Raw genomic sequence first — 144,179 nt, 5'->3', positions numbered from 1 at the left:
TGACTTCACTGAATTCATGTATTAGTTCTAGCTCATACTTTTTTTTTAATGGCGAATAATATTCCACTGTCTGGATGTATCACTGTTTATTTATCCGCTTACCTACTGAAGGATATTTTGGTTGCCTCCAAGCTTTGGCAAGTATGAAGCTGCTATAAACATCTGTGCACAGTATTCTGTGCAGACATATTTTCAACTCATTCAGGTTAATACCAGCAAATGTGGTTGCCAGATCATTTGGTAAGAGTATGTTCAGTTTTGTAAAAACTGACAAACTGCTTTCCAGAGTGGCTGAACCATTTGCATTCCTTCCAAGCAATGAATGAGAGTTCCAGTTGCTCCACATCCTTGTCAGCATTCTGTGTTGTCAGCGTTCTTTAATTTGGCCATTCTAATAGGGGTGTAGTGGTATCTCATGACTGGTTTAGCTTGTATTTCCCTAATGGCATATGACGTGGAGCATCTTTTTATATGCTTATTTTCCCCTTTGGTGAGGTGTCTGTTCAGATCTTTTGCCCGTTTTGAAATTGACCTGTTCATTTTCTTGTTCAGTTTTAAGAGTTCTTTGTGTATTTTGCACACAAGTCCTTTATCAGATATGGCTTTTGCAAATATTCTCTCCCATTCACTAACATTTAAAATAGAAATTATCTGTGGCTCTCTTGGTGGGAGAAGGAATGTGCATTTTACTGTATTTAAATATCAGATGAGAGAATTGACTCCACGATGGTAAAACATTGAGAGATGAAATGTTTTTGTTAGGGTTGTAGGCTTATGTGGGTTTATGTGTGCTTTGAAAAGTTTGAATTAATGATCAGTGTAGTGGTTAAGAAATAATCATGGTTTCTGAAGTAAGCAGAAATTATAAGGCAGTATTTTTCTGGGAAAGCCCTTTTGGAACCGACAGGGCCAGCTTCATGGGTCTACAATCTTTGCTATTGCACAGGGCTGCACACTTGTTTTAATGCTTTGCTGGTACTCTTATAATTGTTAACAGTTTTTTTTCAAGGTGCCCTACATTTTCATTTTGCACAGAACTCCATGGATTATTGCCTAGAGTGAATGTTAGCACTCATCTCTAAGGCAGGAAATTTGCTGCCAAACACAGATCTCTTTTGGCACATTTTAGCATTCCAGAGGAGGTTAAAGAGGCAGTGTCCGTATGCTGGTGACTGTGTTTAGAAACAGGAGCCCCCGCTGTGCATGGTGGAGAAGTTTAGTGTTTCTGGGTATTGCCCTTCTCATAGATTATCTTAAAATAAATGTCATTAGTGTCATAATTAAAAGAAAAAACACGAAAAGTACAGATACTTCTCAATATTATTCAGCCTTAAAAAGGGAATTTCTACATATGCTGCAATATGGGTGACCCTTGAGAACATGAGTGAAATAAGCCAGTCACGAAAAGACAAACACGATATGATTCCACTTACATGAAGTTATCTAACATGGTCAGATTCACAGAGACAGAAAGTGAAATGGTGGTGCCCAGGGGCTGGGGAGGATGGAGAAATGAGGAGTTATTATGTCTGTGTTATTTTACCACAACTAGATTTTTTTTAATTTAGAAAAATGAATAGATATTCCTGAAAACTCATATACAGGGGTGCTTAGGTAGAACATACCAGATGTTTTCCTCCATGGGAGAAGAGATAGGAAGTAGATGCGTAGGTAGTAAATGAGAGGTGTTTTATCAGAAAAGATGAGCTTTAAAGGTTTGGTGCACTATTTCATCTTTTTGCCTGCAAAGAACTCTATCATGTGGATTACATTATGTTGTTCTGACTTCCCATAAGTGTGTCTTTCCATTATCCTGATACCATTTTCACCCTTTTCTCTGAACAAACATCGAGAGCCTACAGTGCATGAGGCAGTGGGAATACAGTAGCGACTCTAACAGATTCACCTCATTCCCTGGCTCGCTGGCCTTGAGATGCTGGTGAGGAGACCACTCCTCACGTAACTAAGTGTCGTGAAACTCAGGAGGCAAGGAGAGACCGTACCAGGGTCCCAGGCTTGAACAAAAGGCCTGGCAAGGCTGCCCTGATTGCGGTAGGTTCAGGAGGGCTATAGGGCCTTTTCCCTGCCCCCCACGGAGAGCTGGGGTCTGTTTCCCCTCCCTCTGAATCACCCCGGGCACTGTGCCTCCTCTGATGGCTTGGGTGCCGGGGAAGCAAGCTGTGAAACTCCTGAGCCTGAGCCCCAAGAGATCTGCAGCCCTGCGGTTGTTGCTCGGCATGTCATCCCTGGGAGCCAGCCGTCCTATACAAAGGCTGACTACCCTAAGACCACCGCGTTGTGAGGAAGCGTCATTAGGGGACAGAGAGGGGCCATGTGGAGGAGCCCCCAGGCCTCAGCAGGTGAAGGAAGCCTTCCAGCCCAGCACAGCCACCAGGGGGATGCGTCTGAGTCGGTGGCCCCAGATGACCCCACACAGAGCACAAGTACCCAGCCCGAGAATCACCATCAAATAAAACCCACACTGTTGAGAGCCACTGTGTTTTAGGTAGTTCGGTAGGTCGGTTAGCTATAGCGAAGCAAACGTCGAAGAAGTCACCTTTGATAGAAGTTATTCCTGGCATTGTACCATAGTGGTGGTTTTCAAATTGTGCCTTATAGAACCATTTTTGGACCCCTAAGCAAGAATGGGGAAAGGAGAAGAGGCCTGACAATTCACAGCAGGGTAAGTTGAAAGGCAACAGAAACAGTATTCACTCAAGCAGTGGAGATCCGATCCCTCCGCGCCTCATGGGGACGGTGGGCCTGGGAAGAATCTGTGACCCCTGCAAGCAAAAAGGTTGGAGAGTTGCTCATAAGGGAATAAACATTCCCCAGGGCTTTCCCTGATTTGGGGTCTGCTCAAAACGACTCCGTAAGAAAGGCCTGCATTCTGCAGCCTCTCTGTGGTGGGAACACATATTCTTCCAGATGAGGTCTTTGTTGAGGGAGTGGGAGGAAGATAAGTTAGTACTTGAAATTCTGCTGTCTTGGCACAAGCATTAATGGAATTCATCCATTTATAAATAGCACATGTTTTGTATTAGCGCAGAGCACAGAGGTCTTCATTATGACTCAGAAGACGTAAGTTCCACTTTCCCTATGAGCTGGAACCCTGTGACTGATTGCTTCAGTATTCAAACGTTTCAGACCTCCATTCCTCTTTCCTTCACTGGACTGAGAATAATTCAAGGGCAGGGAATGTTCTAGTCTTTATATCTCTAACATCCAGTGCAGGGCCCCAGAATGTTTGAGGGTAGAAAGAAAGAGGAAAGCAGAGAAGGGATTTATCGTGTAACACCAGTCATGGGGCCTGTCATCTGATTGAAAACAATTCGCAGGGCTTGTTCAAAGGAGGCATGAGATCGACCCAGATGGCAAGCTTTTTAGGAGGAAATGGGAGCTGTAACAGGGCCTCTTCCGCACAACGGGCACAGGAGATGGAACCGAGGTGCACATACGACCCAATGCCATGGCGACTGCCCCTTTCCCGTGTTCCTCCCGACGCAGCTGCTACCGCAGAACGACAAAGTGGCAGGGAACCAGTGGGCGGCCGGCCGTGACAGCTCTGCCTGGCTGCTTCCTCTCCAGGGACCTTTCTGGGGAGCAGCAAGAACGGGGAGATCAGAGGAGTCCGTGACACGAATACGGGGCTGCAACTCAGTTTTGTGCTACCAAACCCACCTGATATATGGTTCTTTGGTGTCCGTTATTCTTTTGACCTTTGCAGAGCCAAACCCCATTTTAGGATTAAGCCAGGATTTAAACTGGGAGCATCCACGGTGGAGGGCAAAGGAGTCAAGCTAATAAGTGCTGCAATTCTGCTTCTTGCAGACTGCCGTTTGGAAGGAGACGGCATTATCTTTAGAATTCCTTCTTGCTGCTGTCCTGTCCCCTGAATGATGAACTCCTAGTGGCTCCCCTAACATAACCCATGTTTTCCTCTCCAGTTGCTCCTGTGGAAACTAGTGCACTTTCAACCCATACAGACACCAACGTTTTTTTTTGTATCATTAATCTACAATTACATGAAGAACATTGTAATTACTAGGCTCCCCCCTTCACCAAGTCCCCCCCACATACCCCTGCACAGTCACTGTCCATCAGTGTAGTTAAGATGCTATAAAATCACTACTTGTCTTCTCTGCAGACACCAACATTTTTTAAGAATCATTTTCAACCTGCAACCCGCAACCCCACCGACCTTTCCATCTTCTGCCTTCACTCCTCACTCCTATAAAATCCTATATAGAGAATATGCAAAATTCTCTACATAAATATAAAAAATCATCTCCATTCTGTCTCCAGGACAATGGCTTGCTCCAGAGGTGGTAACTTTGTGAAATAAATCTTTAATAATCTTTCAAGTCCAGTTTAACCCTTCTGATGTCTAGAAAGGGTGATTTTATTAGATCCTCAAATAGATGCTAGCATTACTGAACTCATGTTATTAAAATAGAGGCTGCAGGAAAGGGGTAAGAGAAACCCACATTTCAGCATTTGGGGAATTTATTTAAAGGTTCCCTGGTCTTTCATGGAGTAGGCAGATGAAGTCATTGTTTCCTCTTAAATCTGCAAAATACTCTAAAAATGTTACTTCATCCTGTGGTTCGTTTTTGCTAAATTACCCTTTAGTATTCTTAAAAAAGAAATCTCAAAGACAAAATTAGTACTTTCTTTCACTGAATTCAAAACCTATGGGCATCTTTCAGATCAATTTTCTTCAGAGGAAAACACACACAGGTAGTTACATATCAGGAATGTTTGTGCCTGAAACAAAAGAACATACTGTGTGTGAGTGGTGAGTGGCCCCCGATACTGACTTACCTGGTTACATGTATTCTTTCTTTTTTAAAAAGATGTGACTGCACCCAGTGTATACGCAGCCATGGATGCTCTGGAGCGAGTTGTAAAACCCAAAACAAAAAGAGTTTAAAGATTTCTTAGAAGAGAGAACCAAAATTCAATGAAAATATTAAAAATGCTATGCTGATTAAAGTGGGAAATGCAAATTCAACAATGACACAAGTACTTAGAGATGTGTATGCACTGAGAAAACCATATGGAGTTCTGTATAAAAATAAAAATATTACAAGACCATTTGAGGATCAGACATCATTGGAATTCTTTTCAAAGAAGTCAGATTGTTTTTTATTCATGTTTTGGCTCCCATAATAAGAAGCAGGCAAATAATCTAGTAATAGGTCATGTGTATGACTACCATGTGCTGGATATGACTGAATTAGGTATTGAGAAATGGGTCTCTCTAAAAGATATTAAAGATTAGTAAGTGTCCTGAAGGAACAAAACCCATGTTAATATTTGCCGGTGATGATGTCACTGAAACAGAGAACTACAGAAGGCTGCAGAGTCTCCTCACTGATTTCTTCCGAGGCCCCACAAACACCCACCTGGCTGGTTTAGAGAGCGTCCTGTACTTCACTGCACCGAACAGGGAAGTTTTCCTTTTGATGCTATAAGCTGCTACTGAAGAAGTCAGGCTGCAGAACACCACGGATTGAATTGGAAGAGCAGGGCCCTCACTGGATCTAGTTCTGAGGTCGCATCTGGCTTCCAATGACCTTCATAGTTTATCTATGAAGACGTAAAGCCCTCCAGCCAAAGAAGAAAAATATCTCCAATGATACTTTTGGTACAATTTATGGATGGATTCATATGCAGAAACAAGACCTGAGAAAACTACAAACCAGGAAAATGAAGGGGTTGAAGAGGCAGCCTGAAGAAAGGAGAACAGAAGACCAGGAGAAAAAAGCCAAAGAGAATTAAAAGAAACGGATGGAACTCAAATAAATTAAAAAAAAAATGTGACTTTGGTGACCAGGAAAGGTGCCCCAAAAGATGTTTGAAATTAAATGCAAAGTCTTCAGTGGATTTGAATTTGCCATGACAAATGGATGTATTGGGTGACCCTGTCCGAACCGGGTGATGTGTTTTTAAGTTTTAACGAGTCTGGTTCTGGTAGCTCTTGAGGCGGAATGATTACAATTTTATTTTATTTTAAATATAGTTGACATAACATTGTAAGAGTTTTGGGAACACAACACAGTGATTCAACATATCTGTACATGATAAAACACTCACCATGCTAAGTGTCACCACACAAAGTTATGACAATATAGTGACTCTATGCGCCAAGCTGTACCTTTTCTTCTCTGTGATTTATTTATTTTATAACTACATAATTAAAAGCGGAAGTTGGTACCACTTTTAAAATTTTTAATCAACATAATTTGTCTTTTAATTCTCTAGAGTGGGTTTTTAAATAAAGCCTGAATCTGACAGGAAATCTTACTATTCATTGTTTACAGGGTTGCAAATAGTCAAGTCACAGAAGGAATTTCTCAGGTTCTTTGGTATGCCTCATACAAATAAAAACAGACATCTGAGATCTAAAGAATACAGTGCAAACTTTGAAATACAAATCACTTTAGGCAGAAGCACAGATGGTTGGGGAAGGGGAGACAAAGGGAGAGATTTCTCTTCCCAAAACATGTCTCATAAAGGTGCCTTGTGTACAGTTTTTCTCCCCCACTATGCCTACAGTTTTTAGGGTCACATGTTGACATGGTTGTTAAAACTTTAATGATAAAGTTTGAGGAAGTCAGTGTGAAATATTGGGATGGAGCACAGCCGTGAGATCTTGGGACATATAAGGAAAAGTAGGTCATGGAAGCTTGGCTCTTCTTTCACTTGCTCTCTGTCCCACCAAACAACATCTCTGCTCACATACTAAAGGAGAAGGAAAAATCCTTGAGAATACATTCACCCTAACGTGCTATGCGACTGAAGAGGATGCTGCAATAGCATGGCAGAATGCATTGGCTCTCTGCATCTTAAGTACCTGCTATTGTCCTTTACTAAGCTTAACGCCTGTCCAAACAAGGTTGATCACATACGCACACACACAGAAACGTCAACCTCTCTACGTCTCCTGTAAACCCCGAATAAATCTGATCTGCGTGAAATGGTGCCTTTAGTAGCTCCCGCTGCTCTCAGGACTTAGTCTGAGATGCAACCCACATGAGGTGGCCCGTGGGGCCTCTGCGTCCATCCAGCTCTCCTCTCTCCTGACACCTGCACCGTATTGGCACTGATGTCCCTGAAACTGCTCTGCTCTCTTCTTGTACCTTCAAGTCCTTGTTTTTCCTGCCCCCCTTACCTCCATGTCTGCCCAACGCTGGCTGGTCCCTTCCACATTTAGCTCAGATGTCACTTCCTCCTGAAAAACCTTCCCAAACTATGTCCTTGCTCAAATCAGGATTGGTATGTCATCAGTGTGTACCCACACACACTGTCCAGGCCTCTATCACAGTATTACACTGAATTAAAACCCCTCGTCTTTTCCTATTTGCAGTTCCTTTTGTAGTAGCACAAAACCTGTCCCGTAACAAGTGTAGGCTGTGCATTTGATGAATGAATTGTTTAATCAGAGCTTGTTTCTAATTGTGTTTCCAGCCCGAGTTAGCTTACTCTCTTGGGTGCTTAAGTGGGTGAGGACAAAAATCTTAAATAGCTTGCTTGACTAAGAATTTTTTCTTGAGAGTGATTCGGCAACATGAAAATTAGTGGGGGAAGTAATGATAGTTACTGAGCAGACTGCCTTTGACTATCTTCTGTGAATCATTTGCTTTAAATCGTTTTTTTCTGGCGATAACAATAATAAGTAAAAATAATGAAGACTACATTTATTATGAATATATGCTAAACAGCCTTTCTTTGTTTCAAGTGCCACAATTGCCAACTCCAAAATTCAGTCTTCTTCCTGCCAACACACACACACACGAACACACACACTCCTCTAGAGCCACCTTACCAGATCTCATCATTATTAATCCTTTAAGATAAATGTCGCCACATTTTCAATATCATAATGTATCTTGTAAAGGAAAGCTATAGAAAATGCTGATAGAGGGACCTGCTCAGTTGGCATATGAGACTCCCTTTGACCTCTTCAAACAAACCCAGAAACCAAGGGTAAAAACATCTAAGAAGGCAAAACTTGGTCTATTCTCCCAACACTATTGAGCCCACCACACCCAGTCAACATGTGCTGAGAACTGTCAGTTCTGCAAGTCAGTCAGCTGAAAGAAGAATTATTTTAGAAAGATCATCTCCAGAAGATACTTTAGACTCTCTTTGGAGTAATGAGTCTAGTGAACCCTTGAACTGGAGACTTGAAATCTCTAATTCAAGCTGTTACTTGGAAAAGAATTACTCTTGATAATTTTCTATATAATTTATTGGAGAGCCATCAATGTGGCTGACAATATTCTTAGCTAGACTTTTGACCTGTGATGGTAAACGCCACATAAAACATTTTAAGGGTGGAACTTGGTAGGTTAATTAGACAACATTAAAAATAAATGTCTTGATATCAAGCACAGTTCGTATTTTCTAATGGACATGAAGGACTGTTAGAACATTTTACCCAGCAATTCTGTGTTTCAGAAAAATGGGGTGTTAGATCTGGCATAGAATTTGGCATAGAATACTTTCCCACATGGTGTAATTAGAAAGAGCACTGAGGCAAGAGACTTAAGACTCCATTTGGTTCCAGTTTAGCCTCTGTGACCCCAGCCAAGTCACTTCAGCAGGAACTCGGATTTCCACAGCTACCAAATAAATGAAGGAGCTGGACTTCTAGTGTCTTTACATCTCTGATGATCCGTGTTGGATCATTCGGTATGCAGATAAAAGAGGCCACATATTTTAGTCCATACCAACTACCATCTACACAAATTGCCTTCACCTTAATGGAGGAGGTCATACACATGTGCCCTGCCTTCCAGCTTGGGGAATCCAGATGAAAGCCAACCAGCAGCCACCAGCTGACCCATGTGTCCACAGCCTGTTCTGGCTCCACTGGTTAAGAGGCTTTTGGAGCCAGTGGATCATGTCCCCCACCCAAACTGGCAAAGTGGGAGAGCAGCCAGATGGGCCAGCTGTTACGTAACCTGTCCTCGGGAGGGAGAATGGGGTGAGGGAATAGCAGTTCTTGGGGAAACTCTACTCAGGCTATTTGTTCTGTGTGTAGAGTCCAAGGCCCTTCCACTGGCCTGGACCCACGGACCCCTGACGCTCCTGCTTTCCCCCCCACCTTCTCTGGGTCTTCTCGCTAGGGCAGCTGGCTCCTTGCTGGCTGATACAGAAGACAATGTACCTGAGTCATTCGCCACCACCCCAACCCTTCTGCATTTGTCCTCTCTTTGCTAGAACCCCGATTTTGTTCAAGAGTACCGCATGCCCACGTGGTTAAGTGAAGGGTGCCAAAGCCACACCCCCAGGGGAACACCCTGATTGGTGGGAGCCAGTCACCACGCGCCTATTCTCCTATTGCCCCACTTGTGATTGGCTTAGGTAGGGACATGTTCTGCAGTCTTGGACAGTGGGGGGTGTCAACTGAGAGACTTCTGGGCAAGCACTTATCATCGTATCCGCATGCAAGGCCTTGAATGCCATAGTCATCTTCTAAAAATGAGAAAGATAAGCTGACAGGCTGCGTGAGCCTGGCTGGATGGATAAATGGAGAGAATCAGAGGGTCCTAGGTGATATAACTGAGTTGCTTGTCAACCCTTGAACCTTTTACCTCTTCTTGCTTTGTAAGATAATTTCTTGTCTTACTGCTGGAGTCAGAAGCCAAAAGCAACTTAATACAGCTCCTGCTGGCCCACTGGAGAGCCAACGAGGGAACCCTGGGCTTCAGAACTCCATGGGCCTGGTTTCAAATCTCGGTTCCTCCACTTGCAAGCTGTTACTGAGACACAAATTAGTTTCAAACTTAGACTTAAAAAAACTCTAAGGGTGTTTAGCTTTCAGATTTTGTGGGCTGCAAATTTGGGAGTGCACAGATGGGCAGTTCTGGCTCAGATTTTCTGCTCTGGTGAGATGTAGGCAGGCGTGGGCTGGGGTCGCAGTACTCTGAGGGCTGACGGGGCTGCGGGATCTGCTTCTTGCAGGGCTCACTCACATGGCTGCTGGGAGGCCTCCGCTCCTCTCCGCAGGGGAGCCTGAGGGTCCTTGGTTTTAAATAAAAGATTTGAAATTTAGATATGGCAAGGCCAACGGATCAGGAGGTAACTGCTGATGAAAAGACAGTTTGTTATAGTCACACATCCCAAAGGAGGGGGCACTTCCACTGCATGAGAAGGCGCTGGGGTCAGTTAGGAGGCAGAGAGAGGGAGGGGAAATTGTGGGCTAGAGCCTTCATTGCCACTTCCACAGGAAGGAATGCGTGAAGTAGAGTAAGCAAGCTCAGGATTGGTGAGTTTGAATTGTTTCAGCTGTTCTGGGGCACAGTGGCTGACCGGGCTGGCTAGTACCTGGCCATGGGGTGATTACAGCAGGTAGAGAGGGGCCCAGTGTGGGAGCTGATAAAGGAGGTGGATGGGGGCGTGGGTTCTAGATCAGTTGGTTTGCATTTGAAAAGTGTGCTCACTGACAAATTGTTTATTAGCTCTAAGAAATGGCTAACCGTGGGAGGGGCAGTTCCTCCAGGGTCAAGAAGGACATTTTGACCTTGAGATCAAAGCATCAAAATGTACACACACCAAAGACATGCTTAATACATCCTCATGGCATGGTGGTGGGCTTTGCTCAGAGTAAGCAATCCGAGAGAACAAGGCAGAGGTGCATTGCTCTGTATGTCTAGACTCAGAAGTCACACATCACCCCTCTGCCATGCTCGGTACAGACCAGTCCTGATTCAATGTGGGAGAAGACTACACAGATGTGAGCCCCAAGGGGCGAGGACCTCTGGGGGCCATCTTGGATGCTAGGTACCACACATTTGAGAAGCTCCTTAATCTCCAAGTCTTAGCTTCTTCATCTGAAAAAGCTAGTAATAATATTGGGTTAGTCAGATTTCTTGACTGCAAGCAACAGAAAGGGACTCTGGCTTACTTAGGCAAAAGTGGAATGTAGTGGGTGAACTTGTGGTGACTCACACAGTACAGGGAGGCCTGGGAGCAAGAAACATGATGTGAGGTTAAAGTTCTGGGATTAGTCTGGTTGGGAAACAGGTGTTGGCATCACCTCCACTGGACAAGGGCCAAAGAAAGGCAATGGAAAAATGATTTGCGCTAGTATCACTTGCTGCGTGCTAGTGTGTTACAGGAAAGGGTAAACCCTAGGTGAGACCTTGTTTCTTTGTTCAAGGACTTCCGAGAAGCTTTGTTATGCTTAGGTACGTTAAGATTTTCCAAGACAGGAATAAACATACTACATTTCCCAAACTTATTTGACTGCAGAAGCTTTCTAAACATTTTCCTGGAGCATCTCCCTGTACTAGTTCTGGGGGCCTTTTGCCAGGATAACCTGATCTGTACAGTGGGTGACTGGATGCTGGCGCCGGGCTGCTTTGTATAGTCCTTATATTCTCCTCATTCACTGCCTTTCATAAAGACAGCCAACACAACACACAGCCAAACTCCATGACACTCAAAAACAAATACTGAAACATGATTTCAGTCAGAAAGATGTTTGCATGGAACAGAAACTTGACTAGAGAAGCTTAACCGGAGAGCAGTTTGGTGTTTTCCTCACATTCACAAGAAGACCAGAAGCTGTCCAAAGCTAGTGAAATGACCTCTCACGATCACGGGCTCAAGCTCACTAACTTCTCCGCCTGCCTCGGCGAACGGCTATTGACCTCATGGTCACAAGGCTGCTGCGGGTCCAGCTATTGCCTCTGTGCTCTAAGCAGGAAGAAGACAAAAGATGAAGAGGAAATGCATGAGCTTTTCTGGAAGTTCCTCTACAGACTGCTGTTCCCATCTCATTGGCCAGAACTATGTCACATTACTTAGCTTCACAGGAGCCGGAGAAATCAAGCGACTTGAGTTTTTTGACACTCATTTACCCAAATGAAAGGGGGTTCTGTTAATAAGGGTGAAAGGCTGAATGGGCGGTAATCTGCAGGCTCTGCCTCAGCATTCATCTGCTCCATTCCCAAAGGATCCCATGCAGTCAGGCCAAGGTCACCTACAGTGCTAAACCAACAGATGACAGGTCAAGGGCCAAAGAAAGGCAATGGAAAAATGATCTGCGCTAGTATCGCTTGCTGCGTGCTAGTGTGTTACAGGAAAGGGTAAACCCTGGGCGAGACCTTGTTTCTTTGTTCAAGGACTTCCGAGAAGCTTTATTGTGCTTAGGTATGTTAAGATTTTCCGAGACAGGGATAAATATACTGCATTTCCCAAATGTATTTGACTGCAGAAGCTTTCTAAACATTTTCCTGGAGTATCTATCTCCCTGTATTAGTTCCATGGGACTTTTGCCAGGATACTCTGATCTGTACAGTATCAACTATCATATATTTTCAGATTCCCCCATATGCAGAGAAAGAAAGTAGGTGCTTCTTGCATCAGTGGGAGAGTCCTATTTTTTAAGGAGATGACAGTGAAAATAGGAGCAGCAGGTGAGTTAGGACATGGCGTGTGGTGCAGTGGGCTGTGTGGTAACTGCATGAACTTAACAAGCCCCTTGCCCTCACTGTAGACCCATATTCTTACTTGCAAAATGAGATCTGTAGACCACCAGGCTGCATTCCAACAAACTAAAATCCTGCAATTCCGCAGCTCTTAGAAACATCAAGAAGTGATGTCTGGATAAGCCTTTGCATATAGAAGACAGAAGAAATAAAGAAAAAGGTTTAAGATTAAAAAGATTTTTAGAAATCAAGCATAGTTGGGGGGGAATTCCTTAATGAATATGAAAGATGGAAAATGGGAATTGCCTCAGAGTCTCTACAGTTGCTTTAACAAATTATCATAAACTTGGAAGCTTAGAAAAACAACAAACTTATCTTATAGCTCTTGAGGTCAGAGGTCCAACATGAGTCTCACTGGGGTCAACCAAGGTGTCAACAGGCAGCATTCCTTTCTGACACCCTAGGGGAGAACCCACTTCTGGGCATTTTCCAGTTTCTAAAGGCTTCCTACATTCCTTGGCTTATGGTTCCCTACGTCCCTCTTCAAAACCAGTAACACTGCATCTCAGTGACCAGGCTCCTTCTGACCTCTCTGACAACTGCCTCCAGGACCACACCTGGGCAAGCTTCTCCCCTTTATGGAACCATGGGATTAGCTTGGGCTCATCCAAATAATTCAGGATTACTCCCCTCCTCGGCTACATCTGCTGAGTCCCCCTTTGCGACGTAAAGCGTATTACAAGTTTTAGGGATTAAGGTGTGAGCATCTTTGGGATTGAGTGGGGTGTGGCATTATTCTGCCTACTATGTGGATGGAACACATAAACTGTGGGAATCAGAAACAACACTGGGACGTCCTAAAAGTGACACGTCCTAAACTTTCCTACCAGCAGAGTTCGAATTTTCATAAACCACATGGTCAGAAACAAAGGCAACTTTAAACACAGGCCATGTTTAAAGAAGCACAGGTGCTGAGGGATTTAAGGATGGCATGAAAACCTGAAATTAGGCTTAATGGTTTGTGGTAGAGAAGGACTGATACCAAAAAAATAAAAACCCAAGAAAGGAAATAAGTTAAAACACGAATGGAAGCAGTACACCAGGTGAACAGTGTTGAAGCATATTAACCCTGTGTGAAAAGCCAGGGCAGAGAGTGGAGGCTTAGCATGGGACTGTTTTCTTCTGTTATAGGTCATACCTTCACAAAACAGAACTAAAAATCTAAGACCCATAGCATTTCAAAAGCAAAACTTTCTTAGCATTAACCAAGTTGGTCCTGCAGGGCCTTGCTTGTGTTTCAAGGGTGGCAGGTGGTGGGGGAGCCCCAGGAAATCCTCTCAATGCCCCAGTGTTTGAAAGGATTTACAGGAACCTGGTGAAGTGAGGGCAGAGGCCCTCCCTTTGTTTAGTGGCTTCAGGAAGTGGAACAGAAAGGAATATGGCGCTTACATCCAACGTGAGAGTGCGCCTGGGGCCAAGCGTGGCCAAAACACCAGTCCAAGGGGCAATAAGACTGCAAGAACCAAATTAAAGTACTGGGGTCCTAGAGAAGGGTGTACAATGAGGCTTTCTCAACCTTGGATGGGCATTTTGGACAAGATAGGGCCTGTAGGAAGGTTAGAAGCACCCTGGATTCTACCCATCTGATGTCAGTAGCACCCCATCCCCACTGGGACCATCAACAGTGTCCCCAGGCATTGCCAAAAGTACCGTGTGGGGCAAAATTAGCGCCGCTGAGACCCACTGGTAAGACTGAGAACAGGTGAGAGGAAGCAGCCAGCCGGTAGGTGGAGCCCGAGAGCCTGGGAGAGGCTCACGCTGCAAGGACCAACAGGAGGGAGCCTTTATGGGACCTTTATGGGACCTTTTGCGGGAGCTCGTGGGAGGGTGGGAACCACCTGGGGTGTCCCGTTGGTTTCTAATTCGGCACCGGCAGGCTCCAGGTCAGGCGAGCTCAGGTATAATTTGTTCAGGGCTTGCATTCTGGCTGTGGTCCGTTCATTATGCAAGCTCAGTGTTTAAAAGGCAATTAACCTGGGCCGGTGATAAGCTTATTTACAATATAAACAGCTTGGAGCCCAGTATCTTGTTTCACTTCATCTAGGTTAATCTCCAGTCCTCCAGACCCCTGATTTGTGAAGAAGGAAGAAAAGAAAAACTGTGGCCAGAGTCAGATGCAAGCAGGGTCACCTCAAGCCTAGACAGGTGAATTTACGCAAATTAGAAAAGTGCACCCCTGGTGGGTGAACTAGAAAAGGGTGTCCCTCTGGGTCAGGAGCTGGCTAGGAGAGGAGATGGTACCTCATCTGCAGCCCTGGCCCCACTTAGCATGGTGCCCTGCCACCCCCTGGGGGGCGGTGTCAAGCCATGACTCCCACATTGCATTTTATGTTTCACAGAGACACGTACACCAAGGGAATCAGACACAACATTGGGACGTCCTAGAAGTGACAGGTCCTAAACTTTCTTATCCGCAGAGTTAGAATTTTCAGACACCGCATGGTCAGAAACAAAGGCAACAGGTTCTGTAGGAGTAAGTGGAAGGCAGATAAGGAATATTCTAAGGGAGGGAAAAGCAGAACGGCGAGCTAGGAGAGGCCTTACCTAGGTGCCTCTGTGCATCTGGCTGGACCAGCCTATTCACTCAAAAATTTAGGCCTAAGTGATAAGGGGGATGCAGAGATAAACAAGAAGGCTGCTGTTGTGAGTGAACGCAGTCCTCTGAAAGCCCTCCTACATTTCAAACACTGGTGGCCCAGGGCCTTGAGTTTAGGGGATGCCAAGCCCCCAGACAAACCACGATCTGCTGTGAGCTTTCTTTAGTGGCCCTGGAAGACTGGTGGTGTTAACCCTCTTCCCGGATGGGCAAGGTGTCATCCTGTCAAGGGACAGACAGTCTCAATCAAGAGAACTCCTTAAATGCGCCTCCCCATGCTGTACATGGAGACCCTGAAGCAGTCAGACCACCCCCAAACACCTGGAGGCTCACAGCCCTAATGTCTGACATGAGGTAAAATGTGCTCCATCCTTGTACCTGGGCAAATATATCTTTACGGCAACAAAATTGGGGAAAAAAGTGCAATCTATGGTTTTAATATGACTGAAAGTTGGCAAAAAAATTTTAAATGACAATTTCATGATTATTGTTGTACCTTTGTGGGTGTTCTGTTATGATATGTTTAAATGAGCAATGAAGACACAATTCATGTGTGGTTGTATATTTACCCATAAAGTTAATGTTCCTTGCTTTTATTTTGACCAAATCACTAATCATATTGTTATAATTAATATTTTCACATACCTTGTTTTCTATCAACAGTAATGCCAAACTGAATTAACTTCCTTGAATCTTAGTTTCCTAAAATTCAATTTGGAGAAATTTTGCTTTGTAGAGGCAGGGGGAATTGAAATTGTCAATAGAATTCTTAATGCAATACTTCGATTTGGAAATGGATCACAAATTTTTATATATCAAACTCTATAACTGGGTCACATATGATATACTGCCATTTTCACAGACTATTAGGAATATTTAAATTTTGTTCTATAAATCAATATCACGTATATCATGATTTTTAAAATCACCTAGGAAAACATCTTTTAAAAATCTATATACATTGACCAACATCCAAAAGACAAGAAACAACAAATGCTGGCAAGGATACAGAGAAAGGGGAACCCTCCTACGCTGTTGGTGGGAATGTAAATTAGTTCAACTGTTGTGGAAATAATGGAGGTTCCTCAAAAAACTAAAAATAAAAATACCATTTGACCCAGTAATTGCACTCCTAGGAATTTACCCAAAGGAAATAAGATCCCTGATTTGAAAAGACAGATGCACTCCTATGTTTATCGCAGCACTATTTACAATAGCCAAGATATGGAAGCAACCTAAGTGTCCATCAGTAGGTGAATGGATAAAGATGTGGTACATATACACAATGGAATATTATTCAGACACAAAAAGAACATAAGTCGTACCATTTGCAATAACACGGATGGAGCTAGAGGGTATTATGCTCAGTGAAATAAGCCAGGCGGAGAAAAACAAATACCAAATGATTTCACTCATTTGTGGAATAAAACAACAAAGCAAAATGGAAAGAACAAAACAGCAGCAGACTCACAGACTCCAAGAAGGGAGGGAAGGGGTTGTGGGGGTGGGGGAGGAGAAGGGGATTAAGAGGCACTATAATTTAGAATCACAATACAGGTAGGTCACAGGGAAGGTTGTACAGCACAGAAAAGACAAGTAATGACTCTATAGCATCTTATTACACTGATAGACAGTGACTGCAATGGGGGTGGTAAGGACTTAAGATGGGTGAATGTTGAAACCACAGTGTTGTTTAGTGAAATCATAAAATTGTTTATCAATGATACTTTAATAACAAAAATAAAAAGAACCCAAGGGGGCGGGAGTCCAGATCCATTAAGAGTTGATGTGACATTTCATGCATATTTTGTGTGCACCTACACACACATTTAAGAGTAAAGTGAACTGCTGTGAATATTGTGTTAATTCATGAGTAACTCCAGAACCATAAATTGGACCATGAAGAGAAACGAGAATGAGCTGCATTCAGGCAACTGGAGCAGGGGGTTTGGGGGAGCTAATTTATCTTTTGTCTCTCCCAGGAGCTTCTGCTGCCCATTTTCCTCACTCCCCCCAGGTGGTGTCTGCATCTGCTGTCAGCAGTAGCTGGCCCTACAAACCACTGCACCTTGTATTTGGAGGATTCAGGGCACAGCGACACTGCAGACATTTCCCTAGGGCCTGAAAGGTGTTAGTCACCAGCGGAGGTTCAGGGTTACAGGCCGCACTGAGCCAACATTGAGAGGCATGTGATGGAGGGTCCGGGGCGCCTCTGCCCAGGCCAGTACTGCCCTGCTTGCTAAACAACCATGCAAATGTCACTGTAGTGGGCTGAATGCTGGCTGCAGCAGGTATGTCCATATCCTCATCCCTGGAACCTGTGAATGTGACTTTCTCTGGAGAGTTTTGCAGCTGTGTTAAATTAGGATCTTAAAATCATTCTGGATTATGTGGGTGGGCCTGTGTTGCACACCAACTCTTTTCAGGTTTCTGGACCTGATTCCAATGTGTGTGTGTGTGCGTTGGGGGGGCATTGGGAGGGGAGAGGGTCTTCCCACACAGAACACCAAGCAATTCTTAAACACTAGCAGGGGGTCCAAGAACTCAACTCAATTCTGACACTATCTGCCCAGAGATGGCACCAGATTCCCTAGGTTAAAAGCTCTGAACTGCAAGGCTGCCTCAATCCCCCACTCCAGATGCCAGTCACAAGCCCCAGGCTGTTACCTGTGTGCTTCTGACCAACTGGCTACAGATTAAAGGTTCCAACTGCCTTCTCCTTAGGTTTGATTGACTTGCTAGAGTGGCTCACAGAACTCGGGAAAACATGTCCACTAACTTAATAAAGGATTCCATAAAGGATGCAAGTTAACAGCCAGATGAAGAGATAATAGGGCACATGCACGGGGAGCTCAGGGCCTGGCTAAGAGGCTCATACACGGGTTCTGGTTTCCTAAACTTGGAAGTTCTCTCCCACAGAGAAGCAGGTTGCAAAAGGTAGATATGCTCTTCCTGTGTTTTTTGTGAGGGCTTCATGCATAGTCGTGATTGACTAAATAATTGGTCGTTGGCTGATCCAACTTCCAGCCCCCGCCCTTGGGTGGGGTCCAAAAGTCTCTCATCAACAGGAGAAGACACCCATTCTACCTTTAAGGCTCTGAAGTTTTTTCGGGAACTGTAAAGGAAGACCAAATATACCTGAATGACTAAATACATATTTCTTATAACTCATTGTGTCGCAGGGCCCTAGATACAAGGACAATGTGTCTCTTATAAGAAGACAAATAGAGGAAAGACGAAGAAGAGAAGGCCATGTGGGCATGGAGGCAGAGACTGGAATGATGGCAGCCCCAAGACAAGAAATCCTAACGGCCATCAGAGGCTGGAAGAGGTAAAAAAGGATTATTTCCTAACTTTCAGAGGGAGCTTCACCCTGCCAACACTTTGATTTCAGACTTTTGGCCCTAAACTAGGAGGGAATAAATTTTTGTTTTAAGCCCCTAAATTTGTGGTTCTTTATTATGGCAGCCCTAGGAAATTAGGGTTAATTATGATCACTAATAATGTTGAGCATTTATTAGGCCTGATTATGTACCAGACACTCTATGAGACCTTTTTAGAAGCATGAGCTCATCTAAACATTGCAACAACCCCGAATTAGACGCTATTATTTTTTAACTGAAATATAGTTGACTGCAATGTTGTGTTGGTTTCAACATAGTGATTCAACAATTATATACATTGGTGCTATTACTATCTCCATTTTATAGATGAGTAGGTGAGGGTCAAAGTAGCTTGCTCAGGGCTAGTAAACTGGGATTTGAACCCAGGTCTGCCTGACTCTAAAGATCACCTTGAAGCACACACCTTATGCCTAGCCAGTTGGAACGGACAAACTCTCTGCTTGGAGATTTCTAGCTGGTCGGTGTTCTTTGTCCTCCCAACTTAGAGGGGCCTGATTCTCTACCACCACCTCAGAAGTGAGATATAAATGACAATTGACCATTCTTCTAACTCAGCAGATCCTGGGAACACTGTTTCTATGTTATAAAGAAACATTTTAGGCAGACACAATCAAGCATAGTTCTTTGCATCTATTTAGCCTCAGGGTCATTTGGGTTTAGTTGAAGATGTTGCCAAGATGAATCAGAATTTGGGGGAAACTATTTGTCCTTGGAAAAGGACAATAGTCAGGATGGATTTTTGTTAGTTTGTTTTTGCTGATTTTGAATTTGTGTGAAGACTATCTGTCCCAGGAGAAATAGAAAGAAAGGTTCATTTTCATAAAACTTAAAAATATCCTCTCTGAGCTCACTAAGCTATCAGATCAGAACCTCAGCACTGGGCTCTCTCTGGTGACGGCATGACTCAGGAAGGAAGGATTTCTTTCCTCCATTTTTGTCCTGTCTTTTGGGGATAAGAAGGGATTGTTCTCTTTCTGCTGACAACCCAGTAACTCCTGTGTGTGTGTGTGGTGGTGGTGGGGGGGCAGTTGGGGGAAGGAGGTCTGAATATGGTGGTTACTTTTATTTTGTTACCCTTTCTTTTCTTTCAAACAAAGCCTACCCATTTTATATAGGTGGAAACATTGAGTCTTGGTGCATCAAAAGGTTTCCTCCAAGATAACTCAACCAGACAGACTTAATTACAAAGGTTGCTCTTGTCCTCTTAAGAAACATTTTAGTGAAAACGAAAGCTGGTACATAAATTAGTTTTGGGGCTAATTTTAAAGCCAGTCATGTGTCCTTCCCTTGCTCTTTGAGTATGAGTCTGAGATTCAAAGTTGAGCACAAAGAAACCAATATCAATCAGGAGTTGCTCCCTGAGCAATTTGGTTGATTGCAGGAATGCAAGTTTCATTTTTCAGCCACTGCAAAGCTTCATTGCTCGGGGTGGATTAGGTGCTCCAGGTAGGGCATGGCCCACGGAGACTATGCAGGGGGACCTGAGTTCAGAGCCAGACCCAGGAAGTGACCATGGGTCACTATTCTCTCTGTACCCAGATGCCAGATCAGTAGAGAAATGCTAATCTAACCTCCCTCACAAAGATGCTTTGCAGTGTGCTAACCAACCATAGGTAATTGCAACCAGGACCAAAGGCTTCTCTGGTTCTCCTGAGGGGCTGATGGTGAAAGGGAAGGGCAGAGACGGGGCTGCCCACACCCCTTAGGGTGCCTCAGGGCTAAGCAGCAGCAGTGCAGACAGAAGGTGCTGGCCTAATACAATGGAAGTTTATCCCTGACCTCATTTTTCTGAAGCCCCTCTTTCTGTCTAAGATGCCTGTATACAGTCCCCAGTCTCCAGGAGCTTCCCTATCTTCTCATTTCTCTAAACCAGAACCATGAAACAATTGTATAAATCCATTCACATCAAGGAGAATGGACAAACTATTACCTTCCTGAGAGCATTTGCGTCTTGAAGACTTAAAGCAAAAGGTCTGTGCAGTTTCAGACGTCAGAGGAATTAGGTAGGAGGGTGAGATGTGCTCTGGGGGGCAGGGAGTGAGGGAGGATGTGCAGAAAGTCAGGGTGAAAGCAGGACAGGCATTTTCTGAACAGAAGGCAGAAGTCATTAAAAAGGGGTCCAGGGGCGAATGAAGGAGACAGCAGGAGCTAAGGAGATAAGAGAGCAGAAAATCTTGAACTAAAAATTCATATTGAAATTTGAATCTTATCTGCTTTTCCCTTTAAGTAAAAGATTCAAGAAAAGCAAGTAAAACCCACTTATTTATACTTTCATTCATCCATCCATGCATTCAAATGAAATTGTATTTACTACGCTCCAGGTATCAGAGAGTGAGTGAGCCATGAACAAGATTTATAAGGTCTCTGTCTGTATGGAAACATGGAACTTCCTGACTAGTGGGTAAAACTAACAATAAACATACCATTTTGTATGGCTGTAATAGAGGGAGCGATGATATTGCTTTAAGACCAGACTTTAGGATGGGAGAGTAGGTGTCCTTGCTCTGGGAGAAATAGATAGGCAACATCTCCCCTAAATTCACTTGACTTCCCCGTCTCCTTCTAACCCATTCACTGTTGCCTTTAGGATTCCTAGCACTGGCAGAATCTTTCACCATACCGTGAAGAAATGAACTGAAAATGCTACTGGGAGAGCAGAGTTAGAGGCTAAAATTCTTACTAGTGTGTAAATGACTTCCAGAAAGCATTTTGAAAGCGAAGAAGAGGAAAGCATGTAGCATAGGTCAAGGGAAGATGGAATAAGAATAAAAAAGGGAAATTTGAGGGGGCTAATGTCAAGCACTGGCAGCTTACTTAACCAATTGTCCTAGCTATGACCCCGAGGCTGAGTGCTTGCTGAATAGAACCAAAACCCAATTCTGCCTTTCCTGTGACACAATGGCCAAGAATCTCTCATACAAGAGAGATCCTGAACCAGGCTGGCTGCAACCTGATAGACGGCAGAGCGGTCAAAATATTTAGCTGTGAAGCCCGTACTGTTTTGGGGAAAGGCTGAACTTGCATTCCTGCCGCAGACCTTGGTGGGCTCCCATCTGACCATGTTTCCTGCCTCCCCTGCCCTTCGCCTCAGGGACTCACTGAGTGACTCACGGCTTGTCTCTGGCCCTGAGCGCCTTGCAGGGATTTATTGATCCCACCCAGCTTCCTCTCTGTCCTGCTAGAAAAAGATGCCCTATGCCAAAAAAGGAGTTTTGACTCTATTTCTGTGAGAACAACCCTACTTGACTTTACATCTTGGGAGGCAAACAGAAAAGCAGCTAAGCTGTCCATTCTGTAGAAGGGGAAGCTGAGAGGGACTTTCTCCCAGGTCCAAGTGGCCTAGCATAAACTTGGACCTCTGACTTTTGGCCTTTTTGCACACATTTAGGGTCGTCAATTCATTTGAATATTAATGACTTGGGCAAGATTGCATAGGTACTTGCTGCCTCTAAAATCAAAACATTCTTTTTCTATAAAACCATGGTTTAGAAACTGAGAACAGTATCTTCAAGGCGAAAGAAAGTTTCTCCCATTTTTTGAAACGCATTCATTTCAGACACGTTGAACCACTGGGTGGGTGATGGACAGATTCTTTCAAAAAAATTTAATGACTCCTTCATTATACAAATAATAAATGTTCACCACAAGAACCTTGGAAAAGTTAGAAAAACATGAAGGGGAAAATAAAAAACACCTGTAATCCTCCCACTCAGATATAACTGTTGCTGACATTTTGATGTATATCCTTCTGGTCCTTTCTCATACACAAATGACCACATTTTAACAACTGAAAACATGTGGCATAAGCTGACTGACAACTTGCATTTCATTTCATAATATTTCCATGACCATTTTCTCACATTCAATTTTTTTCAAGTCATGTCTGATTCATAGCATATTGTCTGTCCTACGAACGATGTTCCTAATGTACTTAACCCATTCGGATTTGCAAGGTTGTTATCAATCTTTATTGTAAACACCACAACGATGGGCATGCTTGGTCTTATAAACATTTAATGATGTTGCCACCCAGTGATTTGTCTGGGTTTTGGTTTGAGAAAAATTGAAAGTGGGGGAAGAAATAGACACAGTTGATTGGGCACTAGCTTGATTTCTGTCTGTCGGAGAAGGGAGAGAAGAGAGGCTGCGGAGTTCAAGTGCGTCCTCTTGAAAGGTCATTTCCTTCCTCTGAGCTCTTAATTCCATCCCTCTAACTTGGCTTCCGTGCTGTTTATCATCTCCGTCTCCTCTGCAGCTCTTTGTCTTCTCTCTGCCCTTCCCGTTCTCAGCGATAATCCTCTGCCTTCCGCTGTCGCCAGCCGGGAACCCACCTCCTCAGACCCTCCACGAGCTTGCCGGCTGCTGCTGAGCGCTCTCTGTGTCTGGACTCGGAGCCTGAGAAGTTATTTGTAAGAGCAGCAAACGAAGGATCCTTGTCACAGTATCTGAAAGTCATGCCTGTAAAACTCCTTGGTAAACCCCTGCACTGTTTGCCTGTGGGTATACCTGATGCCCCAGCTATCACTGACCAGCAAAGTGTTAATAAGCTCAAAGGAAATTAAACATGGGGTCAACTCAGGATTTCTTTAATTTCTTCACTAGACTAAGCTCCTATCCCTCTATATCTTTCTCATCAGACACTATGAATTTGTCCTAATAACAACTAGAGAAATTGGGAAGAGCAGTATTCCCTAGCTACAGTTCAAGAAACAGATAAGAAAGTTCATAAAATCAAATAAGGCCCAACTGAGTGCCTTAAAACAAAATTCATTTGTTGCAGGATTCTAAGAATAGTTCCCAATGCTGTCCTTCACCTTCACAATTACTTTCATCTTCAGTTCTAAATCAGAATGGCACAGAGCAGCAGAATTTATACATTACGTTCATAAGAGAACAGACAGCTCATTAATTCTTAATGTTGGTGGGATTTGACTGCTTCACATCATAGGCTCCATTCTGAAGTATATCCTGGTCTGCTTTTCTGAAATGACAAAGATGTCTTGTTGATAACCTCAGGGCTATTAAAAACTGGTGTCCTTCTTGTTTGAGACAAGGTTACAGCCCCTCCCTGACCAAGGGAGGGTTTGGGTGACATCTATACTAATCATCTCATCTTCTTTCATTCACAAACTCATTTTTTCAAATATCTTGAGACTTCCATAGGTGCCAGAGAAAAAGCTCTTGTCTTCTAGGAGGGAGACAAACCAATACTTAACATAATGAAAATGTTACAAAGGAAAATAAAGCCAAGTAAGAGAATGGTGTGAGGGATGGCTGTAGAGAGTAATATTTGAGATCTGGTAGTTAGGGAAGGCTTCTCTGCGGAGGTGGCATTTAAGTGCGGGAACAAGTCCCGGAATTAACTACCTGGAGAAGAGCAGAAAGGACAAAGACCTGGAGATGGGAAAGGCTCCACGAGAAAACCAGCCAAGTGGCGAGGGGGCTGCGTGCAGAGAGCCAGTGATCTGAGGGGGCGGGGGGGCCAGCTCTCGGAGGCTCCACGCTCATGACTTCATCTAATCCTAATCACCCCCCAAAGCCCATGTCCTAGTACCATCACACTGGGGGGTCAGATTGCAACATATGAATTTTGGGGGGACGCAAACATTCAGTCCATGACACGTGCCATGATGTTGTCCAGTCCTTCCTGAGGCTTCCATTCATCCACCACCACATTTCTTGCACATCTGCACTGGGGATGTGGACACAAATAAGAGAGGTCCTGCCTTCTGGTGTCTTAGAATCTAGTGGTTGTCTAGAATCTGTACATCACCCAGAATGCAGTGAGATTACAACACACGCCCCCACCCCAGCCATATACACACACAAGTTTGGAAGTTCTGGCATGGAGGTTTTATTCTTTTCATTAAAGAGCCTTGCTGGCCACCTGGCAGGATGTGTCCCTAACATGTGTGAAAAGCATCCATTGACCCATTTATCCTCACTTGACATTGGTACTATCCATTTACAGTTGGATTTCACTTGAATTTGGATCTTCGTCACTTAAAAAAATCTTCTAAGAGATCACCCTATGATGCAGGGCTGAAATGACAAGTTACCAGTGTAGAAGCCGGTTCATCATGGATCAGCAATGCAACTGAGGGCAGCAAGGTCTGCCAAGCCTGAGCGCTCACAGAGGCGTCCGAGCCAAGCAAGGGACACACTCATAAGGAAGGATTATTGTTCAAATGCAGAGCAAACAGCTCTATCAAAAAGCTTCCAGATGACTTTCTGGATAAGGCGTGAAACATTCAGTGATATTTTATTCAGCTCAGGAAAACATGTACTGCCAATTTAAGCACATAGGCGGTGGAGTTGCAAGCAGGGACTGGTGAAAAAGCATGTTTCTGAGATGCTATATACCTGCCGGGGGCCAAAACAGTTTGGAACTGTCTGTCTTTAGTGTCTGGAAAAAGCTTAGACTCAAAAGTTTCATTGTGATAATGAAGAAAATAAGTGCTGTGTAGTTGTCTAAATAAATACATGCTGCTGTTAATTTTTTAAAAACAGAATTATGGACATATGTGATTTTATTTTTCTTAAAAAAATTATTACATTTACAGATTATTATTTGTTGTTAGTTTTTATGACTTGGCAGTTTCTTTTACTCAATGGCGTCATGGAAAGAAGGAAGTAGAACAATAAACATAAATGTTCTTGAAATATTTCAAAACTTTAAATCAGATATTTTAATATTCGGCAATTTCTTTAAAGGATTCTCCCAACATCTCTAATCCATTAATCAAAAACCTCATTAGATAATGTGTACTTTCCAAATAATTTAAGATCCCCTCCGTCTAACTTGTAGACAGATGATCACTCTGGTCAGAAAGGAAGCAGCCAGCAGGAGCCGGTAAATGCAGCGCCGTGCTTAAAGGAGCTGGTGGGAGGGGGCGGCTTTTTGGGGCATCTCCCTGAATAATGAGCTCTAACAGCCAGCATTGGCCCTGGCACAGGAGGGCCCTGCTTGATGTCCCGCTTACCTGGGCAGGTCCCACTTACCTGGGGCAGGTCGCACACCCTCTCTGGGTTCCAGCTTCTCCGCCTGTGAAATGAAGACAGCCACCGATACCTAGACATGGGGAGGAAGATGCCTCACGTGCAGAGGCGCTCAGTACAGGCTCTGTCCTAGCTCAGTTGGGCTGTAGCAGAACTCTGGGAATCGGTGGCTTGTAAACAAGCATTCATTCATTCATTCATTGCGTTCGTTCTTTTGTTCATTCATCGATTCATTCACTTTTACTAAGGTATTATTGATATAAACTCTTATGAAGGTTTCACATGAAAAAACAATGTGGTTACTACATTCACACATATTATCGAGTACCCCCGCATACCCCATTGCAGTCACTGCCCATCAGTGTAGTAAGATGCCACAGAGTCACTATTTGCCTTCTCTGTGCAACACTATCTTCCCTGTGACCCCCCACACCATGTGTACTAAACATAATGCCCCTCTGTAAACAAGCATTTATTGCTCACAGTTCTGGAGGCTGAGAAGTCCAAGATCAGGGTGATGGCAGATTCGTGGCTGGTGAGTCCTGCTTCCTCACAGATGGTCATCTTCTCCCTGTAACCTCACGTGGCCGAAGAGAAGGGCTAGCTCTCTAGGGTCTCTTGTAAGGAATGAACATAAGGCTCTGCCCTCATAACATAATATCCTCCCAAAGGTCCTACCTCCAAATACCATCACGTTGGTCACGAATGATGAAACGTGAAGCGTTTAACACAGGGTTATACAGTAACAAAGTCACGTATTTATTGACAAAAATGAAAGACCAGTTATCTTCCCAAAATAGGTCACATCGTTTCAACACGTGAATTTTGTGGGGGACACACACATTCAGACCATAGCACGGCACTTCCCACCTGATGCCCTTCTAGAACTCCTGAACCGATGGTGAATCCCTTCAGTGATCTGGAGGGCTGGTGAGAGCGCCACTGCTATTTAACCTGAATCACACAAAAAAGCTGCCGTCTCTAGATTCGCGCCCTTTACCTGGTGCTTTCACTGCATCCGTGTTTCACTCTTTCTCCTTTTGCACAAACTTTGTGCTTCCCTCTACTTTCGACCTGGCTCTGCCTCCTGAGAAATCTCATTACTAATCTCACCACAGGCCTCCACCCAGGACCCAGTCCATGCTCACTTGGACCTTGGCCAGCGTGGACCCTGGAGGTTATGCAGTCTCTTGACCTCACTTCATAAAGGGCCACATTTAAATCGCCTCCCATCAATTCTTTTCAGTATTGGGGTAAATTTAAAACACACTGTAAAAAAATACCAAGTTCTTTTTCAGCTGTATTCTCCAAACATTAGGGACTAATCTAAAAGAGCCCAGATAAAATCATGCTATATTAAATACAGGTGAAAAGGGTCTCATTTAATTTCATATTTTGAGTACCTATCTTCCCCAAGCAATGCTGAGATACATAGAGCAGGCCTTACAGTCTATGGTTCCAAAGAGCTGAAAAGGTTTACTGTGTATAGTATTCTTTATGTCATACACAATGAATTCAAGTCTCACCTTGGAGATCTATAGGAAGCATGTTCTGCATATATCAAAGTTCTGAAAAAGCAAGGAGATATACAGATTAGGGCTGTCAGAGTCCTACGTGGGAATCACAGAAAGTCCTAGATGGAAGGGACTAGAACACTTCTACAATGCCCTCATTGACAAATGAGAGAATCATGCCCTACTAGTTTACATGCCAGTACTGCCATAACAGATTTTTGGTTTTGATCACTTAAAACCATACTGTGAGGCAACTAAATTTAAGACATCTGACGCATAGATATATATTTTTTAAAGAGATTTTGAGTTCTCTTACCAAAAGCTAGTGCTCAGTGAACTTAAACAAATGACAACTTAGTGGAAATAATTTGTATTGAGCAATGGAATTTAAAGTCTGATACAAAATGATCAACATGCACTTTGTTTACTTACCTATCTGGTCTTTCATTTTTGTTAATGAATATGTGACTGTTACTGTATAGCCCTGTGCTAAATGCTTTGTATTTCATGTCTGCATTTACCTTCAGGCATCTGAGCTAAGCATCCATCTCTCTTTTTGCAGTTGAGGAAACCAAGATTCAGGAAAGTGAGGTGACCTACTTGCGGTCTCATAGCAAGTAACAAAGCCTTATTCTACCACACTTGCTATACCACCACCAAGTATACATGGACCCCTTCTAGCACAGGTAAGAGTGCACCCAGTTCTAAAATAAGAGTAGAATTTAGGGTCTAGCTTGGGGCCATCATAATTTCTGCCTTCAGGAGTCCTTAAGACAGCTTAAGGTTCTTGACTGCTCCCTTGTGAGGGTATAATACGACTTTCGGCCTTGGTCCTAAAAGACACTTTACCCAGTATTCCTAGAGCAGAGGCGGCACAGTGAGCAGGGAGGTGGGGCTTGGCTAACCTCTGGTAACCTGGCTTTACAAAGGACAACAAGAGCATTTCATGAGGGAGCACAGGAGGGCATGAGGCTGTTGGAACCTAGTGTCAACTGTTTGCTACAACCCTTAGCAACATTGTCAAGCGGAAGGCATAGAACTTGTTGAAAAGTGCTGGTTTGGTTAAAACATCAAATTCATCAATCAAGGGAACTCCACATCTATGCTCATTATTTGAACACAGAATGCCAGTATTGAGAATTGGTTTACAAGTCAACAGGGAATATTACCGGTGGTTGTTTTCAGAATTAAGACGCCATGTGTTTGGTTAGGAGGAATTTTCAGAAGGGCTGAGGACCCCTGTGAAATTGCCCATCGGACAGATGGACTCCGCTTGTGGCTGAGATGAGTCTCAGTTCCTGATCCTTCCCTTCGGGCTGCTCCTCAGCGTGGCTGCGAGGGGGCAGGAGGAGGGCATCTGGGTGGGAGGCGTGGCTGGGCGTCATTCTTTTATGGTGTAATTACTAATTCCCCATAGAAACTCCGAGCAACATTCTATACATTTCACTAATGAGAACACCCAAATTCCGCCCTCTTCCCGTTTTACCTCTTCTTTAAAAAATACGCAGTTTCTCCCACACAACTAGTAGTTCAGTGAAATGCGTTGTCTGTCAGCCTTCTAGTCATTCGCTCGTGCCGCCACCTGCAAGTGAAATGCCGTCTTCCAGGCAATCTTCCATCACCACCTACTGAAATCCAGCCTTAGAAGGCTTGGGTGAAGCCCAGTGCTGGCTACTTCCCTTCTGTCCAGCGTGATGACCAGCTCCTTCACAGAGCTCTTCTGAATCACCTTGCAGGAAGAGTTCTGTCTCCCTGGACTCTTACAGTAGCTAGTTTTTATCAGTCTCATGGCACCGCCACAAACCATCCTTGCTGTCATCATGTGTGTTTGATCCCAGTCTAGCAAAGGCTCCTTCGGGGACCGAAGTCCTCTCTACCTACCTCGATCCTCTGTACCAAGCACTCTCTCAGTGAGCCAGGTACCATTCTTCAAGTCTGGTCAACACAAGAACATAAATGGACGACAGAGAGGACAGTAAGCATTGTGCAGGAGAGCTCGGATGACTGGGGAGGGGACACCCACCGACAACCGCATGATTAGGTCTCTGCCACCGCTCTGTCATCAGTTACTGGGTCTTGTTCTGCTTGTTCCCACTACTTCCACTCTGAGCCCCAGCTGGGTTCAGACATCCTATGCAAATTATGGCAGGACACTGGCCCAGGAACTTTCTCCCTTAGGGTGACAAATATATTGGAAATGAGAAATGATGCTCATAGAAATGTCAGAATGGTTTGGCAAAAATAGTTTTAAAATCTATGTGTGGAATGAAAACTATGGCTGATGGTGCAATGCTGAGAGCAGAGAGCAAACTAAGGCAATCACTATTTTGCTCTTCTCTTCTCCATTGTGGACAATATTCTCCAAATGAGTGTAGAGAAAACCTGCTTAGTATTTGAAGTCTAAGACTGATGTGGGATAGCTGGAGACACCTGTTTAAATGAGTTCATATGAAATCAGGTATAGGAACAACCTGTAGATGCGGCTACCAGAATTGCTGTCAGAACTCTAGAGAAACAATGAACAATAGAAGACCAGAGATGGATAAACACCACCCTATTTTCCTAAGGGGAAATAAAGAAGATTCTAGAAACTCCAGAATGGTGAGTTTAAAGTAAAACTCAGGCAAAATCTGGAATAAGATGGTAAACATGTGACTCCTCATTATCACTTGTTTCAACTCTTCAATGAAGTCATACCAAACTAACTTTCTTTCCTTCTTGATAGGATTACTAGAGCCACCCAGGGAAATGACAGTAAACACTTACAGATCACTTGGTGCTAGACTTGGTTCCAAGGGATTAAACCCTTACAAGGACCCTACACTGGAGGTACTAACATTATGCCCATTCGGCAGATGAGAACACTGAGGCAAGTTAAAGCAATCTGCCTAAAGGCCATACATAGGTAGCATTCCTACCAAGGCATGTGGCCCCCCAACTTGGGCTTCTCACATTCAGCTACAATACCTTTCCATACAAATGGCATGGCTACTAAAAACTGGGGACGTGGTAATCCTACCTTTCTCATACGGTAAGGGAACTTGCTCTATACAGAGAGGGAAAAGGGTGGGAACACACCTGGCCTGGCTCTGCCCTCTTTCCCATTCATGTCTCTGAGGAACAGGAGTGATTTCCTGATCGCCAAGATTGGGGGACATAACTGAGCACACTTTCCTGGCACGGTAGGGTCATTAGGGCAGAATCTGACACTGCAGGGGGAGCCTGTAGCCCAAGGTGGGCACATTGAAAGTATTTTAATACCCAGTTCATCACCAGACCAAAAATCAGACCAGAGGCAGACACAAACCACAGTGCCAGTGCCAGCCCTGGGGAGTCTGCGCCACCAGGGTTCTTAGCCAGGGTAACCAGAGAGCCCTGCTGTGGTCTTAGTTTCACCAATCCAGTCTTCTCAGTAAAAGATGAGCTCTTTGATTTCCATTAGTTTGAGTTCTATGTCTCTGCTTTCAATCTGTTCTGGACTTAGGAGGGAAGGACAAAGACATGATTATCACCACCAAACCCCCAGGTGTTCTCTGCATGTTTCAGATAATATCTCAAATACTAAATGCAGTTTCAGACGACATTTTAGAAGTGACATCAACAAACTATAAAGCACTAAAAAGCCAGGATCAAGCCCACACTGGGAACCACGTGGTATGAAGTAGATGGGAGAGGGTGCATTCATGTCATAGCTCCCATTGTGGACACGGATGACCTGGGAAGCCCAACACACTCAGGCAGGCTTGTGGGGGTGGTGGTGGTGGTGCTAGGACCTGGGACACAAAATGGTCTGTACAAAGAAAGTGATAGCTTTGGGACCAAGGTAGCCTCTCATTTCTCTGGAGTATGGATCATCAAATTATGGCACCAGGCCTTCTCTTTCACAAATAAAGTTTTATTGGAACACAGACATGCCCATCTACTTACATATTGTTTATGGCTGCTTCTGCCCTCTGCTACAGCAAAACACAGTTGTTACAGAGACAGAATGGATGGCAAAGCCTGAGATGTGTACTCTTTGGCTCTTTTCAGAAAAAATCTGCAGACTAAGAAGTAACTCTAACAGCCTGGAAGTGTGGGGAAAAGGAAGGAAGGAGGGGAGGGGAGGAGGAAGGGAGGAGTACGCACAGAGCCAGGGGCGACGCTTTAGTGGCGTATGTTTTACCGAAGGGACGGGGATAGGCAGAGAAGAACCAGTTAGGGTGGAGCAGTCACCATGCCCAACTATGTGGGGATTCCTTCTCCTGTGAGGAGAGCTACAATAGCACCTTTTGAACTGAATTATTTACATCTGTTTCGGTGAGTTCCTAGATGGCTAAGAAAATGCATTGTTCTCCATCTTTCAGAACTTGCAGCATATAGACAATATAAAACACAAGCACAGGTAATCAAAACCTTTTAATGATTAATGTTTGGACATTATTTAACAGTGTGGGTATATCCAGATGAGCTAAAGCACATGTTGACAGCATACTACTGAAAGTTACGGTATAAACTAGTACCTAGGAAGACACGCATTTACAAATATACACATTCTAGATGTGACAGGGTAAATGTAAACAGATGTGGTGACTCCCTCTAAACAGAAACTCACAAGACTAATAAGAGAACCAATAGGCTCCCTATAATATGAATGTGCAAAATTAAAGCATGATAAAACTGATATTTACATAAATATCAAACCAACAATTTGTTTATACATTGTCAATGACCTTCTGTAAGATACGTCATGAGTGGTTCAAATGAATGTTTCTGTTTTTGTTTTTCCCAATGGAGAAGGTATTCAGAGGCTGAATTCCAACACTTTAAAATGACACACACAAACAATCTGTTTGACCCCTGCCTCAGGGTGAGACATGATTTTATGATAAGCAGTCTTATTTTTCAACAAGCAGTTTTAAACAAATCTTTAGATTCTAAGCAGAAAGAAAAAATACAGGTGCTATTATTTTACATTAAACAAATTATCTCTATCCAATTTCTCAGTTCTCATACACTGTAGCTATCTGTTTTAATTTTACCCTACATTTTTAATGTCTTTTTTCCCTTATCTCTATTCATTTTGGTAAACTAGGCACATTTTAAAAGGAAGTTTGTGTCAAGACAGACAGCAGCACAGAAATCAATCCAAATTTGGACCCTGGCTACCACTTCCCCATTGCTCATCTATGGGACTCAGTCAAATGGCAAATATGCAGACACCTCTCTTGAAAAGTATATATATCCTTTCTCACGAGTAGAAAGCAAAACGGGCTTTGCTTCCTGTATAAAAACACTTAGCACTTCAGAAATTAAAAATTTCCTCCTTATCCTACCCACTTCCTAAAATCTTATAGACAAAGAATATATATTTAGGTTTCATCGACACTGCTTTGAGCTCCCCCCACCCTTTTTTTTTACATTATTAATAGTGGCACTCAAAATAAAAAAATAAGATCTGTTAAAAAGTTAAACTGACTGTTTGTTCCACTAGATTTGAGCCTGCCTGATTTAAAGCCAATATTACAAAACTGAAGGTGCCATTTCTGGTTTCACATGTACAAGTCACTTGAAATTATGTGTGGCACGCTAGTTTCAGAAATTATGGTCTTTGATTTCTCTAAACAGAGCTATTAAAAATGAATAAAAACTTTAAACACACCCTAATTTAAACTAAGAAGCTTTGGGCCCTGCTCTTTAAATTTTAAGGCATGTGTGTTTCTCTACTGTAACAACATTGTACAAATTTACAATCACATGCATGATCTACAGTAAAAGAAAAAGTTTGGATTACAGTGTTTTTAAATTGTGACTCACAATTCAGCACCTATCATGTTATAACTAATAAGGCAACAGCAGTGTTGTATACTACAATAACACTCCCTCCACAGCAGGGGTTGGCGAGAGCCCAGAAATGTTAAAAATCTTATGCCTACTTGTATAATCTGGATATGTTTTCTAGGGGATCTGAACTGATGAAAGAAGTCCTACACGAATCACACTATTGTAGGCCGGACTAGTTACAGCAGTTGCTAGTGAGCACTGGCACAAATCATATTGTGCTTACAATCAGGCGACGTGGCTTGGAGGTCTTCTACTCTTCGACTTCAGTCCTTCCGTAGCTTCCGTGGTTTCGCACTGCTTCCCAAGGAGGAAAAGCTGCCAGCGTGTCCGTTCATGGCAGCCATGGATCCATTCTGGTGGTCCTTCAGGTACTCTCTCCTTCGGGACGCCCCTTTCTTGTTGTAGGTCTGAAATGCAGAAGGGCAGACGGGGGCCACGTGAGTGGGGACTGTGCGGAGGTGGCATCCTTAGCACTAGGCCCAGTGTCCTTTTGGAACCAAATGCTATTCCATCGTCACACTGCCATGAAAGTGTTTCTTGCCACTGATTCCACTGACATACTCTTCTGCTTTTTGAGGCTTAGCCTGAGATAAGTTCATTGAGTCATGGGCTGTAATATAAACACTATTTTTAAGGTTAAATAGAAAATTCAATCTCTATTTTACTCGGCTTTGCCTTTTCAGTGTTTACAGGTGGCCAAAGCGGCTTCTCCCACTCTCTGGTACCTCTCCTACTCACTCCATCCCCTGTCTTCAAAATTTGCTCACTAGTTCAGCAACTGCTTTGGTCTTAGATACAAAGTGCTATGCTGCTACAAGCAATTAAAGCAATTAAAGAGATTCCAGCTTCATTGGGTCCTGTCCTCTAACCTGTCTTGTACCTGGTGAATGCCCCAAGGTGTAGCATAAACCATTACCTCAGCAGTACATGAACTCCACACAAACATGCCATGCCCAGGTGGGTGTTAAAAAGTGCAGGTGGGCACAGGGAAGAGGACACGTGGCTGAGCACCCCCAGAGGTGGCTCCACATGACCAGGCTTTATTGCTTCTGTGTCTGTGGTCCCTGCCCTTGCTCCTGACCTCCTGTGCCTGCCCCAGAACCAGGCAATGCCCCTGGGGGCAGAACACACGTCATCAGGGAATCAGCAGTGGCTGCACAGAGGTCAGGCTCCCCTGGACACAGCTACTCTATGTAAATGACCTTCCTGGGAGCAACAACCTACCTTACATCACACATGTGGGAGTGAATCAAGTCCCCAAAACTGGGCAGTGGATGTGTCAGAAAACTGGGACAAAAAGGCAGATTTCTACCTATCACTATGACAGAAATTTCTTGGGACATTTAATTTAGCCATGAAGTTGAGGGCAGTGTGGCCACGAGACTGTTGATTGAAAATCACCTATCATGCATCTGCAGCAGGCCAGGTAGAAAGTTGACAAGGAGCCTGCTGAATAGATTCACTTTTCCCACATGAATTCCAAGCCCCCCTTGTCAAAGGTCAAGAATTTTGGAGGTCGGGGACAGACCACACTGGCAGTGACCCCACCCCTCCCAAAGGCAGGAGCTGCCCTGTCACTGTGACATTAGAGCCTAGTGCCCAGCATGCGGCAGGGGTGCCACACGTCCCTGTTAAGTGGATGAGGATCTTTGCTGAAGCGGCCTCCAATCCCAGGCACCACAGAAAAGTAAGAATTACCTGAACGTAGAAATTTGTGAAGAGAACAATCAGAGAAATCATGTATCCAATCTGGAAATATAACCAACCAAGAGGGAATGTACACGGCCAGACGACCCCACAGCTGGTCTGGATGATTGTCAGCACGAACTGAAGCTGGGGGGAGAGAGGGACACAGCTTAGCAGTGCAGCACTGGCCGGCGGACGAGGTGCCATGTGCAGTGCCACTGGACTTTCTCCTATTCCTTATTCCTGTACCCTTTTGGTGTGGTGAAGGCTTTTAAACTCTTACTGGGCTGTAATGCTAGGTCTATAGATTATTTCTGATGCGTAAATCTTGAAAAGCAGGTAGAACTGCTTGGAGCAGAAAAGGTGTAAAAATCTGGTGAGGCTGCGTCTTCTAGAGGAGGAGTCACCAAGAGGGCCGGGCCTCCCTCTGGCCTTCAGGCCCAGCCGCCGGGGCTGCTAGAACTGTGTTTTTCCCCTTCTCCTTTTCAGGGTGAGCATTCTAGGTTGATAAATAACTAGGAGTGGTTCTTGAAACAAATCAGGCAAGCAGGAGGCAATCTTCTACTTCAGAGGCTGGACGTCCCAGGGGAGCGGTTCCCCAGCCAGCCCCTCCAGCCCTGCTAAAGCGGCTCTGCCTCTTTCTCAAGGGCAGCAAGAGGGTCAAAGAACAATTACTCTACTTCACAGGTGGGTGAGAACAAATCAACAGGACTGCCACAGCAGCTGGTGGGGCGATAATGACATGTCAGACACACAAGCAGCTCAGAAGATAGCAGATTTTTTTCTTTAGATTGTTATTTTAAAATATTGAAATGTTGCTATTGACTTGGAAGGATCTGAATCAGCTTGGTTTCTTCAGAAAAATGTGTTAACAAGTCCAGGCCAGGGAGAAGAGTTTAACGTCTAAACTCCTCAGTCAGATAGCTCTGGCCTATTACCTTGGAGCCCTCACCTATAAAATGTGGCTCATCACCTGAAAAACCACGGTACTGAGAGAATCTGGGTAAATTTGCTTACTTAGCCCAAGTGCCTGGCACACAGTAAATTCAAGAAACATCAGCATAAAACTTTAGTAGTTACAGTATTAGAAATTAGTTCATGAGAGAATTCACGAGGAAAAGGAACAGGGTCTACAGTACACTGACAACTGGGCAAAGCTTAGGAAACGACAGTGAGCCAGCACCACCAAATAAATGCAAACGGCTGCCGGGGGCCCTGGCATGGCGAACATTGGGAGGGCGGCTGTCATTCTCACAGACAGGTGCCCCGCTACACAGGGGCTGGAAGGCCACCAGCACCAGCCTTGGCAAATACCCTCATGGCCTAACAAGCTGTTAAGTGCCCTCACCTCGTGCTATTCCTTGGCTCCTTCTAAAACTCCTGGGAACACAGATGAACAGTTTTCACCTTAGAATTTGGATGATAATTAGAACACGAACACACACACACACACACACACACTTTGTGCACAAACTAAGGACATGGGACTAAAGTTGGGAATTCAGATTCTAGTCCTCATTCTGCAACTCAACTAGCAATCCATGGGCACGGTTTCTCTGTAAGTTAATATCAGGAAAATTCCTTGCTCTGCCTACTTTAAGAAGTTCAACTGGATCAAATGAGAAAGGGTGACAAAGGCACATCTTGGATGCTATCAACAATGAAGCCAGGAAGGCAGCAAGAGCACCCAAGATGAGCTGCATGCGCCAGGCAGCACGTCCTGGGGAAGGAGGCCAGGCCACTCACCAGCTGCCCCTGGGTGATGTACTTCTTCCACCAGAGGTACGGCCGCATGGAAGGGACAGACGACAGACCGTAGTATGAGTACATGAGGACATGGATGAAGCTATTAAGCGTGGCACCAAAATAAGCTGTAGGAACAGAGGGGATTGGGGGAGGAGGATGTATCAGTGTTTAACACAGAACAGGTAAAAAAATAATAAAATCGAAGATTCTTTCTAAATTCCCCAAAAATGTTGCTTTCATACAGGGGCTGGCAGACAGTGCAGCAGCAGGCGCCATGTGGACGTGCCATCAGGACATAGTCTCCGTGATGGAGGGGGGTGCAGGGGGTGCAGCTGGGATGCTGCAAGCCCAGGTCAGCTGTGGCTGCTGGCCAGGAGAGCCCCCTGCCCTGCCAGCGGTCTAAAGGCTTTGCCACCAGACCCCCACCAACTCTCAGAGGCAGCTGCTGTTCTTTACATGGTTAGGTGCCTCGGACTGCCGTGCTGCAGATGTGGGGAAGACTGTGATGGGCAGAATGTTCAAAGGTGGACGTCTCTATGTACTTGCTGAGGTTTGGACAAGTCTTTGAAGTCTTCTCCTAATTATTCCCCAGGACTGCAGCACAGAAGCCATATGTTTTCCTTAGTAACACAGGCCAGAGTCCAGTTCCTTAGAGATAAAAGACTCCTCTTTCGTCCCATGATTTTTAACTTCCAGTAGGACTGCCAGTTCTTTTTTCAGACTCCCCAACAGTAGGCGGCCAAACAAAGCTCCCCAGCTTTTCCAGGTGTAGTCAGACACACACAGGCTGGGCCCCGGGGATGACCTTCTACTGCTGGCGATGACCATAACTGGCTGTGTGACCCTGGACAACTCATGCTTCCCATGGGCCAGGCAGGGCTAGTTCCCATCTGTCACCCTGCTAGTTCTTTGGAAATATGAAGCACTCTTCAAATGTAAGGAGGTGCTGTTCCTAGTAGAAAGTTACATCAGTGAATCCCAGCCATGAGGTGTGAATGTAGAGAAAAAGAAAACACCAGAGGGGAACCTGGGAACCCAGACTCTACCAACCCTTCTACTGTCCCGATTTTCTCCAGTCTAATGGAGTTGTATGTGCAAAGTCCTTTCTCGTTCTAAATCATATGACGGCGTGAATCTCAGTGAGCTGAGTTGATTAAAGGCAGTGCTAATCTAGAAAAAAACATGTGAGTAGACCTAATGGTTCTCAAACTTATCAGCACCCCAGGGCAGGAATAATTGGGACATTGGTTAGAACTCCCAAGCTGAACCTGAGGTTGACAACTTAATTTCTAAAAATTATAAGAGACTTTGGACCACAACCTTTCCAAAACCACACACATCCTTCTTTGAGGATTTACTTCCAATTTTGGTACTTGTACTAGCAGATGTCCTGCTAAACATGCTTCATGGAACATGAGGGCCATTATATTAGAGTATGTGCAGACAGACTTCCTAGCGCACCACTAAGGCTGCCGAGCTCACAGTCTTGTCCTCCGGCACTCTCAGTGGTGTGCTTGTCCTCCCGGCCTGCCCCTACCAGTCAAACACCTTCCGAACTGTAGAGAAGCAAGGGTGAGAAAGAACCTGAACAACTGGCTCCTGTGACAAAGAACACCATTCCTGTTTAATATGCCTTAATAAGAAAAATATTTCTGGGAATCTGGTATTTCTCTCCTCTTGTCAAATTAGCAGAGGATGTTTACTAAACGAGGAAAGGTTCTGTCAGCTTACGAAGCACACAGTATTAAAAAGCTATCATTAAACCACTTGGGCACAAAGATCTATAGAAATCTTTAAGAAGAGCACTTTTTCTAAAAGCCTGAGTTTCAATTCAGTCTCTTTGCTCATACTTGTTCCCCAGATCCCATCTCTATACAAGACTTACAGTGGCCGCAGGGGACCCAGTTCATCACAAACCACCAGATGTTCAGCATGGAGACATGATGGTAGACATGCAGGACCGTGATCTGGTGGTTGTTCTTCCGCAAGATGAAGAAGAAGGTGTCCATGAATTCTATGAGTTTGGAGAAGTAGTACCACCAGAGGACACGGATAACCTAAGAGGAAGGGGTCATCAATGTTTTCTTAGAATATCATCTCAACGTGTTTTACTAACACCCCAGAATCCCTTGTTATCCTGAAGCCCAAGACCCCCACTGGTCCCTAAGTCCTTCAGCAGCTGGGAGCTCTGGTCACTCCGTGAGTGCCTTAAACCCGAAGACACGATGCGGGGGAGAGGCATGTCATGACAACTGGGAAAGCTTTTTGCAAGAGCCACCGACACGTTCAAACCTCTAACAAAAACAGGAGGCTCATAGTTCAAAGCCCTGAAGTCCGCCTATTCCCTCCAGAAAGAGCCCATGGAGCCATCAGCACAGAAAAGCCACCTGAAAGGCACTTTCAGTTTTAGGGGCTGGCATGAGGCAGGTGACAGCATCGAGGCAAAGAAGAAAAGGAATCGGAAACTTCAGGGCCAGGTCCTTGACCAGGGCAGTCAGTCGGCCAGTGCTCCGAGGAAACAGCTGCCTGTGCCAGGCTCAAAGCAGCAGACTTACTGAAAAAACCGTTCAAAAGCAGAAGGCAGAGTCCAAAGACCACTCCTCAGAGGGCATGCGGAACGATGACTGAAGCATTTAGGACACTGTTCTGATGATCCCATTGATACAAATACAGCATACATGGCGATAAATGTGTGCCAAGTATTATTCCAAATAACACTGTCAACAGGACTTTTGCGGAGAGAGGAACTTTAGTTTTCATTTTATACTTTCCAAGTCCAAATTCTCAACCATGTGTACACACTGCTTTTTAAAATTCTTTTAAAAAGAGTTCCTGGACAGTGAGGTTATGAGCCATTTTGTCTATTGTATAACTTCTTTATTGATTAAAAAAACACATTTTTTAAAAAGAAAAGAGACAGTACCTTCACATCTGCTTCTCCTGAGCTGCGCGTGCCCTGACAGAAGAAGTTGTATCTGCCCTCCCATACTCCCGTCACTAACTGGAAAAAACAAAACAGAAATGGAAGAAACCAATCACTGACAGTATCAGAACCAGGTAAAGCCCTGTTCAATTTCAGTAGTTTCAGAATCTATGAACATTGAACTTGCGTTGGCTGAGCAAATTTGCTCTGCCCTTGAGCAAAAAAACATGCCGGGTAGTGCGAACCCAGGGAAGCGCAGCCTGTTTCACGAGGGGTGGGCTGGGGGTCATCGTTGCAGGCTATGTCTTCGGAGACTCCCTCACCACGCTGGCTGTCTCCAGAATCCTGAATTCCCGTGGCTTTCACACGCCCTGCCAACTCCGAGGCCCCGACTCCTGATCACAGGATCGCAGCCCCTGCCTGTCCCCCAGCAGCCTCAGGGAGATCACCATGTCACAACCAGACTTCCCTCAGCTAAGCCCATGCTTCTCAAACTCGACTGGGCAGCACCGGAGCCCCCTCAAGGGCACGTGAGAACAGGCTCCGGAGATGCTTCTGACCCAGCAGGCCTCGGGTGGGGCCCAAGCATTTCTGTTTGTAGGGAGTCCCCAGGTGACACTGATGTGGCTGGAATAGAGACTACACTTTGGAAACCAGTGCTGTAAGCCTAGGGAAACTTTAGTCCCGTCTTATCTCCATGGGTTTGCTGCTGGTCATCCCCTGGACTCCATGACTCAGTCCTCTACAGACTGAGGAAGCTCTATCCACTCCTCAGAATCCACTGGCAGCAGAGTAGGCACTATGGTGTCACAAAAAGGACCCCAGATTTGGCGTGCAAACTCTCGGTTACAGACCTGCAGTATCACCAGCCCACTCTAGGGGCCTCGGTTTCCTCATTTACACACAATGAGGCACGCCTGGCCTAGATAAGACCCAAGGGCCCACTCTAAGAGACCAGAGGGAAAGGTTTAATTTGGCCATTCCTATACATGCCCACAGTCTACGAGATTCTAGGCAAACGCTAGATGCTATTTCCTGTCCATGCAAACTGTAGCTTGCTGTTTCCTCCTGAAGCCTTGGGCGACCTTGAGTTTTCCCAGTGACTTTCCCTCTTGTGGCCAATTGGCACCAGATAGGGAGAAATCTGAGGTGGCCTGCTTTGTGCCTGAGCTGATCCTGGTATTCAACGTAGGGAGCTGGCCCTGGATCTCAAAGTGTGTTCCCCAGTCCAGCTGCATTAGCGCCACATGGGAACTTGCAAGACGTACAAATTTTTGAGTCACCCCAGACCTCTAGAACCAAAACTCTGGGGGTGGGCCGTCAAGGCAGGGCCTCAGAGTCCTAGATCACAGGCCCTCTGAGAATCTAATACTGTGACTTACAAAGTGTGGTCCTCAACCTAGCAGCATCAGCCATCACCCAGGCATTTTTAGAAATACACAATCTCAAGCCCTAGCCCAGACCTACTGAATCAGAAATTTCTGGGTATGAAGCCCAGCACTGTGGTAACAGGGGCTTTCCCAGGTGATTTTGATGTAGCTAAAGTTTGAGAAAACCTGGCTTAAGGCTGTGCTCCCATTTTCCCTGTGTAACAGTGTCCCTGGGGAGCTTTTAAAAATGGCTAATGCCTGCCCTTTCACAAGACCATTTAAAGAGAACCTTGAGGGGGCTTTTATAAAGCTCTCAAGGTATTTTTAATGTGCCATTAGGAGTGGGAACCACCAGTTCCATGCTACTTAACTTCAAATAAGGAGCGGCCTGCCGACCAGCGGCATAACAAAGAGGTAACTGAGAACACAGGACCCGAGCCTCCTGCTGTCCTTGAACACAGCTACAGCTGGGCGAGGAGCAGCACAGATTCCCTCAGGAACAAGGAGCGCAAGGGTATGCAGACAACTCGTCAAACTTCCACTCAGCCTGACCTCGGAAATAAATGCCAGCAGAAGATGCTGCACTCATGCTGAACACCCTGCTTAGAATATGATTTTCTTCTACTAACTTCCTTTCTGTTTTCGTTTTGCTTTTGCTTTAACACTGTTTTCATGGCTGAAGAGCGGCACAGGAGTGTAGAGTACACACATGGGAAGGCATCACATTTAAGATAAAACCAGCCTGGATCAGGACGCAGAAGGCTTGAGCACCAGAGCTAGTTAGGAAAACCACCTCCATGTAGGCCTAGGACCCCAGGCAAGCCAGCTAATTCCCTTAGGCTTTGGCTGTTCCTACTGTAAAAAGATGAAAGATGGACTCAATTATCTCCAAAGGTTCTGTTCTAATTTTCTACAATTTCTATGTTAAGCCTTTTAAACGATAGACGACACACAAACTATACTATCTTTGAAAGGCTAGCACCCGCAAGGCCATCTATTAGAAGGTACGTGATCTTTGTGGTCTCTCTATATCACTCTCTAAAGCCATGGCCAGTTAAGCGTGACACATGCAGAGCTATCAGAAGTGCCAGCAATCAAGATACAAAGCCTGAGTCCAAAGCGCAGTTGGGAGTCGGTGTGATGTCGTGTCCTTAGAGCCAAGGTGGAGAGATGCAAGTGCCCCGTGGCACATGCTCTTCTCTGCCCTTTCCTCTACCCCATGTGGGAACGGGTGAGTTACCTTCTGCGGCTAAAGGGTACATAATGGGAAGCCATGGTTCTTACTGAAATTTTCACAAGACTACGCAAGTAGAAAAATAAGACAACAAAGCACAGTTGTCATGAAGATAAATTTATGCAATTTGAAAAACACCTTATTTAAAACAACAGCCTTACCTGGAAAAATTAAAAAGTTATTAACATCATAGTCCTCATTAGATGTGCTTTTTGAAATGTTATCATCTACAAATCTAAAATTCTAGGATCTACCATCACTGCTTTCCAGCTACTGTTTTGGTTTACAGTGTCCTGAGACACCTGGGGGTGGGCTTGCTTTTACCGATTTTAGGGTAAGGATGGCTGGCTCGTGTCCATGCATGTGTGCGTCGTTACAGTTGACTGTGCTCATGAACGTCTACTTTGGCAGGGGTGGGGAAAGGGCAGCTTTCTGGGGAAGAGGAGGACAAATCCTTGATAATCTTGTAGGTGCCTCACCTCAAGGGCAGACGTGTACTCGGGCTAGTCTGTTAACTCTAGCAGAAGAGACTCTGACACGCCTTTCTTTAAAATGGCCTTCATAAGGAATCCGGGTGGGATAGGCTCAACTCCACAAGGTAATTAACCTAAAATCCAAGTGCCATCGCCCTATAAATAGGGGTGGGAATCCCTGTCTGTAACACCCCACCTACTGTCCTTGGAGGCTAAGGAATCAAAACCTCAGTCTTGGGGATGAACTTCCCCAATAGGGAAGCACAAAGCAGGCACATGAACCAGAAGCTGCTCACACAGTACCCACCTCTCCACCCCCGCCCTGCGGCCCCCGCTCCTCTCCCAGCTGCAGCTTCCCACGGGGGCTCTGCCACTCCCCGCAGGGTCCTGGATCACACTGACTCCTCCAAGAGCGACCACAGGAGCCACATCTACCCTATCTGGCTTTTCCCACGCACTCAAGGTACAAACAGCACCACTGCAAACTATATGTTCTCCGTCCTTGGAGTAAACTTCAATTAGGGCAGGAGCTTGTGAAGAGCTGTAATTAAAGCTGAGCTAGAAGCTTTCTTTTCTCTTTATGGGAGGAATTTAATAACCAAAGGTGGTTTTCATGCATCGTTTCATTCAAAAAAGGAAAGTTAGGCAAGTATCACAGCTGGGTCTAGATGACACAGTTCGCGGAGTCAATCATTTCTAACAGTGTGAGTTGACTCTTCTCACCTAACACTGCATTTAACTACAAATGAGGGATACCTTTAGCATGATAACCATTGCCATGGCACTTTCTGGAATGCTATCAAAGCATCTCAAGAAACAAGGTCATTTAAAACACTTGAAGAATAAGCAGAAAAACATCCTCTTGAGGGGCCCTTATCAACAATTCACACCAACATCCCAGAAGTCAGAGCAACAAGATAACCCTTTCCAACAGAAGCTGGCTGCTTTTTGTGACAAGGGCTTGATGAGCTGTGTGGTTATGACTCCTAAGCAGAAATGGGATGAAAGCCAATGAGAATACATGCTATCCATACTGGATTCAACTCCATCACAGGACCCAAGGGACACTTCCAAGCACCACCACCAAAAGTGTGTGGGACTCACATTTTCACAGCTTTCTTTCTATGTGAATTACCAAGGTTGTGCTTTTAGACCTGGTAAAAGCTCACGTTTTCAGTAAGGAAACAATGAGAAATGATAATGGTGGCCCAAAGTCACAGAGCTTCTTGGTTGGACCACTGGGACCAGCACCCAGGAATCCTGACTCTTGGTCCAAACACAATCTCAAACAGCAGTTCTAAGCTTTGACCTTTTTTGTCTGTTTTTGAATCCTCAGTAAGAGCACAGTAGGGATATTCTATCCATGAAGAATTCTGTGGAAAAGTAGACTTTTAGCTCCATTTCTATCTTCAGCAGATGGTCGGTTTAAAATTAGCTTTCAGCTAATTCCAAAATTAAAGTTACCTATTTCCTCTAGGGTTTAGCTGGCCAATCTTGGCAGTGCCATTATGGAATAGGGACAGGTAAAAGCATGTAGTTTTAATTTCAAAATCTTCAATGTACAGACCATCAGGATGTCCATTAAGATAATTTCACACCATGACCTCTATAAGCACCTTTTTCCCATGACTAGGAACACTCTTGGGTTACTCCAAACAGAATACTCGTGGTTAGGTCCTAAGGACAGGCTCTGTATACACTAGAGAAGTCTTAAGAACAAAGCACAAAGCAGCAGCTTGTCCTCAGTCCAACCTGAAGCAGTTATGCTTGGCACTTTCCCGAGCCTTTAGGCCATACACCATCATATGCTCGCAGTCCTTTTCTCTCACTTCTCAAGCCTCCGGAGAGGTGGTGTCTGGGAGGTTGCTTCCACACACCCACCAAGGAATGCTCATTTTCTGTTTCACAGGGTGTGTGAGTTACTAGGGAGAGAAAACCTCAAGCTAACACTCAGCATTTTGAGGCAGTACTACACAGTGCCCTCAAGCACAGATCGGAATCCCGGGTCCACCCCAGAACTCTCCCTGTGCAGAGAGTGGACAGTAACAGTGCAACAAACAGGAAATGAATTTGCCCACTACCTGGCATAAGGCAGCCACTATGTGAGTCTTCGCTGCGATCCTAGACAAACGTTCGCTATTTCTGCTTCCAATGCTCAAAGGCCCATGATGCGGTCTGAGGTGCTGTTGCTCCTGCGCACAGAAGCCCCACCAAAACATCCTTTGCATAACTTCGGGAGGGTCTCCAGCACCTACCGACTCCTTCTGCAGACAAAGTCTGCTTTAGTTGAGCGTTTGTAGGGTGACATATTCATTGTTATGCCAGCAGCAAGGTCAAGTTACCAAAGGTTTGCAGGGTCAGTTGAGAGGAGTCGGGCCTGGCTGTGGACCAACTTGCAAAACTTCCCCTCTACTGGAAGGCATTCCTGCCCCTGCCCCTTCCCGTGGGCGTGAGGGGTAAGGGGAAGGCTGTCTGGGCTGCATCCCTGTCTCCATTCACCCCCCTGTTAAGGCATTCCCTCAGCATAGTGCCAGACACTGAGGGGCAAGGACCTTGTCGGGTGCTTCCACTCTGAGTGAAGTTTCTTTCTAAGCTGTAAGGGAACAAGAGCAAGAAGTGTTTTATGCAATGGCCAGGCCTTTCTTCTAAGTATTAATCTCACAAGATATTTATTTAAGCTTCTCTATATCTCTATTAAATGGGAGAAAGAATAGTAAATATCTTTTCAAAGTACTTTGTCAAAAATAATTTAAAAATTAAATACAATCATCAATTGCCAGGTCTTTTAAGTGTTTTTCCAAATCCTGTTTTCCTGCAATAACATTTCTATTTTAGGAAAGCCTAAAGGGAAAGAAAAACAAGATAATTTAGAATATGATGTTTCCAAAGCAACTGCTCTGTGGTTCTATCAGGACCTTCAAAGCCACAGCCCGGGAGGAACTGCCTGTTGGGTACCTGCGGGAGGCTTCAACAGCACAACCCCCACAATTATGGGGAGGTTGCAAAGCACAATCAAAACACCCCTCCCATCAGTGCTCAATTTCTTTCATCTTTCCAATAAACGAGCATCAGAAATCTTCAAAAGAAGATTCAAAGAAAAAAAAAAAAGTACTGACTTCTGGTTCTGGCAAAGCAGCAAACTGAACAGAAGCAGAACCACCTCAGACTATAAACATACACACAGAAATGTTACATGAAACACACCAAAAAAACTCCAACAGTACAGACACCTAACTATAAGGTGAAGTTTTCCCCAAAAAAAGTTATTCAGGAAAGAGGAAGTTAGTTTATATTCAGGTTGCTTTAAAATTGTTCCTTTATTTGGGAAAGACATATTTACCTGAGATGACCCTAGCAACACTAGCCTAGGATGCTTACAGGACAAACTGTTTTGTTTTTAAAGAAATTTAACATGGATTTAATAATTATTCCCAGAGGCATGACCTCAAAAATGTGGCTGAAAGCAAACTTTAAAAAGTATATTTTAAAAAGCACTAGAGCAAATGATTAAGTTTGGAGATACTGCCTTATGTACAGCTTGGAGGAAAAAAACACAATGTTCCTTTGCTATGGAATGAGAAAAAGAACAAGCAGTGAACTTTAAGAAATAAAAGACAGTCATTTAAACTAAAAACTCAAGATGGGTGAAACAGCAGATCAGGCACAAACGAAAGTCTTAGTGAATTAGAAAAATGCAGAAGAAACACTTAAAGATGCAGAAACATGAGGGAAGGTATGTGGAGTCTGAGAATGTCCAACAGTTGCTCCAGAAGGAGCCGACGGAGGAGATCAGAGTCAAGGAGATGATGCATGACTACATTCCCAAATTAACAAAATATACAAATTCTCAGCTTAAAGGCACACAAGTTCTGACTGAGATAAATAAAAATAAATGACTGCCTAGGCCCATTATTATTTTTAAACACAATTTTAAAAGTACGTGGAAAGAAAAAGATTACCTACAAATGAACAAAAATGGGACTGCTGCAGACTTCCCTGAAATAAATCTTCAAAGTGTTGAGGAAAAGTAACTGTTAACCTAAAATTCTACACCCTGCTAAAATGCTATTCAAGCACAAAGACAAATAAAGGGATGCTCAGAGACTAACAGCTTACTGTTCACAGAAAAGAACTACTTCAGGTGCAGAAAACTAAACCTCAAAGGAAAGAAGGGCTCTGAGAGATCAACATGTGCACAAACAAAATCATAAGCACTGATTGTATAATGATGATTGTTCAGCACCTTAGAAAAAGGTGAAATTGAATGCTTCACCACAGTAATATGGAAGATGGTGATCAGAGGTGAAACCTTCAAAGGTCCTTGTATTGTTCAGGAGAACAGAGGCAATAATTCACTTTAGACTTTATTAAGTCAAGGATACAAGTTAAAAACTAATGGTAACTAAAATAACAGAATAAGTAGTAGCTTTTAAATCAGTAAAATTAAATTAATATAAAAAGTCAACAAAGAGCAGAAAAAAGGAGGGGAAAAAAGGATAAAGAAAACTCATATACATCAAAAAGGTGATAGAAATTATCCCAAAAGAGTAATTACTATGTTAAATGAAAATGGATTGAATTTCCCCATTTAAAGACAAGAGATGGTCAGATCCTGTCATTAAATTCCTATATGTGTATCTGATTAAGAAGCAAAAATCACATTTGTACACTGCAACATGTCCAAGAACATACAACGCAATGCTGTTAATTGGAAACCTGTATGTTAATTCAAAGGAAAATGGATAAAATGGTGTAAATTCAAATAGAAATAATATAGAGAAGTTAAAATTAATGAATTAAATTGTAAGAATGAATCTAGAAATTCATGGATTAATTTCAAAATGTTACTGAAAAAAGCTATTTGAAAAAGAATGTAAACAGTAATACCATTTATGTAAATTTAAAAACTGTCTCCATAAAACGTTGACCCTTGAACAAAGTCGGGGTTAGGGCACCAACCCCCTGCACAGTTAAAAACCTGCATGTAACTTCTGACTCCCCCAAAACTTAACTACTAACAGCCGACCATTGACTGGAATACAGATAAAATAAACAGTAGATTAACATATATTTTGTATGTTATATGCATTACATACTATATTCTTACAATACAGCTAGAGAAAAGAAAATGTTCTCTCAAATTGTCTCAAATCTCCAAAAAATTTTCCAATATATTTACTGAGAAAAAAAAAATCTACATGTAAGTGAACCCATGCAGTTCAAACCTGTGTTGTTCAAGGGTCAACTGTACGATGTATTGCCATGTCTACATATGTATGTAGTGAAAGTATAAAAACATATCCAGAGAAGAAACAGGAATTTTAGAAGAAAGTTATGTTTGGGAATGGGCTGTATGTTAAAAAAGAAAACATTATGAAGATACAGCTAAACAAAAAATTCAAACCAATAATGATATAATATTTGTTAGGTACACAGATACCACGTATGTGAATTTATTTTCCATATTTTGAAGTAATTCTGAAATCATGATTTAAAATAAAAATCGCAAAGGGGAAGAAAGAGTAAGGCTTGGATCCATGCCAACCCAGATCTGTCTATCCAATTAGCTATTATTATTGTTTAAAAATCACATTTTTAATGTCCTGAACTTACAACATACAGTTCTAACCACAATAGAACACATGCAAATACTCAAAAAATAATCTTGTTTGTGATCTGTAATTTATCTTTGTTAAAGCTGTGGTTCTGGCATTTGATTTTTTCTATCCTAATTGCTCAGGATACATCTGTGGAGCCATACTAACAATGGGCAGAAGATGTGGAAGGAATATTTAAATGACAGCCATCCTGTGAAGCCAGAGAGTTGTGTGTGAGGGACAGGATATGCTGGGGGCACAGCCACAGAGAACCGAACGGAAAGGAACGTGCCATGTTCTATGGGAACAACGGGGGGGCAAAAGAGGCTGGAAAACCACTCTCTCAAGCATGAGTCCTCTCACTCTGTGCTCCCCTGACTTCACAGAGGAACTGGTCCTTGTGTAGAGTCTTCAAAGATGAGATGGACGTTGTTAAACAGAAGCAGGATAGGTCTGAAACGGAGAGGGGTTTCTAAGGGATAGAGACCCAAAGGGCCCAGGAGCTTGGTGCTGGGGGCTTGCAGAGAGCTGGGCTAAGGAAGCTCAAAGTGGCTCCTCCTGAGGAGAGGAAGCAGCGTTCTTTTAGTTCAGGGCCGAGTATACTATGCAATCCCGGCCTTCCTTCCTGGACCTACTCATGAATCCCAGGATCAGTGCCCATCACCCAGGCTGACCAACAGGGACACCCTTTTGGACTGTAACAAACTAAGCAGTTAGATTTTCTTTGTTTGGGGTGACAAGAGGCCAGAAACTGAAGAGCACACAAACCAAAATAGTTCCACATTAACACAGAGCAGCTGCCTACGTGGGACCCCCATGTTTGACCACTAAAAGAGGAATTCAAAGCAGCTCACACGGCTTGCTGGATGGGCCAGGGGAAACAAGCAGAGCTGGGCATACATCACACGATGACAGAAAGTCACAATTTGGCATTGTGTAGGTGGAGATTCCCAATCTGGGGCTTGGGGACAAGGGGAAAGATGTGGATATTTGAAAAACAGTGGGGTTTGTGTTCAGATGAAATATGTCCTGAATCTCAGGGAGTATGAAGGCACACAAGATTTTTATGTTTGCTATGAGGGCAGTTTTTACAAAGCTGAGCAACTAATGCAAACTAAGCTGTTTATCTTCTATAAATTGAAATTTTATTTCTGAACCTTCACCACTGTGATGTTAATTGAAGAACACCTAATTTAATAAGTAAAAGCTAACAGGCTTGCCATAAAGTCCTACATTTCAATCTAACACAGATCACTGTTCAAATATGCTTCTAATCAGGGATCTATGACCTTTTTCCTAGAAAAAAAAAACACTAAGTTCATGAGATATTGTAAGTAATTTCATGTCTCTCTTTTTAATTCTCTTCCAACCAAGTGCATAAACTATGAACAAGTCTACATTCTTCCTACATTTTAAACTTGGTTTCAGTTTTAAAACTGTCATTTAGTTATTTTCCTTCTTCAAGGAACTTTGAAGTCTCAGTGACTCTCCCCACTTTCCCTTTTCTTATCGTCTCCCTTTTTCCCATGACTTCTCCTTGTCTTCTTTAAGTGACAGTTAATTTTATTAGCATTACCTAGAACTTGCCACGGCTGCTGTGAATTCACACTGTGGGATTAAATAAAGATCAAGGACTACATATTTATTTTAAAAATTCTTTACACACCCAAATATGTAGATAAGCAGGAGAGTCAATAAAGACAAATAACCATGACCATGCCAACTGTGTGGCCCCAGGCAAAGGGCTCCAATTCTTGGGACATTTCTCTGAAATGAGAGGCCCCAGTTGGGCTCCATGGCCTCCTCAATTTGTAATGTTGTTAAGCTCCAAGACTGCCCTCCTTTTAACACTCAGTGGAATATAAATGCTAAGTAAGAAATAAAAAAAGTGGTGGCTAAAATGAAATTTAAAAACTTCACACAGGATGTGTTATGTTATAATGGTATTACTGATGGGTTTGTATAAGTAGAGAAAAAAAAATAAAATGTAAATATATTTGACCTGAAGTACTAGGGCTTATTTTCAACTCAGGCATATCTGATCTGGGTATATTTTTATAAACTTGATTTAAGCAATTTTTGCTTCCTTATCTCTTCTCTTGTACTGTAAATTGTGTTACAAATGTTTACTTTCCTCCTCGGTACTCTTACATCTCCTTATTCAGAGCCTATACACTGCTCATCATTTTTCATTGTTCTCACCAAGCTGTCAGAGGAAAATCTGTATTTCCTATTATGGTACCTTCAGAACCCTCCAAATTCACTGGCAGGCACACAGCACAACTTACACAGCACTTTTCTTTCCCTCTTTACCATGGATATACCTGTTTAAGAGAGGTTAAGTCAGGAAGTTAATAGCTATATCTCCGGGACTTAGGAAACATAAGCAGTTTCTTAAGTTCTATAAGATTCAATAATCTTAAAATATGTTTCCTCTAGAACATTGCTATGTGTAATAATAAACTATGAAGGCTTTATTAAGGAATGCTCTATCGTCTACCAGTCACAGGACACCAAACAGTTCCCTCCGGAAACCTGGCGGCTGCTGCAGCTGTGTCCCTGAGCACAGAGGCAAGTGCACCGAGCTGGGCCCACGAGGCACTCCCGTGCACCGCCCCTGCCTCCAGTCCTGCAATAGCCATCTTGGACGCTAATTAAACTGCCTTCATTCTAGAACAGGACAGAAAAAAGCAAAAAGGAGTTGTAAGCATTTCACAGAGTGTCAAGCATAAAAGTAAAGATAGTGGCATCTACCATTCTAGTCATAAAATCTTTACTGTGGCTTATGAAACATGGGAGAAAGAGACACACATCTCCCACAGAGGCAATACCTCTGATGATCAAATAGTTTTCCACTAGCTTACACCTTCTCATACACAACCACACACACACAGGGAGACCTCATAGCCTGAGGCTGATGGAGAATTCACTCCTGCCTCTAAACACTGATTCTAAGATTCATATTGATTTCTCCCCTTACCTTTTTTACTATTCCTTGAATTAAAGCCATTAACAACATTTATTAACAATAAAAGGTTAAAAATCCAAATAGGAGTGCTTGAAAGTGTGTTTCATCCATGGCTTAATTCTCCACCCAAGAAATTTAGCAACAGTTTTATAACGCATCTGTGTCACACTATAGCTTGAATGGTATAGTCCTTCCCCTAAAAAGGCACACAAATTGTGCTTACCACGGGAGGGCAGCTTTCCTCCTATCTTTAGCTTTAAAGGCTTTATTACCAAGCTGAACAAACAGGGAGGACTTAAATATTGATTCCAATCTGTCTTTCATTTTTACTTAAGCTGCGACATTTGCCTTTGACATCATCAAAATTGATTTTCAACATCCCAGTTACCTAGAACAAGTAATTTGGTCTGAGCTTACAGACCACTCAAACCCTAAATGGAGATCTCAGTATCCACTCTTCCTGTATTTATAGAAAAACTCATCACATCTCAAAGCTATTTACAGTTATCAGATCAGGACAGAGAGGCTGACCTATCAGAGAACATACCAAACACAAGCACCACCCACTTTCTCCCACCCTCACCTCCAAACAGAAATCAAGTGTTTATTAGATGCTTAATAAAAAATAGTTCAGATACGCTTTTCACATTTTGTTCGTGTTCCACTCTGTATTTTGTTTGTATGAGAGTATTTCTGAAAATATTTAATTCTGAATATAATATAATATATAAATAACAGAAGAATCAATAGCAAAGGCTTCTATTTTAGATATTCTAGGAGGCATACTTGTATTAACCTTGGCATTTTTAAAAATTAATTTTAAACCACACAAAATGTATCAATTGATGTATTTGCTCCCCAGTTCTTTCCCCACCCCCCATGCAGCTGCCTTTGTTCATTCAGGAACACAACTCAGGACAGTAATAGGAATAGACTTAAGTAAGAGGAAGCCCATGTTAACCTCTGACCTACCTCATAGAACATATAAAGAGACAGCAATGTAAGTCCAAGGTTATACACCACTAAAATTCCCCGGCAAGAGAATGGCTGCCTGTTCTTCATGTATTTTGGTCCCAGCCATACAATTAGTAAATATATGATGGAGCAGATAAAAGTAGGTATATAATTGTCCAGAAGAAACCATCCTTTTACTCTGGTATCTGGAAAATAATAAAAGAAAAATATTTAGTAATAAGGAAGATAAAAAAATAGCAACTTTTTTCAAACATTAAAAATTTCTGTAACCATGATTTTAAAATAGTCACCTAATACCAAAGTTCTTAGTGTCAACTAAGCAACCAACAGGGGAAGCATGAATTTTTCAATATGTATCATACAAGGTGAGGCCCCTGGTTCCATGTTCTGAATAACAATGCATGTGTTATTCATGGCTTTTGCTAAATTAAAAAAAAAATCCTTTCCAAAGAGGCTTAAAGAAAACAAGGAGAAAGCTAAATTTTCCATTAAGTGGATTTATAAGCCATATTTGTTGAATTATGCACGGGGTGATGAAAATCTAGAAATGGAAGTCTTTGGTCTCCAAAGTTTCCATCTCAGTCAACTGTCAGCAAGTCTGCCCAGCATGTGCAGACTCAGAGAAAACAGGCTTTATCCGGGTTAGTGACAGTCCCTTCTTAGAAAGGCAGGGTCTGCTACCAGTGCATTAGTCAACAGTGGAAGGGACAATATATATTTTTTTAAGTGAGGGTGAAGCAGCAGTGATCAGATAAGCAACTACTTTAGATACTTAAGGAACCATGGGAGGACCAGCATTGAGAGAGAGGACCTATGCTGATTCAAGGAAGCTACTGGTGTAGGGGAGACCTCCCCTGTTCTACCCCTTTCCTAGGCAGGGACAAGGAGGAAGACAACAATCAGTTTTAAGTGGCTGCTGGCAGCAATCTGACAGCCTTCTACTTGGATGGGGGTAAACTCCCTGACCCACCAAAGTGTTACCTGTCCCCAGGAGGATTCAACTTCATCCTTGGGCAGACTCCCAGGAAGTCACCTCTGAAGCCTGTTCCTCTCTGCATCCTTCTGTAGTGAGCCCCCAAACCTGCAGCTCCTTGATCTTATCTAGCCTCCAAGCCCTCCTACTCTGGAGCTCAGAAGCACATGCAGCTTTCACCCCCTGCATCTTCCAACAAGCAGCAGCTTATAGGGACAGTCTGCCCTTTCTCTAACCTCCTGATTGTACCATCTTGCTACTCTCTCCAATGCTTTTATCCTTGACCTTGCAGGACAAGCATACATGCTTTTGGGGAACAGACTGTCAATCTCCTTTCTTGCAGAGACTCTAGATTCTCCCAGGGTTCCTCTGTGGCTTTCTTCCCTTGGCTTCGAGATGCCCTCCACGGGAGATGCCCTCCACCCACTCTCCATCAGTTATGCCAGGGTGGTGGGAGTTGCTACTGTCAGTCTGCTGAGACGGTAGTTCTCAGAAGACCTTCAGGGAAGCGGCTGCTCCAGTGAGCTTCACAGGGGATTCTCAACACCTTTTGTTCTCAGCTCTGGGCCTCAGCTGTCAATTGTGAGAAAACAAGTTCCCACTTAGCAACTAACATTAGACTGTTATCTATGTTTGTGGGTACATATATATCACAAACACAATAAATGCACACATACAAGTCTCCAATTTCCGTCTTCTTGAACTATTTGCATCTTACTCTTAAATATTTAAAACAGATTTTCATTTTTTCCATACCCACCAGTATTCAACCTCTTTGCACACACACTGCCAAGTACTTCTGGGGGGTGGGGCTGCCTCACCCCCAGCCCCAGGCAGTAAGTCCTCAGGATCCAGCCAACCTTCGTAGTCCTAACTGACTGCTTCAGACATGGGCACGTGAAACTCTGTGGCCACTGAGCTGATGGTTGGGTGAAGGGCCCTGGGGAAGTTTCCTCGGACTTGAAACCTGCGAATGAACAGTTCTTCCTCCTCTGGGGGTGCTGCCTGGAGCTGCTGCAGCTATCCTGGCAACCAGGGAAGGTGGGGTGCTTATTCTGAGAATGGAGCTGCTTATAATACTGAGGATGCAAAGTAGAAAATGACAAGAACAGGTGTCCTTGGTCAACATGACAAAGCTCCTGAAATAACTCTGGAGTTGCCTGATCTTGGAAGCTAGTAATTTTTTTTCATTTCAACCATTTAAAATTGGCTTTTTTTTTGCCCCAACATATCTAGATGGATCCAACTTGTTTTTCACATTTGACTGTACACTAAATTACTTAACCTGTCCCCTATAGATGGGCATCTAGATTATTTCCAGTCTTGTTAAGCAATGCTGTAAGGAGCATCCTTATACACATCTTTGCAGAGTTGATAAAGATTAGCTACAGGATGAAGTCTCAAGAGTCCAATAGCTGAGTTAAAGGGCATGTGCATTTTAATTTGAACAGAATACACAACTACCCTCTAGAGAAGTCATACCAATTTAGACTGTTTTTCAACATCCTCACTATTGTCCCAGATGGTATCAAACATTATTTCATTTCTGCCATACTGATAGATCAAGTTCCTTTTGTTGTTTTCTTTTGCATTTAAAAAAAACATGAGTGAAACAATCTTTTCATCTGTTTCAAAGTTTCTTATAGTTTTTGTATGAACCTTTCTGTGAACCTAAAATGTTTCTTCTTTACAGATAAGACTGAGAGACAGAGATGACATTAAAAGAAAACAATATGGAGCTGACTTGCTTCCTAAAAGATAGTAAAAGGTTAAGAGAAGTATAAAAAGTGAGTTCAGGTGTATATATTTACCTGATGACATGACACAAAATGAAGGGACATTAAAAAACCCTTAGAACTGTAAATTAAAAAACCCTTAGAAATGTAAAAGGGGAAGTTTTAAACTCCTGCAGCAGTACATTTTGGAAACCAGTTTCAGCCGCAGACTCACAAGAACTGAGGAGAACCAGTACCACCAGTAATGGTGAAACCTGTGGCCTTCTCAGGCTACAAGCTTTATGGCATAATCTGATCTCCAGCTCAAGTCATCGGAGGGTCACAGCAGCTGTGTGTCTGCTCCAACAGCCAGGGTACCACTTCAGTGACCGTCAGACGACTTCCCCAAGTCCCTTGTTGTCCAGGCCAAAGCCTTAGTCTTATCACAGAGGATGCTAATGTTTTCTAAAATCTCTCCATGCAGTATTTACAAGTGGGGAGGAGGGGAGGTAAGCAAAACCAAAAACCATCTTACCTCGGGGGCCTAGCAATGCCTTGAAATAGGTACTAAGTGATGCATCAAAATTTTCCATTTTAAAACCTATTAAGAAAAAGAGACATTGATTAATCTCCTCAAAATGTTTTTTATGCACTGCTTTTTCATAAAGGAACAAGAACAAATTCTTTTAAAAAATACACTATGGACAAGGTTAAGTTTCTCACGTGGAAAGTATTTTTTTTTTAACTCACAAAAGCAGCTGATGTGCTAGGTCTAATTTGAAAATCAAAAGGGAAGAGACACTTCGTGAATTCACTTCATAAATGAAGTGTCAGTTTTCAGAACTTCTTTTCTCAGTTTCATAAAAGCACTTTCCATGAAGCTGAAATCTCAGTGGGGAGAAGAGTGGAACTGGATTGAAAGGTGGCAGACGGGAGAAGATCCCATCTGGGCAAGAACCAAAGTAAGACACGGACAGGAGGAGCCATGTCAGAGAAAGGGACACTGCAGAGAGATGACAGTTTCCTCTGCTTGTTACTTTCATTAATTATTTTAAAATAGCTTCATGCCCACAGTAAAAAATTCAAATATTAAAAATGAAAAGGCAGTAAAAAAATCTCACTTTCTTCCAACCACAATCCCTAAAGCCTCAGTGTCAGAAGGAACTTAATGGTAACATTCTTGGGAATACTTCCAGAGATTTTTCTGGTTCGATCACAAAAGAGGTCATGCACACCAAATGGATGTTTTTAGAGTTGGGGATGAACCCACTAATAGATGATCAGGTCAACTTAGCATTCAAAAAAATAAACTGACCATAAGAATCAGCGTGCTTTGCCCTGAGTCAGAATGAGTAAATCTCAGAAATCTTTTAGTGTTATTATATCATATTGTAAGCATGACATGCTCAGCTGTGATGTAAATATATTCTTACTGTGGGGGGGGGGGATCACAGTAAAAAGAAAACAGAAACACTGTTACATTGTTTAATAAAGTATCTTGGATATAGTCTCATATCAGTAGCTATAGATCTAACATCTAAGATTTTATAGCTCCCTAAATTTTACCCCTATTTCATTTACAGGGTGGTTAAGCATCTTTTCTTACACATGTTGACTAGATTTTCTATAGTAAAGAAGCAAACATTTTCAATTCCTGTTTCTTACTCTTCTTACAGAAATAACCACAAATATTTTACCCTCCAAGGGAAAAGGCAAAGTAGGTTTTCTTAACTAAGCTGTTAATCACTTAATGCTACCTCTCTTCCTTGACTCACCACACACTGAAGCGTATGTATTTTTTGGCTAATTTCAAAAACTACTTTCTCCACGAATGACAACTGAGTCAATCCAGCCTGGCTGTGATCCAGAGATAGGGGGAGCCATCCATGATCCTTTCAGAGGAGTAGCTACCAGGGTTCCATCCTGCCCCTGTGGGGTACTCAGGGAGGGTACTGACTCCCTGATCCTGGGCTGGAAACCAAGAAGCCACCAGCTCCGCACATGCAAGTGCCAACAGTCAGGCATGCCACTGGTGTCTCTCAACAGTTATACAGAAACAGCCCTTTGGGGCCACTTATGAAACCCAAAAACTAAACAGCGTTTTAACATACTGAATTCCTAAGGCCATTGTGGTGAGCCATTTTCCGCCCATATACTGAACCTCTCTGAGAGACAGAAATTTTAGAAAATCTTGAAGAGAAACACTTAAGCTTTACATTTCCTAAACAGAATTCTTCCTGAAAAGTATTCCATTCTTAAATTAAAAAATATATCTATCTAAAGGTTATTAGAAGTCCTGCAGTTAAAAAATAATTTAACTGTATCAAATCATTTCTTTATCATCTACTGAAAATCATCCAGTAAATGCAAGTTTTGGAAGACAACCATCATGTTTTTGTGTAAGCTAAATCACTCTATCGCAAAATCACAATTTAACTTCATCTGTGATGGATGGCAGGCTGTGTATATGGAGGGCACAGAGTCCCCTGCACCCCAGTCAAAGGCAAAGACATGGCACAAGGAGGAACAAGGTTGTAAAGCACTATGACGACTGGAATGAATTACTGGTAGACAAGCTGCCCACTGGGGACAGATTTACCTTTTTCTAAGACATTTTAAATCTTGATCCTGCTATTATTTGATGGGTATATAGCTTACTAAGAGGTCACAGTAAACATACAATCATCAGGTATTAATAAGCACAAGGGGCTGAGAGCGGGTATAGAGGCCAGCAGGTGATTAAGTAGTTCAAGGCTGGGCTCTTCATCAGACAACTTGGGTTTGAAACCCATTTTACCCCTACTTACTAGCAATGTGACTTTGGACAAGTTATTTAATCTCCTACCTGCAAAATGGGGGAAATAGTAATTACCTCTAAGATTGTTAAGATCAAATGATTTAATATATGTAAGGTCCTTAAAGCAGTGCCTAGCATGCAGTAAGGCCTCAGGAAATGGCTTCCTATGTTATGTCTGCCACAGGCTCCACTCCATAATGAATGCTGTCAACTATCTGTGACAGCCCATGCTTCTCAGCAGGGGCACTGCTGGTATACTGTTCCCAACTCCCAACCCCTGTCCACTAAATGCCTTCAGCAGTGAGCCTCCAGTCATCATCACAACACGCCTAGGGGAACCGCAACAGAAGGTGGGATGGTAACATCTCAGGAGAGGGGAACTTGGCAGTATGAGACATTACCTAAACATGCAAGACGAGGCTAAAATGAACGTACTAATTAAGTACACAAATATCAAGCACCAAAGGATTGCAGGATGGAGATAAACACAAAGAAACATACTCAGAGACCTAGAACAAACCAGACATTCACGGTGGATAAAGGAGTTGCATGCTATAAGCCAAAAACAGAATCCAGTGTGCAAATGAGTAGATGTTAGAATGATGCATACTACAGATCAAGCTGTATAGACACATTTAATACCACACTGTAAAAAATAATACTCAAATAACAGTATTCTGGGAAAATATCTGACAAAAGCAATAAAAGAATCATTCTAATTTTTAACGAGGAGGCCTTTCAGAGGGTTCCATCAGTTCTGGTTTTATATAAGGAGGATAGAGAAAAGCTGGAAATGGAGTAAAGGAATGTTTTTAAATGACAGGAAACAGACAAGTGGGATGAAGGTGGTGGGGAGAACATCCGTGGACTTGGAAAAAAATGAGGCTCAGGAATTGGTATAACAGCCTATTATTACAAGGACAACAATGCCTAGTACATAGTTCAACTTGACAATCTAGGCTGACATCATGCAACAGAAAAGTAGCTTGATTTAAACCTAAGGTAAAATTGAACTCAGCAGCAGGTTATACCGAAAGAGCTGGTGGAATTCAGTATTTGGAGATAGGGGAGAATTCTGTCCTAAATGATCCCACTCTAACCCCATCTTGAAAAGAGCCCCCTGGCAGCTGGCAGGCCCAGGAGCACACTTCCGACTCTCTAAGCTGGAACATCGCCACCAAAGCACATGCAAGAGGTGGCACTGCCTTAACAGCACACTGTTCTCTGCATTTCTTTTCAGCTCAAGACCTCTTCTCTTAGGTTTGCAGAACTTTTCACAATCAAACTTAGGAACATATGACAAAGCCACCAAAACAGTCTCTAAAAGGTGAAAAATAACAATTTTCAAAGACAGTTGCTGGTTATACCTGAAATGTCTATGCTGGGAAGGGAGAGAGGATGGCTGAGGTGGCCCCTGGAACACAGGCCCCTCATCCATGGAGTCCTGATCCATGAATCACAGGCCTGATTCTGGGCGGGACTCTTAACACATTAAATGTTTTCCCCAAACTCCCCCCTACCCGCCCACAGCTGGACACGGACTTCTCTATCAGGGCTGCTTTTACACAGGTTACCAAGAGACATCTTCAAAGGTTTCCTTCCATCACTTACTCAGCACAGTCTCGCGTTCTGCCTAGCCAGCCACTTACCTAGCATCCTTCAGTTCCATGTAGTCACTGTGTCACTCATGCTGTACACTGACTAAGTGCCTACCAGGTACTGAAGGATGTAGTAAAGAACAAGACAAAATTAGAGGAAGGTGGAGAAACACACCCATGTATCATCTATTATATAAAATGACTGTGAGCAAGAAAGTAATATGGCAGGTGAGAGGAGCAGATTACAGAGCAGGGATCTACTTCGGAAAGTAGAGAGCTGGTCACCTGACGGGGACAACAGAGAGCAGAGACCTGAATGGGGAGAGAGCAAGCCACCTGCCTTACCAAGACAGGGCATTTTAGTTAGACACACAGGTGAAGGCAGTGGCCCTGAGGCCAGCGTTGCCTGGCATGCTCAAGGATCCCAGGCCAGGCCAGGGGTAGGGGGCAGCAGCAATGCAGGAAGCCTTCTGTCCTGCACTCTCTGCCCAGCACCCAGACCTCACTCAGTGATGGTCCACAGAAATCAACCACATGGCACAAACTGCAGAGAGCATGTGGCCAACAGGCTGGGAAGAGAAGGTGCCAATTCTTAACTGTTCTCCCTGCCACTGTCCCTCATCCTCCTGGCTGTGCCCACTTGCCAGCACCACGCCCTTATCCTTCTCCTCTCCCTTGCCAAGCCTATCTGCTGTGCCACAGGAATAGTACAAAAGGTCTCAGCAAATTGATTGTTCACCGCCAGGCTGGGCTGGCCCACTCCACTGGGTGAACTGGGTACTTGCTGAGTGGACTGTGGGCAGAGCTACACCCTTTTGTACTTTTCTAAAGGAACAGGAGAGGCAGAGAAACTCTTGACCCTTTGTTAGTGATCTACATTCATGGGGACGGCATGACCCACTTTGCACCAGATGTCCAACCACACTGCCAGGTCTGCAGCCAACCTGCCTGACTGCTGCAGCTCCCTGTCTTCCAAACTGCTGTAGGCCAATGACCACATCTCAATGACCCTAGTCACCCTACAGGCAGCTTGGGCAAGCTGGCCCAAGTGGGAACACAGGTGCCCTATACAACTGTACTAGCAGGGACCAAGCTCAGGAACTGGACCCATGGAAGAAGCACTTTGGTCCTAAATGAAGCAAAGAATAAGCCATTTTTTGATCTGGCTCGTTCCTCACACACAGAGAGGAAACGGGAGTGGTGAACGGCTCCCGGAACCAGATCATGCTGACACCAAGCCAAGCATCGCTTCCCCATCCTCTTTAACCAGGAGTCTCTGACACCCACCCAACCTACAGGATTTCCCAAAACTATGGGCCATGACGGGGAGTAATAGGATTTGTTAAAAAAATTTTAGCCACAATAATATTCAAAAGCTACTCCCTAGTCCAAGGGCCACACACAGAAAATGGTGACAATAAAAATGGGATACGGGTAGAAACAGACAAGTAAGTTAGAGTAGATTTTAAAGCATTCTTTTTTGTGCACACTTTCCAAAAGACATTCTTAGTTGAAGGCCCACTTCTCATTATCAAACTCTGGAGTGTTTTTGGTTATTATGCAACTGTACTTTAAGTGTGCCTCACTGTAAGTACCTCACTAAGAAAAGGTAATTGGGACCGGTCATTCTCTATAAATTACCCTAGATACTACAAGAGGGTATGAGAAAGTTCAGTGCACCTTCACCTGGATCAAGTGTTAGTTCTGTTTTCCTGCCACATGGAATAAGTGTTTCAGGATTGAGGTAAGCCTCAGGCCTGAATTCAAGAGAAACACTGGAACTACCATAGCATTAAATACAGACACTTGGAAATATGCACACAAGCAGAACACTAAAGGGCAAAAACTCAACCCCCCAAAGAGAGCCCCACTCCTGTGGAAAAGCCATCTGTCTATTAGCACCTCCGGGAGCAGTGTGCTCAGGTGAACTGTCCACGGGAGGCTAAATAAACATTAGTGTTCACTTTGATCTGGTATCAGAGTTTGCTGGAGGCTTGTTTGAAAAAAAGACACTGCACTAAGCTTTAAGCAAACCAGTCCCCACTCCTCTCCATTTGGCTTCTAAGAGGGACAATAACATGTGACAGAATAGGGATGGGGGGGTGGCAAAAAAGAAGGTCACTGGTGTTCATGAGAGATGGCACAGAAAGCTGCTTCCATGAGAATTCTCAGGATGAAGTTACCTGTCTCAATAAGCATGCGAAAGCTGATCATCGTCGGCATTTATATCCCGAACAGAAGAAAGCAAGAAGCTGCTCAGAAAGTGAAAACTACTGGGGTGTTAAGACAAATCTATTTTAAAAGATCTCAAGATTAAAAACTATGTATCACAGTAAAGAAAGTTAATTTACACAATCAGGCATGCTGAAGTAAAAACTTCTCTATGAAGTTTTTTAGGGGCAAGCGTTGGTTCTTCTTTCTGCTAAGACAGTGGTGGCAGGGAGCAGTGAGCTTGCTTTGAAAACCAGCTCTCCTGACATCAGTCAAGTCACAGTGCTTTTGGCTTAAAAATGCCTGTGTTTATTGCAGACATATAACTACTGTTTAGCATAACTTCCTCATCATATCCTGTTTTATTTTTTGAATTGTTAGAGTTCACCTAAAAATGAGTCAGCTGAGCTGAGCTTACATGCTGTAAGGGGTCAGGATGAAATCTCCCTCCATCGTCTCTTCTCTTAGCCATTCATCCCTTTTAACAGCCTACTTGTGTTAAGCAGGCATGGGAACATTCTTCAGGTTGGCTGCCAATAACACAGAAAATTAAATGGTGCGTTCATTTGGTAGTCACAATGCTGCTTCTTGAATTTAAAAAGGTTTTTCTGTGTTGGAGAAAATCAACTCTGAAATAAGAGGAGGAAAACAATAACCATACCTTGCTCAGAAATGTTCAAATAGAAAACACTGTCATAAAGCGCATCAGGGAAAGAACTTCTGAAATACTAACAGGCTCAGATATGAAAACAAACTGCTAACAGAATCCCCTCAGAGTGCTGGTATTTAAGTAAATGTTGTAACTACAGATTAAATCTTGGCTCTAGAGAAATGATCTGCCACATCCACAGTAGTAGTCATTCCAACAGTCCAGGAATCTATGCTTATTCTCTTTTCCCATAGGATCCCCACACTCTCTAACCTCCATTCTAAAGGCACAACAGACTCTTGTTAATATGCTAATAGCCATTTTTCCCTACCATACCTGCAGAAAAAGCATACAGCCCTACTCAGGGCCCTAGATAATAACTTCAAAGTTAGGGCACTAATGTGTACTACAAAGAACTGCTTCAGGTTGGCGTCAAGGTTAAACAAGGCTGAACAATCCTAGTCTGGTATAATATTAAGTTTTGGGGGGGTGGATTTTAAATATTGCAACAATCAGTTTTTATTTGTACACAAACAAGAGGAGACAAGTTAAAAGAGAGGCATTTGCTTCTGCTCCTTGGTTGCCACTAGTCAATTAAAAAGTATAGCTGACCCTTGAATAATGGGAGAGAGAGTGAAAGAGGGGTTAGGGGAGCTGAACTCATGCACACAGCTGAAGATCTGCATATAACTTTCAACTTCCCAAGAACTTACCTAACAGTGTACTGCTGACTGGAAGCCTTACCGGTAACAACAAATAACTGACAAATACACACTTTATAATGCATATGTATTATAAATTGTGTTCTTACAATACAGCTGGGGAAAATGTTTTTTCAGAATTGTCACAAATCTCAAAAAAATTTTACAGTATGTTTACTGAAAAAAAATCTGTGGAATATGCTGCCTACAAGACACATATTTCAAACCCAAAGACAAACAAAGACTAAAAGTGAAGGGATGGAAAAAGATATTTCATGCAAAAAATAGAAAGAAACAGGAGTAGCAGTACTTAGACAAAACAGATTTCAAAAAACAAAGAAAATAACAAGACAAAGGACATTACATAATGATAAAGAGGTCAGACCAACAAAGGATATAACCAATATAAATATCTATGCACCCAATATAGAAGTACCTAAATATGTAAAAGAAATACTAACAGAATTAAAGGGGGCAATAGAATGAAATGCATTCATTTTAGGAACTTCAACACACCACTCATTCCAAAGGACAGATCAATCAGACAGAAAATAAGTAAGAAGACAGAGACACTGAATAATGCATTAGAACAGATGGACCCAACAGACATCTACAGAACACTCCACCCAAAAGCAGCACGATACACATTCTTTTCAAGTGCACATGGAACATTTTCCAGAATAGATCACATACTAGGCCACAAAAAGAGCCTCAGAAAATTAAAAAAGATTGAAATTGTGCCAACCAGCTTCTCAGACCACAAAGGTACAAAACTAGAAATAAATTATGCAAAAAAACAAAAAAGCCCACAAACACATGGAGGCTTAACAACATGCTCCTACATAATCAAAGGATCAATGACCAAATTAAAAGAGATCAAGCAATACATGGAGACAAATGAGAACAACTCAACAGCCCAAAACCTGTGGAATACAGAGAAGGCAGTTCCAAGAGGAAAGTATATAGCAATAAAAGCGTACCTCAAAAAAGAAGAACAATCCCAAAAGAACAGTCTAAACTCACAATTAATGAAATTAGAAGAACAACAAATGAGATCCAGAGTCAGTAGGAGGGACATAATAAAGATCAGAGAAGAAATAAATAAAATCAAGAGTAAAACAATAGAAAGAATCTGTGAAGTCAGGAGCTGACTATTCTAGAAAATAAACAAAACAGATGAATGCCTAGCCAGACTTATCAAGAAAAAAAATAGAGTATACACACAAAAACAGAATCAGAAATGAGAAAGGAAAAATCACTATGGACACCATGGATATACAAAGAATCACTAGAGAATACGGTGCCAAATTATATGCTAACAAACTGGATAACCTAGAACAAATGGACAACTTTCTAGAAAAATACAACTTTCTAAGACTGACCCAGGAAGAAACAGAAAACCTGAACAGACCAATTACCAGCAACGAAATTGAACTGGAAATCAAAAAACTCCCTAAGAACAAAATCCCTGGACCAGGTGGCTTCATGGCAGATTTTTATCAGACATTTAGAGAAGACCTAATACCCATCCTCCTTAAAGTTTTCCAAAAAGTAGAAGAGGAGGGAATACTTCAAAACTCATTCTATGAGGCCAGCATCACCCTAATACCAAAACCAGGCAAAGACACCATAAGAAAAGAAAACTACAGACCAATATTCCTGATGAACATAGATGCAAAAATACTCAACAAAAATATTAGGAAACCAAATTAAAAAATATCAAAAAGATCATTAATTATAACCAAGTGGGATTTATTCCGGGGATGCAAGGATGGTACAATATTAAAAATCCATCATCATATACCACATCAACAAAAAGGACAAAAAGGACAAAAATCACATGATCATCACAATAGATGCTAAAAAGCATCTGACAAAATTCAACATCCATTCATGATAAAAACTCAACAAAATGGGTATAGAGGGCATGTACCTCAACATAATAAAGGCCATATACAACAAACCACAGCTAACATCATACTTAACAGTGAAAGGCTGAAAGCTTTTCCTCTAAGATCGGGAATAAGACAAGGATGTCCGTTCTCACCACTTATATTCAACAAAGTACTGGAGGTCCCAGCCATGGCAATCCAACAACAAAAAGAAATGAAAGGCATCCAGACTGGTAAGGAAGAAGTTAAACTATTACTGTTTGCAGATGACATGATATTGTACATAAAAAACCCTAAAGAATCCACCAAAAAACTAGTAGAACTAATAACTGAATTCAGCAAAGTTGCAGAATACAAAATGAATACACAGAAATCTGTGTGCATTCCTATATACTAATGATAAATGAGCAGAAAGAGAAAACAAGAAAACAACTCCATTTACAATTGCATCAAAAAGAATAAAATACCTAGGAATAAACCCAACCAAGGAGTTGAAAAGACCTATACCCTGAAAACTACAACACATTCATGAGAGAAATTAAAGAAGACACTAATAAATGGAATACATCCCATGCCCATGGATAGGAAGAATTAATATTGTCAAATTAGCCATCCTGCCTAAAACAATCTACAGATACAGTGCAATCTCTATTAAAATTCAAATAGCATTCCTCAATGAATTAGAACAAACAGTTCTTAAATTCATATGGAACCACAAAAGACCCCGAATAACCAAAGTAATCTTGAGAAGGAAGAACAAAGCATGGGGGATTATGCTCTCTAACTTCAAGATTTACTACAAAGCCACAGTAATCAAAACAATTTGGTACTGGCACAAGAACAGACCCATAGATCAATGGAATAGAATAGAGAGCCCAGATATAAATCCACACATATATGGCCAATTAATATATGATAAAGGAGCCATGGATATACAATGGGGAAATGACAGCCTCTTTAACAACTGGTGTTAGCAAAACTGAACAGTTACATGTGAGAGAATGAAATTGGATTATTGTCTAATTCCATATACAAAAGTAAACTCAAAATGGATCAAAGACCTGAATGTAAGTCATGAAACCATAAATTCATAGAAGAAAACACAGGCAAAAATCTCTTGAATATAAGCATGGGCAACTTTTTCCTGAACACATCTCCTCAGCAAGGGAAACAAAAGCAAAGATGAACAAATGGGACTATATCAAACTAAAAAGTTTCTGTACGGCAAAGGACATCAGCAGCAGAACAAAAAGGCATCCTAAAGTATGGGAGAATATATTCATTAACAACTTATCCAATAAGGGGTTAACATGCAAAATGTATAAAGAACTTACATACTTCAACACCCCAAAAAACAAATAACTCAATTAAAAAATGAGAAGGGGATCTGAACAGACACTTCTCCAAAGAATAAATCTGAATGGCCAACAGGCACATAAAAAGATGCTCAATATCACTAATCAAGGAAATGCAAATTAAAACCACAATGAGACATCACTTCACACCAGTTAGGAAGGCCAACATAGAAAAGACTAGGAACAACAAATGCTGGCAAGGATGCGGAGAAAGGGGAACCCTCCTACATTGCTGGTGGGAACGTAAATTAGTTCAACCATTGTGGAAAGCAGTAGGGAGGTTCCTCAAAATACTAAAAATAGAAATACCATTTGACCTAGGAATTTCACTCCTAGGAATTAACCCAAAGAAAACAAGGTCCCTGATTCAAAAAGACATATGCACCCCTATGTTTACTGCAGCTCTATTTACAATAGCCAAGATATGGAAGCAACCTAAATGTCCATCAGTAGATGAATGGATGAAGAAGATGTGGTATATACACACAGTGAAATATTATTCAGCTGTGAAAAGAAAACAAATCCTACCATTTGCAACAACATGGATGGAGCTAGAGGGTATTATGTTTAGTGAAACAAGCCAGGCATACAAAGACAAGTACCAAATGATTTCACTCATTTGTGGAATAAAACAACAAAGCAAAACTGAAGGAACAAAACAGCAGCAGACTCACAGATTCCAAGAAGAGACTAGCGGTTACCAAAGGTAAGGGGTTAGGGAGGGTGAGTGGGAAGGGAGGGAGAAGGGGATTAAGGTGCACTATAATTAGCAATCACAATATGGTGGGTCATGGGAAGACAATTCAGCACAGAGAAGACAAGTAATGACTCTAACGCATCTTACTATGCAGATGACAGTGACTGCAATAGTGGGGGTGGGGAGGACTTGAAAATATGGGTGAATGTTGAAACCCGAAGTTACCTTCTGGAAAAAAAAAACCTGTGGAAAAGTGTACTGGTACAATTCAAATCCCTGCCGTTCAAGGGTCAACTGCACTATTTTAACCATTGTTGCAGAAGGACATTCTTCCAAAGCAGTGGAGAGTCATCCCAGCAGCTTTGTAGTTAAGTCATCTGGGGTCCTTCCTCCCACTCTCCCTTGCCTTCACCCTCAACCCTTTTTCGAAGGCCCAGATTAGATGTTGCAAAGATTTTCTGGCATCTGGTAATCTCAGTCTTGCAAGTCATTTATTACACAGCAACTTCAATTTTTTTATGACTTGGATACTTATGTTTTCAGGTATTAAGGGAACACACTCTGCACCTCCTCAGGTAGAGCCCAAATCCTGCAAGGGAAAGCACTCCAATTTGTTCTACGTGTGCAGATATCTATTGCTGATACTATAAATGAGGAGATTTAGCTACTATTTCAAAATAAAATAGAGGGAAAACAGTACCAAGCACTGATCACAGGAGCCCACAATGGCAGCTTCCTAAACAAGGCGCTTAAATCTTAGTTGCTGAAAGCATTTCCTCAGGGAAAAGCGACTAGATGCTTGTGATGGGCACTCTAAGCAGAGAAGTTCTACTCTTGTTTATTACTTGATCAGTAAAGGCATTTTATACAAGTGTAGAAGAAACAAGGAAAAGAAACCAAAATGGTGACACATCCCTCTTAAAATTCAAGGGAATTTCTTCCTCACTGAAGAGAGACAGAGATGTATTTTTCTAGTTTTGGAAGGCAATATTTATGTAAATATACTTCATTTAAGAAGATCTTTTCAGCAGTAGGAAGAGGGAAAGTAACATGATCTTAGAAATTTTTCTAGGTAAGTTCTTATTCATAGCTGAAGAATAAAATGTACTGTCAAATTCAAATTCTTTCCCCATTTCTCAGAAGGGGGAGACAAGGACTCCACACACCAACCCACAGACCCAATAAGCATTTGGAGAGGGGTTCACTGAAGCTACTCTTGCACTTTTACCACCTTAAAAATGACTTAATTTTCATTTGAAACCAGAAGAACAAGGCTTTTGCCGATGACTTTTTCTTGGGCAAAACACATTCCATTATTCGAAAAGACAATGCTAGTTTATAAACAGGAGTTCCTTACTGGTGGATGAAGGCCAGTCTGCTGCAGATGGACTTAGACCTCTGCTCTCGCAAGCTTCGTGGATAGTAACTCATTAGTCCCCACAAGGCTGCAGTGACACAAGGTAAAAGGTCGTCTATCACATGTTGGGATCAGATCATCCCCATAACTGGTTTGATTTCTGTGCTCCCAATGATCCTCAGAATGTCTGCCATTCGTGCTACCAATCATAGATGACTAAGTTAACAAATATCAAAGGCCTACTGTGTGTCAAGATGTATACTGCTTGTTACAAAAATGATAGTGACAGAGATAGACATGGTCTCTGCCCCCTTGAAACTTAGGTGCAAAGACACCTGTGGGTTGTCACTTTTGGGTGGCAGTGGTTAGGAGCACGCATTCTGAAGCCTGACAGCTTGGGTTCCAATCCCTGCTGCACCACTTATTAGCCATGTGACCTTGGGCAAGTTACTTAACCTTTTCATGCCTTAGTTTCCTTATTTGTAAAAAAGTGCAATTATAGTAACTTCCTCATGTGATTAAATGAGTTAACGTATGCAAAATACTTAAGAATAGTGCAGGCACACAGTAAAGGCTGCAAACATACTTATATTATTATCATCATTGTAAAGACCTTTGGCACTGACCCATTTCACATTCAATATTTATGAAAGAGTTTTGCTAAGCCATAAATTGAAGTTCCCTGCAAAATCCAGGGGCAATGAAACTCGCTCACTTCCATACTTCGTAGCTTTGTTATTTCTGCTGTAGATGGAATCACATGCCATAACAATTCTTGCAAATCTGGCAATTTTAAAAGAAGTTTGCACATAAATTCTTTTGGAATGTTAAGGGGATGCTGATCATTGACTTCTCTGTAAGAGGAAGAACCAGTGTTCATACCATCTTTAGTACACAGAAGTGGTCAGTCTGTATCTGATATACCTTTTTTGTACTCCCAGTGTACAGCAGACGCACAATGAATTTATTCATCTACTACAACTGGAGAGCTGGTTGAGTTGATAAGGGTCACAAACCTTGGGTGGAGTAAAAAACTGAACCCAGGTCTCCTATCCTTTGATCTTCTGCTTGATTCTATATACCCCATGTGGACTTTCAAAGATCAAAGAAGCATATTCCTGAGTTTATTGTTAAGAGGATGGTGACAATGTGTATTAGTATTGATTTCAAATCCATGAGAATGAGATCAAGTTAAAAACAAAACCAGTTGTATTCATGTATGATGCTTGGTGAAAGAGGCCGTGGAAATCTCCAGAATTAAAACCCAAATGGAAAAATGATGGAAAAGGGAGCAGCAATCCTCTTTGGCTTCATTTCATATGCCCATCATCACTTACACCATATCTCAATCACTGATAAAATTATAGGCTTATTTTTTAAGTGTTGTGATTTATCAATTATACTGCAATTAATTATCTGTTCATTTGTTCACAACCCCCATTAAGCTCTCAGTTCTTCAAGCGCAGAACCTCTGAAGTTCCCATTTATAGCTTCAGAAAACCTGGATCTATGCCTGAGAGATTGCTGACTAGTGGTTGAAATGAATGAATGAGTGAATGAATGGATGCCTTTATGCCTTCTAGAGTTTCAGATCAAAGGGTTCTCCAATTTGTCTGCATCTCAGTCACCTAGAAGCCTTCAAAAACAGACTTTGTGGTCCCACCTCCAGAACTTTCTGTGACTCACCCTTCAATAACCTGATTCAATAGTCTATGCAGGCTGAGAAATGTCTTTTCGAAATGTTCCTTAGGTAATTTAGATGAAGAGCCTTGTCTGGGAACCACTGCTGTATTCCTCAATTGAGTTTTGGGACTCTAATAAAATCCCCTGCAGCTCTTGAAGTTTTGTCACCCAGACTATATTCCTATATTGCATTACACTGACCAAATCTAGATAGACTAGGACAGTGGTCTCAAGGACAAATATTTTTCATTTCAACAAATTCTGTTACAATTCCCTGTTTGCTTTAACTCCACCAGACTGGAGAAAAAAAATCATTTCCTTTCAAGTCATCTCTCAAGCTGAAATAAAACACCATTAAGTTAGGGATCTGTTTTCTCTCAAACACTGTTAAAATGTACACAACACACATAACCACATGCATTAAGAAGCATAAGCTCTTTCCCCATTCTGGAATGTGTCAGGAACAGAGAGTGTCAACCCCTGTCACCACTCCCTGAGCCAAGTGCCAGTGGTGGCCAAGTATGTAAAGCTCAGTGAGGGCAGGGGAACATTCTCTCTCTTGCTCCCTGTATTCTCCAGCAGCTGTTCTTGGCACATGGAAGGAATTTAGCAACTACTTGTTAAATTGTACTGAACTGGGGCAGTGTGGGGTAGGCTGAGTGGCTGCTACCACCAGAAATCATGGTACTTGGCCACAGCTGAGTGCGTATACTCTTGCAGCAGAGGTGGGCAATGGGAACGTGGGCAATGGGAAGAATCTGGACACTGGATGAGATGTGGGCTCTGGCTTGGGACCTGTTACCGCCAGTCCTAAACTGAGCCACTTCTTATTAGCTTTATTACCTAGATTAGACAGCCAAGGTTCCTTTCAGAGACTTTGGTTATCTGTGGAAGGCAACCTCTAGATGCCCCCTCACACACTGAGCCAGTGTTGTGTGTATGACCAATAGAACATGGCAAAAGGGACTGTATGTCACTTTCAGAATTAAGTCATAAAAGATATTGTGATTTCCATCTTGGTCAGCCACTGTGTTTCTCTGTCTCCGCTCTTCAGATCATTAGCCCTGGAGGAAGCCAGCTGCCATGTTGTGAGTGGTCACGTGGAGAGGCCAGTGTGGAAGACACTGAGGCCCTCTGCCACTGACTACCAGACCCTTTGGCCCTGCTCTGCTTCGGATGGCTGCAGCCCTCACTGCAACCTTAGAGGGACCCTGAGCCAGAACCACCAGACAAACGCCTCTCTGGGATGCCTGGCCCTCACACACTGGGGGAGCTACATGTCTGCTGTTTTTAGTTGCTAAATTTTGCAGTAATTTGTTACCCAGCAATAGATAAAAGGCTTAGAAATTAACAGGTCAGTGGGGTTGGGGGAAAAGGTTCTTAGTCTACTCTTTTCCCTTACCGGCTTTTCCTTCTGGTTACTCCACATGACCAAGACACCGATTAGAAGAAGCATGGCCCTAAAAAATGAATGCTCCCCCTTGATTTGATTGGAACTGAGAAGGAGACGAAGAGGCTTGTTATCTGAAGTACAGAGTTTGGTTATGAAAATATACTTTCATTATTAGTTGGAAGCTTAGCAGACAAGGGAACTAACATTTATTGAGTATTGTGCACCCAACTTTTCAAAGACTCAATTGGGTATTATCTCCATTTTCTAAATGAGGAAACTAAAGTTCAGAGATTTTAAATGACTTGGTTAAAAAAACAAACAAAGCCATTTACTTACCTGCAGGTTATGACTTAGGGTGGCCAATCCTGAGAAGCAAAATATCACATGGGAATAAAAAGGGAAAAAAATCAGGGAAGTCCTGGATGCACTGGGAAGAGTTGGCTACCCTACTATGTCCAAATCTTTGCAAATCACCAAAGTTAATTGTTTTTTTAGAGTACATTTTAAAGCTATCATTTTTGGCAGCTTACGATCTGCAATGAATTTTGAAATGTCACCTATGAAAGCGAAAACCACAAACTTTTCTAGTCTTTAACTCACAGTATCCAAGAAAGACTCTGTTTTTTTTCTGTGAAAAAGCAAAACTGCTGTTCTTATGATACAAACATGAAAATTTTTCAGCGTAAGTTTCTGTAAACTTCAGTTTCAAAATAGCAATCATGTCCACAAAGGAGTGGCAGGTGCTAGCCTGGGCCTTCAAAGGCTCTCCGGCCCTCCACTGTGGCTCACATGACTACTGTGGCTCTGCATGACAAAGAGGCCCCTAACACAGCTGCATACCAAGTCAATGCTCCAGCAGAGAGGCAGGCAGGTCACAACTCCCCCTTCTCCTACAGTAGCCCAGAGACAGCCAGCTGATACCACAGAGAACCTCAACATTGGCAGTGCTCAAGAGCTTTTCATATCTGGTAGGGTAGGAGGGCCACCTATCAACAAGTTAGCATTGCTCAAATAGCTCTGGCCCTTTCTGTTTTAAGAAGATCCATTTAACACCCATTAGGATAGCTATAAACACAAAGATGGACAATCACAAATGTTGGCAAGGATTTGGGGAAACTGGAACACTCATACATTGCTGGTGGGATTGTCAAATGATACATCTGCTGTGGAAATAGTTTGGCAGGCCCTCAAAGGTGAAACACAGAACTACTATATGACCCACCAATTCTACTCCCAGGTATATACTCAAAAGAAATGAAAACATGTAAGTCTGCTAATACTCAAAATAGCATTATTTATTATAGCCGAAAATGGAAATCCAAAATTGTCATTAAAACTAATGAGTTAAAAAAATGTACATGTCCATACAATGGAATGTTATTTGACCATAAAAAGTACTGATACATGCTACAACATGGATGAACCTTGAAACCATTATGCTAAGAAGCAAGACACAAAAGACCACCTATTACATGCATCCATTTACACATAAGCGCCCACAGTATGTTATTTCCTTGCCACCTTCCATGTTCACAAATGGAACATAGAAAACTTTAGATATCAGTAGTTTTGAGTTATCAGATTTTAGATGTTCTGTAATGAAAAAACATGAATGAAACATTTTTCCATTATGAAAATTAAGAACTGCTTTCTTCTATCTTTTGGGGCATTTTCTTATCAAACTACTAAAAAACAGAAAGTGATTAAGAAGCACTTTTATTACGTGACTCCACAGTCTACCTGGGTGTCATGTAGGAGTTGTATTTATGCTATAAAGTAGGCCTTTTGCTGCCTTTCAACAGGAAGGAGCCATTCAACCCCCACAGCTCTCCAGAGGACAGAGGACACTTTCCAGAAAAGGCTGAGATGACTTCTTCATAACCTGCCCTGGAAATTCTCCAACAAGATTAGATCTCTTCCTAGCAACGCTTTTCTTCTTTTCACCAAGTGCTACTTTCAACAAATGCACCACAGTTTAAAACCCCGTTGACAACCATTAAAGGTGAAATACTGAGAATGAGGCCCCTAAGGTGCTTATGTTTGAGTGGAACTGCAAGTATGTTAGCAAGTCATATTAATGTAACTGAATATCCTGACTGGCTAATGACAAGATTTTCCCTTCATTTCAATTCTCCCCAAGTACCAACATTCAACATCAACCTGTTATAAAAACCATTTTGCTGTAACAAAAAGAAGGAAAGTCAGTGATCAAATAACATGAAGTCAATTAGGTGTCCACATGCAGCCAGAACACCCAAAAAAGAGACACTTAACAGGTCCCATAATGAAAATTAAAACAGTTAAGAAGGCTAAAAGAACTTGTAAAAATCCTCTCCTGGAGAAGTCAATCAGGTGAAAAGTTTAGGAAATCAGGTTGTAAACCAACATATATCATTGTTCAACAACATGCTTTACTGAGCACCGAATGGATTTAAGACTTTGAGATAGGTGGTAGAGACAGAGAACATGGACCTTCCCTTAAGCTTAAAGACTTAGCTGTCATCCCCTTGGAACCCACATTTCAACTCATACCAAAACACAAATTCTGCACAAACCCTCGACAGCTCCATACACACACTCTCTCACACGCTCTCTCTCTCTCTCTCTCTCTCTCTTTCTCTCTCTCTCTCTCTCTCTCTCTCCTCTGAAAGGCCAGAACATCTCACTGATAGGGGAGGTGGTATGGATATAAAATAATACATACATAATACCTGCTTTGATTTGGAGAAGCTAACATTTTCCTAGGCAGGAGCAAATGAAAAAAAAAAGTTGAAGAAAATTAAGGTGACTACAGGTACAGTGACATGTTTAAAGTGTATGATGGTTTTCTCCAATGACTTTTTTTCAGGTACATGCACATATGCCACCAGGTGAAGAAAGGAAGAGAGAGTGTCTTAGTCAACTTGGGCTGCTATAACAAAATACCATAGACGGATGGTTTAAACAGCAGACCTTTTCTATTTTTCACAGTTCTGGAGGCTGGGAAGTCCAAGATAAGGTGCCAACAGATGGGGTTCCTGGTGAACGCTCTCCTCCTGGCTTGCGGACTGCCACCTTGGGTTGTGTCCTCAATGGCAGGGAGACCATGCTCTGGTCTCTTCCTCTTTTCCTAAGGGTACTAATCCCATCGCGGGGGGGCCCAATTTCATGACCTTATCTAAACCTAATTACCTTCCAAAGGTCTCACTTCCAAATATATTACACCGGTGGTAAGGGTTTCAAAATCTGGATCTGGAGGGGGTGGGGGACACAGACACTCAGTCCACAACAATAGTTTTCCATTTAAGATATGAAGGGAAGAACTGTTATAGAGCCTAAAGAAAATGGCTACTTTTAAAAAACCAGGTCTCTAAGGCAAATCATTTTCATTTATCAAAACACATAATCTCTACAAAAGGGTTGTGTTCCAGATGCCAATTTGTAAGCTCCTATCTGGCCTTTGAAAAATTCTATTTTCTGGATTCTATTTTTCATAGAAATAGTTACATTAGTAGTTTTTAACCTTTTGGGGATCCCACACCAATTGTAAAAATCTGATTAAAGGAGACAATTTCTCTTCCCAAATGACAGAATTTGAATAAAACTGACATTTAGAGTACCCCAAATCCTAGGGAACTGTAGTCCCCAAATGAAGAATTCTAGCTGTAAGTGGGTGATAGATTTCCAGATGGGCCCTAAACTACTTAACTCATAATGAAGTGGCACCTTGAGGACTATAGATTCTCACTATTTCTATGAGAAAATATAATCTGTAATATGTAAATTTGTGTTATAATCATCTGGGTTCTAACACTTAAACACTGTAATATATCTTTGGTAAGAGCCTAAACCTGTATAGACCTGTATAGACCTCAGTTTCCCCAGTATAAATGTGCGCTTAATAATTTCTATACCTCATGGAGTTGTTGAAGATTAAATGAGATTTTATGAAACACATGCACAATGCATAAGCAATTCAATTCATGGCAGCTATTTTTATTATCATCAAACATCCCTCTAATGTACAATTTAATGCACTGTGACACAGAAATCCACAAGACAATAATACTGCCTCCACAGAGGTCAGTCTAGCAAGATTGAGAGAAGTGATTAAGTGATTAATAGATGTAATAAACTAATTGATTGAGGTGCCTTTACAAAATATGTATAGAGGAAAGTGGGAGGATAAAAAAGAACAATTTTACATGGGGATGAATGGGACAAGTGCGGCTTCTCAGAGTAATGTCTGAGCTAAGGTTTCCTAGTGGGGGATGAGATGGAAGGGAAGGGAGAAAAGTGGAAAATGTTATTGGCGAAGTAGGTAAGGGCTATAGGGTTTCATTTTAAACTGGGGGAGTGGGGTGAGAGTGGGGGTGTGCAGGAGGCTGGAAAGAAGGTGAGCTCAAGGTCAAGTCAGACGACTACTGCAATAGTCCACACGAGAGATGGAGGACATCCTAAGGCCAAGCAGGGGAGGAATATGCAGGTGTCACAGAGAAGAGATGCCCAGGAGTGGGTAAGGTGAGGGAGAGAAGGAAGTCCAAGCTGCGGCCTGCTCACTCTGCAGCCGGAATGAGGGTGCTATTCGAGGAGGCAGGGAGCACAGGGGCAAGCAGCCCAGAAGGGAACAACAGGGAGAGCTCCCACCAACTAGAAGTGTACTGCTCTGCTACTAATCTTACTAGTCACAGATCGATTATATAGTTTCAAACGTGCATGATGAGTTAGGAGGCAGGCCACTTATTTTGAATTACTGGAGTGTGAATCAGTAAGACATGTTCTCTTACAGGGAAAAATTTGGAAGATGTAATTTTTACAATTGGAAGATGTAACATTAGTTCATAATGTTAAGTATAGGAAGTTCAAGCTTAAGCGAGGACCTACGTCCCACATTTGTTTAGGGACTTATATACTCTTCTTGTTCTAAGAAAACATTAAGCCAGCTATGCTCTAATGAAAATCACATATTTTGAGGGGTTGAATTATTTAGCAAATTGCTATTTCCCTTGGCTAAATGGTCTGCTAATGACCAGGAAGCTTTCTAAAGTCATTCTCCTATCACATTAACATCTTTCCAAGAGAATCTAACAACCATTTAGAACCTAATGTAGCCCACCACTTCAAATGATTTTTCTCCCTTATTTTCAAGTCCATTTCTTTGAAAATCATAATTATAACAATAACAACTATCACTCAGTCCTTACTACATGCCAGTAATTCTGCTAGAATTTACAAGGATAATCTCACTTAAACTTCATGCCAGTCCTTTCACATACCTCTTTTCACAGATGAGTACACCAAGGCAGGGAGCGATTAGGTCATTTATCCCAAAGTCACACCAACAGCATGCAGTGACTCCAGAGCCTGCTCTTTTAACCAGTACATGCTGCCCCAATGTTACAGTAAAAATAAAAAAGGGATGTTGCAGAAAATTCAGAAAGTAGAAAAAATGTGGGGTTTTTTTGTTTCATTTTAAAGTAAGAACAAAAACCCACCAAGAGTGTGGCAGAGTCCCTGTTCCCCCTTCTACCATTAATAAGCAAAGTGATCTTGTACGACTTAACCTCTGAAAGCCTCAGCCTTCTCACCTGCATTATTCCCTTCAAATGTGACCAACAATAATACACACCTAATCAGATGAGGCGGTTCACTTAGAACATTGAGGATTGAGCTATGCTAATATAATAAACATTAATAATATATAAAATAAAATTCCATTTCTTCTACTTTTCTATGCTTTAAAAAAGCATATGCTTGTAATCTTGCACTTCAACACTGTGGCAATCACTTTCTTCATGAACCTAATTCGAGTTCTGGAGCTATATTTATATAATGCTTCATTCCCTCATTATTAGTCATTTAATCCCTTTCCAAGTTCTTACTGTTCTTAATATTGTGATGAATATCTTTGCACATAAAACTTTAACTGTATTTTAATTGTTTAAAAAGCCAGAAATTCGCTAATTAGGTTGTGGAATCTTCTTCAGACATACTGCAAAATTTCTTTCCAAAACACTTTTACCTATTAACAGTCCCACCAGCAGGGTCCACATGAACAGCTTATATGATTGCACCCCAGCCATAAAAGACAAAACAAGATTTTTTGCACTAATTTAGTCTAATACAAAATGTTCTATGTGTGTATTAAAAATATAAATCACACAGAAATCCCAATGGCTGATTAAAGAAACACTGAATATATACATTGAAAAATTGCACAAATAGGCATTTCTGGCTAATGCTCACAACAGAAAAATGAATAATTCTGTGTATTTGCTTTGTAAAGGATTAATTTGTGAATATAAGCTGGTATTTGTTAATTGGTCACTTATGTTAACAGTCTTTCTTTCAGGTAATTAGTAAACAGAATTGTCTGCATTCCACAAAAGTTCTCCCTTAAACCAGACAACTAAATATAATAGTTACCGGCTTTTAAAACCTTTAAGAATTTTTGCCTTACATAAATAATAGTGATCCTTGAGAACAGGTATGGATTTTAAAAAGCACAGTTCAAGTATTTTTTAAGTATCTATTTTGTGTAGGGATACAGACTGTTTTTTAAAAAACAATCTACAAGCCTACCACAAAACAGCCCTGTGAAACAAGAGTAAATTCATTTCTAGTAAGAAAGGCTCATAATACTAGCTTTAAAACAACCAAATGTTTTATGTATTTAAGAACCTGAAGAGCTCAACTCTTCCACAGTTGGTTCCTTACCTGTGTACACAACATTTTGCAGAAGATAGGCCAGCGTTGCCAATCAGGAGCCAAGCCAGCAAAATTCGGTTTAAGTCATTATCACACTATTGTCAGTAAAGCATCATAAACAGCTTGACGTTTCCAATCCCATACAGAGGCACTGAGAGAGCGGTCAGAAAAATATTTTGACTTGCTCACAGAGAAATTTCATATGCATTTCACAGACACAGTGAGAAACCCCACAGAGTCCTCTTGCCTGTACTTATCAGCTCAATCACCACATGCAGAATAAATATTAAGAAATGTAGGACCTGACAGCTTCAATTTAGAATCAACCAACTCCTACTCTGGTCATAAAAATCCTCATGACGACAAGTGGCCCACTATCTGAGACGTCAGTGACACTGAAAGGAAAATCTGATTAGCAACACCTGAGGCAGGCACTAGGATAAGCTATCCAAGATCTAAGAGGAGGAAATGGAGTTAACTCTGGCCTAACTTGTTCTAGCAACAAACAAATCTCCCATCATTACAGATTGTAACATCTCACTAATGAGTTAAGAGGATTTCATTATGAAACCATAATCTTCCTTTAGAGAGTGCCCTGCCCCCACCCCGCCTAAGGCTGGTAGCATTAAAAACAGAAACAAAAACAATGATAATAATCATCACCACAGCAACTAACAGTGAACATTTGGTATGTGATAAGCATATCATGCACTTCACATGCACTATTTAATCTTTTCAGTAACCATGTAAAGGGTTATTTTCCCCATTGTTTAGAGGAGGAAATGGAGGCTCACATATGAGAAGTTTTTGGTTATTGAGCTGGACTTGGCTTATGGGATTCAGGTTGTGAGCTGCATGGGCCCACAACCTGAGCTCTTAACTGCCTCTCATAATGAAATTACTTTTCTGCTAGGAAAATACACAAGTCCATTACACTAGCAACCTACAAATACCTGTAACGCACTACTGAGACCTAAGTAACAATCTAAGGTTTTGTGAGTAACAATTTATGCCCAAAGCAACCTACCACCAAGACAATGTTGTACAAAAGGGAGTGTCAGGGAGCCCATGGTTACAGCTGACTACATTACTTATGTGCCACACACTTGATTTGGTTTTTCTTCCTCATTCAAATGAATCATCAGTTTGGGGGCCTGTAGACAGCATCAATGTCATATTAATTCTCAGGTAGCAGGCCTGCTTAGAAGTACATAAAAGCAAGTATTAATGACAGTTGCACTGATGCTATGATCAGAAAAAATCTAAAGTGGAAACTTCTGGTTTGAGTGTTCTGGAGTATAGTATGATATGGAACATCTACCATATTCAGCACTTGCTGGTTCCTACAGCCAGCATGAATCATGAATTTGCCCATATCCCTTTAAAATATAGATATGCAGGCATATAATAAAATCAGTTAGAGAATTCCATATCTATGTTTTACATACATTTATGTAGTTAAGAATACACATTTAAAAAACATGGGTAGAGTTAAAAGACTTTTTAAAAAATGGGCCTATGACAATGTTTTAATCTAGTCAATTAAAACAAAAAGCTAAAGAATGAACAACTGTGGAAAAAAAAAAACCCAGAATTTCTTTCTAAAGATCCAAAGAGGATCAAAAAAGGAGAACCATTAGCTTGAGATTTGACCTAAGGAAGAGCTCTCAAGGGTGCAAACATTAGAAAAGGCCTGTAGGTCTACCGCATAAATAAGCCTTCCACCTCTCTTCAAAGGCTGGGAGGCCAAGGAATTTTGAGGGTACTGATAACCCTATTCCACACAGACAGAGAAAAGGAAGAAAAGCACTGTTACAAGTCCTCCAGTCTCCTGGCTATGCCCATGTTCCAGGCCTCCTTTCTAATGTGAAAATCCTGTCCTACAGTGAAGCTCTTTCAGGAAGCTCAGATGACAACTTAGCATCCAAAATGCCATTTGCTTCGCATCTGATTTACTAGTGACCCACTTCTCAGTTGTTTAGATGTCCTATCCAAGAGCAAAATAATTTATGCAAAGACACAGCAAAGTAGAATCACTTGGGGGACTATCCTTCAATTTAAAACACAAATTCGAGGCTAAGATACCCATTACTGCATCACAGGCCAAATGTATGACACTTATACCCAAATGCTGTTTTTTTAAGTGTCCCTATCTCATCTATCACTTATGGGAATTTATGAAGATCACGAGCCATTTGTAGGTACTTACACATGCCAACCATTTATAAGCACTCTTCTGGCTGGAGTGCACTTCAGAGAGTCTGTAACTGTTTAACATATCTGGAATTGCATATACATAGAAAGTTATCTCCGCGGGAGCACCCTGTAAGAGACAGGGATAGCCAAAGGGGGCAGGTTGTGTGCTGAGGAGGAAGAGATCTGGGGCTGGACATCCAGAAACTTCCTCAGGAATGACCTGAACGGATACAAGCTTAGGAGGTGTGGGGAGGCCAAGGAAGTGGGGAATGAGCTGCTGCACTCTGGGCAGAACATGACACTGGGTGGGCCCAAAGAATGTTACCAATTCTACCCCAACTTTATTAAGCAGCCAAGCAACTACGCTTCACCTTCATCAGAAAACCACATCAGCAATGATTCAAAGTGCACTAACACATGCAAACACCCATAAATATTTGTTAATTGATTCTGAGTAGGGGATCAGAGAAGCCTTCACCCAAGTAGCATGTGCTAGGTTATCAAGGATTTTACAAGGTGGAAGGCCTAAGAGGCAGAATCTTGATGGGTATTTCAAGCCGAGGCACAGCATGAAATGCGGCATGGAGACATGAAGGGATACAGTAGGCAGGAGGGGCAGGGCACCAGGGTGACTCAATCAAACCATTGCTTAACCTGCTGATGCTGTCTCCCAAGTACCTTATAATCATCTACCTCCTCCCATCTGCACTACCATTCCAAACCAGGGCACCATTTTCTTCACTTGTGCTCCTGGCTGGCTTTCAGATACCCATTTTAACCCCCTTCTCTCCATATCCACACTCCACTAGGCCAGTTTTTAACCACCAATATTGATCATGCCATTCCTGGCTAAAGACTTTCAACTGTATTCCCTTGTTCTTTGGGTACAACCTACAACCCCTCACTTTGCTTAAAGCTGGGTTAAGTCCCTTTTACATTCGAATCACACCCCAAATACAAATTAACACTTAGTTAGTACTAAGTCCTTAAAGGCAAGAATTGTGCCTGTCTGGTTCACCATGTACCAGCACATCAGCCCTCAGCACACAGTGGGTAACCATTATGTATCTGTGGCATTGATGCCAGGGTTCTTGTTTGCGGAGTTGAAGAATGAACTTAGCAAACACTCAAGGTAGGAGAGCCACGGAGAGGCTTTTATTTAAAGATAAAGTGAGAAGACAGAGCTCCTGGCCCACCAGAAGGGAACAAGAGAGCCCATAATTGTGTGTTGTCTAGGGGTTTTATAGGCAGTAGAGGATTTTTGGTAATGCGATAAGGGGCTTAGGAATGTGGACTTGTTAAAAGTGGTCTTAGGATGTTTGTCCTTGATGAGACATTAAGTCCCTTTTAGCATGCTAAAGTGAATCTTATACATGATTATAAATGATTAACAAAATAAAAACATGGGCTATGCAGAGATACTTTCCTTTATTTGGGGAATATTAACTGATCTCACTGAAGAATGACTCTAGAGTTTAATCCGGAGTTTGGTAGGGGGTTTCCTTGCATGTTGTTACACTGCTCTGACTATAATTAACTCGCCTTGCTTTTTCCGGAGGCCCTCACCCTACTCTGGCTACATTTATGGTCCCTGTCTCAGCATGAGTGGTAAGCTGGGTTGTGAGGCTGGAGAGCAGCCTGGGACAAAATGTGGAGAAGACCATGGAAGCCAGGTAGTCCTCTGACCTTTATTTGTGGGCAGCTGGGAGAAGACAGCTGGGCCCTGTGGAGGCCTTGCCTTTGATACCACTGCCCTCCACTGCTGCTCTCGGCACCAGCCAGAAGGCTGACTCAACCCTCATCAAAGGAAGCAGGGAGAAATTTAAGTCTGCTTCCCACCGCCCTGCTGCGAGCTGAGTGAGAAGCCCTCAGGGCATCGTGTCACTACCCGGCAGGCCATGACCACAGGGCCTCCACCCGACTTGCCCCCATGACACTTGGTCTGCCCACCTGCTCACCGTGACAAGTTACAGGAGGCTCTGATCCACAGGCAAAAGAGATTACTCCTGCTTTAGATGAACTCATGTTTCCACATGTATTCTCTAACTTGGGACCCCAAATGTACCCCGTTTTGAAATAGGGCATTCCTCCCCCTTGTTGGTCCACAAGCTCCTTGGGGGCCTCTCAGATGCATCTGAAACTGGCCCCCAGAGGAGGAGGGCAGGAAGAGACTGAAGAGAGAGGCAGACCACTTGAGGTTGGCAGGTGGCAGGCTTAATAAACAAGGGGACTTACACATAGGGCTTGTCTTGGGCGGCTGCAAGATGAGCAAATCTCCTCATATGCCTGCCAGAATCTCAAGTTTTATATAGAGGCCTCAACTGGGTTGTCAAGGTATTTATCTAGATGCTCTCAATACCACATTTATCTCAAAGCTGTGTCCCTGGGGCAGCCTGTGGGGGGCAAGTGGAACCCACATTTCAGTGACAGGGGAAGGGGTGAGGAGCCTCCATTGCCGGGGTCCAGCTCACATGACTACTGAGGGTCACTTCCTCTCAGTGACCTCCCTCAACACCCCTCTTAGAGCAAGTTCCTACTGCCCTGTCTCCCAGTCATTTGCTATCAGTGATTATCATCACCTGACCCAGACCTGGCCCTGGGGGTATGTTTCCCTGCTCAGACTGGATCCCCCACTCGGCACACAGACTCTTGATGGCACATCCACCCCTGGAGAGCCTTAATCAGGTAAATCCAACTGGCTGAGCTGGCTGTTTTGCTGAGATTCAGGCTGTCAATATGAATTCCTCACAACTTCCTCTCCTTAAAATGTCATGTCACTTTCTATATGCTACAATGTAGATGGACCCGGAAAACACGCAACATGAAAATGCCAGCTACAAAAGGTTATGTACTGTAGGATTCTATTTATATGAAATACCTACAACAGGCAAACCCATGAAAGATAGGTCAGCGGTTGCCCAGAGGCCGTGGGGAGGGGAAGAGACGGAGGAGTGGGCCGAGGAGCAGCACAGGGTCTCTGGGGGCGATGACCGTGCTCTGAATCAGAGGCGTGGAGTACAACACTGTGGAGTAACTAAATACCACTGAACCGTCCACTTTACAACAGCCAATTTTACGTGATTTTTCACTTCAAGAAAAAACTTTAAATACTTTAAGAAAAAGTCTTTCTTTTCTCTCCCAATACAGAGTGGCTTCACTTCCTCTTACTTGCACTCTGGATCCTTTCCTGCCTCTTTCAAGAATTGATTAAACTATTTCTCCCTTCGGCCTTCAATTTCTGCTCTATAGGATCCTTTTCTTCTGCCACCAAATCTGTTCAAGTATCCCCAATATAAAGATCCTTTCTTTAACCTTGTTTTCCCCTTAAATCTCATCAAAACCACCTCAAGATCTCATAAAAAGCAGTCAATGTCAACAGCTTCTACTTTTCCAGCCCCAATATTCCTTCTAGTTCTGTTTCTGGTAATGAAGCAATCTATAGCTAGCGAAACCTACCCTATAAAGGTAATGAAACACTTCTAAAAGTGATGGATAAAATACACAAAACTCTTGGAAATAATGAATGGATGAGCATGTAAAAAATGCTGAGGTCAAGAATGAGACAGGCATGGGTCATCAAAAAGCTGCTGCCAGATACCCTCAGAATTGCAGTCCAGTAAGAGTGACATGAGTCACATGTGCCTATTTAAATGTACATTAATTAAAATTAAGCTAAAAATTCAACTGAATTTTTATTAAGCTAGTTGCACTAGCTATATTTCAGGTGTTCGATACCTTACTTCAGCAGCCAGTGCCCCATGGCTACTGTCATACTGAACAAAACATAGCCCATAAAAAAATCTCAGCATCTACAAAGAGCAGCTCAACATGTACTGGTACCTGATTCAGATATCACAGAACCTGAGGTTATAAACACCTTGAAAGAATTCCCTAGAGTAAAACAAAGGGGAACCAGCAGTATTTACTAGTCACAAAAGCAGAGCTCTATGTGATTGGATATTATACAAAAAAAGCCAGAGAAACCTTGTAATAACAAATGAAATGATATGGGTTAAATAGAACAAGGTGGGGATGTGGGATATGATGCAACAAATTTTGATTAAAGCAAATTCAGTGTTCAGAAATCAATAGTTAAAAAAATGCCTCTCAAACAGGCATGAACAAAAAAGAAATTTGCTATTTTAAAAACTAGCCCAAAGATCAGCCAATTTGAAGGCCCAAATGTTATAATGTATAGATAGCACAGAGAATGAGATAAAAATATAAAATGAACACCTAAAAAGCTATTTATGCTACACTGAGACCTTGATCTCTTCATTTACTCCTATTTTGCTTTGCTTTGGATGCTTATTTTAAAAACTGACTACTGCAGTCCTGCAATACAGCATTTGCATAAGAACTAATAAAGTCAGAAGCCATGAATCTACTCTTAAGTTGTTATATCCTACCTAAGCAGGGCACTCCACAGATACATTTCTTTGATAAAATGGTCAAAACCAATCCTCCTCGTGAAGCTAAAATATGAAGGTGACATTCAGAGATCCTGTGGCATAAATCAAGAAATTTACTCAGGCTGAAGGAAACAGGGCAATAGCTGCTGAAATCAGGGGAAAAAATGTTTTCATAGCTAAGCAGAAGGGTGGTGCTTATTTCAACATACAATAAAATAGGACCTGGTTAGAACAGGGGTTGGTCCTCAAGTAAAGTCCAGATACTTCTGAGGGTCCCCGGGCCTTTTTCAGGGTTCTGTAAGATAAAACTTTTTTTTATAATACTACAAAGAGACTATTTTTCAACTTTTTTCAATCTCAGCTCTCTCATTGTAAAGTGTCCCAGAGATTACATGATGTGATACCATAAAGGACTGAATGCAGAAGAAGAGAGGAGGATCCTGCTGTTTTTCATTAAACTAAATATGCAGTAGGTTAGAGAAAACAGACATTTGACATTTTTGCCAATTTTTTGGGGGGGGAATATATTTTTCATTATATATATATATATATAGTTCATTATATATATATATATTTCATTATAAGTTACCTATTTTACCATGTAGTGGACTAGTTATTTTTAGATGTATCACTAATTATATAATTTTTTTAAAAAAACTTAAAATTAATTTCTAATAAATACCAATAGGTACAATCTGCATAAACAGAAGCTCTGTGAGGTTCTAAATAATGTTTAAAAGTGTAGGCCCTAAGATCAAAAAGTTTGAGAGCTATTGTGTCAAAATTTGTGTACAGATTTCCCCTCTCTATAAGGTTTTATTTCTAAAAGACAAATTTAACTTCTCAATTAAAGGCAAAATGCCAAGTGTACCTCAAAAAGAATGTGTCTTTATACTTGATTTCAGGAGGTAAATTTAACTTGGAGTCCAGTTTAAAAACCACTCAAATACTTGAAATTTGTTAAAACAGTCATTTTGAAAGCAAACTGACAATAGTGAATAAAACTTGTATAATGAACATATTTTAATTTACTCTGTGGAATAATTAAGCTCTTACTGGTTCCCCACTAACTCATCCAATTACATGTAGTAACAACCTCAAACAGGATGAGCTGATTTTCATACTACTATGGGTGCACAAAAACTCTGAAAGTTTGTTTAGCCAAAGCATGGTATCACTGCTCTTCCAAATGAGGACACTCCTCTTGGAAACTCTTCACCAAAAATTAAAATTTTAAGTCAAACTATGAGAAACACAAGTTTCTTGTAGTTCAATCACACTAGGTATTACTGCAAATACAGTAATTCACTCATAAACCACTACACAAACACCAAAGTGTGTGCGGTGCATGTGTGTGAAGACAGAGAGACGAGAACACGAACTCAGAATGAAAGTCAGAAATTCATTTTCCTGACTTCAACTTGCCACAACAAAACACCTGTTAAAACCACACTTTCCATTTGCCTGCTATCCCTCAAGTTACCTGATTTTCACTCAGTTTGCTAAACAGTGCCAGTTCTCAAATGCCCATTTTCAAAAACTTCAAAATGCAGCCTCTTCAGACAGAATGCCATCTTCCACTGCAGGCTGCATCAGTGGCTGGCCGCTGGGCTCACCTCCTTTTCGCTTCTAAGGCGGGGTGTCAGTTGCAGGTATGGCCCTGACACTGAACAGGAATATAATCACCAGAAAGAAAGCAGAGTGCCAGAAGGACGAAAGCTGGTCAGCAGAGAGATGGAGACTGAATGAACATGAATAAAAGAGGGAGAAAATTATATGACACTCCCTTCTCCTCCTAAATAAGAATCTATGAGTGACACTTCACCTTCCAAGCAGGACCCGCGTAGTTTACAACAGTATTTCTCTGAAAGGGAGTAGTGTCAATGAGAGAACAAATCCTGTAGGAAGCTTAATACTTACCTGCTGTAAAGACACATTATGTACTCCCATCTGTTACCAAGAAACTCCATGCTTTTACACCAGAGCTCACAGCATTCACCTTTAGGTCATGGTCAGAGCAGGTATTTGCAGGTTTCTCTCTACAAAACGTTTTCTCCACAAAATATTTTCTCCATTTGCTTTCTTAGTTTGGGAAACTTTACAGAGAAATACCTGTAAGCCAGGTAGACTGTCTCATTAGGGTAAACAACTTGGTTTCAAGAAAGAGAGAAAGAAAAAAATGACTGTTACAGTGGACAGTACAGTTGAAATGTGAATGATGGGCACTGTGGTACAAAATTCACACCTTCTTCCTGTCCTCCCTCTCAATATGGTTTAATCGTGTTACACTCGGTCTATGCTTCCTAGATGTTTTTGGGGGCTTTGTCTTATAAAGATACTGATTTATGTAAATGACAACCAAAAATTTACATACATAAATCTTATTTTAATCAAATCAAACAGCAAAGGGGAGAACAGAAAGTTTAGTTGGTCAAGCTAGAATGAATGGGATTTCTTGTCTCAACCTTCCTTTTCTGAAGAATGAACTATAAATACCTCATTGAGATTAAAGTGATTTTCATGTGTGGTTTATGGAAGTCATTACTTTATTAGTTATACCTCATATCTTTACAGGCTTTAAGAAAATTATACTCAGTATAGCCTCCATTGAAAAATATCTTTTCACTTATAAGCGCAAATTATATTGTGCAAATGTCACCAAGTAGAAAGACAGTAATCAAAGAGATCAAACAGCATCACTAGACAGATAGGAAGGCAATGTGATACCATAGGGAAAAAATCTCCAAAGTCAATACAGTCTATACAGCTGCTAAAACAGTTTCTCTCTCATTTCTCAGAAAATAGGCTATCATTACATCTAGGTTCATTATAAAAACAAAGCAATTCAGAAGCCAAGAACTTTCAGGATGTAACCATGTCTACAGTAAGTGTTCAACAGAAGGCAAACTGATATTTCTTAGAACAGACGTGGAAATACTATTACAAGCAGCATCCACTTCCCTTTTTTAGCACAAGCCAACTTTTGTTTAGGGCTCTATCCTCCGCAATACAGTGGGTGAGATCTGACAATATCAGGACCCAGAGAGGAACATATGGGTGTGAGTGACAGACTGGATAACAAAGAGACCAACCCCCAAAACATCCAGAAAAATAAACCATGTACAACACGATTATACCATGTTCAGAAGGAAGAGAGAAAAGATTAATTAATCCCATACCTCAGTGCCCATGATTAACATTTCAATTGTACTGCCCACTGTAAACACACTCATGATTTTTCTTTTTCTTGCTTTCTTTGGGAAGACGACCAGCAGAACAGGGTAAAATGCGCAAGAGAAGGAGTCTTGCCAATGGGTTTCAGCCCCAAGCAAGTTCACTATGGATTCAATGTCTCATTGAATGAGACAAGTTCACCATAGTGAACTTGCTTGGGGCTGAAACCCATTGGAAAGACTAAAAAATGACAATGGAACATTCTTGGAGTGAAAGAGTTTATACCCAACTTTATTCCCACAGTGGCAGGTGAATGAATCACTAGAATCCCGTCCACTCAGAACAAGTCTGCGTGCAGCAAGCTGTCTCTGCCTCTGGGCCTCTGTCCATGCAGCTGTCTCAGTCTTCGTCCTCGGCGCTGCCACCACTCTCTGCTCTCCTGCAGCTGTGCAGCCATGCCATTGTTGTCGCCCAGAGCCCTGGGCAAAGCTCTTTATATAAAGTCAATAACAACGTATTGCCTACATGTGTAGTGAGCAAGCCGACCAGGGCCAGGTGAGAATCCTGGCCATAGGAACCTTCACTTTATCCACAGAGAACTATGTTGTTACTTCAATATATTAATTATTTAGTATTAACTTATTTTCATTTATTAATAATAAACATTAAGGGTATATAGAATTCAAATGGCAGCAGAAATGATTTAGGTAAAACACTAGGAAAATCTTAACTTTAAGGAATGTGACATACTGTATTTTTAAAAAGGATTGCTGAGTCTCTTACTGGAGAAATTTAAATAAAGAATACAGATAAATCATGACCAATGAAATACACCCTTCCTTCTGCTGTCTCTCCACCTTACGTAAGTGTGGTGCTCCTGAACCTCAAGCACAGTAAGTCAAACCAAGTTCATCACTCTTCCCTCACAACCTCCTCTCTGCCTTCTGACTCCCTTACTCTGTTGCTGGCCCTACAAGCTCCCCAGGAATGAAGCCCAGAAGGCATGCTCCATCCCTTGCCCTCACTGGATTCCTGGCCACCCAGGGTTTGGGTCTGCACTATTTCCACCACTTCCACCCCCCTGTCCAGTCTAATCTTCATCCTCTTTGCCTGAACAGTCTTCTACAGGCTCCTTGACCTCCAGAACCTCCTCCTATCCAATCCATTTAATAATCTGCCACATTGATCTTATAAAGCTCAGCTCTCATTCACTAGGCAAACAAACCCTGACCACTGCATTAGTTTCCTCTGGCTGCTTAACAAGTTACAACATACTTAGTGGCTTCAAACAACAGTTATCTTACATTTCAGGACATGAGAAGTCCCAAACAAGTCTGACTGGACTAAAATCAAGGTGTCAGCATGGCTTCATTCCTTTTCGAGGCTCTGCCAGAGAATCCTTTTCCTTGCCTTTCCATCTTCTAGAGACTGCCTCCATTTCTTGGTTCATGGTCCCTTCGTCCATCTCCAAAGCCAGCAAATGGGGCCCCGTTGCCTCATGCATCACCTCTCCAGTCAGTTCTCTTCTTTCTCCCACATTGAAGGGTGCTTGTACTACACTGAGCCCATCTAGACAACCTAGGTTACTCTCCCTGTTTTAGTCAGCTGATTAGCAACCTTAATTCATCTGCAATCTTAATTCCCCAGGACTGTAACTGCATATTCACAGGTACTAGAGATTAGAGACATGGATGTCTTCGGGAGGCCCTTATCCTGCCGACAACAAACGCCCCGGTGCAGGGCACCAAGACATGGAGAAGTTAAACAAAATGCCAACTTTGCTGTCAAAAAGCTGGCCCTGATACCAAGCATTAACTGGCTACCTGTTGCTTAAAGAATTAAATCTAAATCATTTAATCTTATGCTAAAGCCTTCCATGACTTCAAAACACTTCTGCAGTATTATCTTAAACTACTTCCTTGAAGGACCCTAGTACAGTGCTAGCACTGTAGAATTTAAGAGCATCAAACATAGCTGGGCTTCTCCACACCCAGTCTCACATCATTTGCTTTACGTGGCAGACCCTCTACATTCTCCTGTTCGAATTGCACTCATCTTTTTAGGACCAGTCCAATGGCATCTGCCTTCTCTGAATGCCCCCAAATGCCTTGCACTCCAAAATCGACACATTCAGCAGTGACATTCTACAGCTAGCTGTGTGACGCTGGGCAAGCCATTAAACCTCTCAACCTTGGTTTTATCAAAAGTGAAAAAGTAGACAAAATAATTTCTGAATTCTTTCCCTGTTCTTAAGCTCTATTAAGTTTAAATTGTTACAATTTGTATCCACTTTGCTGAATCCTCAAAGCCACTGTTTTAGTCATGTCTCAACAGGATTAATGCACTCTCAGATTATCCCTGCCTCTAGTCTTGTGTTGTTCCCCACCCTCCAAAAAGCATCTCTCTCGATTACTTACCTCCTTGAAATTAGTTAAAGGCTCTTAGGGAAATGTCCAAACTCCTGAATGTGGCCCCCAGAACCCATATGATCCGGCCCCTGCTTGTTCCTTTGGTTTTCCTTCCTTCCTTTCAGCTCCATCCCCCAGCTACCAGTCCCTCTCCCACAGAGCCTCTGCTTGAATACTCCGCCTACTGCCTCCTTACACCAGAATCCTGCTTATTCTTCAGGCAGCCCATCCTGACCCTCCCAGTTATGATTTAGATGGACTTTCTGTTTGCTCCTGGAGGATCCTACACTATAGTCTCATAGTCCTCTCCTCACTGTAGTGTTCATTTGTCGGTGTTCTTAACCAGACTCTAAATTCCATGTGGGCAGGACTGTCAATCTCATCCACCACATATGGCAGAGTGGTGCTAACTGTCTAAACTGTATATTGAGTAGCTGGACTTTAAGTTGCCTATGGCCACCCAGAATGAAAATGAGATTTTTCCAGCCTCTTCTTGCAGCTTCATGTGGCCACATGCTTAAGTTCTGGCCAAGGAGACAACCAAAATTGTATAGGGCAGTTTCTGGGAAATTCTAAGAGAAAGCACGAATGACTCATCTGCCCTTTGTCTCTTCCTCCATCCTGTAGCCTGGAAGATGAGGGTCACAATCGAAGTCTGATGCACAATGAGCTGTAAGGAGCCTACAGAAGGGCTAAACCAGCCCTGGACTGTGTCCCCGGCCTTTTAGCGGAGACACAGACTTCCACCTGGTTTTGAGATCCCATTGTGGGAACCCCTGTCATTTGGGAATCTGTCACTTATAGCCAAACCTAACTGCAATATATGTGGTCACATTAGCAGTATCAGTAATTGTGATGATTCAAGTACATACCTCAATTCTACTGGAAGCAGAAGACTCTCTTTGCCAATGGGTGTACTGTATGTAGGACCCATGCTACTTAGCAGACAGCAGAACAAGCATCAATGGTGAGTGTGAATGATCAATGAGTTAGTCCCCAGGTGGCCACTGAAGCAGACAAGTTCTGTCCAACCTAGATGGTCTGCTCCAACCTGGACTCCATGTTGTGGCCAGCCAAAATAAGGTTTAAAAAGCATGTCAGTTTCCACTATTATTTTATAAGGACGGGCCTGAAGAGGGAATAAATGAAGGTTTTGGGGTGGAGTAATATGACCCTGTTAACATGTCAGAAGACCATTGTGACAATAGAGTGGGGACCAGAAAACGAGAGACAAAAAAAGGAGCAAGGAAGAAACTGTAGTTATACAGAAGGGCTGATACGCTATGAGGGCTGGAAAATGGAAAAAGGAGGAGCTGCAGAGAGGGACAGAAAGGAACCTGACTGGACCATACTTGGTGACTGACAGTTAAGAGGACATGAGGTTAAGTATGTAGTTGATAAGAGACAGTAAGGACCCAAACACTACTGCCACCTTGATGGCTTGGGAAAACTGGTGGACGTTGGTGGTGACCCTGACTATGATGGCCAGAAAGAGGCACACAGGTGAACCTAGCTAATGAGAAGTTAGGAGTCTGGAACTCAGAAGAAAGACATGGATTAGAAATAAATATCTGAGATGGACAATGGGTGGTGGGCTGGATGCTTGAATTCATGGGCAAGTACATCGCCCATTGAGATTAGCCTTCCAACAGTACTTTGCAAGTCTTCAGCTAAATCCTGAATTTTGGGAAGCCTTTTAAAATATACCAGTCCCATTTCTCAAAAAGATGATAGACTCAAGCATGCAGCTCTGTCCCAGGGCTCAATGAAAAACAACTACCTCACTGTGCATGGTACTCACAGCCACTTTTCTTTGGGGTCACTGAGCCTATTCCTAGCCTAGTACTTCTTGAAAGTAAACAAAAAGGAGCTGCTCTGAAAATGAAGTAAGAACAGTAATTAGAGCATTCTCCTGTGGACATGGAATTCCTGAGATACTCTTTAAGGGGATCTTTGGAGAAGCCCTGACCTGTTTCACAGGGCAACCACGTTTGTGGCTGAAGCACACTGTGGAGAAGACAACCCATGGCCAGGGCAGATCATGGACATCAAAATCTTTTGCATGCCTTTAAATGGTTCCCTTAAAGGTTGGGCTTAAAGAGGCTAAACTGTACTTCAAATCTATCCCTAACATCTAAATTAAACTGTAACTACAAATAGCTGCGAGACAAACATTTAAGAGGCCTGTAAGCAACATATTCTGCTATGGGCAGCTATTTAAAATTCTTATCTGATTGCAGTCTTTTAACTGATGTGATTACTTGAATATTCAAAATAAATTATCATGTTCTCCAAGCTAATTTGTACAGAATATACAAAGGTATTGTTACAGCCTCAGCTGAAATTAAAAAGAGGATGGAGAAACATAATTAACAAGAATAAGTTATGCAGCCCCCTCCAAGAGAAGATGTCTTAAAAGATTTAATTCAAACAGGTGTACCATTAATAAGGCATGTGACACAAAAACACATCTGTTCTTTTAAGAATCTCAACACCCACATTTTATAAATGTTGTTTGGGTGTGGAGGAGAATACGGAGAGGGAAAGGCAAAATTAAAATGTGTTTTTTTTTTTTTTAAAAAAAGGTTGCTACAATGAGGCATTTTTAAAAGCAAACAATCTTACAGGGTATCATTCTAAGTGAAATAAGCCAGGCAGAGAAAGACAGGTACCATATGATTTCACTTATATGTGGAATCTAAAAACAAAACAAAAGAAAATAAAGCCGCAACAGATTCATAGACACAGAAGCAATGGGTGGTTACCAAGGGGTAGGGGCTGGGTTGGGTAGGCAAAACAGCTGAACGGGATAAAGAGGCACAAAATTTCAATCACAATATAAATTAGTCAGGAGGATGAAAGCACAGTGTAGAGAATACAGTCAATAGTACTGTAACATATTTCCATGTTGACAGATAGTAACTATACTAGGTGGGGTGAGCATTTAATGTAGGTAACTGTCATATCATTATTGTTGTATACTTGAAACCAATATAATTTTGTATATCAACTATACTTCAATAAAAAAAATCAAAAAAATTTTTAACTTTCATATCATTAAAAAAAATAAAGCAAGCAATCTAGTAATCATTTATTCATCTCTGTGTGAAGTGTGTCTAAAGCCAACAGTTGTTTTATTACCTGGTCACATTCCATGGTAAGGTAAGCCATTCTGTTAATTTTGTAATTTTCTTACTTAAGGAATTATGGTACTCATGGCCATCAAAATGTTGTCACACCTAGTGACCCCACACAGAGAAAGAAAATGAGTTCTAAAAGAGCCTAATAATCTCAAGAGAACTGAAGGTGGTGGGAAATATGTCTACCTTCATCCTGAACAAGCAGCTCTTTGCAGGGCCTGTGTCAGAATGACCTCGTAGATGTTTTCAAAATACACATGACTAACACCTCCAGCCCAGGGAAACCAGACATTCTGGAGACAGAGGCTCCCTAGAGGATTTGGGTGTCCTTCCCTCCCACCCACACCTCTCAGATCTTATACACCTTGTAAATCAAACCCAGGTACAGCTGAGCCAGGTAAGGAAACTGATGCTGGATGCCCTTCATCTGTCACACTAGGCTAGCCAATTGGCAATTGGGCTTTTGAATACTGGCTTCTTACGACAATAATTATAGAGCTATTTTGTGTTTGTACTTCTGATTACACCAAAAGAGGAGGCTTAAGTGCAGAATATCTAAAAAAGGAGTCAGAGAAGAAAAAGGACTGATTATAAATATTCCCCTTTTATCTTTCTCTAACTTGTTACTATCCAAAGTCCTATATTGGTTATACACTCTACCTCCCAGAATGTAAGGACGAATGAGAAACTCAATTTTGTTTTCTCAGTTCTGCATCTAGAGCTGCAAATCCAAAAATTATTTATTAGGTCTAATAGGGGTGCAGCCTAACAGGGTGGCTGAAAGCAGACTGCAGCCAGCTTGCCTGGGTTTGAATCCCAGCTCTGCCATCTACAGACTGTGGGGCCTTGAACAAGTCATTTAATCTTTCTGTGTCTTAGTTTACTCCACTGTAAAACTGGGTACATACTTCATGGGGTTTTGTAAGGCAAAAATGAATGAATATACACAGAGTACTTTAGACAAGTACCTGGTATGTGGTATGGAGCAACTATATTCAGTACCCACCATCAGCCTCATTCTTTTCTTAAGTTGCAAAGTACTCCATTGCCCCACTGTAATTTATTCTTCTGAAACACATTTACTCTACTGAATCTTTCAACTGTTTGCTATTATAAATAATGCTTCAGTGAACATCCCATACAAGAGGAAATTAAGTCAGCCGCTACTAAACCTGCATGTGTCATACTGATGGCTTGAACACCTTCCAAAGCAGGCACAGGAATTATCACCTCCAAATTACACACAGGAGTTGCAAAGAGGTGGGATGACTTATCCGCCAGAGCCTACACAGCCACAAGTGGGTGGCAGAGCTGGAACCCCGTCCAGATGTGTATGTGGCTGCTAACTTGGAAGGCATCTTCTTCCATCCGCTTCCTACAGCTTTGCTTACTTAAAAAAAGCATAGTAGATGCTCTTATAAATGAACCTCAGAGCCAGAGTAGAGATAAATATACAGAAGTTCTGTAAGAAGTAGACTCAAATTTTCAGTGATACATATCCGCTCACCAATAGGGCAGATAGAGGTGTCAATAACTTCTATAAATATTAAAATTTATTTCTTCTGCCAAAGACTGGAGCACCTGAACACTACCCCTGGGGACACTGTGAAACGTCGAGGGAAGCAAATGAACAATTACTGCATTTGCTACCATGAGACCTATTCTTTGGGGAAAGAGAAATTCACGGCAATTACTTTGTAGAGCATCTGCTGTGTTAAGACAAAAGGGGAACAGGTACTCTGGAGTTCAGAATAACTCATGTAAAGTAAAGACCTGATTGGCTCTTCTCCAACTTTCATTTCTTGGGCTTTAATCTCTTCTGTAAGAAAGAGACTTGTAAGACTTGTAAGAAATTCATTTTGACAGGATAAAATTGTTGACAATGAGGAAAGAAAAAGGCAAGAGTAAAACTTACTAGAGATGGAACCTGTGAAGAGCACATGCTGGTGGGAAGGTGCTCACCCAGAATAAGGATTTTCATTAGAAACTGGAGGTAAGTTTCAAGAAAATGATTATTCTCCTAACTAGAGAAAGCAGTGGCAGACAGTACCAGTACTGAAAATCTTACAACAAATGAACTACTCCCTAAACCCCAGTCTGCAAGAAGACGTCACATGAAAGGTACAAAAAAAGTCTAACTCAAGGTACAAGGAATCAAAGACATTACAGATGGACTTCAAACAGAAGGAGGGGGGTGGTTAGGTAGGAATTTAGTCTTTCTGACCACCCACCAAGTGTGAGTATTTTAAATACAGGGACCACACAATTCTAAAAGCAAATGCATACAAGTCAAATAAAAATGTTCCCATGGAAGAAACATGCTAGCGGGAGCCCAGTAGGAACCAGTCTGGTAATAACATTTAAGGGCTAAAATCAGGTAGGGGTATGTGTGTGGGGGGGAAAAATTAGGTCAGGTTACTTTGCTAAACTTTGAAGGTCAGAACATTTCCAGCAGTATGTTTAAACTGTTAGATAAAACTGTATTTTCCAACACTGATTCTGACATCTCCCTTTCTAAGACCTAAATGAGTTCAACCTCCATTCTCTATCCCTAGTCAAACAGAAACAAAAGTGAAAATAGAGAAATTGAGTTCTGAAAGGGATTTGCCATCTTAATCTTTTGTTTTTTATAGAAAAAGAGACCAACGCCCAGAGTTAATATTCTTAGTTGGTGGCAAGTTAGAACAACAAAGCATGGCAGCCAGGTTCTATAGAAGGATGAGGCACATTAAACTATGCCTTCCAACCTTCTCAAATTACTTGTAACAAACAAACACGTATGTGCTTTACTGTAATGCTGTATCAGGAGGCAACCACTTACTATGTGAGGTGCAGTAACCCAGCTGATGAAGGGCCCAGAAGCCTTGGTGCTTACTCTGGGCTTTGCCAGCAACCGGCTGCATGAGCTTTAGCAATACTGGGATTTTCCTTTTCTTACCAATGATACTTTCATTAAAAGGTGGGAAGCATCCTTATTTCAGTAGTATTAAAATGTGGGAAAACGCTTGCAGTGATTTTAAGATGCCACTGATTATAAGCTGAAGCTTTACCCAGGTATGTTAAAATGTGAACAGTTGTGCCTAAGAAGTGATGAAATGGGGTGGAAACATGTACTTGCAAAAGGACAACAGAAAAGGTGGCTAACAGAGTCTGGCTGCAAAGAGAAGGAATTGGGACTCAAGGGAAGAGATGGTTTGTTCAGCTATGTAACTGAGCTGTTAGGATATTCCCACTTGATTACAAAGCTTCCTCTCTCTCCCTTTATAATCCAGTATTTCTTCTTTCTACCATCCAGTTCCTAAGAGTGTTCTCCCTCTTGATGGCCCTGGAATCCGACTGGTCTCCAAGTCACACCGATGGTATCCTAGAGGCAGTCTCATACAATCAGTTCTCTCCAGTCTCTGCTCTGGCTATGGTTCCAGGTGGGACCTTATCACACTGTCCTGGCCTCTTCTAACAGCCTCCCATCCCATCTCCACATTCCTAGCATCTGTCCACACCTATCCGTCCTATACAATCTGACATGGCTCATATTCCTGGAGCACAGCATTCATAATGCCCTCCTTCTAATTCGAAAGCTTCAGTGGTGCGCTGGCACCAAACACCTCAGGGGGGAGAGCAGGCTAAGGGGCTCAAGACAACCTCAGCTGTAACACTTGGGGCCTTGGCCAAGTGTTCAAATGCTGAGCCTCCATTTACTCACCTATAAAACAAGAATGCTCATAGTACCAATTAATAGTAATTGAGATAATCCATGTTAAGTGCTCCGTGCTGGGTCTGACACATAATAGATCAATAAAAGTTAGCCATTGTTATTATCTCCAATAACTTGCCTTTCTAACCTTTTCTCCCATTTATGCCCTATTAGTTTCAGGCAACTAACTGGCAACTTGCTTTTTGCCCAGTGATTCCACACTTGCCTGGTCTTCCAACCGCCTCTCTCCTAGAATGCCAGTCCTATCTCTGGCCTATCAATAAAAGTCCTCTATGATAGGTAAGGTTAGATTCAAATACATATTCATTTCTATTTAGTTTAATATGGTCATCTCTTTAGAACTGACATACTTGGAGGCCCTTACAGCCCTCGGAGGCCTTACACTTCTCCCATGTCTACACCGGCTGTCCCTTAAGGTATAGTAGTAGCAGGTTGGTGGGGTGAGATTTAAACCCACTTCATCAGTTCTGGGGTAGGCCCCAGGTTATCATATTTCCATTGTTCCTGTTATTACTTCAAGTAGCCAGGGCCTAAGTTTTAATCACCTCAAGGCTAAGGACCCTCTCAGGAAGGTGGTGGGTAAGAAAGTTCCCATAGGAGAATATGGTAATGGGAGTCAAGATTGCTGCTGGCAATCATCTCACGCAAAGTCAGTCTGTGGATACAACCAACATCTGAGAGGACTTCAAAGAACAGCAAAAGTTCTACCCTCAGGACTTTTCAGTCAGGTGGTCATTTAAGCCCATCTGAGGGGGTTTCATGTCTTGCACTGAAAGCATCCTAACCAATTCAGCAGTGCTAGGCACTGAGAAGTCAAACATGGAGAGCTCCGCTAAAAGCTTTCCTAGGTGGTTAGACAATTCCCCCTGAAATCTCGATTGTCCTCCTGCTTCTAGAAGTGAGTATCAATCCTTGGGTATCTTATTTCCAAACCTGGATTAAACAATCAAGGCAAAACTGCTTATCTTTTACCTGCTTCTGACCCCCCTTTAGTGCAAGGTGTAAAGTTAAGGGTGTAAAAGGATAAGAGAGTAAGCTAATTCAGGAAGCCCTTTGGAGTCAGGAACTGTGTCATGAGACTCTGTATACAATCTGTCCCCGCAACACACACACACACACACACACACACACTAGACTCAACTGCTAAATCAGTGAATAAAATGAATAATGTATGAGCTAAAAGGAAGGGAATAGATTTTAGCCAGATTTGAGAGGACAAACTGTTCATCTTGAATGGCTGAAAGATGGACCTTTAAACATGAAGTTAGATTTTTAGTTACAGAGTAACAGAGTTAAATAAATGGCACATGGCCCACTGAACAAATCCTAGGAGTACAAAGAAAAAGGAGCAAGTATAAAGTAGGAGACAGAGCTATGTGAATTTAGAAGTGTCACTTGGTATGGCTAAGCATTAGTTCTCAATTCTTTAAAAAAGAGGTAGAGGATACTTCTCACAGGGATGTTATAACAATTATATAGAAAACACGCATTAATAGGAAAGTGCTCATATCAGTAACACCTGAAACTGAATGTATGCAAAGAAACATTTATGGACAACTAATGGAAAGATTATCCTATCAGTAACAGCAGACTTGGTAGGCACTCAGGACAAAATAATTTCAAAATTTCTTAAGGGAGAGGAAGGATGTGGCTGAATAAGAAAGAAGGAAACCCACCAGCTGCACTCTCTACTATCTACATAGACATCAAAGGTACCCTAAAAAAAGGCGAACAGTTTTGCCTTGATTGCACAATTCAAGTTGGAAATAAGGCACCCAAGGATTGATACCTCTAAAAGCAGGAAAATCAACATGCTGAAAGCAAAAGAGGTAGTGAGAAACATACTTGCAAACACCAAACATCCCAAAACATCTGACTTAATAGGGATACTGTTATTGGTGTCTGTGAAAACCTAGTTTTTAATATTTTCCCCATTATTTGAGATTCTCAAGTTTTATTCCTGGCCACAGCCCCTAAACCTCACTTCCCCTTCTCTAAGAGGAAAAACAAATGAAGGAAACACTTATCAAACCACTACTTGGAAGACCCTTTGTTGGACTCTTTCATTTGTATCTCTTGAAATCCGTATTAATGATTCTGCAACTGGAAACCCCTGCATACAGAGAAATTGAATCAAACGGGGTGAGGGCAGGGTCTGAGAATTTTAGTATACTTTCTACTTTCACTTTTCAGCAGTTCTATTCTATATTCTGTAAAATCAACAGCATTCCCCTTTTGTCTTCAGTCAGAAATGTAAGAGGAAAAAAAAGGAAAAGAGAAAGAAAGAAACAGTACAGAAAAGGCTCCTGGCAATGAGAAGTTATAAGTGTGGTAAGAATCTAAAAGGGACATGAGCGGCATTTCCCTTTCAAGTACAGAGATATCCGGGAAAAACCCAGGCAGCATCTGAACTGACAAAAAAAGTGATCCACTTGTCCCCAAATCGCTAATAAAAAGTTAAAGTGTTCGTCCACAGCTACCGAATGCAAAACCGGCTGCGTTTGCATCTGCAGATTCTGCACCATATGCTGGTGGCTGAGACGGGCATGCAAAACAAGTGCAAACTAACAGGTTATATCTATCAAGTGGTTAGAAAAACCAATTACAAAACCTAACAAGCAACATTAGCTCTTCCGTACAACCCAATAAAGCACTTCCTGCCCCGGGTTCCGCTCTTAAAGAATTAAGGCTGCTAGCTCCTCACAGTTCCCCTGCCAGCAGCATCCCTCGGTTCCTCAGGCTAGCGAGTAAGTCAGGCACTGGATTCTTCCATACAGGATTCCACACAACAAAACCCCAAAGTTAGCCGAATGCATTCTCCAAATTTGCAATGAAAAAGCGGAGAGATGAGCTCAACTATACAACCCTAGGAAGGGGAAACCAACATCCTTAAAGGACAAGAGCACGGATCTGTTGCAAGACAGTTTGAAAGAACAACAACTGCTCCGGGCAGGACTCCTTCCACCCCGAGGCAGGCTGGCCGGCGGACTCGGGGGGTGGGGGTCGGGGTGGGGCGAGCCTTAACGGCGTGGAAACTGTAAAAAAGTACCTTTCCTTACAACGCGCAGCAGGGCTTCCTTGCGCCCCGGGCCGCTGCCGCGCCTTCCCCGCGGGCTGACCCCAGAGGGCTGCCGAGGTCCCTCTCCAGTCCCCGCCCTTCGGCCTCATCCCTCCCCGCGTGCCGCGGGCTGCAGTTATCTGGTTTTAATAAAAACTGAAGTGGTCCCGGGCTAGCAGGCTTCCCTCCGGGGGCAGAGGCGGGGCTTGGAGGCGGGGAGAGAAAATAGAACAGACCGGAGGGTCCCGCACCCTCGGCTTTGCCGGATCCGCGAGTTCGGCGAGGGGCGAGGGAGGGCACGTCCTGGCCCCCAGTGTCGCTCCAACTGGCCACCCCGCACAGGCTCTCGGGACTCACGAGACGTTATTCTCCCTAAAGACGGGGCTCGCTCTCTGAGGGCGCCCCCTGGACCTCCCACCCGCGGGGTCACCCCGACAGGGCAGTCGGACCTGAGCTCACAAACCCATCCGTCTGCCTCCGGTCCGGGCTCGGCGTGCGGTCCCGCGGCGCCTGTCAGCGAGTAAAACTGCCTGCCTGCGGCTTCCACACGCGAACCGGCGCCAGAGCATCAAGGTGAAAGCTGCCGAGCGAGCCGCCTCGCGCCCGCACAGCTGTCCCCGCCCCGGCCAGTCGGGCCCGGGGAGCCGGCCGGGCTTCTCCGCCAGGCGGAGCGCGGGCCGCGCCGGCAGCTCCTCGGTGGCCCCGGGCGCGGGTCCTAACGGCGGCTCGCAGCCCTCGCTAGCCGGCCGCGCACTCCCGCGGGTGTCATGGCCGAGCGGCGGCCCCAGACGAAGTTTCCCGGAGCTGACGACCTACCTCCCAGCCGGAGGGGCAGCAGCAGCAGCTTTGGGAGGCGGCGAGACGGAAGCCAGAGGACCCGCGGCCAGCCCGAGCCCAGGACGATGTGAGAAGGCGGCGCCGGCAGCCAGGAACCGCCGCGCTGGGAAGGGGAAGGCGCGGGGTATCTACAATCGGAACGTGGGCTGACCGTGACGTCACAATGGCGCGGCCAGCCAATCCCGGCCCGAAGGATGAGTCAAGCGCTATGATGTCATGCGGCTCGGGAGCCAATCGCGAGACAATAGAACTTTCGTGATTGTAAATTGCAGAATCCGATGAGGTGGGGAGGCGAGGCAGGGGTTGGTTCCCTCGGGTTCACGTGTCTCTGGGCAAGTTTATCCCTTTTCTTCCTAATAAGCCTGCGTGAAATGGAGAGCTTGCGCAATAGCGGCAGTGAAGTTCCTGACGCCCTGAACTCTGACCCTGGATGCCAGGCACTGCTGGGGTGTGCGACCGCGTCGGGACGGCAGGAGCCCACTCTGGTAGGCGTCTCCTCTACGGTTCTGAAAGGGGTCTAGGTCTCCTTGATTCTAGATGAAAGGGTTAAATGTGTACGGAGACCACTGGAGCGAAGGTTTTTGGTCGAACAGGATAAGACAACAAAAAAGCCCTCTGTATGTTAAGCCAGTCAGAGAAGGACAAATATTGGATGATATCACTTACACGTGGGATCCTAAAGAATAAAGCAAATGAACAAATGAAGATTCATATACGCAGAGACCAGACTGGTGGTTGCTATAGGGGAGGGGGTGGGAGGGACAAAATAGGTAGAGGGGTTCAACAGGTACAAGCTTCCAATTATAAAATTAGTCGCAGGACTGTAAGTTACAGCATAGGGAATATGGTCAATATCTTTGTATGTTGACAGATGATAACTATATTTATCAGTGGTGAGCACTTAATAATGTATATAATTGTCCAATTATATGATAATATAATCTTGAATATCAACTGTATTTCAATTAAAAAAAACATTCAAAACTGATGTTATAGTTTAATTCCCTAATGGTAGATTTACCATGATTTTTCTTAGAGATTCTGATTTTTTTCTGAGAGGTCACTGCTAACTACATTAAGCTAGAAATTATTACAGAGGCTTTTAACAGAACAGCCTGGTGGAGTAAGTGACGTCTTTTCAGCTAGACAAATATAAGCACTTGAGACAATGCTTTGTGCTGAGCGCACAAATAGAAGTTCTTTTATGTTTTTCATTGATACTTGGATAATTTAAGGCCTCAGTCATCCTAGTATCCTACACTTACCCTGTATCACCACCCAGAAATTAAGCCCTTTTCCTGTGCCTTCTGGCTGTATTTTTACTAATCCATGTCTATGGATGCAACATAGTCAACCATTTAATACATGCAAATGTATTCTTTTACATATTTACAATGTAATGTTTTTCATGTGCCAGCTGTGTTCTAGGCACTAGGCCATCGCAGTAGGAATACTATATACAAAGTAGGTAATTTAAATATACACAAATAATTGAGATTTTTAACAGTCAATTGCCATTCAACTTCACAAACACTGAGTTGAGTTTGTCAGATACAATGCTAGGTGTTAGGAATAAAAAATTTCAAGGTTCCCTTGGGCCTATAAAATGATACAGTCCGGAAAGAACTACCATGCAAAGTGGTAAATGCTGCAATGGAAACCAAGACACACAGATCTACTAAGAACTTCCTGTCAATGGGCATGTGAAAATCATATGTTGGAAGCGTAGAAGGTTTTGGTAAAGGTATCTTTATTTGGTATTCCACCAGTAGCCTAAGGCCAGAGCTGGTCACCTCTGCAACCCTACAGTATAAACCAACTACCTAGACCACGTTCTCATTTTTCCCCCCGCCAGAGACTTAGGCGTCCCAATACAATATGATTTAAGGGTAATCTCCTATCCCAGCACGTACAATTCATCTTACATCCTACAGTGTAAACCTGCTATCATGACTACAATATGCTCCACATTGCAGCACATTCACGTTCATGGATAAAGGTCCAAGAAAAGCAGTAGAACTGAAATGACTCCCGAACTTCTGTGTGGTTACTTTTTTCCCAAAAAATAAATCAAAATAATCCTTAGGAATCAATGGTAGGGTTCAAGGAAGGTGTTTTAGAGTCAAAATGAGATTCTTGAGCAACCAGGCTGTGCTGGAGCCATCCCAGTCCCTATAAGGAACCTATCAAAAGCAAACCCCAGGTAGAATGCAGTAACAAAACCCTCTAACTCTTGCCTGTTTCTTTATAGCATCCATGTGGTAATCCCCCAAGAAGTGACTGTTGAATTATCTTCATTAAATAGTTAAGCTATTTTATTCCTTCTTTTCTTCCTCCTTAAATTCCGATAGCATTTTTCCTTCCCAGTTTTCATCAGTGGTCCCAAATCCCCTCCACCACACACTTCCAAGTGTGTTCAAAGGTTGAGAAAGTATCCAACCCCTTGGGAAATCTGTTCTATTGTTATAGCATCTGTAGTTGAATTAAGAGTTTCATTAAATGTAATTGTCATCAGTGAGACTTGTTTCATTTAAAGGTGAAATATGTGCTTAGGAGGTATTTATGTAACATAATGAAATGTGTTTTGAGAAAAGATAGGAGCCTATGTTAGCTTCTGGATTTTCAAAGTTGACTAAACTATAGGTCAAGTATATAATTTATGCTAAAGATGTCACTTTGCAGTCTCTGTTGGTTCCTGCCTTTTATTCCCCTTTTGATCTTCCTTTTTTTCTTATAATTTGTATTTCCATTACCTTATTTCCTGGCCTGGCTTGTCTAGGCTGGAGGCAGATAGAAATGAAAGACAGCTTTTTTCTTCCCAAACCTTGAAGTCAGTTTCATACTTGGTTGTTACTTTGCCTTAACTTCTCTTCATTGCTGTTCAACATGTACTACAGTTTCTCTCTCTTCCAGTCCTTGAGTGTTCATCTTGATGGATGTGAACTATTTGAAGGCACTGCCCATGCCTGCTCTACCATGTTGTCTTCCCAGTGGCTACCAGAACCTCTGGCAAGTAGCTGATGCTCATACAAATCTGCTGAATCAATGAACAACTTGTACTGTTTCTGCCTTCTCTAGTCTCTTCTAATCCACTTCACTTTTTAGTACTTTATTCAGGAGTGAATGGCCAATAAAGAGCTCTATGTCCTCAGTCCTCTGCATCTACGTTTACCTCCCAGGTGATATTATCACCATCTTTCATGGCTTTGGATTCTGTCCATAGTCTGCTGACTCCCAAATGTATTTCTGCAGCCCAGACCTTTCCCCTGAATTCCAGGCTTAAATACTTAATTGCCTATTAATGATCTCTCTTGGATGTCTAAACGGCATTTCAAACTGAGAATAATAAAAAATGAACTCCTGGTTTTTCCCCCAAACCCTTGGTCTTTCCCAGCTTTGTAAATGATAACTCCGTTCATCCAATTTCTCAAGCCAAACACCTTAGAATTATGTTTAGTTCCTCTTTTTCTCTTGTCCTAAATTCATGCATCAGCAAAATTTTGCCCATTCAATGTTCAAAACATATCCAGAATTTGTTTAGTTTTCACCATCTTTACCACTGGTTTAAGCCACTTTCAAATATTGCCCAGAATTTTGCAAGAGTCTCTTAAGTAGAACTCGTATTTCTGCTTTTGCCTTCTACAATCTATTCCCAACCCAGCAGCCTGAGTGATCCTCTTAAAACCAAAGCCAGATCATGTCACTTGTCTGCTTAAAACTATCTCATCTATCAACCTCTCATCTCAGTAAGTGTAAAAATCAAAACTCTTTTAACAATGGTCTATAAGGCCCTTCGTTAGTTAGCATCTTACCACTTCTCTGACCTTCTAAAGCTGCTCTTTTTTTCTACCCACAATTAGCTTCCTTTGCACACCAAGCACTATACTTGCCTCAAGGCCTTTGCACTTATTCTTCCCCCATACCTAGAATAATCTAACACAGACATCTCCAAGGCTTACACCCTTGCTTCGTTCTGATCTCTGTAAATGTCTTCACTTAGGTTTTCTGTGTTTACTCTATAAATTTGCAACATCTCCCTCCTTGTTGTCTACATTCCGGAACCCTTCTACCCTGCTTTATTTTCCTCCTTAGAAATTATCACTGTCTGGCATACTATATAGATTTACTTGGTTGTTTTTACATTTGATTAGATTTTGTTCTCAGAAAGATATCATTTGTTCCAGTTTGTTTAACAGATCCATGATCATGTGGTTTTTTAAAAAATGTTAAGAAATTCCACTTTCATCTGCAAAAGTCAGGCTATATTAAATAGAGCCAAGATTATAATAGTGCAAATGTCATTAAGTCTACTGGATCTTGAGAGTTATTCACCAGCACCAGAAGGAAAAGGCAAAACTTTGCCCTCCTAAAAAGTGTATCACTTTTAGGAAACTGGTAGAGCTTCCAAAAGCCTCAACATTAGTGAATATACTAATGACAACCCTTACAAACACATTTTAACATAATCTGTGTTGAGTCAGCTAGATGTCAAGAAACTGGATGTTGGCAGGTAAAACACACCCTTGGTAAAACACACCCCAGCAGAGCTGTTGCTGTTCATGATGACAGTTGGAGGTCCCAAGTTACAATCCCATTTATGGCTCTTCCCATTTATACCCTCACCTCTGCTTTTAAGCTCATTGAGGGCACAAACTTGGTTCTTTTCATCACTGTATCCCCAGCACTTGGACCACTGCACCTGTGAGGAGGTCCATAAATACTTATTTAGTGGGTAAATGTATGAACAAATGAATAGAAAACTGAAATGCACATGAGTAAGATGTTCTTTTACTAGTTTCCAACTGGCCAAAAATTAAGTCTTAAAAAAATACCAAATACAATAATTTAAAAATTATTACCCATGGATATTATTATTCTGCTCCCCATTAAAGATACTAAGTTTTTCCCGTCACCTCTCTGAAATTTTAAAATCTGAAAAATTCACATGCTCCAAAAGACCATTGAACATTTTGAAGTGCTAAAAAGAAAGACTATAACTGCAGAAATGATGGAAAAAAAATACCATTGTCTTGAATTGAATTTAAAAATAGACTGATACTTGTGATATCTTACTCATCTATAAATGTGTCAGTTATCTTAAATATCAAGCACTTTCTTTTGAAATAGAAACTTTTTCTTGAAATAGAAAATTTCAAAGGGACAGTGAGGGAGACAAAGGGGCACAAAAATTCTCAGTAATAATGTAAGTTGGTCTCAGGGATGGTAGTACAGCATGGACAATATAGCCAGTGATTCTATAACATCTTCCTATGTTGACAGGTAGTAACTGCACTAGTGAGGGTTAGGATTTAATAATTTGGGTAACTATAGAACCTCTGTGTTGTATACCTCAAACCAGTATAAGATTGTATATCAATGATACCTCAGTAAAAAAAATTTCAATGATGACTCAAATTTGGTACCATTTATTTCTCTTATTGCTAATAACTTTCTAGGGCCTTCCTTAATACACTCTCATTTTATCCTCTCCACACCATAATGATATGAGAAAATTGAGCCACAGGAGAGTTACGTGACATAACCAAGGCTCCAAAGCCAGTTAGTGCAGAACCAGGATTGAATCCAGGTGTCGGTTCTGCTAAATTATGTTGTAGAGTTTAACCCCGGACAGATTCTCAATGTATCTTTACTTTGCTGGTTATCAAAAGATACATTTTTAATTGGTTTATTTCATTCTATAATATGTTAAAAAGCTAAAGATTTCTAGGCAGTACAAAAGAAGACGATAACCAAACTTCTAGCCAAAACTATGTGTAGTTGGCAAAGATAGCAGCATGGCAAAGGACAATAGCTGGTTAAAGCTGTGTGTTCTGAAAGTATTCTATGTGATTTTGGAGGTGGGGATATACTACAGAATATGCTTTACCTAATCCTGTCATTACAAAACAAGTTCTCCAATAATAGGCCATAAATGATTTAGTCATTCCAGGTCATGTGGTATTTTAGTTATGTAAATGTTATGTAAATGTAAATGGGTACGTGCAATTACAGTCATGAACTTACTTGTCAAAACTGGTAATAAAACTTATCTTCATAGTCTCAAGTTCATTTTTGGCCAAGAATGAATGTGACATCATAAGACTCAAAGAAATTCTACAAGTTTATGTTGTAATTCACTTATTTGTACAAGCTACTGCTTGCCATATGATTGTGAAACAAAATTTTTTTCAAATTCGTATCTTCCCTATCAGGTTCACTCAGTCAATTCCCTTTCAGGTTAAATAGCATTACAGTATTGTCTTCTAATCAGAATGATAAATGATACATTGCTTCTATCAAACATATATAAATAGAATGAGTCAGGTATAAAACGTAAAAAACTGTCAGATAGATACTCTACATGCATAAAATTGATGTAATTTAAGCTAAAGTCTAGAAGATAAAAAGCACAATAAGAAAAGATTGAAATTGTACCAACTTCTCAGATAACAAAGGTATGAAACTAGAAATAAATTGTACAATGAAAACAAAAAGCCTCACAAACACATGGAGGTTTAACATGCTCCTAAATAATCAATAGATCAATGACCAAATTAAAACAGAGATCAAACAATACATGGAGACAAATGAAAACAACAGCACAATGCCCCAACTTCTGTGGGACACAGCACAGGCAGTTGTAAGAGGAAAGTATATATAGCAATTCAGGCCTATTTAAAGAAGGAAGAACAATCCCAAATGAACAGTCTAAATTCACAATTACTGAAACTGGAAAAAGAAAAATAGATGAGTCAGTAGAAGGAGGGACATAATAAAGATCAGAGAAGAAATAAATAAAATTGAGAAAAATAAAACAATAGAAAAAATTAATGAAACCAAAGCTGGTTCTTTGAGAAAATAAACAAAATAGATAAACCCCTAGACAGACTTATCAAGAAAAAAAGAGAATCTACACACATAAATAGAATCAGAAATGAGAAAGGAAAAATTACCACGAACACCACAGAAATACAAAGAATTATTAGAGAATACTATGAAAAATCATATGCTAGCAAACTGGATAACCTAGAAGAAACTGACAACTTTCTAGAAAAATACAACCTTCCAAGACTGACCCAGGAAGAAAAAGAAAATCTTAACAGATCAATTACCAGCAATAAAATTGAATCAGTAATCAAAAAACTACCCAAGAACAAAATGCCTGGACCAGATGGCTTCACTGCTGAATTTTATCAGACACTTAGAGAAGACATAATACCCATTCCCCTTAAAGTTTTCCAAAAAAATAGAAGAGGCAGGAATACTTCCAAATTCATTCTATGAAGCCAGCATCACTCTAATACCAAAACCAGGCAAAGACAACACAAAAAAAGAAAACTACAGACCAATATCCCTGATGAACACAGATGCAAAAATACTCAACAAAATATTAGCAAACGAATTCAAAAATGCATCAAGAGGATCATACATCATGATCAAGTGGGATTCATCCCAGGGATACAAGGATGGTAAAACACTTGAAAATCCATCAGCATCATCCACCACATCAACAAAAAGGACAAAAACCACATGATCATCTCTATAGATGCTGAAAAAGCATTTGACAAAATTCAACACCCATTCATTATAAAAACTCTCAACAAAGTGGGTATAGAGGGCAAGTATCTCAACATAATAAAGGCCATATATGACAAACTCACAGCCAACATCATACTTAACAGCAAGAATAAGCCAAGGATGTCTACTCTCCCCACTTTTTTCAACATAGTACTGGAGGTCCTAGCCACGGCAATCAGACAACACAAAGAAATAAAAGGCATCCAGATTGGTAAAGAAGAAGTTAAACTGTCACTGTTTGCAGATGGCATGATATTGTACATAAAATCCACTCTGATACTACTAAAACAATACCTAAATTCCGCAATGTTGCAGGATACAAAATTAATACATAGAAATCTGTTGCATTCATATATACTAATGATAAACTAGCAGAAAGAGAAATCAGAAAAACAATGCCATTCACAATTGCATCAAAAAGAATAAAATACCTAGGAATAAACCTAACCAAGGAAGTGAAATATCTATACCCTGAAAATTACAAGACACTTTTGAGAGAAATTAAAGAGGACACTAGTAAGTGAAAATTCATCTCATGCTATTGGGTAGGAAGAATTGATATTATCAAAATGGCTATCCTGCCTAAAGCAGATTCTCTGCAATCCCTATCAAAATTCCAATAGCATTCTTCAATGAACTGGAACAAATAGTTCTAAAATTCATATGGAACCACAAAAGACCCCAAATAGCCAAGTCAATCCTGAGAAGGAAGAATAAAGGAGGGGGATTATGCTCCTTGACTTCAAGGTCTACTACAAAGTCACAGTAATCAAGACAATTTGGTACTGGCACAAGAACAGATCCATAGACCACTGGAACAGACTAGAGTCCAGATATTAACCCAAGCATATATGGTCAATTAATATATGATAAAGGAGCCATGGATATACAATAGGGAAATAACAGCCTCTTCAACAACTGGTGTTGGCAAAACTGGACAGCTATATGTAAAGAGAATAAAACTGGATTACTGTCTAACTCTATACACAAAAGTAAACTCAAAATGGACCAAAGACCTGAATGTAAGTCATGAAACCATAAAACTCTTAGAAGAAAACATAGGCAAAACTCTCTTGAATATAAACATGAGCGTCTTTTTCATGAACATATCTCCCTGGGCAAGGGAAATAAAAGCAAAATGAACAAGTGGGACTATATCAAACTAAAAAGCTTCTGTACAGCAAAGGACACCATCAGTAGAACAAAAAAGCATCGTTCAGTATGGGAGAATATATTCATAAATGACATATCTGATAAGGGATTAACATCCAAAATATATAAAGAGGTCACATGCCTCAACAACCAAAAAGCAAATAACCCAATTAAAAAGTGGGCAGAGAATCTGAACAGACACTTCTCCAAAGAAGAAATTCAGATGGCCAACAGGCACATGAAAAGATGCTCCACATTGCTACTCATCAGAGAAATGCAAATCAGAACCACAATGAGATATCACCTCACCAGTTAGGATGGCCAACATCCACAAACAACAACAAATGCTGGCGAGGATGTGGAGAAAGGGGAACCCTCCTACACTGCTGGTGGGAATGTAAACTAGTTCAACCATTGTGGAAAGCAGTATGGAGGTTCCTCAAAAACTAAAAATAGAAATACCATTTGACCCAGGAATTCCACTCCTAGGAATTTACCCTAAGAATACAGGATCCCAGATTCAAAATGACATATGCACCATGTTTATCACAGCATTATTTACAATAGCCAAGAAATGGAAGCAACCTAAGTGCCCATCAGTAGATGAATGAATAAAGAAGATGTTGTACATATACACAATGGAATATTATTCAGCCACAAGAAAGAAACAAATCCTACCATTTGCAACAACATGGATGGAGCTAGAGGGTATTATGCTCAGTGAAATAAGCTAGGCGGAGAAAGACAAGTACCAAATGATTTCACTCATCTGTGGAGTATAAGAACAAAGCAAAAACTGAAGGAACAAAGCAGCAGACTCACAGAACCCGAGAATGAACTAACAGTTAACAAAGGGAAAGGGACTGGGAGGGTGAGTGGGAAGGGAAGGATAAGGGGATTAAGGGGCTTTATGATTAGCACACATAATTTTGGGGAGGCATGGGGAAGGAAGCATAGCACAGAGAAGACAAGTAGTAACTCTATAGCATCTTACTATGCTGATGGACAGTGACTGTAATGGGGTATGTGGTGGGGAGTTGATAATGGGGGTAATCTGGTAACCACAATGTTGCTTATGTGATTGTATATCAGTGATACCTTAATAAAAAAATAATACAATAATGTGTTACTTTTTTGCATTTTGCTGATCAAAAAGATTACCCTCTACATAGTCTCAGTCTATGTCTAGTCTGCATTTTTCTCTCCACTGCCCTCAACGTTTTTTGCTTCCTTGTGACCTACAACAGAATGTTTATTTCCTATTCTCCCCTTACCAAAGCCCTCTGGGCAGGCCTTTGTTTTATCACTAATAATTTAATATTGTAATTATTTGCTATACCTCTCTGCCCCAACTCAAGGCCAGAAAATGTGTCATTCATCTTTGTTCTTCTAGCATTATGCTATGCCAGATACCTGGTAGGCATTCACTGAATGTTTATTGAACTAGACTCTCAAAAGACCATTTACTTAATTCATGATAAAGACAGCAAATAATACATACTACACTGTTGCGACGTTCAAGGAAAGACAAATTCATTTCATTAGTTTAATGTGCTTTGATAATATGGTGGGCAGCTTCTGAAAGGATCTTTGGCACCTTATATTCATGGGTGGGATTCAATAACTTGCTTCTAACAGATAGATAATGGTAAGAATGATGTAAGACTTGGATTAGATTTCAAGATTAAGTTAGAAAAGAAATGACTTCTATTTTACTGGCACTTTTTGTATAGCTTCTCTTCTATACTTTGATGAAGTGACATGCCATGTTGGAGATGCTAACATAACAAGACAGTAATGGTGGCATCTGGGCAAAAGACAGCTAGGAACTGAGGTCCTCATTAGGACAGCCTGTAAGGGGCTGAATCGTGTCAACCACCATGAGAGTGAACTTGGATGTGGATGTCTCCCCAGTAAAGCCTTTAGATGACTATAGGCCTAGTTGGCATCTTGACCGCAGTCTGTGAGAAACCCCAAAGCAGAGAACTCATCTAAGTAAGGAGTGCCCCCAATTCTTCACCTACAGAAACTTTTGAGAGAAAAAATATTGTTTCAAGTCACTAAGTGTTGGGATCGTATGTTATGAAGCAATAGATAACTAAGACAAATAACATCAATCGTTTTACTTTTTAAAACAAAAGAGGCAGAAGAATTGAAGTAAAGTTTATTTACTGTTAGAACAATCAAGGTGTGCCTAGTATTTTGATAACTATGTCAATATTCCAGTTACAAGAATTTGCCTTTCCTAATATGGTTCTCTCATATCACAGAAAAACATTTACACACGAAGCCAGGTTGCCAGATTTCAAAAGGAGATAGAGATCAAGACAGGCCACTCTGTAAGCAAATAAAGCTGCTGCTCCATTGAATTGAGGGCTTACTGCAAAGGGACCCTTATTTCCATCCCAATATCAATACATATTTTCTCAACTCGGGGGTCTTCAAATTTTCATTTCACTTATTGTGAGTTAAGGCACTGCAGTTACTATTAAAACAGAAACAGAAAAACAAACATGGAAGAATAATGCAATGTACTTTCATTCACTAATGGGTAGACCCATTGTGTTACTAGATCAGCCAATTAAGAACTAACTAAGCTCTAAAAGCATGAAAGCTTCCAAGGTTGGATTGTGGTTAAATAATCAAAATTCCCAACAACTAGGGATAAAAGGTGCCACAGTGGATGTACAGGACAAGCATAAAAAAAGACAAAATATTCATGAATGCTCTATTTATTTAAAAAATCCTGGGCCCCTAGCATGGTATCTGTCAGTAGATGCTAAGTATATATATTTACTGAATATTCTTTGGGGACTCGCAATGCGCTAGGAATTGAGATAACGAAACTACAATACTTGGTAGAAAGTGATGTACCCTAAGAAGTGCAAAAAAAAAAAATGCAGGAATTCACATGTTGGAGAAGATGAGAAAAGGGAGACTTGAAGAAGGGCCGTTTCAAAGGCTATATTCTCTACTTTAAACTGCTCTTTTCCAGGTCTCAACTTAAGTCACCTTTTCAGATAGGTCTTTCCTATTAGCTTGGCTAAAATCAATCCCTCCTCTTTTCGTTTTCCCTTCCTCAGCCATCTGTTTATACCTAGTTTACAGCACTTTTCACAGTCTAATTGTGTTGCTTACATATTTTTATCTCAACCTTCCCAATTAGCCTCTCAACTTCAGGATGGCAAAAACAAGTCTGCCTTGTTCTCCAGGGTGTGCCAGCCATCAAGTATGCGCTTAATAGATATTTGTTGAATGACCGAATGTAAAATATGAAGTCAAAAAAGGGTACTTGTTTGGGGATGGAAAAAGCTGCGTGCCCAGGCATGGATGTCCAGGAATGGATTCCACGCATAGCTCTTCCTCGGAGGAGCCGGGCCGTCTTCCACCTGGAGCGCAGCGCACCCGGGGGGAGTCTTCGGGGGCGCGGACGCCTTTGTCGCCGGCCCAAGGGGCGTGCGGGGAACCTTCTCCCCCTCCCACCACCCAAGTCTTGACCTGAACCCCTCCCGGGCTCCCTACCTCTCTTCTGGGTACCCGCACCCGCGCCGGCCGGGAGACCAGGGCCCGCCCACTGGGCCCCCTCTACTCGCGGGGCGCGGGGACCGTTAGCTGCCCGCAGCGCAGGGCGGAGCCGCCGCAGCCCGCGCCCCTCGGCCGCTCTTTCCCGCCCCTCGCCCTTCGTGACCCCGCCCCGCTCCCCCGTCGCGGTCACCCCATTCATACCGCAGCCGCAACCGCCAATCACCGCGCAGCAACGGCGCCGCATCTGATGATGGGGCGGGGCCTCGCGAGCGCGCGCTCTCCCCTTCGGCGCCGCGAGCTCGCCCCCGGGCGGGTTACTCCCGGCCAACCACCGGCCCCCTCCCGGCGCTGACCCTGCAGCGGACTGGGCGTGGGGGTAGGGAGCTGAGCCGGGGTGGGGTGGGTGGAGGATTATGCGGTCCGGACGGCTGAGTCCTGGGATCAGAGGGTGGCAGAACCCTTGGGGGAGGAATGGAAAGTCGTCTTGACCCCTGTGGTCCCGTGACCCTCGGATGCAGAGCCCAGAGCATCCAGATCGGCTCAGAGGACGTTTCTAGTTCTGAAACAGGCGACTGGATGGAACTACATGGGGCGGGGGGAGAGAAAGGCGAGATGAGGTGCAGGAAAATGTCTCTCTGGGCGGTTCAGGCCACGTTGAATACTAGGGGAAGGCCTGTGGAGGGAAGCCTTCAGTTACTCGTCTTTCCCAGTCATCATTTACGTCCGTACATTAGCTCTGCGTTCTCGACTTTGTAGGTGATTGTCCAGGATGCCCAGAGTGAGGGTCAAACAAAAGGCTGCTCCTGTGGAGGTTAAAATTATACTTACTTTTTGTATCCTTATAAATTGTGTGATATTGAAAACAATTTCTCTTGGTGTATTTAATTTTGGCATTTTTTCCCTTCTGAGATAGCTTCCACAATGTCTTATTCACCAGGAAGGATAAAAAGGAACCTAGTGGCTTTTCTACAGGCGGCAAAGTTCACTCCGTCCTTCCTCTCCACCCCCATCTACTCCCACCGAAAAACAAAAAACAAAAAAACTCTTAAAGGCACAGAAAGCAGTTTGACTACAAACTGCTGGTAGATATTTTCACTTCTCATTCAATCCTCCTAACCAGTCTGTAGCAGAAGATACCACCAGTTTTAGATGTCAAAACAGGATCAGAAATTAATCTGGCAAGGTCACACTTGACCCAGTTTGTAAGTGACAAAGTTTGGGCCCTTTCCACACTTCTTCCTCCCAGATGTTGAAATTTTGATCCATAATAAATAGGAAGTGGAAAGGAATTGAATGCTTTTGGAGTCCTTAGGACGTCCGGTCCATCTAGCCAAAATGCAAGCACCTGTTGGGGATACATTTGTGTTTCTTGAGAACTCTGAAGTACACAGTTTTCATGCCAGAACTTTGAAGGGTAGAAGGAGTTCCTTGAAGCTCTGAAATGCCAGTTCACAAATGGGTTGATATCTTTTGTAACCCTAGCCTGACCTGAAACAGAACTCCTTTTAGATAATTAAGTATTGCCAGCAGAGATGCTAGAGGGCTGCCCAGGTCTTGTTCAGAGACTTTAGCCTTTGTGGTGAGCAGAGCACAGAAAAGTTGGATCAAAGACATAGTCAGTTAGGTCACAGAATGCTTTCTGGGGAGAGAAAGTAGCAGACTTAATCTCGAGCTGCTTTAGAGATTGGCCTAGCTTCATGGGCGCACAAAGATGGGGGAGCTTTTCTTGCCTGCTGGAAAAGATCACAGCTGGGGTGAGGCACATTAGAGAGTCAAGTGTATGAATAACAAACTGTGAGAAAAGTCAGCTCATCAAAGGACAATAGATAAATACAAGGCAAGAATTACGGTTGAGCTTTGGCCTAGCCAGGTAGGTCAAAATGCCTTAAGAAGGAAAGGAGGCCTGTTTAGACTCCAAGCTGAGGAGTCGGGACTTTTCTCCACCATGCATCCAGAGAGGTCTTGAAAAAGAAATGCCAACCGAATATCCTTTGGTAGCTTTCCCATTGCACTTTGGACAAAATGTCAAATTCTTACTAAGATGTGAAGACCTGCATTAGCTGGGTCCTGCTTGCCTGCCCATCCTCCCAGGGCACTACTTGCACCATGCTAGTCATCTCTTTATTTCTCTGAGATGAAACTTTTCCTCACCCGAGGCCTTTTACCCATGCTTTCCCCTCTGCTTGGTCACCACCCTACACTGTCTCCCTTCTGTATACCTTTCCCTAGTTCCTCTCTCCTATCTCAGCTTCAAGTTGCTTCCTCTGACGTTTCCTTCTAAATAAAGCCCACTATTATAACTCTCAGATCCTTTCTTTTGTTCTTCCTATGCACTTACCAAGTTTAAGATAGTGTTATTTGTGTGATGATCTCTTTGATATCTTTCCTGTCATTACATCATTTTTTCCATGGGGCTTATAACAACTTACAATATGTTTTATTTGTGCCCCACTTGCTTTTGGGATCCATGCAGACATGATTTTGTTTCCCATTATATCCAGTTGTTAGCTCAATGCTTGGCACATTGTTAGTGCCTGATAAACATTCCTTGAATTAATGTTCAGGATTAGTCAATCTAGAATACATGCTAGAGAATAGTGGGGGGCAGGCTGAGCAAAGTAAGAGAACAGATTGTGGGGGGCTAAAGAGAGGCATTTCTACCCAGTCAGTTAGATCTGCACAGGTAATATAAAAGCCACTGGCCACATATGGGTATTGAGCACCTGAAATGTGACTGGAACAGAGTTTTTAAATTCAATTAATTTCAATCAGTTTACATATTCTAAAGTACATTTGGAACAATGTGGGCATGCGAATCTACTTTTTCAACTATAGATATTATAAATACAGATGGTAAATTTTGGTGAATAGTTACCATCTGAATGGAGAAGTACTTAAGTTTCTGTAAATTTCGAAGACCTCATACAAAAGAAGGATGTAAAATATCTCATTTTTTCCCTATTGATTATATGTTGAAATGGTAATATTTTGGATACATTGGGTTAAGTAAAATATATTTTTAGAATTAGTTTCATTAAAGCAAGGTATGTACCCAAAGGATGGAAAACGGGGATTTAAACAGGTATTTGTGCACCAATGTTCATACTGGCATTATTTGTAATAGTCAAAAGATGGTTACACCCAAATGTCCATCAACAGATTCATCAATAAACAAAATGTGATATGTATATATTATATATGTGTGATACATATATCCTATATATAAAATGGAATGTTATTCAGCCTTATAATGGAATGAAATTCTGATACATGCTACAACAGATGAACCTTGAAAACATACATGTGCCAGTCACTGAAAGGACAGATACTGTATGATTCCATTTATAAGGGGTACCTAAAATAGGCAAATTCGTAGAGAACGAAAGTAGAATAGAGGTTACCAGGGGCTGGAGGAAGGGGAGAATGGGGAGTTATTGTTTAATGGTTATAGGATTTCTGTTTGGGATAATGAAAAAGTTATGGAAATGAATAGTGGTGATATTTGCCCAGCATGTGAATGTACTTTATGTCACTGAATCGAATACTTAAAAATGATTAAAATGTGAATTTTACATATATTTTAAAATAAGATTTTTAAAAAATTAATTTTCACTTTCCTTTTTTCTTTTTAAAAAATGTGGCTACTAGAAAATTTCTGGTTACATAGTTGGCTTTCTCATTATGCTTCTATTGGACAGCACTGGGTTAGACGATTGGGAATCCTGGGAGAAATGAGTAAATTTCGGTGATGAAGATTTCACTAATGTCTGTAGCACCAGAAAGGCTTCTTAAAATGAGGGCAAGAGGGTAGCAGATAATGATGAACCCAGGAATGTAGCATTTGGGGGAATGTGTTATGTACAAAAAGGCACCAAGGAAAAACCTGGGTATGACGGGGGAATATACAGTGAGATTTAATCTGGGAAGAGCTTTCTTTGTGGCTGAAGTGGGAACTTTCTAGAGATAGCGTTTTCTCTACTGTAACAGGATAACCTGGCAGTAAGCCTGGAGTGATGTTCCTTAATTGCTGTGGGATCAAATGAGTACCATGTGAGAAAGAGCTTGCTAATCTCAGGTGAGAGGGACAGGTGAGGCACAGGTAAGGTTAATCACAAGTATGGGATTTCTTCAGGGTGTGAGGCTCTCTGCTCTGGCTTCCGCGGAGAAACTCGGGAAGTTTCCCACCAGTACCACATACTTGATCTTTTGAATAAAACTGTGAGGAGGGCCATCCATGATGATGACCCCCTTATACCTCAACAATAGAATCGCGCTCCCAAATTGCACTGGCACCGCTTTCAGAATGGAGAATGACTGTCTTCATGTGTTCAACGTTGTCCTTCTGTCTGTGAGGTTTTCCACCACCCAGAAGCCAGGTGAGTACTGACCCAAACTTGGAAATGTGCACTGGGACCAAAGAAAAAAGGTATGCGAGAAGGTGATGGGACAATGGTCAGAGACAATTTGATTGCTCAACTTAATCTGATGCTCAGGGACGCCAGTGTGAGAAACATGATCCAAAACTGGGGTAGGGCAGACCTTGTGGGTTCTCAGGGGTTTGAGCTACACTGGACATATGCTACAGCCCTCCAACATGATAGGAAACAGTTCTTTGGGCTGGCCCCACATTAAGAATAGCCACTGCTGGGGCTGCGACACCAGGTTTACCCTGGTCAGAAAGATGTCTGCCTCTCCCAAATTAAAGTTCCACCTGAGTTGGGCTGCAACTGGCTCTGATCCTAGGAATACATGGAGGTGGGGGTGGGGAACCCAAGTTCACTGGAGGAAAATCTATGTATACCCAGAATATGAGTTTAATCCTCTACAGACAATGGAGGGGCGTTCTTTGCCCAAATGAAATCAGGAGCATAGTAGAACTGCTAAAATGTTTGCACCAAATAGGTTTCTATCTATTTATATTTATTGCTATTTTTTGATTAGTGCAACATAGTTCTTTCAAAGATTCCTGGAAGACCTAAGACTATGTATGTCCCGATTTGGCCATTCCAGTAGCTATTGAAAGTCAGTTTCTGGACCAACTGTGTACAGTATTGTTGCTGGTATGGGATGAAGTAAATTTTAAATTCCATCTAATACACTACATCCTAGCCATGGTAAAAATGGTATTTTTGGTGGAAGTTTACCCTTAGCTCCTTTTGTGATGGCCAGGTCATGGTTAGGACTCTGCATTATGTTTCTAGATACCACAAGTAATTGTTCCTTTCTGTCAGTTCTGAGAAGAGCTATTTTTGCGCTCCACTATATGCTTGGTACTCCGTGTCTAAGCTTGCTCTTGACAAAGGAAGAATTTGAAGTAGTTATCTGAAAATAGAGATCTATTTTGGCCTGAATCTCTTCAGTAACAATTGGTTTAACTTATCTTGATAATGATTTCGGCCTCCACCACTTCCCACTTCAATGCGAAATACGAGCATTACACAGACTCCCAGGGAAATGAAGAGGCCTGGGGAAGAGGCTTTTATTTGTTAAATGCTTTAGTTGCCTAAGATTGACTAATAAGATTTGGTTCCAAAAAGAGGACAATAAAAAAAAATCAACATTTTATAAACTAGCAAGCTTCTTGAGTCATTTCTTTGTATTGGTAGTGCCAGAGAATGCATTTCAATGAAAGGTGCTAAAGGATTAAAAGATACCTAAACCTGTTACCCAAGCAACACCTATGTCAAGTAAATGTCAAAGTTCTTTAAGTTTTTGGATGGTTCTGGAAGCATTCATAGTAGTAGTATATATGTATGTGATTATCATATCTGCATGTGATTAGCAATCAGATCTGTACCCTAAATTGCAACATTTCTGGGTTCTAAATTTGTGGTAGTGGTTGCTGTAGTTTTTAATGAGAAGTTAATGGTTATGATTCTGTACTGAACCTTGTCTTCTTATCTATTGAAAAATGTAAGCATTTTCCTAAAGTCCAGTAAGTATTTATTTACTAGAAGCCTTTATGGGAAGGGCAGAAACCTCTGCTATTGACTGTTTCTTTCTTTTTTTCTGAATTGTTCATAAAACCCCAGATCCACATATCATGTGGTCTGAATGAATACAGATTTTAAAATCAATGAAAAAATTGTTTCTTCATGTTGCTGTATTTTCTTTTTAAAAAATGTCCATTAAATGATTGTACCACAGCCATTGCTTAAGCCATTGGTGCTCAGTGCAAATTTCTAGGTGTTGAACCATATTTACTGAATCCTAAACACTGGGGGTGCTTCTTTTTTACAGCTCTGGTGGATGTACCAATGCTTTTTAACCAGTTCCTTTTAGAAAATAACTGGAGATTGCTTCTCCATTTTGGCTTTGCATACAGTACTGCAAGGAATAACTCCATACAAACTTCATTTTGTAGGTTTGCAGGTTCATTTGTATATCAATTCTCAGAAGTGGGTAAATGGCAGAATACTGACTTAGTATAACTGTGTACACAAGAGTGGGATTGGCTATCATCTGCTTTAACAATCAGAGACAATCAGGAAAATAGCAACCGTTTCTAGTATTTGCAATGGAGAAAATGTAATACAGGGTAGCTGTGGTATAATGAGTTATATGAAATACATATTTGGTCACTTGTATGACCAAATATGTATTTCCCAGGTGTATTTGGTCTTTCTTCATCTACAGTTCCTGAAAACACTGCAGTCTTAAAGGTGAAACAGGTGTTTTGTCATGTTAATGAGAGACTTTTGGACCCCCCCAACCCAAGAGCAGGGGCTGGAGGCTGAATTAGCCAAAGGCCAGTAACTTAGTCAGTCATGACTGTGCAGTAAAGCCCTCACAAAGCCCGTGAGAAGAGCCTCTTTGTCACTCGCTCTGCCCTGCCTGCTCTGTTTGGTTGATTCCTGTTCCCTGGTCGGAGAGAGCTTCGATGCTTGGGGACCCAGAACGCCTCCATGTGCCACCCAGCCAGGCCCCAAGCTCCACAAGGATAGAAGCTCCTTTACTGGGACCTTGTCCTATGTCTCTCTTCATCTGGCTGTGTAACTTGTATCCTTTATGGTACCCTGTATTAAACTGATAAATGTAAGTGTTTTCCTGAGTTCTGTGAGCCACTCTAGCAAATTAACCGAACCTAAGGGGAAGGTCGTGGGAACCTCCAATTTGTGGCCAGTAGGTTAGAAGCACAGGTAACTGCCTGGGGCTTGCGACCCGAGTCTGGAGTTGGGGGTGCAGGAGATTCTTAACCTGGGAATCTGGTGCTGTCTCCTGGCAGATAGCATCAGAATTGAGTTGAGTTCTTCAACACTCTGCTGGTGTTCGAGAATTGCTTGGTGGAGAAATACGTGTGGGAAGACCCCCTCCCACATATTTACACACACTGGAATCGGGTCTGGGTACCTGAATGAAGTTATACTACTATTACTGCTGTGTATAATATCACTACTGTTATATGTAGGGAAGAAATACACCATCTCATTCGGTGTCAGAGATGTTACAGTAGTGGTTACTAGGGGATAGAATTGAACACCTGAGAAATCGGAGCAACCCAGAAATGAGTAACTGCCGAACAGCCACTGCTTGCAGCCTGGAGAGATGAAAGTAAGAAGTCTGTGTTCCTGAATCCCAGAGCTGGGGGTCATCTGTTGGAGGCTAGGACCTCTAAGGATCTTTCTAGTGGGAGCTGGGGCCACTAAGGAGGTATAGTCACTGCCAGAGAAGTACCTGAGATAGAAGAGGAAGAGAAATGTCTTGGCATATTTCCAATCCCCAGCCTCCAATCTTTCAGACATCAGCTGACAGCAAGCCTGAGTTTCAGTTAACAGAGGTCCACCCCCTGCAGTACCGAGCAGAGCAGCAGAAGGCAAAACAAAAACAAATAGACTAAAATAATGGGGGTGAGTTTAACAACTTCTATCACATAAGTTCTACTTTACCAAAGGCATTCACCCTGAAGTTCAAGGATAGTAGGGGCCTTGGAGAGCCCTCTAGAGCTGGATAAGAACGTTATCATTTCCCACTGTTGTAAATAATGTTGCAATGAATATCTTTGTGAACTTTTGTCTTCCTTCTTTGGATAATTTCCTTATTTTCTGATATGTCATATTTCTTTCTAAATGGGATGACCAGAAGTCTGTATAATTTTTACCTACCTTCCTGAATTTCTTATATTCTTTCCCCATATTAATTAATCAGCAACTATTTCCAACAATAGTAAAGCTGATCTTAGTTACATTTTAAATTCTAGATGTGAGACGGTGAAAGGTTCAGTCTTAGGTAGTTAAGAAATGAAAGATAAAATTCTCCCCTATTCTACTTGGTTGATGAACCAGGTTTGGGAAGAAGGCACCGGAGCTGCAGGGTGACTCTGCAGCCACACATGGGGAACAGATCAGTGGAAATGGTGTTAATTAGTGTTAGTGAATAAGCTTTATACTTGGAAAGTAATTTCACATTCATTATCAGATTAGGTTCTCTCAACCCTCTGAGGTAGGTATGATTATTCTCATTGTATTTATGGAGACGCCAAAGTTCAAGGTTGCTAAGCAACTTGCCCAAAGAAGCAAGTCATTGAATGTGGAAGGTTTTCTATCTCTTCTGTGCTGCCTCACATCATGCTCTATGATTTATTTACTGTACCCTTTTCTCATATAATGCCCAGAGAAGTTTTATCTTTAATTTTATTTGTTTCCAAAATTGAACAGTTGCAGCCCAAGCAGTTCCATTAAAAAAAAAAAACAACAGGTAATAAGCAACAATCAGTTGCAAGATAACACACCAGGTACTGTAGGGAATACAAAGTTGAGAGACCACAGCCCCAGGCTTCTAGGAACTTTCATCTGACAAATGTAAACAGCATGTCTTAGACAAGAAGACACCAACCAGGGACCATAGAAGATTTAATCTAATTTCTTCTTTGTTAGTTAAGGACACCAGGGACTACTTTCAAGGCTACGGTTCTTGAGTTATTCCAGATACTCTCTGTGCTGGTCTCCTTTTCTAAGCTATAAGCCCCTGAAGAGTAGGGCATGACTTCCTTAGGCCTACTGCTGTCCCTCACTGTTCATACACTGCCAGGTATACAGTGAGCACACATTAAATGCTTCTTGACCTCCATTTCTTCCATGAAGGATATGCCTTACGATAATGTACCTTATTCAACAGGTGTTTATTAATTTCTACTGTGTGGCAGACACTGTTCGGGGCACGTGGGAGGTCAGGGAACAATACAAAAATCCCTGTCCTTGCACAGTCAAAATGTATAATCACTTTTTGCTTTCCAGGAGTTTGATACCTAAATGGTATATATCACAGGGGTAATGTTGAATGTCTGCCTCTGGCTTTAGTTCTTCCGTACTCTTATGGATAAAGAAATGCAGGACTGCTAATGGCTGAAGAAGTTTCAGGTACTTCCCTTTTACCTCTCTTGAACTCAACTCTACATAAATCTGAGCTTCATACAGAATTTTTGAAATTTTGGGGAACTGTCTAGGCAAAGCTATAAGGTGATAAAAAGTGTGTAAAATGTTGAAACTGGTGAATGACCCAGGCTGCCTGAGTGTGGGGTTTGTGGAGCTGATGAGCTAAAAATTAGGCCTGACTTCTAATCATTGAGGGCCAGGGGAGAAACCACTTAGGTTTTGGGTAACTGATAGTGGTCTTTTGTTTTTGAGGAAGAAAAATAAGATCTTAATCTGCATTAGGAAGGTTACCTTGGCCAGTGGTGAGGATGATTCACCAGAGGGGAGTAAGACAAATTAGCAAGGTCTTACACAGAGCCTCTTATGAAATAATAGGCCTGTGACAAGACAGACTAAATGAAACTAAGGAGGAAAAATTGCAGAATAGAAACAATAGGACCTGGTGCCTGATGAAGGGAGAATTCGTGGAGGTGATGGGGAGGTATCTAGGAGATTTTTAGTGACATTAACCATTAAAAATGCAGAGTAATGAACAGAGGCTTTTGATTGATGGATGTGAGTGATACAATGAATGCAATCGGCAGTATTTTGTACTAATTATCTAGGACAGTATAACTCATACCGTTTATGACAAGTAATTATATTAAATTAATCTCAACACTTATTTCCTACCACTTGCTAAATGTTAGAGACAATACAAAGATGAGTAAGGCAAATCCCGCCTTAAAAAACTTTCAGCCTAATGAAGGACATAAATACAAACAATAAGAGGTAAAATACAATATTTTGTAAGGGTGGTACAGGAGCCATGAAGACCTGAAGAAGGAAAAGATTAGAGTCCTGGAGGGGCAAGCTGTAATGGTTAGAATAGGAGAGGATAGAGGAGCAATTCTTTAAATTAAAAACCGGATTTTTTTCTAAAATGCCAAAAATATCCATTGAAATAATCAAATTCAGAAACATCTAATAAATGTTGATTTGGCATGCATTCAAGTATAGTGAATATGCTGTGAAAATCTTACTGAATTTCTCTGGAGGACATGGCACAAGATGCATGAGTGGAAAATCCATGCCTATAAACAGCCAAGAAAAAGCGATTGCCCAAGATGATCAGGGATATATAAATTTATTGTAGTCTATGCCTACAGACTGGAGATGTTCACATCCTGAGGATTTCTAGCTTCTACTGCCAAACACATTGACTAAAACAGTCACAGGTCCAGGCTTTCTTCGGGCTGGGCAGCTCCCAGGCAACATAGCTGGTGAGGGCCGCTTCTTTAAGCACTTCGGGTGACATTGTAAGCACTTGGACACTCCCCTTTTGAAATGAGTAGATTTTTCAGTAGTGTTTTCCTAAGTTTATCTGATAAAAACAAATTTGCATTTTCTTCCAAATTGTCAGTGTTGAGTTCTTCAGTAAGTGGTATGTGTTCGCGAGGGTGTCTATCTCTATCCACATCCAGAGCTTTCTCTGGAAATTCAATGCCTGGTGGAACCTGGTAAAGGTATAAATGGTGTATTTTTTTAAATTGAAGTATCATTGATATACAGTCTTTTTTAAAAACATTGAAGTATTGTTAATATACAATCTTATACTGGTTTCAAGTATACAACAGAGTGGTTCAGCAGTTACCCATATTATTAAATCCTCACCTCCACTAGTGCAGATTATATTGACCATCTGTCAACGTAGGAAGATGTTACAGAATCATTGGTTATATTCTCCATGTTGTACTACTGTCCCCAGAAACAACTTGTATTATGATTGAGAATTTTTGTGCCCTTTTATCCCCCTCACCCTCCCCACCAGCCCATTCTAACCCCTCCCCCATGGTAACCACCAGTCACTTCTCAGTGTCTATGAGTCTACTGTTATTTTGTCCATTTTTTTGTATTGTTTTTATATTCCACAAATATGTGAAATCATATAGTATTTGTCTTTCTCTGCCTGGCTTATGTCACTTAGCATAATACCCTCTAGGTCCATGTTATGGCTGAATAATATTTCATTTTGTCTATATACCATTATGTTCTTTATCCATTCATCTATTGATGGATATGTTGGTTGCTTCCACTTCTTGGCTATTGTAAATATTGCAGCAATAAACACAGAGGCACATATATCTTTTCAAATCAGGGATTTTTTTCTTCGGGTAAATTCCTAGAAGTGGAATTACTGGGTCAAATAGTATTTCTATTTTTAGTTTTTTGAGGAACTACTGCTTTTCACAGTGGCTACACAAATTGACATTCCCACCAACAGTGCAGGAGGGTTCCCTTTTCTTCACATCCCTGCCAACACTTGTTATTTCTTGTCTTTTAGATAGTGACCATTCTGACTGGTGTGAGGTGATAGCCCATTTTGTTTTTGATTTGCATTTCCCTGATGAATAGTGATATAGAACATCTTTTCATGTGCCTGTTGGCCATCTGTTTTTCTTCTTTGGAAAAATATATATTCAGGTCCTTTGCCCATTTTTTAATTGGGTTATTTGTATGTGTGTGTTGAGGCATATGAGGGATATTTTACCATGCTCAGGTTCACTGACGATCTCATAGAGCAACATGAAGCCAAGGCTCAAGTAGCAGGTGTGAGCCTTCTCCTGCTATTATTTCTTTCTCAGTTAGGGATGCTTCAGGTACAAAAATACAAAATTGATATGTCTTTTAATCTTGGGGAGTGTATATTTTTCTTATCATTTAATTCATTTCAAAATGCTACAGACAGATATCATGCTAAAATCCTGAGCAAGGTATTAGCACATAGAATAAAGAACTATATTAAAATATCAATGGGATTTGGCATGTTAGTAAATATAAACCAGTAGCACACTTCAACAGAGCAGAAGTGTATAAGTCATTGTAAAATGGGATTAATATTATAAATCAATTAAGAAGCATATCATGATATCTAATATGTACTAAAAAGGCATTTGACAAAATTCAGTATCCATTTTTGATAAAAGTTCTCATAGTAAAATAGGTATAGGTTAGTATATCCTTCATTTGATAAAAATGTACATGTTTCAAAGCAAATAACATATTCTATTTAATGATAAAGCACAGGAACCCTCATTTTCCAATGAAAATTAGGAGAAAAAGACAAGAATGTATATTATCACATCCTACAGTGAATACAGTTCTGAATATAGTATCCAAGTTATTAGTCAGAGCCTAGCCCAGTGGCCAGCACACAAGAGGAACTCGATTATTTGTTGACTGAATTAATTAATGACAGGTGAAATAATAGTCTCCCTCTTTTGGAGTAGAGGAGATAAGAATATAATTATTTAAAAAGTATATATAGTTATATTCCAAGAGAATCAATTGAAAAATTGCTAGGAACAATAGGGACATTCAGTAGCTAGTTTCAAAATTAATATATAAAAATATAAGACACTTAGAAAGTGTATTAGAAGGAATAATCCCTTCTAATCACAGAAAAAAACCCCACAGTAACAAATATATACCTGTCCTATTTGAAGAAAACCTTAAAATTCTGTTGAAGATATTAAAATGTACATATCCTGTTATGAGGTAGCAACTGTCACAGCACCAATTCTAAATTAATATGTAAACTACTAATATTAAAAATACTATTAGTACTATTAAATTTATTATTAAAAATACAATTAGTATTATTAATATTAAAAATATACCCAGTTGATTAGAAAGTTAAGTAGTACTCAGTAGCAGCAAGGGATTTCAGGAAACAATATCTACTGTGGTGAAACTTTTAATTACATGAAAAATTAAAAGAAACCATTTGACAATGCCTATTAAAATTTAAAAAGCCCCATATCTCTTTGAGCCAATATTTTTACTTTTACAAATTTATCCTCCAGGTAATTCACAAAGAGTGTGAAATTAAATTTGTATATAACTATACACATCTATGTGGAAGAAAAACTACATATGTATGTTCAAGAATTTTTTTCAGCATTGATTTTTTTTTTCTTAAATGATGAAGAGACATGTGGGGGGAGGAGCCAAGATGGTGGCATGAGTAGAACAGTGGAAATCTTCTCCCAAAACCATATATATCTTTGAAAATAAAACAAATACAACTATTCCTAAAAGAGAGAACAGAAAATACAGTACAACAGCCAGACTACATCCACACCTGCGAGAACCCAGCACCTCATGAAGGGGGTAAGGTACAGGCCACGGCCTGGCAGGATCCGTGCGCGCCTCACCCCAGCACCTCGGTGGGAGGAAAGGAGTCAGAGAGGGGAGGGAGAGGGAGCCCAGAACTGCTAAATACCCAGCCCTAGCCATCCACACCAGAGCACAGACACACAGGGCATGGTGTGCTGGATACTAGGGAAACAGGACAGTAAAATCTATGAGCAGGTCCCTGCAGCCAGCGCCCCTGGGACAAAGAAAAGCAAGTGCTCTTTGAAGGTGTTAAAGGGACAGGAGCCTCACAGCTGAACGGAAGCATCCCAGCACATTCAGCCCAGCAGCTGGGAATCCTTGGGAACTCCAGGCACCCTAACCCCCTGGGCGGCAGCACAGCTTGGAGGCCCCTCTCAGTGATAAACAGCCTCCCACCCGTTCCTCTTCCAGTGTGGCTCTGCAATAGCGGAGCAGCAACCTGAGGCCGGCCACGCCCACAGCAGCTGCTCGGGCCAGACTCAGAGGCCCCGTCTCCACGCAGCTACTCAGCACAAGCTGCTAGGGTTCACCGTTCTCACAGGAGAGGAAGGCCACAAACTACCAAGAAGGGACGTTCTCCCAGTTGACACACATGCCAACTCCCCACAACTACCTCTATCACCATGAAAAGGCAGAAGAATTTGATCCAGACCAGACTAACAGAGACAACCCCAGAGAAGAAGCTTGGGGAGAAAGACCTAACCAATCTTCCTAAAAAAGAATTCAAAATAAAGGTCATAACCATGCTGATGGAGCTGCAGAGAAAAATGCAAGAGCTAACAGACAAAGTAGGGAGGGAGACTACAGAAATAAAACAATCTCTGGAAGGATTTAAAAGCAGAATGGAAGATGCAAGAGGCCATTGATGGAATAGAAACCAGAGAACAGGAATGCAGAGAAGCTGATGCAGAGAGGGATAAAAGAATCTCCAGAAATGAAACAATATTAAGAGAACTGTGTGACCAAAGCAAACAGAACAATATCCACATTATAGGGGTACCAGAAGAAGAAGAAGAGAGAAAAAGGGATAGAAAGTGTATTTGAAGAAATAATTGCTGAAAACTTCCCCAAACTGGAGGAGGAAATAATCGCTCAGACCACAGAAGCACATAGAACTCCCAACACAAGGGACCCAAGGAAGACAACACTAAGACACATAATAATTAAAATGGCAAAGATCAAGGACAAGGACAGAGTTTTAAAGGCAGCCAGAGAGAGAAAAAAAGTCACCTACAAAGGAAAACCCATCAGGCTATCATCACACTTCTCAACAGAAACTTTACAGGCCAGAAGAGAATGGCATGATATATTTAATGCAATGAAACAGAAGGGCCTTGAACCAAGGATACTGTATCCAGCATGATTATCATTTAAATATGAAGGAGGGATTAAACAATTCCCAGACAAGCAAAAGTTGAGGGAATTTGCCTCCCACAAACCACCTCTATAGAGTATAGAGAAAAGGAGAATCAACACACATTAACAGAATCAGAAATGAGAAAGGAAACATCATGACGGACCTCACAGAAATACAAAGAATTATTAGAGAATACTATGAAAACCTATATGCTAACAAGCTGGAAAACCTAGAAGAAATGGACAACTTCCTAGAAGAATACAACCTTCCAAGACTGACCAAGGAAGAAACAGAAAATCTAAACAAACCAATTACCAGCAACGAAATTGAAGCGGAAATCAAAAAACTACCCAAGAACAAAATCCCCGGGCCAGATAGATTTACCTCGGAATTTTATCAGACATACAGGGAAGACATAATACCCATTCTCCTTAAAGTTTTCCAAAAAATAGAAGGAGAGGGAATACTCCCAAACTCATTCTATGAAGCCAACATCACCCTAATACCAAAACCAGGCAAAGACCCACCAAAAAAGAAAATTACAGACCAATATCCCTGATGAACGTTGATGCAAAAATACTCAACAAAATATTAGCAAACCGAATTCAAAACTACATCAAAAGGATCGTACACCATGACCAAGTGGGATTCATCCCAGGGATGCAAGTATGGTACAACATTCGAAAGTCCATCAACATCATCCACCACATCAACAAAAAGAAAGACAAAAACCACATGATCATCTCCATAGATGCTGAAAAAGCATTTGACAAAGTTCAACGTCCATTCATGATAAAAACTCTCAGCAAAATGGGAATAGAGGGCAAGTACCACAACATAATAAAGGCCATATATGATAAACCCACAGCCAACATTATATTGAACAGCGAGAAGCTGAAAGCTTTTCCTCTGAGATCAGGAACTAGATAGGGATGCCCACTCTCCCCACTGTTATTTAACATAGTACTGGAGGTCCTAGCCATGGCAATTAGACAAAACAAAGAAATACAAGGAATCCAGATTGGTAAAGAAGAAGTTAAACTGTCACTATTTGCAGATGACATGATATTGTACATAAAAAACCCTAAAGACTCCACTCCGAAACTACTAGAGCTAATATCAGAATTCAGCAAAGTTGCAGGATACAAAATTAATACACAGAAATCTGTGGCTTTCCTATACACTAACAATGAACTAGTGGAAAGAGAAATCAGGAAAGCAATTCCATTCACAATTGCATCAAAAAAAATAAAATACCTAGGAATAAACCTAACCAAGGAAGTGAAAGACCTGAAAACTATAAGACACTCTTAACAGAAATTCAAGAGGACACTAACAAATGGAAACTCATCCCATGCTCTTGGCTAGGAAGAATTAATATCGTCAAAATGACCATCCTGCCCAAAGCAATATACAGATTCAATGCAATCCCTATCAAAATACCAACAGCATTCTTCAAAGAACTGGAACAAATAGTTCAAAAATTCATATGGAAACACCAAAGATCCTGAATAGCCAAAGCAATCCTGAGAAAGAAGAATAAAGTGGGGGGGATCTTGCTCCCCAACTTCAAGCTCTACTACAAAGCCACAGTAATCAAGACAATTTGCTATTGGCACAAGAACAGAGCCACATAGCAGTGGAACAGAATAGAGACTCCAGACATTAACCCAAACATATACGGTCAATTAACATATGATAAAGGAGTCATGGACATACAATGGGGAAATGACAGTCTCTTCAACAGTTGGTGCTGGCAAAACTGGATGGCTACATGTACGAGAATGAAACTGGATCACTGTCTAACCCCATATACAAAAGTAAATTCAAAAAGGATCAAAGACCTGAATGTAAGTCATGAAACCATAAAACTCTTAGAAAAAAACATAGGCAAAAATCTGTTGGACATAAATATGAGTGACTTCTTCATGAACATATCTCCCTGGGCAAGGGAAACAAAAGCAAAAATGAACAAGTGGGACTATATCAAGCTGAAAAACTTCTTTCTTTACAGCAAAGGACACCATCAATAGAACAAAAAGGCGTCCTACAGTATGGAAGGATATATTCATATATGACAGATCTGATAGAGGGTTGACATCAATAATATATAAAGAGCTCACCCACCTCAACAAACAAAAAGCAAATAATCCAATTAAAAAATGGGCAGAGGCGCTGAACAGACAGTTCTCCAAAGAAGAAATTCAGATGGCCAACAGACACATGAAAAGATGCTCCACATTGCTACATAGCACTATTTACAATAGCCAAGAAATGGAAGCAACCTAAGTGTCCATCAGTAGATGAATGGATAAAGAAGATGTGGTACATATACACAATGCAATATTATTCAGCCATAAGAAGAAAACAAATCCAACCATTTGCAGCAACATGGATGGAGCCAGAGGGTATTATGCTCAGTGAAATAAGCCAGGCGGAGAAGGACAAGTACCAAATGATTTCACTCATATGTGGAGTATAAGAACAAAGAAAAACTGAAGGAACAAAACAGCAGCAGAATCACAGAGCCCAAGAATGGACTAACAGTTACCAAAGGGAAGGGACTGGGGAGGATGGGTGGGAAGGGAGGGAGAAGGGTGGGGAAAAAGAAAGGGGGCATTACAATCAGCATGTATAATGTTGAGGGGGCACAGGGAGGGCTGTGCAACACAGAGAAAACAAGTAGTGATTCTACAGCATCTTACTAAGCTGATGGACAGTGACTGTAATGGGGTTTGTGGGGGGGACTTGGTGAAGGGGGGAGCCTAGTAAACATAATGTTCTTCATGTAATTGTAGATTAATGATACCAAAAGAAAAAAAAAAAGGAAAATCACATGAGAAGCAAAAATCAAAGCCCAGGAAGCACATAATGAAATAACATCATAATATGTCCAAAATCAAACTGAAAAATGAGGTGTGGCATAGTTTTCACAAATAAATGCATTTGCTTTCCTAAAATTAAAAAATAAATTAAAAAAGTACTAAACCTTCTTGGGAAAATGCACAGGCCAGGCCTGAAGCAGGAAACATGAAATGTGCTTGGAATTTTCTTGCCTTTCTTGTATGTACCTCAAGGTATGAAGAAAAAAGTTCTTTATGGGAACATTCTAATAAATGAAAAAGAGCTAAAATGGATTAGATTATCACCGTTTTGCAGCTCCCAATGAAATAATGGGTCTAGGCAAAGTCCAAAGGTAGGTTCTTTTGTTTCCTCTTGCCTATTTTATTCTAAAAGAGAGAGAACAGAATCCCAGGTCTTCCTTGTGCCAGTCTTTAGGATGATCTGTGCTGTGCCTGAAAACCTCTCCAGCATGTGTTACTAAGCGTCAGGCTGAGGGTGTGCATTCTTCTGTGATCACAGGAAGGTTGTCCTAGTATCAGGATTTCTGGTTCAGCCTTTTCAATGGAGCTGCCTGTTCTTGGGAAACTGTCCTGCCAGGTTATTAATAACAACAAAGGAATTCTATTCCAGGAGGTCTTACCCCCTGGGTCTCCTGTTGCTGAAGACTTTATGAGATTCTCAGGGGTGATTAGTGATTAATCATCAACAGCTGGCCGTGTTATCCAAGGGAGATTTGTCCTACCTCCTAGTAGGACTTTGATTGCTGATCTGTTGATTATCTTCCAGAAAATTAAGGTGACTGTCTGACCAGATGCCTGATTACTGTACCAGTTGAACGTAAAAATGAGCAAATGGCCACATAGTGTGTATATCGGGCCTGTTTGCACAGCATTCACTAGGAAAAACTCATGGACCCTGGCTTGGTCTTCTCTTGTCCATCCTATGTAGAGCTGAACACCAGACTCCCTCATCCTTGTGCCGTGGAGCACTTAGGCTAAGAAGTGGCAGAAGCACTGTCCCTTCCCCTTCATCTCCTCTTGATGCTATATAACAATATAGTGTGGCATCTGCTAGTTTCTGGGCTCATCCTGCCAAATTAGTTTTCAAGTTGGGAGAATCACCAACCCTCCCATTGTGTGATTAGGGACTGTGGTTCAAGCCTTGCAAATGTAGCCTTATGCAGATTTTCTAGATACAACTTATTCCCTTATTCAGAAGTTTTAAAAAGTTCTCTAAGCAGTTCTAGTTTGCAGGCAGTGTTGAGAAACACTGGTATCAAATAGATTCCCAAAAATTTCTTCCCATTTGAAATTTTTTGAGCTCTTCCATTTCTTGGTAAATCTCTGGTTAGGTCTTTAGTTAAAAGACAAAACAAAGCAAAAAAACTTCAAGGCATCAACACTGCCATTGTGGGTCCTTAAACCCTGGCTGAATGTAACAGTAACACCCTACATTCAGACAGCAATTTTACTAACATCTTGTCTGATCTTCACAGTATGTCAGTGACACAAAGGAAATTGATGTTATTATCTCCCTTTTACAGTTTTAGTGCATGGATGAGAGCCAGCTATCTATACTGCGGGGCTTCTTAATCATGGGTGGGCTTTGGAGGATGACCTCTGAACCCCCTGAATTATATGCAGTATTAATGTGGGCATGCTGTTGGGGGATGGTGACTTGGCCCATAGTTTTATCTGATTCTCAAAGGGATCTATTGATCTCTTGCCCAAAACCAGTTAAGTGGAAAGAACAAGGGATTTAGAATCAGAAGAAAAACCATCCAAGTCTTTTCTGGCTGTGTGTCTGGATTGGAGGGAGATTTGGCAGGGGTGCCTGTTGCCTGGTTGCTCAGCGGAGTTCACTGAGCTGATCCAGTTGATCTGGCTTCTCAGGCCCAGGACTCTCACTCCTTTGAAGTGTGAGGAACTGTGTGACCTAAAACCAGGCTGACCAAGGTAGAAAACAGCTCAGGCATTCACTTCCTTGTCCTTCACAGTATTTATACGTTTTGAATTTGAATGATTTGGGGGGATGCTCTCTCGTTCTCTGTAGGCTCTACCACTCCCTGTAGTCCTACATTCTGTATTATTCCAGTTTCTCCCATGATTCCTTCTTCCTGGAGCACACGTCTCTCTGACCTTCTCCTGGCTAAATCCTTCTCACCGTTGAGGTCTTGGTTCAAATGTCACTTCTTCTGAGAGGCTTTCCTTGGTTAATCTAGATCAGCACCATTCCAAAGACATATGAAGGGAGTCACAGATGTGAACCACACCTGAGATTTTAAGTTTCCTTTAACCACATTAAAAATGGGTTAAAAGAAATAGGTGAAATTGGTTTTAATAATATATTTCATTTCACCTTTTATGTCTAAGATGTCATTTCAACATATCAATATAAAGATTATGAGTGGAATATTTTACATTCTATTTTTTTATATTAAGTCTTCAAAATCAGGGGTGTATTTTATACTTATGACTCAGCTCAGTGCAGACTAGCCATATTTCAAATGCTCAAAAGACACTAGAAGGCTAGGGGCTACCATATTGGACAACCCTGGGCAAACTCTTTGCCTCCTACTCAAAATCCCTGTCTAATTGCTTTCACAGCAGGCATCAGAATCTAAAATTATCTTTATGTGTTTACTGTGTCCTCCTTCCTAGAATGTCAGCAGCTCACTGCTGTATCCCGGTCATCAGTTCTCAGTAAATACTTTTTAAATGGATGAATAAGTGAATGCTTATTTAAAGAGATGAATGAATACATCAATAATTGAAAAAAAATGGATGAAACTACCTGGTCTCTAGAAGCATTTGAATGTACAACCTCCCACCTTAGACAATCATTTGACTTTTCTGAGCCTTTATAAATTGGGGGTCATTTTATCAACTTTGTAGGGTTATACTAACTAAATAACACGTGAAACTGTTTCATAAACTATAAGGTGCTCTGAAACAGCAGTTATTATTATTAAATGACTTGCCCAAATGCACATAGTTAGTTATTGTGCATAAGAATATGTAAGAGTTGCGTTTTAGAATTATGAAATCCTATCTCTGCCATTTACCAGCAGTGTGACCTGGGTACATTTCTAACCCTTTCTGATCTATTAAAAAAGAATCTCCAGGGAAGGGACCTGGCAAACTGGATTTTAAACAAATGTTCCGAGTGAGTCTTATTGACATGGGGTATGAAACTACTGCTGTACGAGGGTTATCGGTGATTCTAGTTAAGATGTGTTTATCCTGTTAAGCCCCTGCATCTAGGTTAGTGTTTTTGATGCCTAGTTTTGAAAGATGAGTGAGCAGCCATGAGAAGGATGATCACACCTTATCAGCTAGAGTGGCAGTGTCACCCAGGTAGTCAGTGGGGTGACAGATGCTGCCAACTCACTCTTCTCTCACCTGAAGGCTGATGTCAGCTCTGGCTTCAATGACCTGGTGGTGCTGTGCTTTTCAGACCAGAGACTGAAGTCAAGACAGAGGGCCTTAGGAAGGAGCAGCAGACTTTCTGTCTCTTAGAATGGCCAGATTTCTAAAAGAGGGGTCCCTGGTGGTGGCCATTGAGAAGGCACTTGTCACCTATAAATGCCTGTGAATTGTGCCAGTCCATTAGGGACGGAATGTAGAAATATCAAGACAGTTTGCAAATGAGTGACGTGTGGTTATGGTATATATAAGATACATTTTAAAAATATTCATTCCCTCTTCTAATTTTCTTTAACGCCTCTTTAATATTTAGTAAATAGTCAGTGTTTGAAAGTCCCCCCCACTGCCCACCTAAACATACGATCCTCAACAATAATAAAAGACTTATAATACCATCTTTTTATCTCTTCTTTTTCTTTACCCAGTTGGAAAATATTCAAAAGTCAACATTCTGTGTTGGCAAGGATATGGGAATTAGAAACTCTAATACATTGCTGATGGGGGTGTAAATTGGAACAAGCCCTCCAGTGGTTTGGGGGCAGGGTGCAATTCAGAAAAAGACATAAAAATTACAATTATATGTATGCTTGGATCCAGTGATTCCATTTCTATCATATCATATGCATATTACCAGAGATGCAAAATATCATATATATGTGCATACAATGGAATATTGTTCAGCATTAAAAAGGAATGAAATTCTGATATATGCCACAACATGGATGAATTTGGGCTCAGTGGGATCAGGTGAAATAAGCTGTAAGTGGCTTATAAATACATGGCTAAATGAAATAATCCAGGCACAAAAGCCCAAGTGTTATATGCTCCCAGTTATATGAGGTAGTCAAATACCTGGAGACAGAAATAGGAGAGTCATTACTAGGGCCTGTTGGGGGAGTTATTGTTTAATGGGTACAGAGTTTAGGTTTAGGATGATGAAACAGTCTGGAGATAGATGGTGGTGATGGCTGCACATTAATGCCAATATACTTAATGTCATTGAATTGTACATTTAAAGTGTAAACTCATGTTATGTATATTCTACCAAATAAAAATATCATATGTGCCAGGTTACTCATTACAGCATGGTATTCATAACAGTAACATTCATAATAACAGTTAGAAACAACTGAATTAACTAACCATCAGCAGAGGACTAGTTATATAGAACTCTCTGGGATATGTGTACAATGAAATACTACGGAGCTGTTAAAAAGGAAGTTCTTTGTACATTGACACATGTACTGCTATTGTCTGTTTTCCTCTCCAAATCACTGTTTACCCTTTCTGCCTTGTTTTGTTCCCTGAAAGGCTGCCCTTTCTGGAAGGAATCCACTGGGCTCCATTGCCCTCTGGCTTCCACTGGTAGGGCCCGGGAGAGGCACCTCTCCCCTAGGCTCTCTCTCCCCGAGGCCGCCTCTGGTTGGCAGTGGCAGTGTTCCTCTCCCAAAGGCCAGAGCCCCTAATGGGCAAGATTCTGGCAATATTGCCTTCCACCCAAGCCTAGCTGCTGGAGAAGCTCCCTACTGTTGCTAGCTCTGCAGATATTTCACCATCCATTGTTGGCATGCAGTCACGTTTTATTGAAGTCTAGACTCAGTGGTGACATTCAGTACTTGAGAATGACATGTTGTAATTTTCCTGGAATACTGTACAGGGAGATGTCCAAAAGCTCAGGGAGAAACATTCCAATGGGTTGTTTATGTACAAACTATTAAGCCACCTACTAACCTCGTGTTCCAGGAGGTCTGGAAGAGGCTTGTTTCCTAAGACATCAGAAAGCACATTATTAGTGAAAGGATCACGAGCATCTTTGAAAAGTCCTGAGGCAGCTGTTGTCTCTGGGCCAGGAAGTGAGAGTAGGAGATTCTACAGTGGAGTTTCAATGGGAATCAGGGAATACTGAACTGGAGGAGGCCCAGTTGCAGTACCAGACAAGGAAGGTACATCACAACAAAAAGCCATGAGGGCTCCTGAGTGGAGATCACAGAGGTTTTGATGTGTGGGGATCTGTGATGGTGGCTAATTGATTATGGGGTCCTTAGAATGAAACAGATGATCAGGCTTCTAAGGTGCTGCTTAACCTGATAAGCAGAAGAGAATCCTAGTAAGCTGGGCAGAAATCGGCCCTGGTCTCCTGTTCAGTTTGCAGACCTAAGAACCTACACAGGCTTGGAGCAACTTGGTTGGAGAGGAGGTAAGACCTTTTGGAGGAACGACTCTGTAGTGTGGCTACAAACTTTCCTTGGAGTAACCTGCAGCTATTTACCAAGTTGACTGTATAATAGACAAAGATTATACCCAGACCTTCCTTTAGTTACTAGCTACTGGTTCTAATGTGATGCTAATTTCTGCTCACCCAGAACACTATTGTGGTACTCCTCTTTAAAAGGGACTTGCAAAAGCTAGGCGAGAGTTGAAGTCTTGTTCCCAGCCCATGACCAGCTGGATCCAGTGAGATCCCAGGCCCCTCCTAGGCTTGTTTTCCCTTGCCCCAGATAGTAGAGTGCTAACAGTGGTAACTGCAAATTGAAGGACCCCTATGCCAGCTCCCTGGCACAGGTAGTGAGTGCTGTTAGGTAGGAAAGAGTGAAATAGAAGTCCTTGGAACTGCCCCATCCTGACTTCCGACCCAAGACAGTAAACAAAAACCACTACCATATCCTTGGGGGAACTGCAAAGATTAATGACTTAACCTCAGACCTAAAAACACAGAATGGTTAATTCCTACCTGATCTCTATCAACTCACCTATTTGGACAGGGCGAAAGGCAGAGGGTCTTGGAGAATGGAGATTATTTCCAATTTATGCAGGAGTAAGGCCAATCTCAGTTGAGATTCTGGATACAGCGTTTTTACTGGCACAAGTTACCACAGCCCTTTGCTATCCACTACTGGCCTTCTCCTAGTGATTGTCATTGCTATGAGCAAAGATAATCAAAAGCAGTTTGCCTTCATGAAACAGAGATTAGCACCTTCACTATTTTACTTCAGGGCTATGCCAACTCTATTTCTGTCACAACATAGTCCAGAGGGAACCTGATCATCTTCATATCTGACAGAGCATCACAATGGTCTGCTGCATGAATAATAAAGGTCTGTTAACTGGACTGGAGAGTGGGAAGGACCCTGGAGGCCACAGTAAAAGAACGCATGCCAGAGGATGAGAAATCAACACAGCAAGGGGCTTGGTCACTGGGAGGATGTTTCTATGGACATCCAGGGGACTGCAGCATGTTCAGATAGTCCATGGAAGGATGAAAAGTACAGCACAAGGAATATAGTCAGTAATATTGTAATAACTTTGTATGGTAACTACACTTATCATGGTCAGCATTTTATAATGTATGTAATTATTGAATCACTGTGTTGTAAACTTGAAACCAATGTTATACTGTATATCAACTATACTTCAATAAAAGATACAAAAAAGCACAAATAAGAAAAAAAGTAAGGGGGAAGTCTGGTTCAGTTCCCCTCAGAAGTATTAGGTTCTAGTGTTGATTTTCCCACTGATTTTTCCCAGGATTAAGAATAAATTACTCAATGTCTGTGGGGAGAAAAAGACAGTCCCCTTAAAATGAGAGATAAGCTGCTTCACTTTGTATCTTACACCACGAGGAAGGAGATGGAATGCTTGGTGAGCCCCTTTCGGTTTTGGAGGTGATATATATTGCATTTGGGCATGGTGCTCTGATCCACAGATGGGGTCAGATAAAAAGCAAGTCAAGGCTATAGTACAAAATGCCTGCCATGTGGGCCTTATAACCCAGCAGGCCCAGTGACCTTGGAAGAGTCTGTGGCAGACAGAGATGCTGCATGGGGCCTCCGGTAAGACCCAGTAAAAGACTCCTAGCACAGTCTCCTGGGATTTCAGGGTGAGGTCATGTTCTCTTCTCCTGACGACTGTGCTGGTATAGAAGCGATGAATGTCTGATTATGGCATCCTAATCAACCCCAATCACTCGTGAACTGGATATTATCTGACCCACAAAATCATAAAATTGGACAGTGTAGCAGCCTTCCGGTGGTAAGTGGGAATGGAATGTCCAAGAGCAGACCGAGGAGATCTGGAAGGCACTGCATGATCATGCAGCTCGCCTCCCATGGTGTCTGGGCTGATGTGCTGCTTCTCTCATTCAGCTCACACTTCAGGCCACATGGGGATTCCTATAGACTGTTAAAGAGCAGGGAAAGGCACAAGCTTTGTATACATGTGGCCTATATGTCATGCTGGTACCAGTATATGCAGATGGTCACTGCTTTCCAACCTTAGTTAGAGATGGCCCAGAAAGTGTGATGCAGGAAAGTTTTCCCAGCCGCAGAGCGTCAGGTGGACATTTAATTGTCCACTTTGCGTGGAAGGAGAAATATGTATGGATCAATTCTAATTTATGGGCAGTGACTCATGTACTGGCTTTTCAGGGAAGGGACAAGATGAGAAGATCAGGGACAAGGAAGAGTGGGAGAGGTATGTAGATCGAATGGCACAGAATGTGAAGGCGTTTTTGACTCATGTGGATGCTCACCAAAGGCCATGCATTGCAGAGGAATTTCTCAGTAATCAGGGCACAAGACAGTTCTTACTCTGCATGTCAGTCAGCCTTTCCCCCAGTCACTCCTTTGCTTGCTAATGGGACAGAGCACATCATGACTGTGGCAGCAGGGACTTCCCCTCACCCAGGTGATCTGGCTGTCAGTGCGGCTTTGAATGCTCAATCTATTAACAGCAGAGACCAAGGGTTATCTTCTGGTTGAAGAGATCAGCGAGGCACACAGTGGCAGGTTGATGACATGAGACCCCTTTTATCATGGAGGGTCTTGGTAAAGAAGGGATGAATGTCTGATTATGGCATTCATCATGGAGGGGGTAGCAATTTCTTCTTAATGGACTAATACATAGTCAAGTTATGGATTGGCTTTCTCTTCTCACAGTGCTTCTTGCAGCATTTGTTGATCCTAAGAAGATTTTGTCCTTTAATATGCATAGACCATTCCACAGTGACCCTGACCAGAGTCACATTTTATGGCAAAATCACCCATCACCCATCATCTAGAAGCAGCTAACTTGAAAGAATGATGGAAAGACATTCTGAAAGTTGAGGTGCTCTTCAAGAGAATGCAGTATATGCCTTAACACAGAAGACACTCTGGGCGTTACTGCCTTATGGTCAGGATCCAGAGGTCCAGGAACCAAAGAGTAGAGGGGGAATGGCTTTTCTTATCATTCCTTGCAGGTCACTTTCAGAATTTTCCCTCTCTATTTCTATTACCTTGGATTCAGTGGGTTTGGAGGCCCAGGTGCCCAATGGAAGAATAGTTTTCCAGGTAACATGGTCAGGCAGTCTTGCTAAACTGGAAATCAAGACCTCTTCTCTGGCCATTCAGTGCTCTCTCTCTCTTTTTTTTGATAAATAGTTCACTGAGTGAACCAAAGTCTTTCTTTTTAAAAAATAGGCAACACCAAAGTAATAGGTAGTATCCATATTCATTGCAGAAATAATTACTGAAGTTTTCACAACATCAAATGAATAAGCTGAATCGATGGTTACAACTGTAACAACAACAAAAACAAATAACCTGGTAAAAAATGGGCAAGGACTTGAATATACAATTTTCCAAATAAAATATAGGAATGGCCAGCAAGCATATGAAAAGGTGCTCAGCCTCACTAATCATTAAAGAAATGCAAATCAAAACTATAATGAGATACTATCTCATACCCATTTGGAAGAGTACTGTCAAAAGACAGAAAATAAGTGTTGGCAAGGATGTAGAGAAGTGGGAACCCTTGGGTGCTGTTGGTAGGACTGTAAAATGGTGCAACTGCTACAGGAAGCATACGGCAGTTCCTCAAAAATTTTTAAATAGAGCTACTGTATGATCCAGCAATTCCATCTCTGGGTATGTATGCAAAGGAGCTGAAAGCAGAGTCCCAAAGAGATGTTCGCACACCCATGTTCCTTGCAGCACTATTCACAATAGCCATGAGGTGGAAGCAACCCAAATGGCCATTGATAGATGAATGGATAAACAAAATATGGTATTTACAGACAATAGAATATTATTCAGCCTTAAAGAGGAAGGCGATCCTGTCACTTGCTACAACATGCGTGAAACTTGAGGACATTAAGTGAAAGTACAAGTGAAATTAAGTTAGAAAAACACAAACACTATGATTGTACTTACAGGTGATATCTATGGTACTCAAATTCATAGAAATAGAAGGTGGAATGGGGGTGGTCAGGGGATGGGGGGAGGGGTAAGTGGGGAGTTCCTTTTCAATGAGTGTAGAGTTTTGATATGCAAGATGAGAAAGTTCTAGAGATATATTGCATAGCAATCTGAATGTACTCAACACTACTGAACTGTATGCTTTGATATTTATGTAATTTTTACTACAATTAAAAGTCAACTATGCCAATTAATGTAACTTAATTACAGGACTAATATCTTCGAGGGTTCTACCTGTACACTAAGGAGAGGGCCTGTCAAAAGGGTGAACGTGATTTGGGGGTCCTCTTAGAATTCCATCTGCCATGTCTTGCAACTAAAATACACTTTTTCAGAGACCTTTCCTATCTGGATTTTCACTTCCCAGTTCTAAGCTGTGATGTCTGTCTGAGTACCACTCCTGTTGGTGGAAGTTTGTTTTCCAGAATGGAATGGCCACTCATTCATAGTGTGTCCTTTATGTTAGACTGACCTGCTTATGGCAACTCTGGCTTTGTCTGCTGAGATGATCATCAAAGCTTGTCTGGGAAAACCTTATTTTTAGTGCAGAAATGCTTCCTCAAGAGTTAATGGTTTAAACACATACAGGAAATAGGGAGAGGTAAGGACTTGGTAGCATTGTTTCTAGCAGTTTTAACTGTCCCAAATCTCAAGGATTAAACAATAGCCCTGGAAAAATCTGACCTTGGCTAATATAGTCCCTAAGTAAATACTCTTAAACCTAGAAGCTTGAGCAGATTGTGAGTACAGTATTTTATGGAGTGAAGTTACACAAATAAGGCATAATGGCTTAAACTTAATCATAGTTTACAAAGCTTAATTTAGCTATAAGAGAGGTAGGCAATAAACCAAGTGGTTAAAATATATTTTATAGCATGTAGCATTCTAAAAGCAAAAGAAAAAACAATCTTGTATATGTATTTTTAGATATACGACTTGTATACAGAGAAAGAAGATCCCTCTAAGCTTTCTTCCTCTTTAAATTAGTCAGAACATGAACTGTAATGTAAGGAGCATGCAAGCTCCCCACAATTTTTTCATCGCAACTTCTTTTTCCTGTGTCCTCATTTTTAGAAGTCAAATAACTGACATTGTTCTTGTGGGAAGGAAGTTTAGTGTAGCCTGTTTAAGGATTTGGACCATTAACCTGTTAGATGACCCTGAATTTCACTCAGCTTAATATTCCCAAAATATCACAAGCAGTTGGAAGGGCCATTTTTCTCAGCAAATGAAAGTCCAAAGAGACTGTATCTGGGCTGTTTGCCTGCCCTGCTCATTAATGCCAGAAGAGAATACCTGAGCTAGGAAGCATAGCTAACACCTCCCAGACAAGAGCTCTCCATTTTTCAGCAACATTTGGTGATTGGTTGCAGATAGTGTAACCTAGTTTCAAAACCATTCTTGCCAAAGAACTTCTTCAGTGTTTTCAAGCAGTATATTGAATGGTACTTTGGGTTGTCAATGATAGCCTGTCCCATTTCAGACTAGTCTTTCATAAGGGGAAATGGAAATACACTAATGAAGTGTTTCAATTGGTCGCAGTCATGAGGGCTGCTGCTGTGAACTTCTCCTGGCAGGATGGCCTGCCTACATTATGAGCTGTCTGTACTGTCTGTGGACATGAACATCACAGGATAAATTCACTTCTATTCTGAACCCATCTTGGATAATATCATTTCTCCTTTTGCCTGACCTGCGGTCTCTTCGAGCAATCTCTAGGCTCCATAGACACTGTCTAAACTGATGAGCATCTTCAATGGCTTCTTTGCGGCCTCGTCTGAGGCTGTGTATAACCTATGAGAAAGCAATGAGTCAGATTGGCCTGGACGTTTTTCCAAAAACCATCTCTCCCAAGCACCACTTGCACCTATTATCTGATTTCCCTGATTTCTGTCCTGTGGATTTTGTGTTTGGAGTTCTTCCTGCTCTGCCAGGCCTTTTCTGTGGAAGGCCCACCAAGTTTCAGGATTTCACTTCTTTCTGAGACAGTGTTGGGGTATGAGGCAGGCTGGAATCCAGAGCACCCAGGTGTGGGCTGCTCTGGGGAGGGAGGCCTACCACTCGTGGGTTTTGACTCTGGTCACTTGCTTTCTGGAGGCAGCACCTCCTTTCTGTCCCCAGTCCTATTTGTGTTGGAAGGCAATTCTCCATGGCATTCCTGTACTTTTTGGACTGTCTGTTCAAGGATGTTTGAAGAGCAAATGACTTTGGAAGCTAGAGATAATAAAGTCTGGAAATGTCCCTCTCCCCAGACACATTTCAGGGTAGTAAACTCCTCCTCCTTTCCCTGGAGAGATTTGCTTACATTCCAGAAGAAAGATAAGTCCTCTCTCTTTCTCTGGAAGAGAGAATGGGCAGGTCACCAGCAGCTGTTTGTAAGTCAGCTTTTCCTAATTTGGGGGTTCCTCCCTTATGATGCACCCCAGTGCCTGCTCAAGTAATACCTGCTTCTCACTGCATCACCCTGTGGGGGTTGGGGCATCAATGCAAGATATTGCTTAAGCTGCTGATCTGTTGCAATTAATGAATAGTCTTTGGTTCTGATCTAAGCAGTACGTGTTCTTCTGTCAGTACACAGTAGGTACATAAAACTGTATGTAACAGGACTCACTTGTTAGTTTGCAAATAGGATAAAACCTCCAACCCTTCAGCTTCTGACTCCATGGTCTCCTTCAGTAGTCCACTCAGATTCCAAATTCTGGAACAGAAAAAAATTCAGGTCCCATTCCAGATTGATATGTAGAAGACTAGTTGAAATCTAACCACACTTACTCTAGAACAGTCTCACCACTCTACATCAGAAGGTCCAAGCTGTTCGTGTGTCCCATGTTCTGTAATAAGAAAAACCTTTTATGAGGAATAACATCCCAGAAAAGAATATGGTGCATAAGAACAATAAGAGGAGATTTCCACTTAAGTATGGAGGAAAGCAGTTTATTTTATCTTAGAAATAGGTTAAACACAACACTGCAATTTTGGGGCTATTGCTCAGAGGATTATGTGAAGCTGAGTTCAGTAAGAACAATTAAGGAAGAACAAAGCAAAACAGAAACAGGCAACAACCTAATGTGAAAATAGGTCCAATTAATTAACAGATAGTATACAAGCTATGGAAATATTTTGCTTTCCTTGGAATAAATGACTAAAATCTCTGGAAATAGTGAGCTATTTTCTCTTCATAGAAATGTCTTGGCCACTACCAGGTGAAGGTTGGGAGTTGAATCAGATCGAAAAACCAACTTCCTTCCAGCTACTTAAAAATTCACATGTCTTTTGTCATTTATCTTTGCAAAATAAATCAGAACTTCCATTTTGCCTTGAGGCAGTGTACTTCTTGGAACCAAAATGAGCAGCACAGTATTAAGTAATAATTAATGAGGCATACTTTGTAATGCATTCTACCCACTTGCGTTTGTTGCTACGACCAAGGAGAAAAAAAGTGTATTTAGTAGGTCATAGGATCAATAGCTCAGAGTTTCAAAAAAAAGGATGTTTTAATCAATAACAACCCATTGTGTTAGGGTATTTTTGGTGTACTCATAAGAAGCAAGCCTTTTGCATGCAAAACAACTCTTGCCCATGCAGTTTGCTCATAGAGGTGACTGTGACCTTAAAGAGCATGCAGAGGAACCAAGCATCAGTTTCTGGGTAGTGGCTTTGCAAGAACTGGATAGTAGGGTGGCCAAGACTGCATGTGCCTCCTGTGCTATGTAGCGTCTGTGCATTTAATCTGTCCTCACTAACCACTAGGTGGGATGCTCAGGTGAATATTAGCACTTACCTATGGAGAATTTACAGAATAGTTTCAGGATTAATATTTCTCTGTTTTCTGTACTTGACATCAGGGCTGTTACCATGGCTGGGAGCTTGGGCTTTGGTGTGAGTCCCACCTGGACTTGCCCCTTGACTCTGTCACAAACTGGCTTGTGACCTCAGGTGAGTTATTTAACCCCTCTGAGCCCCTCAATGTTCTTGATTAAATGAGATGAAATATGCCAAGCACTTAGTATAGTGGCTGGCATGCATAGACATGAAATGAATGATTAATATTATTACAATGATCAAATATATAGT

At 41.8% G+C, this 144,179-nt stretch overlaps 1 protein-coding gene, 1 long non-coding RNA gene and 1 pseudogene across 5 annotated transcripts; 1 reads left to right on the top strand and 2 right to left on the bottom strand.

Moving 5' to 3' along the window:
- The first annotated feature begins 4,885 nt into the window (after positions 1-4,885).
- On the top strand, positions 4,886-5,784 carry LOC108394963 (ribosome production factor 2 homolog pseudogene; annotated as a pseudogene).
- A 25,614-nt stretch (positions 5,785-31,398) lies between these two features.
- Positions 31,399-100,586, bottom strand: ELOVL5 (ELOVL fatty acid elongase 5). Of its 4 annotated transcripts, none has more exons than XM_017656891.3 (8): positions 100,442-100,586; positions 55,038-55,103; positions 51,812-51,999; positions 39,198-39,275; positions 38,160-38,331; positions 36,275-36,399; positions 34,541-34,675; positions 31,399-33,249 (listed from the first exon to the last, which is right to left on the bottom strand). In XM_017656891.3, the coding sequence occupies exons 2-8, from the start codon at positions 55,093-55,095 to the stop codon at positions 33,106-33,108; spliced, it is 900 nt and encodes a 299-aa protein (XP_017512380.2). In that variant the 5' UTR covers positions 55,096-55,103; positions 100,442-100,586; the 3' UTR covers positions 31,399-33,105. The 4 variants fall into 4 exon arrangements, with proteins under 4 accessions (XP_017512380.2, XP_017512381.2, XP_017512382.2 ...); XM_017656892.3 differs by lacking the exon at positions 100,442-100,586 and adding an exon at positions 100,075-100,389; XM_017656893.3 differs by lacking the exon at positions 100,442-100,586 and adding an exon at positions 99,617-99,639.
- Positions 100,587-111,342: 10,756 nt separating this feature from the next.
- LOC140846739 (uncharacterized) lies at positions 111,343-112,843 on the bottom strand. Its single transcript, XR_012126108.1, has 2 exons — positions 112,715-112,843; positions 111,343-111,677 (listed from the first exon to the last, which is right to left on the bottom strand). It is a non-coding gene; the product is annotated as an uncharacterized lncRNA (long non-coding RNA).
- Positions 112,844-144,179: the final 31,336 nt, after the last annotated feature.

The sequence above is a fragment of the Manis javanica genome, chromosome 16 (assembly GCF_040802235.1).
Source record: "Manis javanica isolate MJ-LG chromosome 16, MJ_LKY, whole genome shotgun sequence".
NCBI lineage: Eukaryota > Metazoa > Chordata > Mammalia > Pholidota > Manidae > Manis > Manis javanica.
Note: the sequence above shows the minus strand (reverse complement) of the source record. Positions and strands in the feature narration are given on the sequence as shown.

Bases quoted from the DNA above. Each gene is read 5' to 3' on its own strand.
- ELOVL5 (XM_017656891.3), bottom strand. From the start codon at position 55,095: ATGGAAAATTTTGATGCATCACTTAGTACCTATTTCAAGGCATTGCTA. The intron at 36,400-38,159 runs GTAAGTCTTGTA...CTGTTCCTACAG, and splicing joins CTGGGTCCCCTGCGGCCACT to CTTATTTTGGTGCCACGCTT. The intron at 34,676-36,274 runs GTGAGTGGCCTG...CTCTCCCCCCAG, and splicing joins ACATCACCCAGGGGCAGCTG to CTTCAGTTCGTGCTGACAAT.